Source organism: Neovison vison, chromosome 7 (genome assembly GCF_020171115.1).
Source record: "Neovison vison isolate M4711 chromosome 7, ASM_NN_V1, whole genome shotgun sequence".
Lineage (NCBI taxonomy): Eukaryota > Metazoa > Chordata > Mammalia > Carnivora > Mustelidae > Neogale > Neogale vison.
The window spans coordinates 194,080,210-194,191,761 of record NC_058097.1 but is presented as its reverse complement, the minus strand read 5'-3'; the positions used below and the strand labels follow the sequence as shown (position 1 = coordinate 194,191,761).

The following is a 111,552-nucleotide window of genomic DNA, read 5'->3' as shown; positions in this document are numbered from 1 at the left end:
TTGGATGTGAAAGCATGACGCCACAGAGATCACGCGTGAGAGGAAAACAGGAGGATTTTAGATAGCTCACTTCGGTAGCCTCTGGACAAAGTATCAGGGGCAGGGAAAGGTGGTAAGGCCTGGGGCAAGGAGAGTAATTTGGAGCCATTGAAACGATCCAGGTGAAAGGCGGTCCGCAGTGGATCGGGAAAGCAGCAGAGGAGTGGTACTGGGGGTTGACGAGATGCTGAAGAAAGAGATGGCCCCAGTGTCCTGGCGTGGGTGCAAGGAGGTGGCTTCTCTTGGGAAACGGACCACAGGAGAGTTGTGTGTGTGTGTGTGTGTGTGTGTGTGTGTAGGGGTGAATTCAGTCTGGCATGTGTTGAATTCGCAATGCTTGTGAGACACTCATTGGGAACTTACTAAGGAGCCATATATGTGTGTCTGTGGTGGTGGCCAGACCTGGCGAGGCGCAGGGCTGCGTTGGAGCAGTTGGTCCCTATTTGGTAGCTGGAGATGGCGCCTTAGAGGAGAAGAGAAGAGAAAAGAGAAGGCACCAGGAAACCAGGTGATTGCTAATGTTTAACTTTCTAGAAGAGGAAGTGCTGCTGCCCCTCGGAACAATTTGTTACTTAAACTGTAACCGCTGGAGGATTTTACTAGTTACCAAGCACATATAGATACGGCCTTAAGAAATACATATACTGGCAACGGGTCTTTGGGGAGAAGGACGATGTACGACCGTGAAGCTGGGCAGCTGGGGACGCCCGGCTCGCTCAGGGCGGAAGGCAGCCGGTTCACAGAAGCCTGGCAGCCGGGAACGCCCGGCCCGCCAGGGCGGAACGCAAACCGCCTGCTTCCCTTTTCCGTTGTCGCGCCTTTCTCTTCCTAGAAGCGCCCGTTGTTAGTTAGAGGAGTCCTTTGAATGTGCTTGTTTAACTATAAACTTTATCCTCCTCCTTGATTGTCTGCAAGACGGGATTAACGTTTGACCTTCATCAGTCCTTCAGTTGGCTATTGTTTCTATCCAATAAAAGTGAGACGGTGGTGGTGCTCGTGGCCGCAGTCCTGCTCGACTGGTGTTCACTGCTCGCCGTTTTAGCAGCTGACTTGTTTGTGCCTAATTCTTCTCCTGTCGCCGACTGGAAGCGGCAAGGAAGACGAGACCACCAGCAGAAACTGGGAAGGAATGTTGCTAAGGCAGTTTCTAAGAAGGAGAGAGAGACGAGGTGTAATGTATGGCACAGGTCAAGTAGGAGAAGAGCTGAAGAAAGTCTGAGAGCTTGGCAGTTGGGCGGTCAGTGGGGACCATGGCAAGAGTAGTTCCTGTGGAGCAATGGGTGGGCAGAAACAAGATTACTGTGGTGTAGAGGTGTAGGAGGGGGCTGAGGAACCAGCCACCAAGTCTACACCGCTTGTCGGAGGAGCATGGCTTTGGTGCAAAGCAGAGAAGCCCCTCATGATTTGACTTCACCTCTAGGAAACACCAAATCATTCATTTCCTGGTTCAAATTCCAGCAGTACCAGGGCACGGTTTGGTCTCCAGAAAGGCATCCCACTCCTCTTCTGCCTCTCCTAGCTTGTCTATTAGCACTTCCGAGCCCAGTTGAAGTAACACTTCTTCCAGGAAGCCCTCTCTAACTGCCTGCTGGTAGCACTGAGAATTTGTATCTTTCAGTGTGTCTAAGTTCTGTCCTTCTAAGTGTCCACTCGATACAATGCCATGTTTTACTGGTGAATGGATTCATTCTGTTTGTCTAGCAGTCTTAGCTACATTAAGCTAGAGACCATCTCTTGAGTATTTGGTGAATGAGCGAATGAATGAGTGAATGAACCAATAAATACATGAATGTCCCAGAACACAGAGGCTGGGTCAGAGTTGTGCCCACGGTAGGTGGAGCTCAGAACATTAATGGGTTTATGCTCGGAACGAAACTCAGCTGGAGTTTCTCCCGGTGTAGAGTTTAAGTTGATTAATTAATGCAACATATAATTGGAAAACTTCTTCTGTGATCTGGGTAGAGCTGCAGGCAGTATATGAGAAAGACAACGTTCCTGTTCTCATGGAACTTACTTCGTCCTGAGGGAGACAGACCATAAATAAGAAACCAATACATAAGATCATGTGATTTTAGCAAATGCTCAGATGGAAATACATGGAACAATATGGAGCAAAGTAACTTGATGTGTGAGTGGGATGGGGGGGTTTCTTTCTTTTTTAAAAGATTTTATTTATTTATTTGACAGAGAGAGTGTGAGAGATTACAAGCAGACAGGCAGGGTGGGGGGCAGGAGGCACCAGGCTCCCTGCCAAGCAGGGAGCCCGATGTGGGGCTCCATCCCAGGACCCTGAGATCATGACCCGAGCTGAAGGCAGAGAGGCTTAACCCTCTGAGCAACCCAGGCACTCATTTTTTTTTTTTTTAAGATTTTATGATTTGACCAGGGGGTGGTTTCTTTAGAAAGAGTTCTCAAGAAGGCTTTTCTGAGGAGGTGACCTTTGAGCTGAGACCTGATGGACAGAAGGAGCCAGTATGAAGGCCCAGCCTGGCCCAGGGAGCGGAGTCCAGCATCAGAAAGATCACTCCCACCACTGAGGTCGGGCAGATCGGCAAGAGCCAGACTACCACTTGTAGGCATCGGGCACGAGTTTGGATTAGTTGTTAGTGCAGAAGGGAGACACTGAACGGGGAGCATGGGGACGACAGGCTCGGACGTATGTCATCAAACATGGCAGCCTGGGCTAGGGAGGCAGCAGCAGACATGGTGTGAAGTCGGTGAACTGGGGAGATACTGAAGGATGGCGAGTGGGGTTGGGAGGCCACAGACTGCAAAGACTTAATGTCACCCACCTCATGGCGAGTACTCAACGTCTGGGAGAGGAGGTGCCTGGAGGGGCTGGGAGGTCGTCTCTCAGTGGGAGCAGGGAGAGCAGTGAATCTGGGAAAGGGGACGTCTGAGTCCAATAGGGGGCGCGCTCCATGGCTGAGATGTGGAGACCAGACTGGGTCATCACCAAGGACCCCTGCAGCTCTAGCAGTCTTGGTCAGTGTCCATCGCTGGGACGTCCACACAGGGAAGGGTCAGAGGGACTGCTGTGAGGCTGATTGCACAGAGCAACGGCCCGGGTCCCTATCTCCCAGGCGGCTCAGCCCTGGGACGATGTTAGGTCTTTCACCACCGCTTATCTTATCTGCCCCAAAGGGATGTTGGCCAAACCCAGTTATCAGGTGGTTGGTCGCCCAGAGGTCTAACTCCTGGAGGACATCACAGCTGTAGGAGCAGAGCTTGGAACTAGAAGGGACTTTCCAGCTTGTTATGGTCTGAGGGGTAGAAGGTAGGGGGACCTCTGGCCTGGATTGAGCCTCTCTTTCTCTGCCCATATTTCTTGACCTGCTGACCCCGGATTCTTTTCCAGGAAATCCTCAAGCCCATTCCTTTGGGACACTCCCCCGTGCCAACTCCCTACCACCAATTACACTAAGTATAAATTTCCTCCTGGGAAGGAACAGGTCTTGCCGCTCCACAACATCTTATTACTCTTCTATGCTGTATGATAAACTGACACAAATTGAGCAACATTTGTAGCTTGTGAGGCAGGGAGAGAATGTGTGCGTCAGAAGGCCCTAAGTGGGTTCAGGTCAACCTAAATTATGTCCTTGGCACCAGATGTAGACATTGGTCTCTTGGGAGTTTGATTAATGTGGGTCAGTCCCAGGGACCTGGATCACTTCTAGACCTGATCACAGGAGCAGCTGTCATTGACTGAGCAGTGACTGCATGCCAGGTCCTGGGCTAACATCTGTCTCAGCCAGGGTTCTGGGGCATGCAGATGAACCTCTCCCCACTGGATATAGAGCAGAAAAATGAATTTATTGAAAGGAAATGAGGTAGTCCAATAAAATTGCAGGAAGAGAACCAGGGGCCAAAACCAGGCCTTAGGAGGGGTGTGGGGAGGCCCTGACTACCACTGCTGTTGTGATTCAGACCCTGTGGCTAGCAGCGTAGGGCCTGGACCCTGGATCCCCCCCTCTGGCATCGTGGACACCGCCACCCCAGGAACTGGGTCTACACCACTGGCTCAGCCAGGAGAGGTCTTCTTGGCCTCCGCTTCTCGGTCATGAGCTCTGGAGGACAAGTCTTCACTGGATGCTCCCATTCGATGGAACCCCAGTTATATGCCTGAGCTGCAAGGGAGGCTAGGAATCTATTTGGCACTTTCTTTTCAAGAATGAGAGGCCTTCCCTCCACCAAGATTCCCAGGAAGTGGAATTCTAGAAACCAGAAAGCAGAGAGGGGGCCGGTCGGCCCACAGCAAGTCCGCCACACACACACTCTCATTGCTTCCTTCTGACGACCCAGGGAGTTAGGGATAGTTGTCCCCACTTTATTAACAATGGTAATGAGGTACAGAGAGGTTAAGGAACCTGCCTAGGGTCACACAGCTATGAAGTGGTAGACACTAGGTTCCAGCTTGGACTCTCTGCCGAACCCACACCCTCAAGAGGTTCAATCCAGGCTCTCACCCCCCAGTGGATGTTGACGAAATAGAATTTCTAGGGCCGCTAACCTGGATTATGGGGCCTAAAGGAGAGACTTCCCTCCGGGTTGGGGTGCCTGAGAGAAGCTGGCCTCCAAGAATTGGCCCTATCCTGTCTGATTGCTCTGATTGCAATAGCTTTGTCCAACAGAAGGAATGGCCCTTTGGGGGGCCTGGGGCTGGGGGTGAGCGAATGCAGCTTTTGAAGCTTCCTGTCTCTTTTGTTTTTGAGTCATGTCCTTGATTCCTGCATTCTGTCTCCTTAAGCCAGTAGGCGTGGGAGAAAGGGTCTCTCCATTCTTTGACTCAAGATGGGATGTCCTTGGGGTGCGTGGGAGGCTCAGTTGGTTGAACAACAGACGGGTTCTTGATTTCTGTTCCAGTTGTGATCTCCGGGTCATGGGATCGAGTCCCGTGTCAGGCTCCGTGCTCTGCAGGAAATCTGTTTCTGTTCCTCTTTGCCTCACCCTCTGCCCCTCCCTCCACTCTGTCTCTCTCAAATAAATAAATACATCTTTAAAAAAAAAAAAAAAGATGGGATGTACTCTGTTTTCTCCACCCCCTTCCAATGAGTACTCTGTTAACTTTAGGTAAATGAGAAAGGACACTGTCCTGTGCTGATGCCAAGGTCATTTCATCACCACACCTTTGCTCACACACGGAACGCCCTGTTTTCCTCCCTCCTGTTCACTGCCTATCCATCCAGAGGAGAGCCAGCTCCGTGTTCTCATGGAGACTTCTGTTTTTACAAACGGGAAAGCAGTACACAACTTTGTAAAAAGTGTTCTTACTTATAGGTGCTTTTATTTCCAAAGGACAGTCTCCAAAGAGTGAAAATGAGCCAGTGATAGGTACACCTTTAATCTTAATCGATTTATTTCCCAAATGCCTCTGGCAGTCCGCGGTCCCATTAGTGAAGCAGAGGGGCTGTGTCTTCTGGAAAAGCTCCCTGGGAGATTCTGAAGTGTGCCCTAGGACAAGAACCACTGGTTCCAGGCAGGCCGGGAATGGCCCCAGGCTCCCAAAAGGGGTGTCAGGAGAGAATCTGGAAGCAGATGAGTGGGCTCTCCAGGGAAGTGAGGAAACACTTCTTTTTTTTAAAAAAAATTATTTTTTATTTCTTTTCAGCATAACAGTATTCATTATTTTTGCACCACACCCAGTGCTCCATGCAGTCCGTGCCCTCTATAATACCCACCACCTGGTACCCCAACCTCCCACCCCCCCCTGCCCCTTCAAAACCCTCAGATTGTTTTTCAGAGTCCATAGTCTCTCATGGTTCACCTCCCCTTCCAATTTCCCCCAACTCCCTTCTCCTCTTCATTTCCCCGTGTCCTCCATATTATTTGTTATGCTCCACAAATAAGTGAAACCATATGATAATTGACTCTCTCTGCTTGACTTATTTCACTCAGCATAATCTCTTCCAGTCCCGTCCATGTTGCTACAAAAGTTGGGTATTCATCCTTTCTGATGGAGGCATAATACTCCATAGTGTATATGGACCACATCTTCCTTATCCATTCATCCGTTGAAGGGCATCTTGGTTCTTTCCACAGTTTGGCAACCGTGGCCATTGCTGCTATAAACATTGGGGTACAGATGGCCCTTCTTTTCACTACATCTGTATCTTTGGGGTAAATACCCAGTAGTGCAATGGCAGGGTCATAGAGAAGCTCTATTTTTAATTTCTTGAGGAATCTCCACACTGTTCTCCAAAGAGGCTACACCAACTTGCATTCCCACCAACAGTGTAAGAGGGTTCCCCTTTCTCCACATCCCCTCCAACACATGTTGTTTCCTGTCTTGCTAATTTTGGCCATTCTAACCGGTGTAAGGCGATATCTCAATGTGGTTTTAATTTGAATCTCCCTGAAGGCTAGTGATGATGAACATTTTTTCATGTGTCTGATAGCCATTTGTATGTCTTCATTGGAGAAGTGTTTGTTCATATCTTCTGAAAAAAAAAAAAGGGGCAGAAGAAACACTTCTTATCAGCCCTCCCATTTCCCTCAGGCTGGAGAAACCCTCCTTTCTCTGGGGAACTTCCTCTGAGACCCCTCTATAAAATGTCAAAGGAGAGTCTGAGCTTTGTGAACCCCGCAGGAGCAGGAAGACCTCTGGGCAGGTTAGTGCTTTCCCTCTCGCGGTGGAGCTGATTTCAGGGGGGTATGTGTTCACCCTTTGGGGAGGGGTCTGGCCCAGGCTGAGAGGTTCTGGAGGGTTGGGAACCCCACGTAATGGGACTACGTGTGGCTTTTAGGAGTCGGCAGGGGCAAGACTCTCATACTCCTTCTAAGGCCTCCTCGGCTGTGAAGGCAAGCGTGGAGGACGTAGGAGTGCCTGTGTTTGGCTTTCGGAGCTGTGAGGCGGGAACGCACTAGCCAAGCACCGTTCATTCCTGGGAAGGCCGACGGTCATTGATTCTCGGTTCTCTCTCATTTCACAGACTCTGAGGGGCCCGTTCAGTACAAACCAATAAAGGTAATATTCCCTTTGTCACCTGCAGGCTCACAGGAAAGCCAGCCTCGGCTGCCTGTCACGGTCCGCCTCACTCCATTCAGAAAGGGTCCCAGCATCCTGGAGTTTCAGGGGCTTCTTGTAATACCTTCTCTTTCTCCACCCGACTCCCAAGGGGTGTGTGTGTGTGTGTGTGTGTGTGTGTGTGTGTGTGACAAGCTGTGTTCTTCATTGCAGAAGAAAGCCGAGATGAAAGTCCCCCTGCTTCTGACTCTTCTACTGGGGACAGTTTCAACTCTCCATCTGGGTAAGTCTCCTTGTCCTTCAGTCTCGCTCCACTTTGTTCCTTCCTAGAGTAGATGGGGTCACAGCCACAGAACCATCTCCTTCAGTGGCCCTGCCCTACACCAGGATCTTTGCACACCTGGAGGAGCAGAGGCTCTATAGCCAGGAGCCAAAGGGGCTCCTCAGGGCATCTCTGTTGTGACATTTTTGATTTTGATTTTTGATTTTGTCCTCTCTGCCCAATACCAATGACGAATATAATAATAGCTTCCTTCTACTTTGAGCTCACTGAGTGTGTCATGCTAAAGACTTTTCTATGCATTATGTCCTTTAAACATCACAGCATCCCATGAGGTATGTAATATTGTGTACCCATACCACAAACGGAAAAATAAAGCTAATAGGGGATGGAACCAGCACGCAAATCTACAACTGTCTGAATCTGAGTCCTTGCTCTTAACAGCATGACCTCTTTTGGGAGGAAAAGGAGGGGGAGGCTCCTCCTGTTGGCTGTGTTCCAGGCTTTCCCGCCCCCAGGGTCAAGGCAGACGCTGTCCGTGGTGCTGGAGAACAGGGGTAGATGTGAAGAAGGGACACCTGGTCTTTCTCCCTGCCAGGGACTCAAACATCAAACTCTGAGAGCTTCTTAGGAGATGAGGCCGTGCCTCAGGATGGGGAGATGCCAGAAAACGAGGCAAAGGAGGCCCCTCCGGGGGAGCTGACGCTGCTCAAGGAAGAGGAGGAGGAATACTCTGGAAGTGAAGATGACCCTGAGAAGGAGGGGTCTGTAGAGTCTTCCCTAGCCCTGGATGCAGAGGACGAGGAATTTCAGTGCCCTAAAGAAGAGGACACGGTGAAACTGGAGGACAGCCCTGGGTGCAAGAACTGTCGCCGCTTCCTCCTGGTGAGGAGAGTGAGGGGATTTGATTCAGCTCAGGTGAGTGGTCTGGGGCTGAAGCTGAGGCCTGGGGAGGGGTTGGGGGACAGATGCCTCCAGCCTCCGCAACCGTATCTGCCTCACTGAAGAGCCTGGGGGTGTCAACAGGGGCTGGGGCCTGCCCGGGTGTCAGGGTCAGAGGGGGGCAGCCTGTGGAAACAGATCTCCAGCCTTCAAATGGCCATGGAGGTGGGCATGGGGGTGGAGAGGATGGATTTTGAAGATTTGGAGACCCAAGGTTAAGGTTGCATGAGTTCCTTTGAGGGGGTCACTCCATCCTTTCTCCTTTCTCCTGTCCCACAGTTTGTTTGCCGGAGATGCTACAGGGGCAACCTCATCTCTGTCCACAACATCTACTTCAACCGCCGGCTCCAGTGCTCAGTCAGCAGGCTCAACCAGGGCCAAGTCTGGATCGGAGGCAGGGTCGTAGGCTGGGTAAGAGGGGTCCCGCTCTAAATGGGGAGCACTCCTGACTTCAACCAGTGCTCACCTTGCTGCAGCTCTGTCTATGCTTCCCCTTTGATCCTCCAAAGAACTGGGGACAGACGAACAGCTGGGGTGAGAAACCCAGGAGGCTGCCTAGGCACTGGGAGGAACCAAGGATTCAGAGTGAGGAGGTTTGGGGCCAAATTCTGCTTAGCCTCTGTCTGTCTGTCTGTGTGACGTGGGTGAGACAGTTAGCCTGGTTCTGCATCTCTGGAATGGGTTTGGGCCAGAAGGATGAGTGCATCACTGCCATGAATAGAATGTGATGGTGGTGATCACTGTGGGTCAGCATTGCAGCTGACCAGGACAGTGTCCATCAGGGCCCAGCGATCGAGGGCAAACGTGGGCTGGGACAGTTCCAGCTCTGCCTATCTGCTCTTCCTTCGCGCTTGCCGACGCCCACGTCTTCTGCTCTTGCCTCCTCCAGGGTCCCTGGAAACGCTTTTGCTGGGTTGATGGCAGTCGCTGGGACTTTGGATACTGGGCTGCTGGCCAGCCCCGGGCCAGGGGTGGCAAATGTGTGGCCCTGTGTACCCGAGGTGAAGTGGGAGTAGGGATGAAGGATGGGGAGGCGGGGGTCGATGGGGGCGTTTAGGGGGGTGGACGCAGTGGTGGGATGGGAGGAGCTCAGAGAAGCGGGGCTGGGAGGGGTCTGTGCCTCCTCGAGGGGGCCTGCTGAGTCTTCGGACTCCCTCTCTAAGGAGGCAGGAATGGGATGGGGTGGTAGGGGGGAGGCCCTCTTGAGGCAGAGTCAGGGGGAACCAGAGGCTGAAGGCCCCTTCCGGTTCTGCCTTCACAGGAGGTCGCTGGCGTCGCACTCATTGTCAGAGGCAACTCCCCTTCATCTGTTCCTACTGAGCGAGACCCAGCCAGGAGTCCAGAGCCACCCACTCCTGGGTAGCTGCCTCCCCTCCCCTGCCTGCTGCCCCTGCTTCCAGCCCCCAGCAATAAAACTGCTTTCCTGAAACTGACTCCTTTTTCCTCTGGTCACTGATTCTCTCGGCTTAGCTCCACCCACGAACTTTCTGCCCCGCAATGACCGCCCTCCCCACTCTACTGTCTCTCATAGCAAGGCGGCTGGAGCATGGGGTGGGGTCCACAGGGTCTTCCTGAAGATGGAAGAAAGGGCTCAGGGAGCTCTTCACACGACTTCTAATTACTGGCATGTGCACAGCAGGTGCTGTCAGGACCCCCCCACCTGTTTTCTTCTTTCCATCTGGACTCACTCTCCCAGTCCTGTGCTGGCATCTCCTATGCAGGGACCTTTCCTCCTCCCTACAGAGTGCAGTTGCCTTAGTGGGCCAGGGAATTAACATGTCCCCGGGAACAGTCCACAACAGGCAGGAGTGGAAGTACGAGTGTCCCAGACTCTTGCCCTTCAAATGGACTAATTCTAAGGCATGTATTGGGTACTGTTTCCTAGGGTTTCCCAGGGGGATCAACTGCCAGTTACCCTCGGAGGCAGCTGGCTTTATAATGCACATGTTATTGGCTGTCTCCCGTGGTCCATCTGAATTATCCTCTTCCTTACAAGTGTCCTTGTGCCTCCCAAATAAGCCACTTGCACTCAAATCCTTGTCTCAGGACCTGTTTCTGGGGAAACCCAATATAAGACAGCATGCTGTAGGTCCAGCTCTCTATAAGACCTAGGAAGACCCAGCTTCCAGCCATTCGGGAACATACAGTTGTTTATAATAGAAGCACAACAACATCTACTAATTGTTACTGCTTATTGCACACCCATGAAGTACCCCCTGCTGACATTGTGTGATCGATAATTATTACCCCGTTGCACAAAACCAGGCTCAGAGGAGTTACGGGCCTATGCAAAGATGGACCCAAGGAAGAACCTCTAAATGAGGCCAGTGTTGTGACTCAGCCCTCTGTTACCGTTGAATGTTCTTTCAACCATTAGGATCCTGTGGCTGGTAGCACTGATTGCTTCCAGAACACGGTCACCTAGGGATGGAGCACCATGGAGAGGCAGGACACACTCCCTTACCCTTGAGTTCATCTTGGGGCATAGGACTCCAACCCAGCTGGACAGGAGGGAGTCCCAGTCAGAGGCGAGGAAGGAAAGCATTCCAAATCCTTACTCCACCAAGGAGGTTAGCAGAAAATAAGGAGTCAATGCCCTAAAGTGACTTTTCCTCCCGGACTCTTCAAATACATAGAATTACAGGTGGCTTCAGATTTCCAGAGGCAAATCAGGAACCTGAATTTTTTGAGTGTGGCCCAGATGGGGGAAGCTGCTTGCTCAAGCTTGCACGGTTAGTTGAGAAAGACAGATATCAGACTGCAACCCATTATAGCTGCTGTTCTGTGACAGTCTGCTGACTTCAAAGATGGTGGAATTCTGGAACACTCTTCTGGGTTCAGCCTGGGGCTGCGTGTTGTGGAGGATGCTGCTGAAGCAGACCTTTCACTCCTTGTCCTCATAGACTATATTCTGCTGTGGGAAAGCATAGCTTCCCTTTATTCCAATATGCATAATAAAGAGTAACGCTATTTCCCATGGATTAAGCACTTACTAGGTGCCAGGCTTTACGCTAAGTGGAGGTGGACTTTGTCTTGGTCCTCATCCATCTTGTCTGCTGGGGCTGTGTGTTGTGACAGAAGTGGGGCTTCCAGTCCATGGAGATCTCCTGTGGGGGATTCATGCAAGAAAGAGCCGTGAAAGAGGCGTTTGGGTGCCTGGGAACCTTCTGGGTCTGGATCTGGGCATGGCTCCAAGAGTGCATTCACTCTGTGAAAATCCCCTGAGCAGTCCACCCTCTAGTACATTTTACAGGATGCATGTTATATGTCCACAAGAAAAGTTGTAAAAAAGTAAAAAATGAAATAAGAGGACTGGCCTTGCAACCCCAAAGGTGGGTTTTTGTGTCATTTTTCATCTCCAACAAGACGCTAACTGAGCTCTGTAGAAGCTAACCTGCATCTTTAGGACGGAGTCCCTGGAGTTCATTTCACTATGTAACGCACACAGCAGGAGTTCAATCAACACACAGTGCTTACTTGTTGATTGGGGTCGCAGTTCTAGTCCTGGCTTCCTGACAAGGGCCGCCTCCCAACCCCATGAGCCAGGCACTGTTCTGGGAATTTGGCTCATTAGATGGAGGTCCTGCCACGAGCCTCTGCTCTTGGAGGAGAAAATGGAGCCACAGATGGGTTGACTTTGGACTCAGGATTCCAGGATACATTACACCACGCTGTCCCTCCAGATGGAGAGACCCGCCCTCTGCACAATGTGGGGCAGGGCTGAATCTGGAGACAAGAGGCAGTGTTTGGATCCTGTGAATAGAAATGCAAACAGTTGGCCAGAGGATTGGAGTCTTATGTGTGCTGGAGATGTTGGCTCCACTGGCCAGAATGTCTGGGGCTAACACAGTTGGGCCTATGAAAGAAAGCAGGGATGGGGGAATCTGACAGCGTTACACGTGCCGCTTCTTACCAGTTGTGTTGACGCATTTAAACTCTTGTGCAGTAGATATGGAGGTTAGAGATGACAATGCCTAATTTTCAGGATGATTATAAAAATTAAGTAAGTAGGATCATGGAGATTAAAGCCTTAATGGAACATGGTGTTTGGTCCATGGTGGATCTTCAACAGTATTATTTTGGAATCAGACACACTTCACTAGTCAGTGAGGAGGTCACTGAAGTCAATGGACTGTCTTTGCCCAGGGTTTGTGTGTAAAGAAAATAGGGTGAATGTGAAGAGGGGCAAGTTGCAGAGGAGAGAGATCTGTGAGAGGAGGCAGAGGGAAGGGAGCCGTGGGCAGGCTAAGAGGCTAGAAGCCCTGGGTTTAGGCCTGTTTCTGATTTGCTGTGTCTTAAGCATTCTGAGAAGCCATTGTCTCATTATGAAATGGATGTTCCAATGAAAAGACACATGTAAAGCTTATCATGGTGCAAGCTGTCTTTACTGGTCACCCCAAACACTAAGGAAATGATATCCTTGGTTGGGCCCAGGATGGGCAAGAAAAATGGGAGGGGGTCTAGCTCTCCCACTAGGGAGATCTCAAGTTCCAAATCTGGACCAGGTTTTGGGGGCATGAAATTGACCCAGCCCCCAGTCCCTGAGTCAGGAAGGGAAGCTGAGAGTCAAGTCTGTTGGGCTGGGGAGATAGTGGGCAAGACCGTTACTCTGTAACTGAGCACAGAAATGATCTCTCAGGTACTTCTCCATTTGTAGGTCCCCTGAGAGCACAGAGGAGGGGAGGACTCAGGCCTTTTCACCTTCTGGGCTACCTATCTGGTATTCTGGGTACTGGTGTGCTGGGCTGGAATCCAAGAACCAAATGTGTGCTGCCTGGTTGGATGGCACAGAGTTGAGACAGACACCCACCCCCTCAAGTCCTCTAGCTCTTGATGATGATATCCAGCAAAATCAGGGCTCAGCGCTGGGTGGCCTCTTCTTGGACTGCAATGAATTTGGCCAGAGCTTGATTGATTCAAAGTTTGCTATTTTGTTAATTGTGGATTTTTTGCATGTATTTTGATCTTTAATAAAGATCACATTAAAATAGTGTTTCTCTTGACTACTGAATTCTTTAGTGGGCTCTTCAATTTTGCAACTGAGGCAAGTGCCTTGCTCACATCCCTCTAGTCCCACCCCTGGTGGTGCTGGTGGGAGATGGGGAGAGGGGGTGGGAGAAGGGTGGCCTGGAGTGTCTCAACAACTCTGCCTGAAGCTTTCCATTCTGGCTGCTGCCTCCTGGCCATAAGATTATGCCTTGAGACTGGACAAAATGGCATGTTTTACATGTTCTAGATCAGTGATCTAGAAGCTGATGGGGTGACAGAGGACATTTGGGAATGTATGGAGACATTTCTGATCATCATGACTCAGGGAGGTGATAGTGCTAAACTCATTCCAGTGCACAGGACACCCCCCAGCCCCCAACAAAGAACTATTTTACTGCAAGCAGGAAGGTTGAGAACCTTGATCTAGAGCCACATCATAAAAAATGAGCATAAAATTTTAAAGATTCGAAAGAGAGGGAGATTAAAGATGTGGAAGAGAGGGAAAAGGAAGAGGACAGGGAGAGAAAGGAAGAAAGTGAAGGAGAGAGAGAGACAGAGACTCAGATAAAGACTGAGACAGAATCAGAGAGAGACAAGGGTTTCAAACCAAAAAGACTTAGAAATCCCAGTTCTCCTACTTCCTGTGCAAACTTGGCAAGTTGCCTTCCCTCTCTGAATCTCATTTCCTCATCTGTGAAGTAAGGATCAGCGTACCTTCTCATGGAATGAGGTGAAGATGAGGATTCAGGGATGTGATGCATATAGAGATAAGTGATTCAATGCATATCGAGATAAGTGAGTACTCAGGAGGGCAGAGCCTCCCTTGGCCGCCTACCTCCTCCCCACATGGTCTCCCAGCCCCCTGGGATTCCCCACCTCATTAGCTGGGATACAGACCAGGGGAAGGCTGCTCCTGGGGTTAAGGAGTGTTGTTCAGACTAGGACACTATAGGGGCAGTAATAATGCCTAGACAACAGTCAGCTGGGGTACTCTTGAGCACAGCAGGGTGTCTGGATACGCACAGGGGAAGAGAGCCCTGGGACATAGGTCTCCGCAGTCCCAAAAGACAGCAGTTCTCAAGGGTGAGAGGACTGAGCAAAACTCTTCTTATCAGCTCCTCTGTGCTCCCCCGCAGCAGGGGGCAATCATCTTTGCCTCTTCCAGCTTCCCCAGAAGCCCAGCATAAGAGCCTTGACCCAGCCTCCTCTGGGGCCCAAAAGCCAGAAGCACTGAGAGTGGAGACCCAAGATTCCCAGAGGTGAGTGCTTGACCCACTTGGAAGCCCATCTTCAGGACCACCGTGGCCAGCATCCTTTCCCCCTTGTTTCTCAGTATGAATGATAGTGGCCCTGACTCAGAGCAGGCCCCTTCTTGCAGGGGCAAGGGTCTGAGCTAAGGGCCGTCTGAGGGAGCAGGGATGGGGCTTTCAAGAAAAAGGGACTTTTGCACTTGAGCTGACATCCCACGTCCTTTTCTTAATTCTCCAGTTCAGTGCCTGTTCTCTGGGGAGGAAAGAGTGCTCTAACCAATCTTTGCCCCTTAATCAACTGGTTAAAGAAGGATTTTGTCCCCTGTCTGCCAGGGGCTGTGCAGACACACAAGACACCCACAAGGAGGGAAGGGGAGCTGTGTCCCTGTCCAAAGCCTGAGTGGAAATGAAAGGCCCCCTGCTCCTGCCCTTTCTCCTGCTGGGGACAGTTGCTGCTCTCCATCTGGGTAAGCCTCCCCTTCCTGTCTTACCAACCTTTCTTTTTTCTCCTTTTTCTTGCAGGTATTTTGCCTCACAGGGCCAGGGCCACAGCTGCCCCCCTTCGGTTGACCCAGCCCATCTCTGATTAGATTTCTCCTGAACTCGGAACCGTGACCCAAACTTTCTGCCAGGGTTACTTCACAGGAAAACCCCACCAACTGTGAAGAGGAAGGGCTTCTCAGAGGTGCCTCTTCCCAGAATACACACCTGTGGTGTCAGCTAGAAGTCAGGATCTCACCCACTCGTGTCTACGACCCAAATGTTCTCACCTCACCCCATGCTAAGGAGATCCTTCCAGTATTGGTTACGGATGGTGGCTCATGTGGGCCTTCAGAGCTGTCCATGGTCCTGGAAGAAGGGAGACCCCCCCCCGCCCCGCTGAGTTGATTTTAGGTTACCCCTTCTTCCCAGAGAATAATGCTCCCAATCTGGACGGCTGGGAGACACAGGCAGACCTGAGTCAGAATCTGGAATGTTTAGGGGAGCAGGAGGGAGACTCTGCCTTGACCCAGAAGGTGATTCAGTCAGAAGGAGAGGAGACCAAGTCTTCTGGCTATTGGGACACATTTGAGGGTGACTAGGCCATGGATTCCAACCCAGCTGCCCTAGACAAGGACTTTCAGTGCCCCCAAGGAAGTGGACAAAGTTTAAACTCCAGGAAGTCCTGGGTGCAAGACTTGTTGCTTCCTGTTGGTGCGGAACCTTGAGAAATTTGTAAACGCTCAGGTAAGTTGCAGTGGAGGACTGGAGGTGAGGAGGAGATCAGATTCAACCTCTTCCCTTTGAGATTAGTGGTTCTTAAAGCATAGTGTGTGTCAGGATCTCCTGGAGGTCTTGTTAAAATACATTTATGGCTTTGCAAATCTGGGGCAGGACTTGAGAGTTTACACGTATAACAATTCCCAGGTAATGGTGGTGTTGTTGGTCTAGGGCCTGCACTTTAAGAACCACTGTCTGCACGAGTGGCTTTGGTATTTGATATACCCGTGTTTAGTTCCGGCTCTGCCTGACATTGGCTCCGTTGCTGGGCTGGTCAGCTCACCTTTTGGGGCTTCTTTGTTTGTCAACTGGAGATACATAGTACCATCTTGTTAGGGATGTGTTTGAGGATTAAATGAGATAATACATGGAAGTATTTGGAATAGTCCCTGGGTCATTAAAACTCTCACAAATGGAAGTTTTGATTATTCTGAGTATTATACGTTTTTGCAAAAAGCTCCTGACCAAGGGACACAAGATGGGATTGAGAAGGGCAAGGAGGTCATTGATTTCTGACCTACAAAGAGATGAGAAGCTCTCTCCTGGAGGCTCAGAGACTTGAGAAAAACCGGCGAATCCTCTACCCTACATTTTCTTCTTTCTGCTGAATGTCTGCAGAAGGTGTTTGTCTCCATACACAACTCCAACTCAGATCATCACGTCCTGTGCATGGCCAGAGGGGTCAATGAAGGCCAGGCCTGGATCGGAGGCGTGCTCAAGGGCTGGGTAGGTGAGGTACCAACCTCCCTGGAGACAGGAAGTTCTCTCTGACTGTCTCCAGGGACCCCCCTGCTGTCGTCTAGCCGCATCTCAGCCCTTGAGGCCAGCCTCAAGCAGCAGGCAGTGTGGCACTGGAGCTGGCTTGGACTGGGTCTGGGGGACCGATGATTTTGGGCATCTCATCCCAGCTCCACGCTCATGGACTTCATGCCTGTAGCTTGAAATCTGCCCCAGTGGAGGTATGCACACCAAGGAAATGGGCAATTGTAAATCAGGGTTCTTCCCGCCCTCTGTGTTCTCCCCTTCCCCTGGAGCTGGCCGTTGAACATTTCCTGGTGCATCACTGGAGTCAGGAGATAGGCTCCATGCCCCGCTTAGTCACCTACTAGCTGAATGACTTCCTTGGAGTCTCAGTTTCTTCATCTCTAAAATGGAGCCCTCTCTCAAGGCAGCTCTCGGACTGTGGATGAATAAATGCCGTGGAATATGCTACGCGTGTGTGGTCCCTGGCCAGCAACATCGGCAAACCGGGTAGCTTGTCAGAAGTGCCCAATCTTGGGGCGCCTGGGTGGCTCAGTGGGTTAGGCCGCTGCCTTCGGCTCAGGTCATGATCTCAGGGTCCTGGGATCGAGTCCCGCATTGGGCTCTCTGCTCAGCAGGGAGCCTGCCTCCTCCTCTCTCTCTCTCTGCCTGCCTCTCTGCCTGCTTGTAATCTCTCTGTGTCAAATAAATAAATAAAATCTTTAAAAAAAAAAAAAAAAAAAGAAGTGCCCAATCTTGGGTCCCACTCCAGGGTTCCTGAACTGGAATCTGCATTTTAACAAGAATGCCAGGAGATCGTATGCGCTGTGAAGATGGAGAAGTGTGTTCTGCGTGATGGGGGAGTGCTGGCCGCGCTTGCATCGACATTGCCTGTAAACTCTCAGGCATGGGTCTCTTGCGGATCTGGCTCCCCACAGGGTGGTGAGAGGGGAAAGGAGCACTCAGTGGGCCCTCTCTGGGGTCCCAGGGTCTGTCTCCCGGGACCTCTGCCCTATGACCCGGCCTACCACTTCTTTAGTTCCCCATGTGGGAGATTTCAATGGACTGATGGGAGACGCTGGAATTTTGGATACTGGGCCTCAGGGCAACCTGTGAATGGGGAAGGCAACTATGTAGCCCTATGGACCAGAGGTGAGGGGGACTGGGGCCAGAGCAAGGGAAAGCAGTGGCAAGGTACACTCTCACACACTGTCCCTTTGAGTTCTCTGAATATACCTCTCCAAACTCACACCTTTCCCCAGCCGGAGAAGCCACATCGTTTGTGAGGAGGGCTGAAATGTAGGGATCCCTCAAAGCAAAACCAGGTGATGGGGTACCCTGTATGGGAGATAGATGGGGGCTCTCCAGCCTCACCGACCACGCTAGGCTTGGGGCTGGGGAGCTGCTATCCTTCCTCTGATATGAGGGCCACGAGGAGTGACTGATGAAACAGAGGAGAGGAGGAGATGTGAACGTAAGGTATGGATGAAGGACGAAGGAAAGCTGTGGGAATTAGGGCTGGCTGAGGGGTAATTCGCCAGCTTTGAGCAGCATGGAAGCCAGATGTGAGGGAGCTAGCTCCAAGGCTAAGACCATCTGTGCTGGAGTAAGCCTGCCGCCATCCACATCCAGCTCTGCCTCTTGCAGGCTGAGACCCAGGCAAGTTACTACCTCCACTAAGCCTCACTTTTCCCGTCTGTAAAATGGGGATGACGATAACATCTATCTTTTGGGGTCATTGTGACGATCATGTGCAACAGGCATAGTTTAACCAGCTAATTCATGAAGCTCTTAGCACGCTGCCCCCCTCCTCCCCCAGGAAGAGCTGGGTGCACCTTAGCTAGAAGGGGCATGTGGGAAGCACCCTGATAGTCCTGGTCCCGGCCGGCCAGCCAAGGAGGGAAGGAGGGCCGCTTGCCACACAGGTGACCGCTGATGTCACCACGCTTTCCACTGCTGGCAGCTGACTTCATGTGAAAGGCGTCTGTCCTTCGTCTGCTCCTTCTAAGCCTGAGGTGTGGAGCCCCTGCCTCCGAGCCCCCTCCCTTCAGACCTCCCCTGGCAGTCCCTGGACCCCTCCAGGCTCTGTCCTCCAGCCTCTCCTGGCCAAAAACTCAGACTTCCCACAGCATTTCCCAACTCCATCTCATTATTGCACGCGCTGGAGGACTGCCAGTGGAGCCTCAGGCTGGGTGGGGAAGCCTAGCGGGAGCAGCAGCCGGGCACCCACTGGGCTGGTGAGCTCCCCATGGGCCTTCCCTGCCCAGCCTCCTCCACTTCCACTGCCGGAGGACTGCCTCATTGGTGCGCAGTGGGACACTGTCCCTCCTGCTTTGTTTGGCTCCCATAAGGGGTACAAGTGTGGAAGGGCTTTCCAACGTGGAGGGGACTGCACCCATTCAAGAACTGCTGTGCGCATGGTGTGTACTGAGATCCCACCTGGGGAACCACATGGGAGGGAGGAAGTCCCTTCCTCTAGGGCAGCTGGTTCCTCTAGCTCTGGATCTTCCTGGCCTCTCAGATACTGGCTCCTGTTTTCTATTGTCCCAGCCCCCTGTGGGTGAGTTTAAAGTCCCTGGCTCCTGATATGGGTCCTCCACTCCTTTCTGAGGTGTGTCCCCTACCCCAACCCCTTCTCCTTTTCCCCCATCCCCAGCTGACCTCCCTAGAGAGAACACAGGCTCAGATGGGAGCTGCCTTCCACTGGGAGGGCCTTGGGGCAAAAATTGTAGCATTAGGTAGCGGTGAGGCTCCCGTCCCTATTCTAGAGACCCTTCCCCTCACCTCACTGTCCCCAAGGACGGAGAACGCTGCTCCCTTTCTTTGTTCCAGGCAGGCTGCTGGAGTTGATAACCAGGAAGCTCAGGCCTGAGCTGGGTATCAGGAGGGCAGAGAGCCCTGCGTTGTTGGGCGGGGGGTGGGGATGCAGAGGGAGAGAGATGAAGGCACAGAGCTAGCTAGCTAGCTACGTGATCTACTATCATATTTCCCAAGGGTGTAGTTCCACTTGGGGTGCAGGGAGAGTGGCACACGAGTCCATGTGCCTCTGTGTGCTGAACACACTTTAAATACCTCTGTAGGGGCGCCTGGGTGGCTCAGTGGGTTAAAGCCTCTGCCTTCAGCTTAGGTCATGATCTCAGGGTCCTGGGATCGAGCCCCGCGTTGGGCTCTCTGCCTACTTGTGATCTCGGTCTATCAAATGAATAAATAAAATCTTAAAAAAAAGTAGGGATTAAAAAAAAACAACCTCTGTATATTTATGGATACATAATATGTACATAAATATACATAATGTATATTTATGGATACACCTGGGTATTGTGTACGCCCATATAGCTTTGCCCCAACACTCTTGGATCTGTGTGTGCCTGTATATGTGTGTACCAGTGGGTTTGTGAGTGTGCGTATGTGTGTGTGTGTGGAACACATGTGTACAGGTCTACATCTGTGTGTGCATGTGTGTATCGGTCCAGGCATGTGATGGTATGCAGAGTTTCAGGAACAAAAAGAACAACGTTCTCAGATGGACTTTGCTGCTAAAGGGGCCAGAGTCAATGGAACAGGATAGGAATGGGGACCCCCAGGGGAAGGAGGTACTAAAAAAGCAGGAGACGAGTCCCCTGAACACCCTGGCAGCAGAATGACAGGCGTGGGTACTGCAGTGACTGTCACCAGTGCCGGGCCCAAGGATTGCCTCTAGGTACAGAGGCCTCGCCTCAGGAGAGGGGTCTGTCCATCTGCCTTGGTTGGACACTGAGCCAGAAAGCCCCTCATCACAGCATGTTGGTCTTCCCAGGGACAAAGAAAGAGGGCTGACAAAAGTCAGACCCACCACCCCATCCCTTCCTTGCATACTTTAGCAAGCTAATTCTTGATGTTCTGCTTCTAGAAGAACAGTGGAATGGGCTGTGGGTAGGGGGAGGAGGGTTGGTAAGGGAAGATCCAAAGAGGGAGCTCTGAGGCCAGTATTTTGGCTTTTATCAGCTTCCCCTTCTCTCCTGGATGGGGAATGAGCTGCATCTGACACCAGTAGCCCATCTGGCTCTAGGCAGTATAGACAGTAGCCCAGTATCTAGCCAGCCAACACAGGAGATGGGGGGGCGTGTGTGGAGAGCAGGGCTCAGACCCCTCCAGACTGAGGCTCGCTGGAGGCAAGACGAGGGAGATAAGCTATCTCTCAAGTGTGCAGTACGTCCGTGAAGGCGCCTGAACTTCAACCATTAGGCATTTATATCTTTGGCTGTTTAAGGCCTTTCAGTCTTGAATAGCCCTTGATTAAAAGGCAATCCTCTAGGGAGAAGAAACTCCTGAGGGTGTTATCTATTCAAACCTCTGGGAGGTTGATGGGTCGTTTGTGGAGAATAAGGTTTTGTGAGAAGGAACACGCAAGGGAAGGGTGTGTGTAACTATCCGTGGCTGTGGGCTGGATGGGTTGTGGGCAAGAGGACACACCACCTTCCTGAGGACCCAGGAAGACTGTTTCCCAGTCTTCCTTGTGGCTGCAGCCTGGCTGGTGCGGTGGGGTTGGACGTGCCATAAGCTCTTCAGGGCCTGAACTTCCCGGGGTCTGCAAGCCTCGCGTCCCCCTTTCCCTGCCCGTGACCTGGCCTCCATGTGTCTCAGATGGCATAGCCACCAGGTGGAGGGAGGGGGCTGTCTGACCCACTCTGTGATATGAAACCTTGAGGTTCTGCAGATTTCTTGGTACAGCTGCCTAAACACTTGGTTTAGCTCAACACATACAGAAAAGAAGGGGCCCACGGGTGTCCTGGTTTTTCTCAGACAGCCGTGGCCTAGAAGTCAAGATAGTAGACTCTGGAGCCGTAAAGCTTGGGGCTGGGGGCCCAGCTCTGCCGGCTCAGTCTCTTCCCCTTACCAAGCCACAGTCCCCTGCTGTTAAAGGAGGGTCCCAGGAGGCGACCCCTGTCACACACCCAGCCCAATGCTCAGCCGTAGTGAGTTATCTCTAAATGTTAGCTTTTATGCTGAGTGATTACAGACACAATGACTGCTAGGAGTGAGTGTGCGCTCCGGTTCAAACTTCCACAGATTCCAGATTTCTTTTTCTATCCAGCAGGATTAGTGACAAGCCCCGGCAACCCCAGCAGGGTTGGCGTGTGGTCGCGTTGGGGACGGTGCCAAGTCCGCCACGATGCAGCAGGGCCCAGGCAATCTGGCCCCCAGAGGCTGTGGCTCAGGTTCCCGTGGCTCGCACGGCAGGCTCGCTGTCCGGAGTTCACACTCCTGCAGGGGGGGCGGAGTGGCTGCCGCAGGCACGGGAGGACCACACCCGTCCGGAGGAAGAGAACACGGTTGCCTCGGTCTCCTCTGCAGGAAACATGCCTGTGGGTCTCCCGGGTGCAGAACGAGGCCTCCACTGACGTCTCTGCTGGTCATATCTCTGGACATTGCCTGATGCCCGAGGCCACCCCTGGGGAAGTGCAATCCCACCAGCCTGAGGATGCGGTGGGGGTGAAGACCGAGCGGGGAAGGGGTGACGGGCCTCCTGATGGGATCTGACCCCTTCTTCCCCGGAGGGGGGAATCACTGGGGTCAGCCCACTGCTCCCAACGTAGTCCCTTCCAAATGACTCCCAAAGCTGCCCCTGCCCCTCCCCGCCATCTCCCTGCACCTTCTGCAGAGGGAGCAGCCCTCCATCTCCTGGCACGCCCTTGCAGCTCAGGCCACATGGTCATGCCTGCGCTCCAACTTTTCCAGAGGTGATGGACTGTGGGGCTAATGAAACTCGTCCTTCAGGGCCACCCTCATGCACGAGCCCCCTTCTAATCCCTAATTTTGTATTATTTTGAGATGATGCCCCAAACTGTATATGCTTCAGGCTTCTGAAGACCTGGGTCTGCTCCAGCTCTGCCTCTCACAGGGGGAGAGCCCAGCAAGGGGAGGGGCCGCCAGGCTGACAGAGGTGTGAGTGGACTAGAGGATCCCCCAGTGGCCTCTCTGGCCCCTTGTTCTTGCCAAGACACCTGGGTTTTCATTTGGCCACTAACTGTGTGACCCAAGTCATTTCCCCTCTCTGGCCTCAGTCTGCTTATCTGTAAACAGGGGAGGGGGACAAGAGAGGTTCTAGCCTTTGAAGGCTGACCGCCCATTAGGACCCTGTTGGGGGGGCGGCCTCGCTGGCCGCTGCTCCCAGGGCCTCGGGCCTCCCTGGAGCCTGTTCACCAGCATCATAAAGGAGCACGGCCGCTGAGACAAGGGCCTGGGTCTGGGAATCATGCCCCACCCTGGGGGGTGCCTAATTCCACTGCTGGTGGGGGGAGTCCCGATGTGTGGGATTATGTGGGGGTCCCAGAGAGAGACCCCTGGCTGGGTACAGAGCTAAGTTATGCCTCCTGTTTCCTTCTGAACTGGGGATCTACCCAAGCCAGGTCCCCCCGCATCCCTGTCTAACTGCTCTTCCCTACACCGGGGCCTGAGTTCCTGCTGAAAGCATGGGGCTCACTCTTTATTAAGCAAAACCTAATCCTGGTCACCATGGGGGAGGCTGAAGCAGCAGGGGCGGCCACCCCTGGGAGTTCACCCTTCTCTTGTGGGGTGTGGGTGATGGAGTTCGATCTGGGTTCGTATCCCAGTCCTCTTGCTTCTTGGCTGTGTGGCCTTGGGCAAATGACTCAGTCTCTCGGTGCCTCAGTGTACCTTCAAAACAGGGAAACTAATAACTACCTCACAGGATGACTCTAAGTGTTAAATGAGATAATGTGTGTGACCCTGCCCGGCATTTGGCAATGCCTTGTGGCCACTTGCTATTACTATTATGCTCTCTACTCTTCAGAAGGGGGACAACTCAGGGGCTGCTGCCCTGGGGGTTCTGGGAGGCAGACAGGGGCAAGGCAAGGGGTGAAGGGAGATGGAGGTCTTAGCAGGGGGCACTACCTGTCTGCTAGAACACTGGGAGGCCCAGACACCTGGGTCCAGCATGGCTTCCTGGGGTGAGCAGCAGAAATGAGAGCCCCTCCCCTTTCCATCCCTCCTCGCCCAGGTGTGGTGCCCTATCGGGAGGCCTGGAGCCCATGGATGAGCTTGGGGCCCTGGCAGAGGCCTTAGTGGCCAATGGAGTAGGCCCCCGAATCTGTGGACTGCTTCTCCTCGGTGGTCTGGTCGCTGGAGCACTCTGCGTTGGCCGAGGCAGTGACCTTCAGCGTCGTCTCGTCCACCTGCAGGCAGAAGGGCTGGTGTTATCGTGCTCCAGCTGTGGGCAAGACTCCCCCTGCCATGGGACTCTGCTCGGCAGATGCGGCTGTGGAGGCTCGGAGCCCCGTTATCAGGGAGCTCCAGCAAGACTGTGTGATCCCAACAGTCTGAACAACCACGAACCTCGTGGGCCAACCGAAACCTGAGCTAACCCATGGCAGAATTTGTCCTGCCCCAGAAATGGAGAGGGGACAGTGAGTGGATCGGGCCGTCAGCAGTGATGACCCACAGACCGCCCCGCAGAGTCCATTCTTGGCCAACTCCCTCTCTTCGGGAACCCCAATTTGCGCTGAGGCCTCATGAATCCCCTTAAGAAACCCCCAGAAGGGGGAGCCACTGAGAGTCCCTGGGGTCTAGGGGTGCCCAGCTAGTCCCTGCCCTGTCTCTCTACTTCTCATGCCTCCCCACCTCTCCCCTCCAGCTCACCTCCTCAAACTTCTTGGCTTTGTACTGGTCGGCCCCCTTGAGGAAGTTGAGCAGGATGATGTCACAGAGGACAGTCCCCTGGAGGAGAGGCAGGGCGGGCTCAGTGTAGCAGGAAGCAGCAGGCTCCAGCGGCCGCTGAGCGGCTGGGCAGTGTGGAGGACTGCCCTCAGACAGAGAGCAGGCCAAGGGTTTGCCTTTGGAGGCAGAGACACCTGACTGATGTTTCCATTTGGAAAAACATCCCGGGGCTTTGCAGGATGTCTTCATCACCCACCTCTCAGCTCTTGGCAGTGACCGCAGACCAAGATGCAAACAGAGGACTTGGTGGGAGAAGCAGAGGGTGAGGGGGTAGAAGTCCCCGGGAGCAGGGCTCGGTTCCTTTGGTCTGTGGAACCCTGGAGTCCCCTCCTTCACCTTCACGGTGGGGGAGCAGGAACTTGGTACCAGGTGGAAACTCCCGCAGTCGGGGAGGCTGCTGCGGGAGGTAGTGAGCTCTCTGTGACTGGAGGTGTTCCAGCAGGGAGGCGATGAGGGAGACTGAGGCACCTGGCCAGAGGTTGGACTTTCCATTCTAGGCAGAAGCAGGGCATCATACCTGGGCCACTCCCCCACCCCGACCCCCAGCTGGAGCCCCACCGTGACGGGCCTCCTGTCTGCGGCCGAAGGGGCTGAACTCACCACTCCCACGGAGGTAAAGGCGGCCACAGAGCTGATGATGGTGGGGATGATGTTAAACTTGCCAGCCTGCAAGCGAAAAGACCAAGGCGGGTGGGCAGAGAGCCCAGCACGAGGTCCTGAGGCTTGAGGCTGAAGGAGGACCCCCAGCCAGAGGGATGGTGGAGCGGAGGGCTCAAGGTCGACCAGGAGGCCCCAACCCTTGACCGTAGCAGTGAAGAGACCACACATGTGGCTCACGGAGGCTCTCAGAGCTGGTCAGTGGCAGGACCTTGCCCCCTCCCACCCACCGGGAGGAGGCTCTTGAGGGCCCAAGACTGGTCTGGGTTTCCATCCCTGCCCCCCCCCATCTGCCCGGTGCCAGGACTCACATTCCCGTACACCAGCACGTCAAAGCGGATGCCGAAAGCCTTGAGGAGTGTGCGGTACTCACTGCCGTTCTCCATCTTGTAGTACTTGGCAAACCTGGAAACCAGAGGTGGAAGGTGGGTCCCACTGTGGGCTCCTCCCTGAAGCGTCGGGGTCCTCTGGAGCCTACAGCTCTCACTCACTGAGCATCTCACCACTAGTTTGCTGGACGCCAGCCGCCGTCCTCCCTGTGTGGTGAGCTGACCCTCTGTGCCGTCATCCTGGGGCCTTGATACCAAGGCAGCTTCCCAGCCCCACCAGCATCTCTGCGCCTGGGGCTCAGGACTCTGCCTTTTAAGCAATTTCCCTAGATGATTCTAGTGTGTACAAAAGTGTTAGTCTTGCTGGACTCCAGGCTTCTTTGGTTTTATTTGTTTGGGTGTCCCTGGGCTCAAGTCCCTGCAGAAGGTCCCTTCCCACAGGCTTCTCAGCGTACTTGGGTTCAGAGCCTGGCTCTGCCACTTACCAGTTGTGCAAACTTGGGCCAGTAACTAAACCTCTCTGAGATTCAGTTTCCGCTTTTATGACTGGGAATAATATGGAAGTCCTGCTTCACAGGGGTGCTGTGAGAATTGAGCGAAAGCACACACCCCAGGGGTCTAGAACAGTGCCTGGAACACAGTAAGCACCCAGGGAAAGCTTGCTGCTGTTGGCTGTTGTTATTGTTGAAGAAATACATTTATAGAGCGGTTTTTAAAAGCCTTGCGGGATAGGGAGGTGATTGCTCTATTTTTCAAGCGAGTCTCTGAGGAGGTTAAGAGACTAGTCCAGGGTCACCCAGGGGCTGAGACTAATGCTAGAGTTGCCCGAGATTATATCCTCTACCCCTTCTCTGCCTGGGCTGCTGGGTGCCAGGAACCGTGTGGGAGACCGGTAAGAATGATCATATTCAAAGTGGGGGCATGAGCACCTCACTGTGAAGATGGCTGGGGAAGGGACTGCCTGTGGCTTCACAAGCACTAAGAGTGCAAATGGTGTCTGTCTGAAGCCAGTGCACGCCCCCTACGGCCCTGCCCATCATAGGCAAAACTCTAGACTAATCAGCGAAGTGTAATGTCTTGAGACCACATTGGACCCGCAGCAGTGACACGGGCTCCTGACGCCAGGATCCCAGAAGCACGGCAAGGGTTAAGTGAGATGATGGGGTGAAAGGGCTCAGAAAGCCCCATAACTCTGTGGGGTTGACATGGCTCTTATTTGGTGCCAGCTGTCTCCCCTTCAGTGTTTCCGATGATGCCCGGATTCCCAGGCCTCTCCCACAGAGAGAGGCATCTCCTTCCCTGCAGGTGTCCGTGACTGTGACAGCCCTCCCAGGGCTATTTGCATTCGGGCAGGGAGAGGGAAATGCTCGGCTCAAGGGCACAGACAGCAGAGGGGTCACAGGCATGGGAGCAAGGTCATTTTGGAGAAGAGTCATCGAAACTCATACGATGTCAGCCACTGTCTGCTCTGGCTGAGCAGAACTCTGCAGCCAGGAAGAAAGGAGTCCAAATCCTGGTTCCACTCCTTTCACGTGACTCAGAACAGTATCACTGTTCATGTCTATGACATGGGGGTGCTCATGCACCCCTCCGTGGGTCTGTTAGTGAGAGGGGTAAACACTAAGACCCACCCTTTAAGACAGACACATCCTGGTGTTCTGGCTGTTCCTCCACACCCATTCTCTGCAGGGCCTGGGAGCCTGGTCTGCAGACCCTGCCTGCATCAAGCTCCCTGCCCTCCGGTTGCCAGTGGGCTCCGCAGTGGGAGGCATCCACAGGCCATCGGAGGGTCGGAACAGAAGAAAGAGTTTAACAGGGTCAGGAAGGAGTCCAGGCTGCATGTTTTCCTGCCTGCCTGTGCCTGGGCATGGCTGGAGCATGTGTGCCCACACGGTGCACCTGCTGTCCCAGGCTGAAGAGTAAGCCTGAAAGCTAGTCAGTGAGGGAAAGTGTCCCCGCAGGGAGCCTAACCTGGGAAGGTGTGTCCTATAGACTTTGCAGCCAAAGAGGGAGGCAGAGAAGGCAGGATGATCTTCTTGAGACCAAGTCCCAGAGTAAAAATGGGCCCCAGGAAGAAGACCGAAGGAAGCCCAGCTACCTAAGCCAAAGAACCGAAGAGCTGGAGGACAAGAGGAGAGGCGAGGGGCTGGGCCAACTTTAAAGCCATGGTAGGTTATGGTCTGGGTGGCAGCAGCAGAGGGCTTCCCAGACCCAGCAGAATGGAGTGGGTTGGGCTGCACCAGCAGGGGGCCCATTCTACAGGTGGGGAGAGGAAGGAGAAGGTAACTGGCCAGAGCTGGATTCCAGGTTCTGCTCTTAACCCTGAACTCGCTGCCTCTGAGCTCCGCGTGGCTGGAAAGGAGACAGATCTCCAAGCCCTTCTGAATTCTGTGTTCTGTTCATGTCACTGGAGAGCTCAGGTTCCCTGTCTGGGAGATGTGGCACCCGATGTCCTCGGGGACCGGGAGGGTCGGGGGTGCTGGAGAGACTGTCACAGGTGTTTGGGGCAGGGCAGGGGCTAGGGCTGTGCTCCCGAAGTCTGCATTCCAGCCTGGGGCTGCAGCCATGAAGAATGCTCTCACATCGACTCAGAGAACAAAAAGTCAGCACCCTGGGCACCCTGTTCAAAGCGAAGGCTGGCTAAATTTATCTTGGGGAAGAATGTGAAGGAACAGGGAGAAAAACCAAAGCGGACTTGGTTTTTCTCCAGCACCTGCCTTCCAAGAGGCAATAAGTATGATAAGATCATTATCTCACCAACCACCCACCCTCACAGGAGGGTTGGCAGGGACTGGTTCTCCTCCTGGGAGGGAGGGAGGGAGGAAGAACAGTGCTCAGGGAGGGAAGGCACACGCTGAGCACCTACTATGTGCCCGGGACTGTACCAAGTGCTTTTTACACTTACCCTCTCTTTTAAGACCCAGCTCCATGGAGTTGAATTCTGTTGGTCTTCCCCTTCTCCAGATGAGGAACCGGGATAACACAGCTTAAGCAATTTGTCTAAGGTCTGCAAATCCAACAGTCAGTTCCAAACTTGGGATTCAAATTCAGGGAGTCCAGTGCCAGAGGTTCACACTGTGAGCCAGCATTCTAGACTGTTTTTTGTTGCCTGATTTCTGTTAGGTCGTGGCTGATTCCTTTCAGTTCTCCAGCTGGGATCCCTTTTGGATTGGCAAGGCGGGTCTCGACGCCTGGTGTCCTTGGCTCAGAGGAGAACATTAGAGCCATGGAGTGTGGGAAGGATCCCCCAGCCTCCTCCTCTGAAAAGGGCATGGATGGAAGGACACCCTGGCCGGCCCTGACTTCTCCCAAATCCCCCGATTCCTACCTCTCCAGCTTCAGTTTCCTTGGCTGAGAAACGTGGTTCGAGAACGACACCACCGACACCCAGCCTGGCCCAGTCCCCCTTCCTTGCCTGTTGGCAAGAAGTGCCAGCCACACCACACCGCCTGCTTTCTCGGGTTTCCTGAACACACCCTGCAGACACGGACTTCTTGCCTGGGCCCATGCTGTTCTCTCTGTCCTTCCCTTCCTGCCTTGAAAACTCCTACTCATCCACCAGGGCCCCAGCAGGTACTCAGAGCACACCTACCCCACGCCAGGCACTGTGCTAGGCCCCACTGACACCTTGGCAAGGTCTGCTCTCACCTGAGGGAGAGAAATAGTAATAACAACACACCCCCATACTAGCTAAAGTCTGACGTCAGGGCCGGAGAGGACAGAGCACCGTTCAAAGAGCCCAAGTTCTGAAGACCGTCTGACCGAGGCTGTGAGCCAAGGAAGGCTTCCTGGAAAGCGCCGTTGGAACTGAGGCCCGAGGGATGGAGGGTTGACAGGTGCGAAGGCCAGAGGTGGGGGCCGCTTTCCAGGCTGCGGGGCCCATGAGCCCTGTGCCTGGGAAGGATATGGTGTCCCTGAAGAAGCTGCAGGAGCTTGGTGGGCTGGAGGACAGGGACGGGTGGAGAAGGCTGGGGCAGGAGAGACGCTGCCCGCATCACGTCCCAGTTCCACATTCTGCGACCTCACGCCTGTAGCTTGAAATTGACCTGGGGGCTGTATTTACACCACAGAAATGGGCAAACACGGTGAATCAGGTGTTTCCTTTGTTTCCTTTTTCTTCAGAGCCCTTTATCAGTGTGGGCGGAGGCTGTGGAATCCCGTGTTACCTTTCTGGCCCCTGCAGGACCCAGGCCTCTCGCCCGGTACCTGCAGCAGACTGCACTCTACACGTTGTACCACTGATCATGCTCCAGATCTCACTGCCTTTGCCCGAGGGCCTCCCTGGGGCAGTCACGGGCAGGGTAACTGCTTTCTGAAGGCAGCCGTGGATTCCTGACATCTCCCAGAATGAGTTTAGCACCAACATTGGCCTCTGGATTTCCTCCTTCTCTAAATTCTCCCATTCTTCAGGCGGAGCCAGTGTAAGGTGGAAGCATCAGGCAGAAAACATTCCGATCGGGCAGGTGGCTGGGTGGGATCTGGGGAGGGGAATCGGGGCGCGCAGAGCGGAGAGAGAATCTGCTGGCCGCGCTTACCCCATGCTGAGCGCTAGGCTGGAGGCTCCAACACCTGCTCCTTCACTCAGGCCTCACATCGACCGCTTGTGGAGCAGCTGTTGGTAGAGGGGCTTTGGAATGGGACAGTCCTGGGGCTTGAACCGTGGCTCCGAATGAGCTCATGTAAGCCGAGGGAGTGTCCTTCGTCTGCCTGAGCCTCAGTCTCCCCGGATGTGAAACGAGGGTACTCGCGAGAGTGGCGGGCTTGTGACGGAGGAGTCCGTGAGCTGCTGGCTGCAAAGCTCCGGGTTTTCGGTGCACGTCATACGGTGTTCCTCAGGCTGGAGAGAAGCCTGGCTGGTGGCTCTAAAAGCTCCTGGGCCTGCCAGGGGCCTAGTTGGGATCTGAACACCAATGCCCACCCCTGCCACTCCCCCGAGAGACGAGCCAGAAGGAGACTCAAGGGAGGCCTCGGTGAGCAGGCAAGAGCTGATGCCTGGGAAGACAGCTGAGCTGCCGCGGGCTTGGCTGCCGGCAGCGGTGGAAGGAAGCCAGACAGTCCCTGGTGTGCCCACCACTCTCCACGGCTGAACTGCCTCCCTTCCTCTCTGGTTAATGGGGGGCCTTGGGGAATGGGGGCACTGGAGGAGCCCGATGGTGGGTATGTGGCCCACTGTGTCTCCTGTCAGGGATCCCAGCTCTCGGCCGGGCTCCCGTTCCTCCTGCGGGGGCTGCGGGGCTGGGGGTGGCTTCCTGCTCCGTTAGGCTCTGAATGTCTCAGCTCCCTTTTTGGGTGAGTTTCTTCACCAACCCCCGTGGAGAGAGGGTTGCGCCCATGGGGACCCTCCCAGAGATACCTGTGCTGAGACCAGACAGGGCAAGCCCAGCACAGCCCAGAATCCAACAGGTGGAGACCTGACAAGGCTGAGACACTTGTGTGTGTGTGTGTGTGTGTGTGTCTGCGTGCATGTGCACGTGATCTCTTGGGCCCCAAGCAGCAAAAGATAAAGAATGGGGCAGTACAAACATCAACTACTGTAATAAATCACTTGTCAGGTGTGCTTGCGCCAGGCAGTGTGGAAGCTACGTTCGGACGTGACGGGTCTGTAAATAAGAGTGCACGCCTCAGCGGCCACCACCAGCGCCTTCCCCAGGCACCTACCTGCACTCATTCAGACTTTCAGAGCTTGAAGGGAACGTATCACCTCGAAACAGCCCATTTCACAGAGGAGAAAACTGAGGCCCACGGAGGGGCTGAGAGCTGCCGAAAATCACACTGAGCATGTGCGGCGAGGCCTAAGCCACAGCCTCCTGCCCCGCAGCCCGGGCTCTCTCCGCTTCACTTTTGCTTCATCTTAAGATGAATAATTATTTTTTCTCGGCTTGCTCCAGCACGAAATATTTTTCGCATAAATATTTCGTTCTTGGGTTCAGGTTTATCATTTCCACGTGATCACAGGAACTAGTCTCCATCGTGTTTGCCTCAGCCACAAAGCCTGACGGAATCTGGCATCGGAAGGCGTCTTGAGAGCCCTCCCCTCGTTAGCCACAAGAGTTTCGCTGCCGCTGCCCGGACCCCCCCCCCCCCCAGAGAGAGGAAACTCGTTGCCAGTCGGAACAACCCAGTTTCAGCCTTGGGTGGCTCCGGCCCGCAGGAGCGCTTCTCTGTGCTGGGCTGACATTTGCAGTAGTCGGCAGTCGATAAACATTTGCTGAAGGGAGAAGGTTTTTATCACGATGTACGAACCCCTTGGAAGCTCTCAGACATCTGTTTAGAAACGATCCCATGGAGTGATGGAAATTCCTTCCTAAAGCAAGGACACGTAACGGTTACAGGAAAAATAGCAACAAACTTGCAGGATCTGGGTCGGACTCGTGAGGGAAAACTTGGGCCTGGAATCTGAGTTGTCTGAGTGAAGGAAGTGGTGTTCTCCGCGAAGCTTTTGCCTGGTGAGAAGTGATTTTGCCAGCTGAAAGAGACTTTTACAGTTGATTTTATACTGATAGGAAAATATCTCCTGGCAGACTCACTGGGTGGGGGTGGGGCAACATCCTTGGAGCAGGCTGGGACGCCTTCCCTTAGAGAAGACCCCGAGCCATATTTACTTACGCACGTTCTGGGAACCTCTTCCGCTCCAGGGGCAGGCACTTAAGCAATGACTGGTAGTTGATCTTTTTATAAATATTGCGATTAGTTCATCTTGAAGGAGGCAGGGAAGGATCAATGGACCTGGAGCTGAAAGAGGTAGCTGAGCGCAGGAGGGCTAGCTGTTTGCTGCTGGGAGTAACCTCTTTGGCCTCAGTTTCCTTGTCTGTAAAATGGGGAGAACCCTACTGGTCCTACAGGATACCCATGGTTACCAGCACAGGCTTGGAGGCTGTGGGAATTGGAAATTCCAGGCCAGCACTATTTGCTGTGTGGTCTTGGACAGATAATGAAACCTCTGAAGGTTAGGTTTCCAGCTATAAAATTCTCTCTCTTTGGAGTCGATGAGATAATCTGCAAAGAGCACCTGCCTGGCTCACTGGGACATGTTCCATGAGGGTTAGCCGCTGTTTCCTACCAACAGAACTGGTTGTCGTGGGGCCAGGCTAGACCTGAAAATTATAAAAGTCTGTATAAATTCGGGATCGCTCTGATGGCCTCTCCTCCCACTTGAACCTAAACAAAGAGGAAAACGGATCATGGCGAAGGCAGGCAAAAATCTACCCCCGTCACAGGGGCCTTCGAGTGTCTCTGTGGAGATGATGGAAAGTGGCTGCTTTTAAAAACACATATTCTATGGCTTTTGGAAGGAGAAAAACCCAGATTGCAGAAAGAATGCTCAAAGCCAAGGGCGCACTTTCGATTCCGTCGCATTCAATTGGCCTAAGATCTTGCTGATCTGCACGTTTCTGCATGGAAGCAGGGAAGACGCCAAATTTCCGAGCTCCAGGAAAGCTGCTGTGGGTACATTTCCAACACGAAAGCGTCACTAGAAACACCTCCAGCATGAGGAACATCTAGCAGCTGAACGAGTGTTTTTTGTCCCAGACACCAAGACAGGAAATCCAAAGCTGCCTTGCCTTTTCGTAGCGAAGCTGCCTTGGGCTTGGTTCGGAGGGCTCGGAGGGCTCGGAGGAGAAACACGGATCTGATGTCGCTAAATGCACCGTTTTTGCTTCTGCCCCGTCGTTCCCGCCATCACGGCTGGGCCTGTCTCTCCCGCTTGCTTGCAAACGATGTGATGGTGGAAGGTATGCCGGAAGCAATGGCTACAGATCGATCGGGTCCCTGGGTTTGAGTTCCCGTGTCCCTCTTGCTTAAGCTGTGTAATCCTGGGCACGTCTCTGTCTTCCCGAGCCTACTACGGGGGCGTGGGCGTGAGCTGTGAATCCTGTCAAAATAGGCGCGAAAGGCTTTGCAAACCTAACTCCATGGGCTCTCAACCTGAGGTCTGGGGATGGGCTTTTAAAGATCTTCAGAGCCCCGGAGTTTTATGCCTCATAAATGCAGAGAAAAAGCACTGGAGGGAAGCCTGCCAGACTGTCCAAGATGCTAACTTCCTGTAAGGGGAGAGAGCCTGGAGGAGGGAGAGGGCGTCTCCACATCATCCCTCCTATGTATCAGCATCGCTTGGATTTATTACTCGGAGGATGTTTTTATATCTTACTTGTAGAAATAAGTTGGCTTTTTTTTTCCCCAATTTATTTATTTTCAGAAAAACAGTATTCATTATTTTTTCACCACACCCAGTGCTCCATGCAAGCCGTGCCCTCTATAATACCCACCACCTGGTACCCCAACCTCCCACCCCCCCCGCCCCTTCAAAACCCTCAGACTGTTTTTCAGAGTCCATAGTCTCTCATGGTTCACCTCCCCTTCCAATTTACCCAAATTCCCTACTCCTCTCTAACGCCCCTTGTCCTCCATGCTATTGGTTATGCTCCACAAATGAGTGAAACCATATGATAATTGACTCTCTCTGCTTGACTGATTTCACTCAGCATAATCTCTTCCAGTCCCGTCCATTAAGTTGGCTTTTTTAAAGCAAAGAAAATGCCTGCAAAACTGCTCGTGTGGATGAATATCTGCATCTTAGTGGGCATTTGGTCCGTGAATTCACCCAGGGGATACAAGGGTGAGAGACCTCTGAGTGTTCATGGAGGAGATCCCTGGGTTCACGTGCCTGCCTTCCTCACCCTGCCCCAGGCTGCCTCCGCTGGTGGCTTGGCTGAGTCACAGCTCCTGTCCCCACAGCGTGTCTTTGGGTTCTAGGAATTGCTTCCTGCCCTCTGCCCTTCAGACCTGGGCAGTCACCTGTGTCCCGTGGTGGTCCCGGGCCCTGCGCTATCCATCATGGTTTCCCTGCACCGTGCCCACACCTTTGAAACAGTCCCCTTATTAAACTCTCCTCACATTACCCATTCTGCATGCACCATCTGTTTCCTGCTGGGACCCTGACTGCTACAGTATTTTTAATCTGTCTTTATACCATCTCCCCCCATATACGCAAACGCTCTCAAATACATTCACCAACACCCTCAGACACACACACACACACACTCCCCACTCAGGCACACGCCACACTTACACACTCTCCCACAGATTCACATTCGTTCCCTAACAAACACACCTGCTCGCTCAAAGCCACAATACTTGTGTTCACATGCACCACTGCCTGATCCCTGCGCCTTGGGGGAGGTCGGTCCCTGGTTAAAATCCTGCTCCAGCGAACGGAGGGCCTCCCCGTGAGGCAAGAACCTGGCCCTTGTCTACACCCCCTGCTCCTGGGGTCCTGGTGACTCTCGCCAGTTCTTATTTTTCAGAAATGCTGTCCTTTGCCCACTACTAATCTGGACGGACCCACCCATGCCCCACTCTCAATGGGCTTGGAAGGAGGCTTCAGAAAAGTACCAAATTAAAGTGGCTCCTGGAGGGTTAGCCGTACGGAATAGATAGAGGAGTAAACCAAAACGTTTCCACCAAGTTTCAGGGAGGGACAGATGGCACTTTCAGGAGATCACACAAATAAAGATTAATTTAGGTGGAAGGCATTAGGTAATCTGGGTAAAAGTTGAAGGGACTCACATTCTGACTCAACACAAGGTCACCTTTCCAATCACTGGAGCTGTCAATGACAGACCAACCATCTTGCGAAGGGGGCCCTGTGTCTGGGGCCATGTCACAGTGAGACTGATGTAGCTAGAGCTGTAGCTACATGTACATGTAGCTGACCTTGAAGGCTCCTCATGATACCCTTGTAACCCTGGGCGAGTCACATCCCCTCTGAACTTTCTGCTTCCTCAGTGGTGAAACGGTCACCTCAGCCTAGGGGTACCCCAGGGGTCCTCAGTGGCTGCAAATTCTCTAAATCTCTGATCCTCCGGGCCAAGAGCTGTAAGAAGCAAGGGGAGGGGCATTTGGAAAGGAGCTGCAGAAGTAATTAGTGATGGAAATGAGAATCTCTACTGCCTCTTGCCTGAATGTGCAGATTAAAACAAGGCTGACTCTTGGCTGAATGACTGCATCTCCTCCAGAGCAAATGGCAACAGTAGGACATTTGAAAAACTCTGGCCTCTGTTAGAGAGGGAGCAGCAGACAATTTTGTTTGGGGGACAGAAAGCCAGACCCTGAGTTGTGCCTCCAGCTGCTGCTAGTCCTTTAACCTCTGTGGACCGCAGGTCCTTCGTTTTTAAGCAATGAAAGTATCAACCAAGTGTGCTTTTTTTTTTTTTTTTTTTTTTTAGGATTCACAAATGTGAATGTCCCTAGCCTTCCTGGCTGCATGGAAATCATCCAGGAAAATGTGTTTGTGTCCAGGCTCCCACGCCTACTGGCCGTGTGACTTGGGGAAACTTGTTTCATTCCGCCAAGTCTTTGTTCTCTCATCTGTGAAATGGGGGGATTGTGACATCTGCTTCACAGAGCGGGTAAGGAACAACACACCAAAGCACACGAAGCCCTCGGCGCCCAGGGTGATGAGTACGGTGCCCACAGATCAGGAGATTTGTGGGATCCGAAGTTCTACCGTTATCAGACAGAGCAGTGCCAAACCTGGCTGTGACCTTTATTCTCTGTGGCCTCCACAACGTGGGCACTTAGCTCAGCCTCGGGGCTCCATGTGGTGCCAGGGGCTTGAAGGCAATGCGAGGGTGGTGGGTGGGCACCCAGGGGAGGGACCTGAGGGGGCTTGGGAGGAGCCCTCTTCTTGTCACAGCTGCCAGATAGTCCCCCATGCCAGCGCTCTGGAAATTCTTTTAAACTACAGGGGGGTTCAAAACGAGCAGGTTTGCCCCTTCCTGCTCTGGCCTGGGAGTCTTTGGTGAAGGGGTTAGTTATCTGGGTCCACATCTCTCGGACAGCTTCCCATGAGCCCCTGGGGGTTAGGCTCAGGGATCCTCGGACCTGTCTGTCCAAATACAGCCTAAGCTAGTTTAGGACCAAGTCCACTTCGCATTTTGCTGTGTGGGGTGGGGGAGGGGGGGCTCCGGGAAGGGAAGTCGGGGTGGAGGGGCAGTTGAAGCCCAAGATTGGGAACTGGAGGTGGAGGACCCCACACCGTAGCTTCTTTAGATCAAAGAGCCTCTTCTAAATCTGTGTGGCACCCGTAGTTGGGGGCTTCTTCGTAGTTAACATTCTTCCTACGCTCTCCTGCCAAGTAAGTTATTTGGGAAACTGAAGAATTCCCACTGGCCACAGGGAAGTTATGAAGATGAAAACTTTGCATTTGAGATCCTGAGAATTTTATTAATATGTTGCTATTTTAAGACACCATACAAATATCCTTTGTATTGATTTCTCTGTGATGTACCCACTGAGTAAATATGCCGATTTCTGCCAGGGAGCCGAACAGTATTTTTAACCTACTTTAAAATATGTGTTGTTTCCTATGGTTTTTTAAAGTTTGGAGTTGATTATGAAAGCACTTACAAATTTTTAAAAAATTCTCCTCTCCGGAGACTATACATATATATTTTAAACTATTAAATATAAAGTGTAATGGGATGTAGTTTTAGATGTACTTTTAGAACTACAAATAAAGGTAAGAAAAAGGTGAAATGATTATTTTTTTGCTTACGTCTGCCGTTCTGTTGGAAAACACCACCACCACCTAGAAAGTTCGAGTAACAATTCTTTGAATGTGTCACTGAAACATATTCTTACGTGTACTTTTTTCCCCTGATCCCTGCCTATTTACCCAACATCCCCTGTTTAGTGTATAGCACCGTTGTACGTCCTCAAAGCCCTCCCAGAAATCTCAGGGTCTTGGAAAATCGAGGGCAAAACAGAACAGAGGGCTGAAGCTTTTCACACCTTGGCCAATAGGATCCTCAAGATAACGATCCTATTGCCATTTCCTAGACGGGGGACATTAGGATAGGAGAAGGTCAAGGGCTGGTTGGCTTCAACTGGTTCCAGACAGTTAACCCTGGCTTTTCTCTTCCTTTTCTTCAAAACAAGGGTGATGGGAGGGGCTGTCAGGGGAAAGTCCTTATGGCTCAAGGCCACTGGGGATCGAAACTAGATGATATTGAAAAATCGGCTGGAGCTCGTGCTTGGACCGGCGCGGAAGCACTCCTGACCATGGTGGGTGAGATGTGTGACCCAGATGGAACTTCCTGGTTATGAACAGAAAGACAAACTTTCCATCTTATAAACGGATCCCACTATAGCCCTTGCTTTGTGGATCAAGGAACCTCAGATAATGCAGGTACCGGAGAAGCGCTGCCAGGGCGTTTCTTGGGCACATGACGGCTTTCGAGCCGGAGCTAAGAAAGGCTCAGAATCCCAGCCCACGCTCTACTGGGAGACCTTGGTCACGTGCCCTGCCTGCGGACCTGGCCTATCCGTCTCCTGGCGGTGACAGAAAGCGCTTCCTGACTTTGAGCCAACACCTGACGGGGGTGCGTGGGGCCTTTTCTTCCCCATGTGCATGGCTGCTGGAGGTGTGACTTTTCAGGCCAGCTCCTGCCTCCTCCGCCCAAGGCCCCAGGAAACCGGGGATTACCTGAAGTTGTAGCCTGGGGAGACGCTGCTCTTCTCGGAAACGCCGTCGAGCCTGGTGAAGGAGTATTTGGGGATGCACTGGTCCCAGGCCCTGTCCAGGTCGCACACCCAGCCGATCTTAATGCCGAGGACTCCACCCTGTGGGAAGGGTCCAGCTATGAGGAGGGCTGTCTCCACCGCCTGCCAGGGTGGGGGCTGGGGGTCGTGACACACAGACGCGTGGTTCTTCCCACTCTCTAGGTGGAGGGGAAGCCATCTGGCAGACAGACATTCCTTAGTAAACAACATAAGGCAGTCAGGGGTGTGGACCTTTGGGGCTCTAGATCCTGCTTTTGTCCTGCGTCCCTTAGCAGCAATCTAGGATCCACTTTCCCATTGTACGGGCTTTTTCAGCGCTCTAAGGTCAAGTGTGACGGTGGGAACGGGAGACGAGGCTTGGCGGGAAGGGTGAGGGAGGCAGGCCCTCCGGACAAGGGGTGGGGGCGGAGGAGCGCACGGTGAGGCCCAGAGCCAGTTGCAGGTCTGGAGTGCTTCCACTAGGTGGCGCTGCTGCCCAGCCCGGCTCTGCCCTCCGGGTATTTCCACCCTCCACCTGCCAAAGGGGTCCCCCCTCCTTCGTTAGGTCCTCACCGTGCTGGCCAGTTTGGCAAAATCCTGCCCTGCAAACTTGACCACATCTCCCACCCGCAAGATGGGGCAGAAGGGGTCCTTGTCGGGGTGGAAGCGGCATGTCTTCATGTCTCTGGCTGTCAGGTTGGGAAGGAGGTTTCCCCTGCGGAGGAGAGAAGCAAGGCCAGGGCTGGCGGGAAGACAGGCACCGGGTCTCTAGCCTTCCCGGCCCGGGCAGCGCGCTCTGGGACCTGATGTCTGGGACGCTCGCGGGCTCTGTCACCTCTGTTCTTGCATCTTCCCTGCAACTTCTATGCCCCTCTCTCCATATCAGGGTTGAGTGTGTTGGTATCTAATACCCCCAGTTCCTAGGCTGGGGGACTCAGGGGGTAAGAGTCGCCCCCAAGTTCTCTCAGCACCTCCGTGGTGCCTGGCATTGTGCTTTGCCCATGTCTGATGCCCACCGAGGACTTGGTGTGTGAAGGAGTCAATGAACTCCTAACTAGTGGCAAAGGGACACCCCCGCTTGGGCTTGATGTGTGAGGTAAAAAGAAAGCCCTCGGCCCCGACCTTTGGAGGTATCCGGGTTCCAGGCCCAGGCTGAACTTGTGCCTCACCTGCCTCCAGCAGAACTCCCATCCGTGGGTTCCGAGCCCCAAGGCGGGAGGCTGGCTGAGAGGTTGGCCCCAGAGCCCACCCAATACTTGGTGGTCAAGGCCAGGTGGGAGATTGGGAATGGGAGCCCCAGGGAGATGGGCAGAGGGTGAGCAAGTGTGGGGAACCATGTGGACAGGATTCTCCACCCTCTGAAACTGAGCTGGCAGGGTAGGATGGGTGCCCCACTTTCTTCTTTAGGGAGGGAGCTGGGACTCACTTCTCAAAGTTGAAGAGGGGGAAGCGAATGCTGTTCTTGATGAAAATAGTGAAGTTCTCGGCTTCCATCATGACAGGCCTGTGGGGGGAGAACAAGAAAGTCTTAGCTTTTGGGGACGAGGAAAGGGAAAAGACACATAGGGCTTTTGCCCCAGGGAACACCTTTCCTGGTGGACGTCTCCCACCAGGCACCTGGTCATGGCCTCTCTGGGGCCTGAGGGCCAGGGGAGGAGAGTGGCAGGTGAGGTAGGGAAAGGTGCCATCCTGAGGCCACTTCCCAGGCCAGGAGTGGACACTACTAGGGGTCCCTCTGAGACCCTCTGCAGGCTCAGAGATGCAGAGCTCTCCCTATTGGCAAAGGAGAGCTGGGGCAGGGTCCTCACATTTCCACTGTGTCCACCTCGGTGGGGCACCAGCCCTGGATCTCACAGGTCCGGAGCACAGAGCTGTAGTTCACACACCGGCCCGTAAGGATACCTGAGAGGGGGAGCCACATATGTTGGGTGCCTGCCTGGACCTTTGCTTCTCCCTCATCCCCACCCCACCCCTCATCAGAGACCACCCCCTGTTTAGGGATCCCGCGGGGGGCGGGGGACGAACAGGGAGGTCAGGGGAGGTGGACCCGCAGTACAGGAACCCTGCTGAGCTCTCGCCTTTTGCTCCTCCCAATCCCTAGACCAAGCCAAAGGGAGGTGACAGCCTCCAGGCCCAGCCACCCCAAAGGCCCTGTTCTTGTTCCCGGGGCACAGTGTACTCCTGGTCTCCAGGACTTTGCTGTAGCTATTCTTTCTGCCTAGAATGTCCCTTTAAAAGCCCTTCTATCCTGCCAACTTCTTGTCATCCTTTAGGGCCCATCTAGAACATCGCTGACTCTAGGAAGCCATGTGGGGTCCCCTACCTAGAGCCAATCCCTCTCCCTTCCCCAGGGCCCGTGGTTTCCCCATGACAGCACTTGCTCCCTCATACATGCCTGTCTGTCACCACGTCCCTGGGCTGTGAGCTTCTCCAGGGGCAGCCTCCCCCCATGTCTGGCACACAGGGAGGGCCTTAAGTGCTGGAAGAATGACAAGGAACAGGCCAGCTCCCACTCTGTCCACCATGGGGGCTATGCTACCTTCCAGGGTCCCACTAACACCCTGGGGCTGTGAGGGGGTGGAGAAGGGCTGCACTCACCCCCGCCCGGGAACCGCTGAGGCCCACACTGGCTGTCTGATACACAGCGGTACTTCTCCTCGCTCTGTGGGGAGACAGGTCTGCAGGTGGGTGTGGGACCCTGCGCTGGCCCTGGATGAGCCCTCTGGCTCCCAGTGCTTCCCCGTGACCAGGGGCCTTTGGAAGGCGGAGATCTTGAGACACAGCTCCAAGGCTGGAACTCCAGCCTCTGTGTGCACCCACGCCCCTCCCTACCATCAGTCCCCACCGCCAGTGGTTTCTTTTTGCCCTGCTTCATCCAGCCTCCCTCCCTCCCCTCACCTCTGGGCAGAATCCTTGCATCTGGTTTTCAGTGACTATCATCTTGGTGATGATGACAAAGACAGAGGTGCCCTTGGTAGGAGAAGGGAGAGAAAAAAATGCACCAGTACCAGTCTGTGAGGTGGGTACTGCTGTTATCCCCATTCTACAGGTGGGGAAACTAAGGTGGGGGGTAAGAGATCTGGCCAAGGTCACAGGGCTAATAAAGGGCAGAGGTGGGCTCAAGTCAAGTCCAACCACCCACCTAGCTTCTCCTGCTCCTCTGTGTGTTGTGTTGATCACAGGATGAGTGTGGCAGAGCCTGAGAAGGACCCCACTGTCCTGATGCCTAGTGCTGCACTCTGGAGGGCAGCCCTCCCCCCGGCCACTGGGGAGGGGTTTCACCGATCACTGATACCACTGGTTTGGGGATCCCATCGACACCCTCCTTGCATTGCCCCATCACTGGACATCCACACGTAGCCCTGGGATAGGGGGACCATACCTGGGGTGGGGTCACATAATCAGACACGTCCATGACTCTGTTGGCATAGCGTCCAAAGCCCTTCACCTTGGTGACAACTGAGGACTCAATGGCTGTGTCCCGCACTTGGTAAGCCTTCTCGTGCAAGAAAACCCACCTGGGCAGGAGAACAGGGGGAGAGCAAGAGAGGAGGGTCTAGGCCCATCAGACAGAGGCTGGGAAAGTTTCCTTCCCCAACACTAGACCGCATGGGGTGTCTGGCCTGGGGAAGGCCTGTGCTGGAGGTGAGAGGGTTGTGCTGGGTTGGCTTAGAGTGGTATGTTCCCATCTTTCCCTTTTCCTGCTTCAGGACCATTTGTAGACTTTTTTCCCTACCTCCCCCCGCCCCCAACCTGAAATTTTAACACTATAGATATCAGCTCATATGCTGTATGTGTATTTATTTGTGTTTTACACATAAGAAGAGTACGATTTTTTTTAATCTCCCAAGAACAAATTTTCACTCCCTTGAGGGCGACATCACCCCTTTGTCAATGCATCATCATTCCCGCAGACTGGGAGGCCACCTCTTTGGCAGACAACTGGGAATAGAAGGAGCAGAGGGTCTTAAGCCTCTGACCCTGAGCATCCCAGGCTTTGCTCATGGGTATATCCTAAGTGCCGGCACATAGTAGGTGCTCAGTAAACAAGTCGGTGAAGGCATTTGGGAGCTGGGTGCTTGGAGAAGTCTCCCTCTGTGCAGGTGCCAGATGAGAAGGATGGAGGAGGAAGGGAGGGGCTGAGCCTTTCCCGGGCAGGTAGGAGGCAAAGGCTGAAATTCTTATTCCTTGGAGCGTGCTGCCACCCAGTGGACATTTACCTGTACTGCGGCCAGAATCTGGGAGGGCCTCTTTTCTTCCTTTCACCCCACCTCCCTCCCTGGACTAGGGCAGCCTCCCGCAGCATCAAGAAGAGCCTGCAGGCAACTCTTCCCTTTGCAGTTCTGTGAGGGTCCTGCCTTTCTCTTCACAGTCCTCAAGGCTCCAGCCACTCCCCGCCTCCATAGCAGACTTCCAGCCTGTGAGCAGCCCTTATCCGTTCCGCTCGCAGGTGGGCAGATGCTGTTGCTGTCCCCATCGTACAGATGAGAAAAGGTCGTCAGATGAGTTCAGAACATGCCGCACACACTCTTAGTTTTGGAGAAACACTGGTGACCCCTTCTAGAATTGGGGAGTGTGCTTTTGGAAATGCTGGACAAGGGTCACTTTCTGCCCGCTAACCAGGAAGGCACAAGGTTGAGGATGAGTGGAAGGAAGGAACCGGAGACTGTGTAGTGCAGAGAACACAAAGCTGGGCACGTGCTGTGCTGGGAAGCTGACCTGAAGATTTTATAAGGAGGGAGTTGGGACTTCAAGCCCAGGAGTTTTCCAACCCCAGAAGTTGTCCAAGAGCAGACTGCTGTGGGAGGTGGTGAGTTCCACATGCCTGGGAAGACTCAAGGAGATGCATTCAGTTGGGAGGTGTTTGCATTGGATGACCTCTGAGGTCCCCATAGAGGGGAACAGCTCCTGGGTCATGTGTGACAGTCACACAGGTCACAGTGAGCTGTGGGATGGGCACATGCCCATCATGTTCACGTGCACACGGGCTAGTATTTGCAAGAGACTCTTTGTTCAGTTTTCAGTGAGAGGGCTGGGAGTTATCCCCATCGTGGGGCTTCCCTCCTGCGCTTGAATTCCGAAAGCTCCCTTGAGTGGGACTGAAAGGGTGGAGTCACAGCCGGTGGTGGCGGACAGACAGCTCCTAACCTGTCCCCTGTTTTATTGTTGCTGCCTTATAGCAGGCAGTGTCCTGAGGAATGCACCATTCGGCGCGGGGCACAGGCTTGTAGAAGGCTCTTAGGAACACCCTGCCTGTGGGGATGCGTGGACATTTGTGATCCTGTGTGCTTTCCTTTCCCAGCACTTTCCTTCTTTCTTTTTGAGAAGAGGAGAGGTTTCATCAAGTCTCCTAAGGGAGTTTGGGTCACATGGAAATCTCATCCACCACCTTATGTCCAAATGAGTATTTCCAGCTCATGGCCAGGGGCCCTGCGCCGTGGAGGGAGTGAGGTTGAGGACCCAGATCTCCCTGCTCCCAGCTCAGTGCACCTCTGTCCGGAGTGGGAGTTGAAACATGCCCTCTGGAGCCTCAGTGTGCCTGGCCACAGAATGGACACATCTCTGAGGGGTGATTTAATGACACGGTTTCTTAAGGCCCCTTACCCTATCCTTAAAGTCCAGGAACATTTGCCGATGAGAAGCAGGGTTCAGATTATTATCCTCTAACCAACACATCCCAGTTGAGTGCTCTGTGTGGTAAGGGTTCATTGGGTCCTTATCCCGACCCAGTGAGACTCCTTTGTTGTTCTCCTTACATTACAGATAAGGGAACAGAGGTGCAGAGTGCTGTGCTAACTTGCCAAGCCGGTAGGTGGGTTCCCACCCAGGCAGACGGCTCAGAACCACCTCACATCCTGAACGGGATCCTGGTCCCTGTGCGTCTGGCCCTGCCGGTCTGAGGGGAACATCTGCAGCCTTGGAAAGTCTTAGGAGGAAAGGCCCTAGGGCTCGAAGAACAATTAACCCATCTATTTCCTCCCATTTCTCCTCCTTCAAGGCTCTTTCTTATGCCAGGGGGTAGGAGAGGCCACATCAGAGTTCTCTCTCTGAGTTAAATAATAACTGGAAGAATTTCTGTGGCCCCTTGGGGCCCAAGGACGTCATCAGTGCAGCTCAAAATAAGGGGATGCTTCATTTCCAGAACAGAGGGGCTGAGGCTGAGTCTGTCTCTAGAGGCCAGGGCTGAGGAGATGGGGCAGGACTAAGCCTTCAATTCTTGGCATTTACTCGGCTGCTCTGACTTATTTTTTTTCTCATGTTCCTGGTTTATTATTTATAGAGCGGAAGGCGGGTGGCAGCTCCTTGGCAGGTGGGATGTGCAGGAAGGAGGCCAGAGCAGCGTCCTGGCACCCTTCTGTGCACCCCCATGGAGTCAGGGAGGAGCCCGGGGAGTGGGCGTGGGGAGGATGTGCTGTGCGAGCCAGGAGGAGAGGGGTCTCTTGGGAAGGTGTGAGCTGGTTGGTGGGGAAGGGGGAGGTGTGCCGGGGAATCTAGGATAGGGTAATAGTTGCCGTCTATTAGCGAGTCTCCCAGCTCAGGCAAGGCACTTGACATGTTCTCCTTGCCCTAACTCCCTGGCGTAGGCATTCCTAAGCCCATTTTCCAGATACTTAGAGACTTAGAGATGAATGGTGACCTGTCCAAGCCCCAATCCTATTTGTGTCACAGCAAGGTGTCTAACCAGGGGGTCCTGTTCCACGGTCTCCCCATCACGGGGTTGCAGAGAGGCGTGGTGGGGGAGACAAGAGTGGCGTTCCTCTCTGCACCGATAAGACGGGGCTTCCAACAGGTCTTCCCACCATCCTCTGGTCACCTGGTGTCCCGCGGGGTGCCTCGGGGTGCCACCCGGGGCCAAAGCGATGGGGTGGTGGGCCAAGAAGGCGGAATTCCAGGCCCTTCTCTTTGAACTAGAACAGCTCTCCTGTTTAAGCCGGTAGGTGTATTGTATTTATGAGCTTCTTCGTAAGAGTCAAAGCGAGGCTTGAGCACTGAGGTGGCTCTGTCAGTTGGGCACCTGCCTCTAGATTTCTGCTCAGGCTGTGCTCTCAGGGTCGGGGAACAGAGCCCCGGAGCAGGCTGCGCACTCAGCACGGGGTCGGCTTGACTCTCTCCCTCTAGTCCTCTCTCCGCTCTCTCTCTCTCTGACCCCCACTCTCAAATAAATACATAAAACCTTACAAAAAAGAACGAAAATGAGGCTGACTTTTATGAACCACACGGGCCAGCTGTGCAGATAGTGAGTTTGTGGGTCAGGCCTTGCAGGGGGAGGAAGGGATGGGGAGAGCAGGGCTGTGAGGGGTCTGAGGCACTATCAGCTGCCACAGGTGCTTCGGATGACGGAGCATCAGACCGGTGGGAATGCCCCTCTGCCGCTTCGCAGCGAGGTGGCTTCCTTCCAGGAGGCTCTGCAAACTAGCTCAGGCCGTGCCACAGCCAGCACTTCGGGGAAACTCCGTCCCCAGGATCTCCTGTGTCCTCTGCAGCTCCCCATAGGACCCCCTAAACAGAACGGCTCTTAGGAGGTTCCATGGCACAGAGGAGACTGGGGCTTGCCACTGGGCCCTGGGAAAGCCACGGGAGAAACACCACTGGCCTGTCTGTGCACCTGGGTGGGTAGGGGACACCAGGCATGAAGCGGTGTCAAGTCCACACAGGCAGCAGAGGCTGGCGCAGGGGTGAGAGCACATGTGCAGACAATGAGCGGCCGCGTTGCGGTAAACGCGGAAGAGGAACAGTTGGCTCCTGTTACATGGCCTCCCGTTAGAAGGCCTTCTAAGACTGCATCTGGTCTACCTCGCAGAAATACTACGGAAGAGATTCAACCATTCGTTAGTTGCTAACATCACAGCATTAAAAACCCTCCAAATTCTCCTGAGTCCAGGCCACCATTGTCTCTCTCAACATGACTGCACTGCGCCATGAACAGGTTACCCTCCTGCCTGCTCCAGTCCCTTGGTGAATTAGCCAGAGTCATTTTCCCAACTCAGATCTCATCATCTGTTTCCCCCTCCCTGCCCCCAGACACACACACACACACACACACACACACACACTTCCCATCCATTGGCCCTGTGTGTAAAAACAAAAGCTCTGAGGGTGTCTGAGGTCTGGCTGGGTGTGGACCCCCCCCCCCATTTTACAACCACCCTTGCCTTTGTTCCCTCTGCTCTAGCCATAGGGACCTTCTTTTCTTGTCCCCATTTGCCTGGCTCTTTCCCTTTGCAGAGCTGGCTTGAACCCTCTTCCTTCCCTTTTTCCTCCTGGATTGCCCTCACTCAACCTTCAGATCTTGTCTTGGGCATCTTATCTCCAGAAAACCTTCTCTTGGCTCCCGGACCAGGTCAGGAATCTCCATACTAGCCGCTCTCCCAGCACTGTGCACCTCTTCTTCAAGTCTTGGGCCTCAGTTGAAATTTTACATTTGTTTGTGGAGATTGATTAACGTCCGTCTCTTGCATCGTAAGCTCCATGAGGTTGAGGGCCCTCTCTGCTTTGCCCATGTTCTGTGCCTGGCATGAAGAAATGCTTTATAAATTTCTGCTAAATTAAAGACAATGGATTCATGGAGTCCTAATGGTGCATGGGCTCATGTGCTCACAGATGGGGCTCAGGCCGGGGGGCTGGGCCACAGACTGCATGGATGTAACTGGAAGGAGCCGCTCCGTGGGGAGCTGTCAGATTGAAAGATGGATGGAGCTGGATATCAAGACGCCAAAGAGCCTCTCATGCTTGTTTCTGCAGGCCAGGCTCCAGCACTGGGGGTCAGAGCATCAGATCATATCACGATGAGGGGGAGACAGGGGCAGTGGGAGAGTAGAGCAGGCTGGTCCAGGAGCTGTCTACCCTCTATCAGCTTTCTGCCTGGAGCCAGCAGAGGCAGGAATGTGCTGAGGCAGCTTTTGGACTCACCTGGACCACCATACTGTCTAGCGGCTATAAACAGCGACGGCATCGCATACACATGTGAACGTGGAATATTTAAAAACCAGCTTTGAGCCAGCCTCTGCCGATGCGGACGTGGAGCATTTATTTGCAAACATCGTAGCTCACAAAACCTCGAAGAAGTTGGAAGTAAGCCTCAAGGCCGTTTTCCTACCCCAAAGCTGGGATGCTTTCTCTAATATCCCTGAGAGGACCCCTGGACGTACAGCCTTGCCGACAGCGGCCACAGAAACGAGTCCTTCTGGCTCCCACAAAGCACGCAAAGCAACAAACCCCTTAATCCACACGCCTGCCCACTCTTGCACACACTCGCTCACACACTCCTCTGACCTTTCAGGCAAGGAGGCCTGCGCTCGTGCAGCTCCAGCCCACATGCACACCGGATGGCTTCTTGGACTGACTCAATTAACTCATGACTGTTGTCAGTGGCTTGCTGTTTCTCGTACACAGAGCCATCGTCTCAGGCAAGACAGAGACTGCACACCGGGAAAGAAAACCTCTAGGGGTTGCTGCCTGTGATTTCTGGTACCCATCGGTGTGTGTAAATGACCACAAGAAGGATGGAATGTGTGTTTTCTCCCCAGCCATTGTCTGCTCCCTGGCCCTTGGTGCATACACGTGTGTGTACGTGTGTGTATGTGGGGGGTGGTGGTGGATGCTTCTAAATGTGGGAGCTGAGAGGAGGTGTTCGGACCACTGGCTCTTAAGCAGCTCCCAGGATGGGTTATATGGTATAAAGTCGGGTAGCAGTAGAGAATTTATGCTTTCTGGCAAAGGGGAATGCTTCTGGATTCATGAGGAGGGATCCTGGATCAAATCAGAAAACCCACCTTCCCCTAAGCAACTCTTCCCTCGAGTTATTTGTGCCCGTGTGTCTCCCCGCCCCCTCCCAAGGAGCAGACACCTTGCTTTGTCCTACCCTCCAAGAGCAAGGGCTTCTCCCCTCGTTCTTTCATCATCTCCTCAAGCCAGAAGGGGAATCCCTCATTCCAAAGCAGTCCAGTTCTCTCCTTCCCACCCCACCGTGACCTGATCGACCCATGCTGTCTCCTTCATGTTAGTGTCTTCCCTTCCCCTTTCCTGTGCTCCCTCATCTTTGTGAGACCCCAAAGTTTTGGCTGAGGAGACTGGGAAGATGTGAGGGTGGTTTGTTCTCTGGTGGGAGCAGGAAAGAAGGGAGAGGGATGGTCACTTGGGACCTCTCCTGGTGGAGGCTGGCACCAGGGCAAGAATTCCAGTCCTTGGGGTGTGTGCCTAGAAGCCACTCTCTGACTCCAGAGGATTTACTGGGGAAAGGAACTAATGTGGGGACCAGATCCCTGATGGGGGTGGCAGAATCCAGTCCTTGGACTCCAGGGTAGAGACTGTTTTCTCGAAGAGAGGAGAAGGTCAGGCAGCTGGACAGCAACCCTGACGGGACACCCGGCAGCCCTCCCCTGCTAGGACCCAAAGGGCCCCAGGACTCACCCCACGAAGTAGGAGATGATCAAAAGCTGGACTGCCCGGTTGATGACCCCAATGGTCCAGCTCTTCACAACCACTGACTTGGTGGTCTCGTAGGTGAAGAAATCTGACACGCAGTTCATGCTGAGAGAGCACTCGGGGGTCACTCAGAAGGGACCCAATGGTGGCCTCAGGGGGGACAGGGAGACAGAGATCAAAGCCTGGAGGGGACAGCTTGGAGGAGGCTTGAGGAATGGGGAGCCTGTTCTTTTAAGTCAGGCAACCCTTGCTCAGTGCCCAGGCTCCCTCTACCCTTGGCACTCTGGGCTGTCAAGAGTCCAAGGCCAGGGCGGGGGACCCCCTTTTTGTTCGTCTCCACCCCACTTCCCTGTGATGTCACGGCAGGGGTGGGGTCTCCAATCCCCGGCTCCTGATTGCCTGGGATGCAACTGGCTAGGGCCCTCTGGGAGTCATGTTTTATCTGCACTCTGTCTACCCTTTCTGTTCCGTTCTCTTACGCTGCATCTTCATCCCGGCTCACAGCTGCTTTCATGCTCTCCTTAAAACCCCTTGCAATGCCCCAGCTTTGTTTTCCTGTGAGTTTACTTCTCTGAATCTTTCGTTTGAGAACATGCTCCTGGAAGGCTGGGGCTGTTTCTGTCTTGTTTCCTAGTTTCCTCAAATCCTAGAATTGAGTGGGAGCTCAATCCCGTAGTTACGGAATCCGGGTGAATGCATGTTACTGGACGGTGCTAGAATAGCCAATTCCCAGAGGCTGAAGGGCTGAGGTCAGGGAGCAGCACAGCATTCGGCAGCCTCTGATCCCAGGGCTCAGTTAGCAAGCGGGCAAAACTAAGTCAGATTGTCAGGGAAGTCTTGAATTTAAATATTTTGTCCTAGGGGCGCCTGGGTGGCTCTGTCAGTTAAGAAGCTGCCTTTGGCTGGGGTCGTGACCGCAGAGTCCTGGGGTGGAGCCCTGCCTGGGGCTCTCCGCTCTGTGGGAAGCCTGCGTCTCCCCCTGCCTCTGCCTGCTGCTCCCCCTGCTTGTGCTCTCTGTCAAATAAAGAAATAAACTCTTAAAAAAAAGAAAAAAAAAGTTCTGTTCTAATGTCTTCATGCAGGAAAGGTACCATCCATCGTTCTGGATGCGGATCGCCGTGGTTAGGACAGAGGAGAACTGGGCGGGGGGGCAAGGAGACTTGGGGCCCTGGGCACATCCTCTTTGGGCCTCGGTTTTCCCGTCTGCAAAGGAAGGTTGGGGCGGACACCCTCAAACACGTCTCCTGGGCGGGCCTCCAGGTTTCGAATCCGGGCGGGCTCTGAGGGCACCGCCTCGAGCGCGGGAACCTGACCCCGCCATCCGCCAGCTTCCTCCAGGCCTCCCCGACCCCGCGGTTTCCGAAGTGAAGTGTCTGGGCGCCGGGGCGACTAGGACAGGGACGCCGGCACCCCGCGTGCGGGCGGCTCGTGTCTCTCCGCAGCGCCCGATGTTTGTCTTCTCGCCCCACAGACGCCTTTCTACTACTCCACAGGAGCCACCCCGGTGCAGGACACGCGCACGCGTCCGTGGGAAGCCCGACAAGAGAAAACTACAGAATCTCTCTCCAGAACCTAGTCCTCCACTGGAGAGGTGTAATTTTTGAAGCAGCCCTCCACCCTCCCATCTTCTCGTCAGGTGCCACGCGGTGCCAGTTGAATCACAGCTCCGCTTCCCTCAGGTCCTCCCGGGCGGTTGACGCTCTAGGAGGCCGCCTCGTAGGCGGGCCGGACTCGCGTCTCTCTAGCCGGCTCACCGTCTCTGTGGTCCGTGCACGGCTTCCGGTGGCGGGACCCGGGGCCGCGCACGCGGGAAAAGCTTCCCCAGCGTCCCCCCCCATCCCCCTTGTCCCCGCCCCCCCTCCCGCGTCCCCCGTTGCGCCCACCGCCCGCACCTGGGCCGTCGCGAGGCTGCAGCTTGAGGAGGTGGGTGGTCGCCGGCCCCGTGCCCCGAGAGGGCGCGAGCCCCGCTCCCCCCGCGGGATCCTCAAGATGGACCGTTCCGCGTTCGAATCCACGGGCAGCGGGCGAATCCATTTGAGGGGGCGGGGGAGCCGCGGGTCCAGGGCCGCGGCGCGGTGGGAGTGCTGGGAGGGAAGCCTTGCACTCGGAGCTGGGTCGGGGCGCGGCTGAGGGTCAGGCCCCGGGGTTCTGCTGCCCGTTGCCATGGCGCCCGGTGGAGCGCCCCGGGCCGGTGTCGGGTCCCGCTGTAAGCGCTCCTCCAAGCCGGGTTCTCCAGCCCCTGCTGGGCCTGACTCCTTGAGGTCTGCGGGGCCCGCTGTAGGTTCCCAGGCAGAGGAGATTCTGAGACGTCCCAGGCTCCGCCAGGGCTTGCCCCCTGGCTCCATCCGTGGGCCGAGTGAGATGTTGCCTTTGATGTTTGTCTAGCCCCCTCTTAAATTCAGATTCCCAACGTGCTGAGTGCCCGCACACCCACCCAGGAGTTGGGGCCCTGCTCCCAATCGAGGTCAACAGGGGCAGATCAGTATGGCGGAAACACTGGAATTCAACGACGTCTATCAGGAGGTGAAAGGCTCCATGGTAAGAAGGACCTGGGCTTTTAGTAAAGGCTGAGAGAGGGAAGGCGGAGTGGACCATTCGCCCATTAGTAAGAGCTTGCTTTGATGATGTTGCTATTTTAGAAAAGGAGCGGGAGGGTAATGTGTAGTTGGTATTTCCCCCAACAAAGGGCAGGGCATACAGATCTTCCTGCCCCTCCAACGGGGTTACATCGCCAAAAACTCATCGTGAATTGAAAATACTGTTTAAGTCGAAAACGTATTTAAAACATCTAACCCGATGAGCATCGTAGGTTAGCTTAGCCTTAAACAGGTTCAGAATGTTTTCCATCGGTGTACAGTTGGGCAACACCGTCAAACACAAAGTCTACTTTATAACAAAGTTTGAACATCTCATGTAATTTGTTAAATACTGTCCTGAAACAGTGAAACAGAACGGGTAGAGGAGGGTGGTATGCGAATTGGTTGTTGACCCTGGTGATCAGCCCTGGTGATTGTGTGGCCGACCTGGAGCTTGTGGTTCGGTGCCACTGCCCAGCATCAGGGGACGATTGTACCACCTGTTGCTAGCTTGGGGGAAAGATAACAGATTCAAAACTCAAATTACGGTTTCTGTTAAATGTGTATCATTTTCACACCATCATAGAATTGAAAAATTCTGAGTTGAGCCATTGTAACTCAAAAAGCGTCTGTATAGGAGTTCTAGGATTGCAGTTTGAAAGGGATTCTTCGTGGGCCTCTATCCCAAGGGCAGACTAAGGACCTGCAGGGGTTTTGGATGCCCGGGTTTGGTTTTAGGATCCAGATTTCCTGGTTGCTTGTCTCTTCTTCCTCACCCTCCCCCCTGCATCTGTTGGTCCTGCATCAGGGTCTGGCGAGCCCAGTTGTAGGCGTTGTGCCCCGGACACAGTGTGTATTGTAACCTTGCATTTGGGCCTGTTTTCCCAACAGAACGATGGCCGGCTGAGGTTGAGCCGCCAGGGTATCATTTTCAAGAATAGTAAGACGGGCAAAGTGGACAATATCCAGGCCGGCGAGTTGACTGAAGGCATCTGGCGCCGTGTCGCCCTGGGCCATGGACTTAAACTGCTTACGAAGAATGGCCACGTCTACAAGTATGACGGCTTCCGGGAATCGGTGAGGTGTCCTTGGCCATAAACCTCCTTTTACTGTGTCACCTTGTGTTGTATTCTAGAAAGATAGAATACAACTCTTCTGATAATCATGTAATTGCTAGTTTTGGCCCCTCAGAGCAGGGCCATTATGGCCATTTAGCAGTGTTCGGCCTTGGCTGTCTTGTGCTTTGACTCCAGAAGGTTTCCTACCATTGTGATTTTTTGGGTGGTTTCTGCTCATTGCCTTTGTCCAGATTCAGAATCTTAGTGCTTTAGTTTGAGGTTTGTTTTTCTGTTTTGAACTGTTTGAGGTAAATGCTTTACTGCATGTTAATTTCCCTTTCATCAAAGCGCTGCCTGTATAAAGTCAGAGAGCATGGGGAGACCCATGACCAGGAGATGACCATACTTTACGCCTCCCCTACTCTGAGATCCAGCCCCTGGCCATAGCTTCTTTCAACAGCTGGGTTTCTGATAGAAGGTAGATTGAGGGCAGTTTCTCAGAGAGAATCCCAGAATGTTTGTGTTAAGGCCACAAGGATTTGTAGGGACTTCTGTCTCCCCTCTGCCCACAGGAGTTTGAGAAACTCTCAGATTTCTTCAAAACTCACTATCGCCTTGAGCTGATGGAGAAGGACCTCTGTGTGAAGGGCTGGAACTGGGGAACGGTGAAGTTTGGTGGTGAGTCTGGGGAAGACTGAGGTTTGGAGAAGAAGGTAGGATGCCGGGTTGCAGCCTTTACCTTGTTTTGCTCTTTTTCTGCTACTATTTTTGATTGCCTATCAGTTTGTAATTCATCATAAATTTATCGAGGACCAATAGTGTAAGAGGCACTGTACCTGGTCTTGAGGGTATAGTGCGGCCAAATAGTCCAGCGCTCTGTCCTTGGGATGGACAGTCTGGTGGGACTGTTGTTTATGCAGACATAAATTATGAGGGGAGGAGCTTGTGGTTGATAAGCCCTTTCCCCTCAGGGCAGCTGCTTTCCTTTGACATTGGTGACCAGCCTGTCTTTGAGATACCCCTCAGCAATGTGTCCCAGTGTACCACTGGCAAGAACGAGGTGACACTGGAATTCCACCAGAACGATGACGCAGAGGTGTCCCTCATGGAGGTGCGCTTCTATGTGCCGCCCACGCAGGAGGATGGTGTGGACCCAGTTGAGGTGAGGCCTCCCCCGGTCTCCTTGAGAGCAGATGGTGCTGAGCAGGCCCTGGCTCGCCTGGAAGCAGGATCCCCTGCTACCTGATCACCAGCGTGTACTTTTGCAGGCCTTTGCCCAGAATGTGCTGTCTAAGGCGGATGTGATCCAGGCTACTGGAGACGCCATCTGCATCTTCCGGGAGCTGCAGTGTCTGACTCCCCGAGGCCGTTACGACATTCGGATCTACCCCACCTTTCTGCACCTTCACGGCAAGACCTTTGACTATAAGATCCCCTATACCACGGTGCTGCGTCTCTTTCTGCTGCCCCACAAAGACCAGCGCCAGATGTTCTTTGTGGTAAGCAGAAACCATGGGGGCTGGATCTTGTCCTGGTGTTTGCCCAATAGATCGGTCTTGCCGGTGTTTGGTTAATGAGCAGTTCTTGTGGGACCCTGATCGCTGTGGAACCTTGTCGGCTCTTCCTTACCAGATCAGTCTAGATCCCCCCATCAAGCAGGGCCAAACCCGTTACCACTTCCTGATCCTCCTCTTCTCCAAGGATGAGGACATCTCTTTGACTCTCAACATGAATGAGTGAGTATGTCCTTGAGTTCATGTCCTCCCACTGTCCAGGCAGGAGACTGGTATGCCATTGGAAGGCAGCAGCACCGGTGACCTCACCTTCCTCTCTTTGTAGGGAAGAGGTGGAGAAGCGCTTTGAGGGCCGGCTCACTAAGAACATGTCAGGATCCCTGTACGAGATGGTCAGTCGGGTCATGAAAGCGCTGGTCAACCGCAAGATCACAGTGCCAGGCAACTTCCAAGGGTGAGAGGGCTGGCCTGGCGTCCTGGCCTGACCAGGGGGCGGGAGCGGGGGTGCGGGGCGGGCGCCATGCTGGGTCTTCTTGGTAAACCCCTCCTGGGCCAGGAACACAGTCTCCTCGGGGTCTGGTTGGGTCAGAGCATGACGGTGTCCGTGGTCTCCATCAGAGCAGCATAGTGGGTTTTACCCTCAGGGCCTGAGCACATGTGTGTCCCTGCTGGGAGATGTGCGGTTGGCTCCGTGCCTCCTGCTCCTGGGGAGGCACTGACTGGGCTCCCCGCCGCCCCCACCAGGCACTCGGGAGCGCAGTGCATCACCTGCTCCTACAAGGCGAGCTCAGGACTGCTTTACCCCCTGGAGCGGGGCTTCATCTACGTCCACAAGCCACCTGTGCACATCCGCTTTGATGAGATCTCCTTTGTCAACTTTGCCCGTGGTACCACCACCACGCGTTCCTTTGACTTTGAAATTGAGACCAAGCAGGGCACCCAGTATACCTTCAGTAGCATTGAGAGGTGAGAGCTTCTGCCAGTCGCTTCCTGGGAATCCTGGTCTGCACTGAGCCTCTATGGGGAAGCCGGGCATGGCATGGGGGCCTTTCTGAGCCTGTGACTCTTCCCCAGTTTTTCAGGCCTTGAGCAGAAGTTTTCTTTCGCTTCCCTGGGATTTGGTCCTTCTTGGAGTGGTCAGCCTTTGAAAGCCTCTCCCTGGCTTGCTTTCTGTACTTAAATTGTTTCCCATATAATGTGTTCAGTACTAGCCCTTCTTCACTCCCCCCATGATGGAAATGCTATCTCTCCCTTTCCTGGAATGAGCTCTGTGCCTGAGAAAACAGCAGCTAATGTTTATTGAGTGCTCACTGTGGGCCAAAAGTCTTCAAACGTCTTCCCACTTCATCCTCACGGCAGTGCTGTGAAGTACAAAATTCAGACTAGCACAGAGGTGTAAATGTCCCTTTCTGTGATGTCTCCCCGCTGCTCTGGGCATATCTGGTAGATACGTACACACCCTCCCCACTTTTTCTTTCCCAGACGCTTGAGACTCTGCATGTTCCTTTTGCGACTAGTGTCTGACCCTTCTTTACCACAGTCCTCCGGGGGCTCTCCGAGCTGTTAGCTTGGGTAACGTGGTCAGCACCTCCCGACCCAAAAACCTGTCCCGGCCTGTGGGTATTAGGATAGCTTGCAGCCCACCCAGGGCATGGGCCCTGCCTGTCTAGTAACCTGGTGCATCTCGCCTCACAGGGAGGAGTATGGGAAGCTGTTTGATTTTGTCAATGCCAAAAAACTCAACATCAAAAACCGAGGACTCAAAGAGGTACCTGTGTGTGAGGGAAGGATGAGCCTCCTCTGATCTGTCGGGGGTGTGGAGGGAGTGGGGATTCTTCTGCCTTCTTTTTCACTCTGTCTTTTCTTCTTACCCTTATAGAAAAAAGAGGTGCGTGTGACCCTCCCCCCTTCCTGGTGCAGGTTTCCTCAGCATGACCTTAGATCAGTCTCGCTGCCTCAGGAGCCCCCAGTGGGGCTGGGAGAGGGAGGGGCTTGGACTAACCCGGTTGGCAGGAGGTTCTCGGCCATAGGCCCTGCACGGCGCTGTGTGTGGACCATGCAGCCCCAGGGTCTTCTGGGAGCTGATCCTACTCACAGGCATGGGCTGGGGGGTGCTTTTGAGTGTGCAGGGTTCTGGCGCCAGGGTGGCTTGGCCCTCACTCGCATCTCTCCCCTGGCTAGGGCATGAACCCAAGCTATGATGAGTACGCCGACTCTGATGAGGACCAGCACGATGCTTACTTGGAGCGGATGAAGGAAGAGGGCAAGATCCGGGAAGAGAATGCCAACGACAGCAGCGATGACTCAGGAGAAGAAACCGGTGGGCTCGCCTCAGCAGTGCTGGGGCACGAGGGCGGTCAAGCTCTTGCCTGGGGCCAGAGCTGGGCATCTGGGGAGGGGGGCAGGGTCTCTGGGGCAAAGCTGATGCATCCTGTTCTTTTTCAGATGAGTCATTCAATCCAGGTGAAGAGGAGGAAGACGTGGCAGAGGAGTGAGTTTTGGTTCCACTCACAGGGGTGAGGTGGAGGCCTATAAGCTTAAGGGGCCAGAAGATGTCTGAACATTTCTCATGTCTTAATGTTAGCTAGTGACCCAGGGTGGAAGAGCCACCTCTTCTGAGGTATTACCGGAAATACTTTGGAAGTTGTCAAGGGCTTTGCAAGTCTAAGGCACATAGTAAAACCAAAAAAACAAGTGGGGAGAAAATAGGAATAAGAGCTAGCAGCTGCCCACTTCCTTGCTGTGATTTTTGGGGTGAGTTGTTGAGTCTCTGTGTCCTCACCTAGGACCTCAGGTGGTCCCCCCCTGCTGTATTGATCAAGGTTCCTAATGGCCAAGTCAGAAACGTGACTCAAACTGACTTTAGCATAAAAGGGAGTTTTGTAAGTTCACCTAATGAGAGTCCAGGGATGTAGTGGGCTTCAGGTACCTGGATCCAGATGCTCAAAAGTTGTGGGGATTCTGTTTTACTTCCTCTGATTTTCTTATTTTTAGGTAAGTTTGGCCCATGCAGTGTCACATGACCCTCAGAAGCTCTGGGCGGGCTTAATGCTATTGGTTTAACACCCAGAAGTGCCTCTTCTCTCAGGGCAGCAGTGAACAGCATGGTCACTGCCCCTTCCTGAGTTACCAGGATGTGTGCTGATGTGCTAGAACTAGGCATGTACCCACCCTTAAATTCTGGGGGTGGACTGAGCCCCTGCTGAGTGGGGGCAAGGTGGTTCCCACAGAAAATTAGGAAGAATTTCTTTCTTTATCCAGAAGAATTGGAAATGAATGTTGGGCAGCCAAAAAACCCAACTTACCTCCCGCAACCCCAAATAGATATGTAGAGCTATATATGTAGATACATGGTATATATACGTACATATATATATAGGTTTAGCATATGTATAGAGGAGTTTGCTAGTTCTGGTTGCCACATACTTATGAAGGTCAGTGAGCAGATGTTTGCAAAAATCCCTTAAAAATCATCCAGCACCATACAGGTGTAATGTAGGTCTGTCTTCTGAGGAGTTCCATGCCTATCCGATAGAACTTAATTATATGGGTATGGATGGACTTGGATTGAGGTCAGTTTCCCGTTTTATATGTGTATATATATATATATATTTTTTTTTTTTTTTTTTTAAGTAATATCTATACCCAAGGGGTCTTGAACTCACAATCCTGAGGTCAAGAGCTGAATGCTCTTCCAATTGCTAGTTAGGTGCCCCTAGATATTATATTTATTATATTATTTATCTTTAAAACGTCTCCACCTTCCTTTTTTTGATGATTTTATTTATTTATTTGACAGATAGCTCACAATAGGCAGAGAGGCAGGCAGAGAGAGGGGGAAGCAGGCTCCCTGCCAAGCAGAAAGCCCAATGCGGGGCTTGATCTCAGGACCCTGGGATCATGACCTGAGCCGAAGGCAGAGGCTTAACCCACTGAGCCACCCAGGCCACCCTTCCCTTTTCTATAGTAATTATCTCTTTATCAAAAAAGACTCTGGGGTGGATTAAGACAGCTAACTCAAAGGAAGTGGTGAAGAGTACTTGGGTCGTGTTCCAGGCAAGATAAGACCTAAGTGCCTGTCCCCAAGAGTATGGGGATGGCGTGAGTCAGCCCATGAGCAAAGAGAGCAGCTGAAGCCCACTCGTTATTTTGTCTTCTATTGGCTGACTGATGCCACAGCTAGGTGTGGAGAAGGGGCCAGGTGTGGGGAGGGGACAGCTGAAGCCACTTTAGCTGTGAGGAGGAAGCAGGATGGGGACCAGTGGCTAGGAGGCTGTCCTGTGGTCCTACCTCCCCTTTTTTGGGCAGGTAGCTTTAGACTTGTTTCCCTCCTGTCCTGTGGCCATGGGTGCTCTCCTTCCTGGGTCTAAGCCCCCTCTCCTTGGCAGGTTTGACAGCAACGCCTCAGCTAGCTCCTCTAGTAATGAGGGTGACAGTGACCGGGATGAAAAGAAACGGAAGCAGCTTAAAAAGGCCAAGATGGCCAAGGACCGAAAAAGCCGCAAGAAGCCTGTGGAGGTGCACACTCAGAATGGAAGGGTGGTGGGGAGCCATTCCCTTTACCTTTTCCTGTCTATCACCAGTAGGGCCTGTCAGGTGGTCCTTCTGGGGCTGCTTTGTGTAGCCAGTGAATATGACCTTGAGGAGTATCTTGGAAATTTTTCTCTCTGGCCTTTGGACTAATTAGCTTCTGGGAGATCTGAATTAGGAGACCAGCTTCTGTCCCAGGAGCCTGAGGCAAGGGGTCCCTAGTGAGTGAGGTAGTGGGTGTCGGGGGAGGAGACAGGGTTCCTGGCCTTGGGAGCTCTCAGTCTAGCTTTATGCCTCTTCAGTCCTCTCATTTTTTTTTTTTTTCCCCTGAGCAGGTGATCTAAATAATGTGCTTTGGAGAGGGTGGATGTCTGGGAGAAATAGATGGCTCAAGGCATTTGGATTTTTATGTAGGTGAAGAAGGGCAAAGACCCCAATGCCCCCAAGAGGCCGATGTCTGCCTACATGCTATGGCTCAATGCCAGCCGAGAGAAGATCAAGTCAGACCATCCTGGCATCAGTATCACGGATCTTTCCAAGAAGGCAGGGGAGATCTGGAAGGGAATGTCCAAAGAGAAGAAAGAGGTGAATGGCAGCAGAGATGAGGGGTGGCGACTTAGTAACTGATAGAGGGGGCAGGGATGGGCCATGGGTACACCTTTTCTGTCTAGATGTTGCCTGCATCAGGAAGAGGGCTCATTCTTCTCTTTTTTTTGTGGGTATGTGTGTGTGTGTGTGTGACAGGAGTGGGATCGAAAGGCTGAGGATGCCAGGAGGGAATATGAAAAAGCCATGAAAGAATATGAAGGGGGCCGGGGTGAGTCTTCTAAGAGGTGAGTGTTGGGAACAAAATAGCCCAGTAAGTGCTTTTCGGCATCAATTTATGTGGGTCGAGAATTGGCGTGTTAAAGATAATAGATACCTCTGACTGCTGTCGGGCAGTGCTTCTCAAGTCTGGGTAGGCAGTTGCCCAAGTATGGGTAATGTGCTAGAGAATTCCTGAGGTCACTGGATAAATGGGGCCCTTTTCCTAGAGAGTTAGTTTTATTTGAAGGTGTGGAGGAATTAACAAAAAATTAACAAAAAATTCATAATTCACATGAAACTTTAGAGATGAAGCAAGGGATGTCAAATAAGTTATGCACGTGAGACCGCTTCAAGCTCTGGCCTCTGATTTTTCTGGTTATTTACTTAGGAGGCTCTCCCTTGGGGCACTTGGGGCTTACCTGGCTGGTGGTTTGCATTTATAGTGAGATGGGCAGTGTGGCTGTGAGTCAGAGAAGCTCTGTTAAAGTTAGGGGTGGATTGATTTTGGTGGTGAACTTGAAGGTCCAGGCCCTTTTTTCTCTTGCTGCTTTAGGGACAAGTCAAAGAAGAAGAAGAAGGTAAAGGTGAAGGTGGAAAAGAAATCAACACCTTCAAGGGGCTCATCATCCAAGTCCTCATCAAGGCAGCTAAGTGAGAGCTTCAAGAGCAAGGAGTTTGTGTCCAGTGATGAGAGCTCTTCTGGAGAGAACAAGAGCAAAAAGAAGAGAAGGCGGAGTGAGGTGTGGCAGGTTTGGGGCTGAGGGGTACCTGAGGCAGAGGGGTGCATATCTAGGGTCGGGTTGTGATTGGTAGGTCTGTAAGAGTAACAAGGTGGAATAGAAGGCTGCGCATGGGAGGTGCTGAGGGCCAGTGCTGCATTTGGGGGTGGGTGGGTATGGGATTAGGGGTCCTTCACCACTGAAAAGTGGCTCCCTGGGAGGGCCCTTAAGAGACCTTTGATTTTCAGGACTCTGAAGAAGAGGAGCTGGCCAGTACCCCCCCTAGCTCAGAAGACTCGGCATCAGGATCTGATGAGTAGAGAGGAGGAAAATTCTTTCTCCTTGGGCTTGCTCTGTGACACCTGCGGTCTCCCCACCCATGTTTGGTACCAGTTTCTCCTATGAAATGTAGTCCTCGGGTTTTGTGCCATCTTGACAGGCTCTCCTGGTGGAATGCACTTCGCTGAGGCAGCAGGGGAGATGTCCTCCTCTGCTTCCCAAGGGTGGCTCTTTATCATTCGGGCAGAGATTGGGTGGGGCAGTGCGGTGCAGGGTGGAATCCTGGGCCTGTTCTTCCCACCTTAGGGCTGCTGCTTCTCCTGTTCAAGTTGCTGCAGCAGGGGTCATGTGAGGTCAGGCCTATAGCTCCTAACGGGGGCCTATTTCTACTTTTATTTTGTATTTCTGGTCTGTGAAAAATCAACATTTAATAAAGGGAACTGACTTTGGAAACCATGTCCTAATGCCTTCTCTCTAGCCCTGTTGTATCATCGCCTCATTTTCGGGGGGGGTGGTGCGTACCATACTGCTGTGACCCGGCAGGGCCCTGCCGGCCAGCCGGGAAACCAGCCTCCAGGTACATCCTGTTCTGTTCCCGGTTGGATGGGCATTGGTTTTCACAGTTCTCTGCCGGGATGGGCCACCTGAGAGGCTAGAAATGAGAGCTGATCTGATTAGGAAGTCACTCTCACAATTCCACTCCATTAGCCAAGCTGGGGGAGGCAGCTTCTGGCCCAGCCCTTAATCACCTGTGAGTCAAGGGTCTCGCACGAATTGAGATAATGGAATCAGGATTGACCAGCCTCCTTGCGGCGCGGGGCAATGGAAACCCGAGCCTGGAGAGAGTCGTGGGGGTGGATGGGGGTGCAGGAAAGGTGTGGAGTGTGGACGAAGCTTTTGTTGTGGGGGATTGGGAGGAATTTACGTCCAGGAAGGGGACACAACAAATAAGTGAGGACCAGCTAGCGAAGCAGAGCTTCCAGTCGCCCTCACGGTGGCTCCACGTCGGAACTCATACACGTGGAGCGGCCACGTCGCGTGCGTTCTCAGGTGTTTGCCACAGGAAGCCCTCCAGTCCGCCAACGGTGACCTTCTTTCTCGCCGTGACTCTATGGTGCTGCAATCAGTGCCGGTCGCCGAGCCCGAGCGGGCTGGCCTCAGGCAGCCTCTCTAGGCAGTCGTCTCGGTGGCCATCTTGCCCGAGCGTTATGAGCCGCGGAGTTGCGTCAGTTTCGCCTGGGTCCGAGCCCGGGACAGGCCCTTATTTGCAAGACTCATAAATAATTGAGTACCGGGGCTGCGCCTATTTGCATACGACTCGGCTTGTTCTGCCTGGACTTCCCACTCCCGTTTTCCACCGGCTCATGGATATTCATGAGGAGCTCTGGGGGCGTGATCATGGGCGGAGTCAGGGGCGGGGCCCCGCCGGGACTCGCAGTGGCTTGGTCCCGCGGTGACGGCGGCGGCGGCAGCGGCTGTAGCGGCAGCGGCGGGGACTGGCGTCGGGGCGCGGAGCCCGAGCCGAGCGGAGCCGGATCCCGGGGGAGCGCGTGAGTGCGCGGGGGCGGGCAGGAGGGCGAAGGAGGGGGCGGGGTCCGGGATGGGGGCGGGGGAGAGGCATGGAAGGAGTGGGAGCTATCCTGCCCGGACCTCGGGTTGAGGTGGAGGTGGGGGTCACCAGGAAAGTTTGCAGGGGCCGGGGGCGCGGAGGGAGCGGGGGTCGCGGGGGAGCTGGCGCGTGTGCGCGGGGGCGGAGGGTGCACGGTCTGGAGCTCGTGCTGGCCGAGCTAGAAGAAAGGGGGGAGGGGGCGAGGGCTTGAGGCGGGGCCGGGGGCGGGCGGAGCTGCTGGAGGGACCCCCGCCTCCTCCTCCCCGGGCCCGCGCTCGCCCCCTCCCCCGGGTCCCTCGGCACGCCCCCAACCACCCCAGTCCGCCCCCACCCGGTCCGCGTCCCCAGTCCCTCGTCGGCTCGCCGGCTGCTTCACAGCCACCGCACAGGTCCTCCGCTTCTGCCGCCGCCGCCCCCTCCTCCTCCTCTTCCACCCTTTTCTCCTCCTCCTCTTCGGCTGCCGGCGTCCCCTCTGTGTCCAGAGCTCCCCACTGGGCCCCTCCAGACGGCCCCTAGCTTCGGGCTGTTCCGTCTTCCCGTTGGCTCTCCCTCTTCTAGCAGTTTACGTGCTGCCCCCGCCGACCTCTCTGGCCCCGGATACGGCCGGAGATCTAAGGGTCCATAGGGGCGACTCCGTTTGAGCCGATGGCGCTCAGAGCCCCTGCCTCCACCCCCCCGCCCCCCCTCCCCCCCCCCCGCTTGGTGCTGCCCAGCCTCTCCCCAGCTCCTCTGGCGGCCTTTGCTCCCGGGGGGTCAGCTAGTCTCCCCCTGACTGTTCGGGGTCAGGAGTGCTCAGTGCTGCTGCGATTTTACAGCTTTTGGCTACCGCCTTGGTCACCTGGGTTTCCCGGCTGGGGCCTCTGAGCTTCTGCAGCCCCTCTCACCTGGGGAAACTGAGCCCCCCACTTCATTGCTGCGGCCCCTCATACTGCAGAGGTGCCCAGCAGGCCTCCAGGTGAAAGGGTTTTCCGGTTCTGGACCCATTTGTCCCCATTTCTAACCACCCACACCATGTCCCTTGAAATAATGTTCAAGGACAAGGAAACAATCTTGTGTTTTTTTAAATTTTTTTTTCCCCTGGCGTGTGCCCCTCCCCCATGCACACTCGGACTGGCTCTGCACAGTTATCACCCACCCACAGCCAGCAGTGCTCCCTTGTAGTTGGCTGACCAAGGAATTGATGGTCCTGGGTTTCTCTTTATCCTCTTCCCCCTTTCTCTTGTCTGAGAAGCAAGCTGGGGCAGGGTCAAACGTGAGGGGTGGGTGGGTTTTCCAGGGCTGGGCCCCAGGGGTCCCGTCTCAGGATTTGGCAGTCTCCCCAGGCCAGCAGGAGTGGGTGCTGAGGAAGGCACACTCCCCTTGCAGGTGGAGAGGCTTGGGTTGTCCTTGGCTGTGTGCATGCCAGGTGATGGGAAACCTCCTCCTGCCTTTGGAATGAGGGGGGCAGGTGTCTGGAGCCTGGGGGTTGGGGGGGGTCCTTGTGGGTAGGATGGAGCCAGAATGGGAACTGAGGAGGTGGTGGGGTATCTGAGGAGCAGGTGACCAGACTGGGGCCCGCAGGAGTGAAGGAATGGTCTGGAATGCTGGCAGCCTGTGGCCTGGGAGAGGAGGAGGTAGGTAGTTACCAAGGATCTTAGCTCATTGGTGACACTGGATGGAATCATGCTAACACTGGCCAGCATTTGCTGGCTACTTTTTACGGGTTAGGCGCGTTGTGCTGTTTGTATGCACCGACTCACAGAGGCCTCCCACTAGCCTCAGGGACACCGTTTCTCACGTAGGGATACTGAGGCTTAGAGAAGTAAGCAGTGTGCCTAAGGTCACTAGCTGGAAAGTGGTAGGGCCACTCGGCATTTGAATCCTGGTGTATGAGACCACAGAGCCCCTGCTACATACAGATTTAGAGAAGGGGCACCGTCTGGTCCCTGCCATAGGGCTGTGTTGCTTGGTTTAAAATTTCTTCTTCTGTACCCCTCCAAATCCCTCAGGCCAACCCTGAGCTGGCAAGTGATGCCCAGTATCCCCATTTTGTAGGCTGTGGCTATCCCACCCCGACTGCCTAGAAGGGGGAACCCCAGGGAGTTTTCCCCCCAAGACACCCCACCCCCCGGATGTTCTCAAGTCCTGTCCCATTCTCCCAGCCCAGGCCTGGGCCGGCTCCTCCTTCCTCTTGGCGAGGCTCTGGAAATCCAGTGGGAGGCCATTGCTATGGCAACAGGACTAGGCCCTGGCTTTACCTCATCAAATTCCAAGCTGAAGCCAAAGCGATTGAGAAATTAAAGAAAAAAAAATGTATTCCAGATGTTTACTTTTTATTCCTTATTTTTCCGTGTTTGGATGAGACAGCTTGGAGGGAAGGCGGGAGTGGGGCAGGGATGTGGAAGGAGGAGGGGGAAAGAAGGGGGAGAGGGAACCACTCCCAGCTGCAGGAGGGGGGAAGGAGGGTGAGCCGGGAATGGGGAGGCAGGCGGTGGGGCGGAGCCCCAGGTTGGGGAGGAGCGGGTTTTTCCCGTCTCCCATGAGGTGATTCACAGAGAGACCTCAGACTTCATGGCCCTCTTGCTCTGCCCCTGAGTAGATCCCTCAGGCAGGGCTGCCGGCTCCTTGGGTAAGTGGGGTGTCTTAGCTTGCCAGAGGGAGCAGCAGGCGGGTCCCTGAAGCTCCAGGACTTTGGGGTTAGGAGCCTGGAGTTTAGAGAGTAGTCTGGGAAGAGTGGAGGATACAGCTGCTGGGGACCTCCCTTGACCTTCCCCAACCCCCTCTGAAGTTCCCGCTTCCTGTCCCACACTCTGTCCCTGCTAGAAGTCGGAGGCGTCTCTCAGCTAAGCCTACTGCCAGTGCCCAGCCCCTTTGCCTTCTCAATCTCTCTCTCTCCTCCTGGGTCTCCAGCCACCCTGCTCACAACCTCTCTGCTCCCCAATTCTCATGCAGGTTCTGCCGCATGTGATGAAAGTGTCCGCTCTCAGGGAAGGCACAGCCATGGCTTCCCCACCGGCCCGGGAGATGGAGGAGGAGCTGGTATCTGCTGGCTCGGAGCCAGGTGCCTATGGGTGCAGGGTGGAGCAGGGTGGCTGGGCGGAGTGTGGGAGGGGCAGCAGCTGAACCCCAGCTCTGTCTTGGAGGGGGTGGGGGAGTGAGGGCAGGAGGCACGCTGAGGATATGCAGGATGAGTTATGAAGGTTGTCCGCTCCTCATGAGACCTTTCGGAAGTGTTTGCGATCCTAGGTCCCCAGCAGAGGAGAGCAGACTGACCTTTGAGGTCAGGTGGGTTAAACCATGTATTTAGCGGGGGAGGACAGTGAGGTCTTGGGGAGAAATGGCCTGCATCTAGGGGAGGGTTTGAACCCAGGCCTCCTGGCTCTGTCTAGACTCCTTTCTTGGGCTGAACCCAATGAGTGGGTGATACAGGATTCTATGAGAAGGGCCGTGGACATGAGTAATTCCACGTCTTTTACTTGGCATTGAAATGCCTTATGTAGAAGGTAGGTCTCTGGTCTTGTTTTTTTTCCTGTAGCAGATTTACTTCTGTTTGGCTTAGGTCAATAGTAAGTTTGCATTCCTGATCATGCACCAGATGACAGCAGGGAGGTGGCCTGGGTGTGCACTCTGGTGAGGGGGGCGGTGGGGAGACGGAGTGGGGAAGCTGAGTGTCGTTTACTATGGGTGGTGGCAGAGTAGGGTATCTGTCAGAGGAGAGCACTGGACTGGGGACATGGCGGCCTGGCTGCTTGATGTGGGCAGGCAGGCATCTGTTTGTTGGCTCTTGTTCATTCATTTGTTTATTTGAGAAGAACACGTGTGAGGGTGCAAAATGGGGTACAAGGAGAAAAAACATGCCCGCTGGGCCCTTAGGTAGCTGTAGCTTGTAAGGGAATTGACTAACATTTTTGAAATTTGGAGTTGGGAGAAAATGCTTTTGAGATGTGTATGGAAAATCAAGGAAGGCTTCCTGGAGTAGATGACATTTGACTTACACCTAGAAGGTTGTGAACATTCTGAGTTCTTAGGGTGGGAGATGAAGTTCTACTTCCTGGTTCTTCTAACAGCTCCCCAACCAACCCTTTCCTTTTGGTAGGCGATCCTCGGGCTAAACCTCCTGTCAAGCCCAAACCCCGGGCCCTGCCTGCTAAGCCAGCCCTGCCTGCCAAGCCTAGCCTGCTGGTGCCTGTTGGGCCTCGGCCTCCCCGGGGTCCGCTGGCTGAGCTGCCATCTGCCCGGAAGATGAACATGCTGGCAGGACCCCAGCCCTATGGTGGCAGCAAGCGTCCCCTTCCCTTTGCACCAAGGCCTACAACCGAGGCCTCTACTGGAGGAGAAGCCACTCGGGAGACTGGAGAAGAGGAGACTGCGAAAGAAGAGGTGCCCCCTTTGACACCCCCAGCCCGATGTGCTGCCCCAGGAGGTGTGCGGAAGGCCCCTGCCCCCTTCCGTCCAGCCTCGGAGCGCTTTGCAGCCACCACAGTGGAAGAGATCCTGGCCAAGATGGAACAGCCTCGGAAGGAGGTCCCTGCCAGCCCTGATCGCCTTTGGGGCTCCCGCCTCACCTTTAACCATGATGGCAGCTCGAGATACGGCTCCAGGACTTATGGTGTGGCCACAGGTCCCAGGAATGAGGACGGTGGGACCCTCTCCAGGGGATGGTCCCAGGAGGGGCCAGCAAAGTCTCCCAGCGAGCGCCAGGAAGAGCACCACAAGACCCCAGAGAGGTAAGGGGTGGGAGGCAGCCTGGAGGGACGCGAGGGACACGTGGGTAGCTTTATCTGGGGCTGTGAGCTTCACGTGTAGGTTAGGTTAGTGTTCTATGAGCACAGACGGGACCCTGGTCTCAGTCACAAAACATTCCCCCGTAGATGGCCTCATCGTTAAAGATGTTCCTTTTATGATTTTAATGCTTTTTACAGAGTGGATGAATGTTCACGGCAGAGTTCAAGTGTAGTACAGGGAAGTTTATTTTGGGTCTTTTTATACTGAGAGTTGAACTTTGCCTCATTTCATGGACAGCCACGCTAGTTAGCAAAGAGAACATTAGACCTGTTTTAGAGATGTGGAAACTGAGTCTCTAAAGTGACTTTTCAGGGTTCCTCAGCACGTGCAAGACAGAACTGGATTTGAATTTAGGTCTCTCTGAGACCACAGCGTGTTGTCTTAAGTGTGGCTCCCACCGTGGGTGGAACGGCATGCAGGTGCTGGCGTGTGTGTTGGGGGGACGCAGGGGGCAGTCTGCCCGCGAGGAGGAGTCTGACGGAACAGATAAGACGTGAGCACACCGTGATGCCTGGCCAGCGAGCGGCCAGGCGCAGAGGTCACGGCCGGGTTGTAGACTGTTGTGTAGGCTTCCCTTCTCTGGAGTGGGTGCCAGTGTAAAGGGAAGGTTGGCCGGGAGGTGCCCCTTGGGGTGGTGGGCACTGGGCATTGGAGGAAGAGGCTCCCCTCCGCCTCTTGCTGCTCTGAAGGGCAGGGCTGCTGTGTTGTGGGCTGAGCCCCAAGCTGAAGGCCTCTGGCCCTACCCTGCCCTCCAGCCTTGCCCTTCGCTCACCTGAGCCTGCCTGGACGGTCGGGGCCCCAATTCCCCCTTCTTTGTTCCAGGCTTCTGGGAGGTCACACCCTTGTCCCCGGTCTGCCCTCTGGCTTTCTCCCCTTCCTTGCTCTAAGCAGAACTTAAGAGGAGCAACTTCAGCTTTGGAAAATCACCCCCCCCCGCCACCCCGTCCTCCCTCTGCAATCCTTCAAGAAGTATTGGCAGGGTGGCTGGGACCAGCTGCACTCTCCCTGGCTGGAGGAGGACGTTAACCCCTTAGGGGCTAGGGGCAGGAGGAGTTATCTTTCGGGGAACCAATGAGGGTTCTGGGTATGCAGGGTGCTTCTCCCGAAGGAGCGGGTTGTGGGGGTCATTTAACCCTTGACGTGCGGGAAGGTAATGGGGACTGTCTCTCTGGGCACTTTCTCTGTGGAAACTGCACAGCATTTCAGTCTTCAGTGATTCCAGGTAGGGCTCACTAATAAACGGCCTGGGGCAGGGGGCTAACTTTGGGTGGTGGTAAAGTCATTTATGCAGATTCTTGATCCTCTCTCCCCTTGTCCTCAGTGAGGGGCTGCTCCATTCTGTGCCTTCACTTCCTGTCTTATTCCCTCACAGGAATGCCCCTTTGGACGTGGCCTTCAACGGTGACGTAGTTCAGCCAGCCAGCTCGGACCCACCTGCTGATGTGAGTTAGCCTCCTGTTACAAATCAGAATCTTAGTATTGTTTTGTATTTTTTAAAGATTTTATTTATTTATCTGACAGAGAGAGAGAGACAGCTAGAGAGCGAATACAAGTAGGGGCAGGAGAGCGAGAGGGAGAAGCAGGCTCTCTGGGGGCCTGATGCAGGATTCGATCCCAGGACCCTGGAATCATGACCTGAGCTGAAGGCAGAGACTTAATGACTGAGCCACCCAGGCACCCCAGAATCCTAGTATTTTAGAGCTAGAAGGGTCACCTGAGATCATTTGTGTAAGCTCATTGTAGTTTAGGTGGGCACACTGAGGCCTATGGAGGAGGTGGCTTGCCCCAGGTCTGGCCCCGGGACTCCCGATTTCTTGACTCCCAGGCCAGCGTTCTCGATTACTGCAGTGGTTAAGTATGGTTCAGGCCGTGAGACAGGTTGTTACGAACAGTTACAGTATCCATAAGTGATGAGCTGTCTACCCGGATGTGTCGCAGGATCGGTGACTTAGTTGTTGTGATGACTCCGGCTAGTGGGAGGTGTGCCAGTGCCACAGCTCACCAAGGTTAGGTCCCATGGGCTGAAGCAGCCTCTGAGGTCCCTGATTCCACTGTTCTCCCTGGCTGGGCTGCCTTCTTGGGGTTTAGAAGAGGGGGGTTTCCTGTTTCATCCCCACTGTTCCCCACAGTGTGCTGAGAGGGTAGTTGGGTTCACCCTACTTTACTTTTCTTTTTTTTTTTTTCTTTAAAAGATTTGATTTATTTATCTGAGAAAGAGGAGGAGGGAGAGAGCAAGCATGAGAAGGGCAGAGGGAGAGAGAGAAATAGACTCTTCACTGAACACGGAGCCAGATGCAGGGCTTGATCCCTGGACCCCAGGGTCATGACCTGAGCCAAAGGCAGATGCTTAACCGACTGAGCTACCCAGATGCCCCGCAGCCTGGTTTCCTAAGTAACTTCTATCTCTTCTTGCTCACAGAGCCCTTGCTTGTCAAAGGCTATTTCGTTTCCCCCACAATGGAAACCTGACCGCATTCCCTGTGTTTGCTGAGCACCTGCCGTGAGCTGGGTGCCAGGCACATAACAGAGAACAAGGATCACACTGTCCTGCTCTCAGGGAGCTCACCTTATAGTGCAGGGAAGCAGACACGAGCACAGGCCTCCCTGGGAAGCTGCAGATGTTGTGTGTCAGACACGTGCGGGAGACCTGTAGAGGCCAAGAGCTCTGGGCTGAGGGTAACCGGGGAGGCCTAGCCGTGAAGGTAAGGGAGTGAGCTGCCTGGGTGTTTGGGCAGAGGGAACTGCAGGTTCAAGGGACTTGGCACCTTCCTGGCTGGGAAGCCAGGACGCCTGGATCACAGAGAGGAAGCGGCTGTGTGCTTGCGAGGTGTGACAGGTGATGGGTTAGGTGGCTTGGAACCTCACAAGGCACTGGAAGGGCGTGGGCTCTGGGGAGAGGAAGAAGCCATTGAGGGCTGTGGAGGAGAGCAGTGACGTGCTGCTGGCTTGGTTGTAAAGAGTCGCGTTGGTAGTAGGGAGTTAAGAGCAACAGCAAGGGCCAGTTGGGGCATAATCCAGGTGGGAGATGATGTGGCTGGACCCTGGGGGCCGACTCTGGTGGGGTTGGGAGGTGTGATGTGGACGGGGTTTCAGGTGGCTTGCTAGGAGAGCGAGCTGGCGCGGGGTCCCAGATGACGGCAGGGCGTTTGCCCTGTGCAGTGGAAGGGTCGGGTTACCGTTCCCTGAGACGGGGGACTGGGAAGGGTGAAGCAGGATGGGGGGACATGAGGAGTTTGCTTCTGGATTTGCTGATTTGAGATCCCTCTCAGACATCCAAATGGAAACGTGGAGGCGGGGACAGCTGGGTAGTTGTTGGCATACCGGTGGCAGTTAAGATGCCTAAGGTCACCAGGAACGTTAAGGTCACCAGAGGCGCAGGAGAGGTAGAGAGGGCAGAGGGCCCTGGCCCCTGGCGTAGCAAGGGAGACCTGGAGGGGATCGGGGATGGTGGAGTCCTAGAGGTCACACGGAGCCAGCACCCAGCTTTGGGGCTGGACAAGGGTGTGATCCACTTTTGGATGCTGCTGCCAGGTCAAGGCAGGTGAGCCCCGGGAATGGGATTTAGCTACAGGGAGGTCACTGGTGACCTTGACAAGAGCGTGAGCTGGCATGGTGAAGGGAAAAGGCTGTTGGGAGTGGGTTCCAGAGAGAATGGGACGAGAGGAACTCTCTGGATAGATTAATGAATGTAGGCAACACCTTCAGGAAACCGGGTGGTAGCTTCAGAGAGAGGTGAAGTCAAGACTGTTTAGGTTTTTTAAGACAGAAGAAATGAGAGCAGCTTGTGTGCTGATGGAAATGAGTCGGTAGAGAAGGAAAGATCTGTGACGCAGGAGGGAGAGCTCTGAGCAGGGACAGCTCACAGGGACAGTGCTTGTGCTCACGTGCAGGTGGTGAGGTGTGGGGGCTGGCAGCTGAGGGGGGACGGCAGAAGCATTGCTTGGGAGTGTGGGCAGGGGAGGGGAAGTGTTGGGGACTGCTGGGCATTCGAGACCCGTCTGAGGTCCTGGAGGTTCGAGTGAGGGTCAGGCTGTGGTGAGACCCAGCCTTCTGCTTGCTCAGCCTTCTCCAGGCCGGTCCAGCCCCAGGGGTGGCGGCAGGGCAGGGAGGTGGAGATCTCGGATGGGTGGGTCAGAAAGGCAAGAAGAGATCTAGGAACAGAGAGCCAGGATGCAGAAGGGTTGCCTGTGTGGCCATTGAAGCCCCTCGGTATTATGATGGGTGGCTGGTGCGGGGGAGGGGGGCTGTGATCTGGGACCGAGGGCTTTGCAAGAGCCACTGCGGGAGGGAGTGTGGGTGGTAGGGTTTAGGAGCATGCGGTTGAACACCGGAGGTGTTTTTTTGTTGTCTTGTTTTTCTTTAAGATTTATTTATTTTAGAGAAGGGAAAGAGCATGGCGGGGAGGGGCAGAAGGAGAGGGAGAGAGAAAACCCCAAGTAGACTCCCCACTGAACACAGAGCCCTGTGCGGGGCTCAGTCCCAGGACCCTGAGATCGTGACCTGAGCCGAAATCAAGAGTTGGACACTCAATCTGCTGAGCCAACCAGATAGATGTCCCCCTATCCAGAGTTTTGTAGAGAGGAGAGGGGGGGAGGGACTGGAAGGGGCCTTGAGAAGAAAGCAGGACCTTCCCCTGCCCAGGCGGAGTCAGGGATGTGAGAGGAAACAGTGCATTGGAGAGTGTGGAAGGAGAAGTGTGAGCCCCACGGAGGGCCAAGGTCAAAAGGAGCACGGCTTCCCTCATTGTCTAGGGACAGGCCAGGTGGAGTGGTGGGATGCAGGGGTGCCAGGTGCTTGGGGCCCCCTCTGCCTCTTCCTCCTCTTCCCGACTTCTGTCCTGTAGTTTCCGTTATTTCTGTAAGTTTTATCCCAAGAGGCCATGTGTACAGATCTTATTTAATTCTGACCTAATTCTTTGAGATGGATGTTGTAGCCCTAACGTACAGAGGGGAGAGCTGAGGCTCTGAGATCCCAGTGACCACCCTGGACAGGGCGTACGGCTTAGGAGATGCAGTGCCCGCGACTCCAAGGCCTGTGCTTTCATGTCCCTTGGTGCCTTTTCCTGAATCCTGAGTGAAGGCCTGCCTGCCTGCCTCCTGGGGTAGTGGATACTTCTGGGACCTGTGGACACGCCTCCCTGTAGCGGCTCCGCCCGCTGGTGGTCTGGCCTTGCCCTGGGCTGGCAGACCTGCTCGAGCAAACCCCCACCCGCCCAGATGGCAGATTCCCCATTTTCCCTCTCCCTTTGTCAGGCCAGGGGACCACAGACCTTTGACCCGTGGACCACAGACCTTTGATCCTGAGATGAGCTCTGGGGTGGAGGAAAGATAGGAACCACTTGGAATATGGTAGGAGTGAGGCTATGCATGTTTTCTGGCGAGAGGGCCTGGGGTGGGTCTGTGAATCTTAGAAGCACAAGATACTGTAAATCACTTTTGGCATCTTGCCTAGCTGTCCTGAGAAGCCCGCCTTCCTTCTCTGGTCTGTGGAGTGAGAGTGCGAGAAAGCAGCTGACCTGGGGTCTTTGTAGGGCTGGCAGGGGCCTCCTCCCCAGCTGGGCAGTGAGTAATGGCTCTTGACCTTTCTCTTGCAGATCTCCAAGTCCTGGGATCCCTCGAGTCCAGGTCCTGCCTCAGAGAAGGGAGGTTCCACCAGCTCAGGCCTCCCCGCTGAAGTCTCAGGCCTAGCCCCTGGGGCTCCCCGACCTCGCTCACCTGATGAGGGGTCTCCCCGACCTCGCTCACCTGATGAGGGGTCTCCCCGACCTCACTCACCCAAGGAGGGGTCTCCCCAACTTCACCCACCCAAGGAGGGGTCTCCCCAACTTCACTCCCCCAAGGAGGGGTCTCCCCAACTTCACTCCCCCAAGGAGGGGTCTCCCCAACTTTACCCACCCAAGGAGGGGTCTCCCCGACTTCACTCCCCCAAGGAGGGGTTTCCCCGACTTCACTCACCCCAGGAGGGGTCTCCCCGACCTCGCTCACCTGATGAGGGGTCTCCCCGACCTCACTCACCCAAGGAGGGGTCTCCCCAACTTCACTCACCCAAGGAGGGGTCTCCCCGACTTCACTCACCCAAGGAGGGGTCTCCCCGACTTCACTCACCCCAGGAGGGGTCTCCCCGACTTCACTCACCTGATGAGAGCTCGCCCTGCCATTCTCAGCTTCCAGAAGCCCAGAGACCTGTGGTTTCTGGGCCCTCTCCCTGCCTCCCTGTGACCCCAGCATCCCCAACTGTAACCCTGTCTGATGAGGGTCCGAGCTCCTGCTGCCCCCCAAGCTCAGGGCTCCCTGTGGTGGAAGCCCCAGAGGCCCCCACACCTGGAAGTCCAGCCTTTGAGGTCTCGGGCCCGGAGCAGCCCCCAGCTACCTCTGCCCAGCCCCTGATGGAGGGGGGTGAGTTGCTAGATCTTCCTCGGACATTTCCATCTGGGGATGTGGTGGCCCAGGGTGACCTAGACCGTCCCATCGGCCTGGCCCAGCGCCGATTTTCTGAAGGCGTGCTCCGGCCTCCCGGCCAAGACCAGGAGAAGCTGGGGGGCTCACTGGCTACCCTGCCCCAATCCCAGGGGAGCCAGTCTGCCCTGGATCGTCCCTTTGGGAGTGGGACAGAGTCCAACTGGAGCTTGTCACAGTCCTTTGAATGGACCTTCCCTACGCGGCCTTCAGGTCTAGGGGTGTGGCGTCTGGACTCCCCACCTCCCTCCCCCATCACTGAAGCCACTGAGGCCGCCGAGGCCGCCGAGGCTGGTGACTGGGCTGCATCCAGCAGAGAGGAAGGGGTGTCCCAGCAGGGGCGAGGGGCCCAGTCAGCTCCAGAGGGGCCAGGAAGGCCTGGTTCCTGGGTGCAGGTGGATGATCCGGGCATCTCCCCAACCCAGAAGGCGGATGGGGAGAGTGAGCCACAGTCCCCAGTTCCCCTCAAGCCCTTACCAACACCAGGGGGCACACCTGGAGTGGCCTTGTTGCAGGCAGAGGAAAGGTATGAGGAGCGGGAGCCCCTGGCTGGACAGGAGTCCGTGCTCCCTCTGACCAGGGGGGCCGCTCTGCCCGTCCTGGAGCCGGTCCTGGGGCAACAGCAGCCAGCACCCCCCGACCAGCCCTGTGTCCTCTTTGTTGATACCCCGGACCCCCAGCAGGCATTGCCTGCTGAGGAGGAGGCCATGACCTTGGTCCAGGCTGAAGCCACCCAATCTAGGACAGAAGGTCGAGACCCCTGTAGCGTGTCCCCCGAGCCTGCAGGCCCTGACAGCAGCTCCCGCTGGCTGGATGAGCTCCTGGCCTCGCCACCACCTAGTGCGGGCAGCGCAAGGCGGGGAGCTGGATCTGACACCCCGGCAACCTGCTCCGAGGTGAGGACGGGGGCACAGGGAGGGCGGGGGGACTTGGGGTGGAAGCCAGGGCTTGGGTGGGCTTTCTTCCAGTGTGTGGATTTTGTGAGTCAAGAGCTGGGATATGACCATGAGGCAGGCCCCTAGGGCTGTGTCCCTCCCAGCCTCACTGGCAGAGCTGGGGGACCAGAGGCTGTGGGTCCGTGGGAGCTGTCCTGCTAACGTGCCTTAACCTCTGAGCTTCAGAGACTTTTTACGATAAGAGCATTTGCTTTTTAGGATTGGACCACAGGTAGAACAAGATGTGGAAAGTGCCCAGTGCTTGACCCACACTGTGTTCAGTCTGGCTTTACCGATGGTTGCCTTGTGGAAGGCAACCTGGCACAGACCTTTAGTGCGCGGGCTCTGGAACCAGACTGCCTGGGTTCCCTGCTCTTGGCCCACATGTGACCTTGAATGAGTTACTTTTCTGTGCTTCGGTTTCTGCGTCCGTAAAATGGGGGTGACGACGATGAACTCTCCCTCACGTGGCAAAGACTAGAGAAGCTGTAAACACTAAGGACGGCACAGAGTTCGTCATGAGTGTCTAGGAAGTGTTGGCTTTAAGAATGCCCCTATCCTTGAGCTCAAGACTGGCCTTCTAGGCAGGAAGCGGAGGCCCAGAGGAGGCGGAACCTCGTGCAGGATTACCCAGTGAGTTGGTGGCCGGGCGGCGGTCAGAGGGCCAGTTCTCTGGCCAGTGCCCTTTCCCCTGCCAGGCTGCTGTGAATTCAAGGGCTAGGGTCCAGGTGGTTTTTGAAATGTCTTTTTCAAGGCCAGCCAGGGCCGGTAGGGGCGGGGCTGGAAGCAAGGCGGAGCCAGGCTGCCTCTAGGGGTAGGGGCGGAGAGGTGGAGGAGGAGGAGGAGGAGGAGCAGGAAGGAGTTAAGACCCGGCTGGCTCCTGGGAGGTGTGTCTGTCCCGGGCTCTGGGTGACTCAACTAGCTTTTGGGCGGGGCTGCCAGAGCGGCAGCTGCCGTGGAGGGAGCGGGGCCAGCGCCAGCGGGAGCCAGAGTCGTTGGACAGGTCCGGGCGAGGGGAGCGGCCCAGCCCCGTCCCTGCACCCAGACGCACCCAGCAGCCGGGGCGGGCTGGGGGCAGGGGCCATGGCCGGGCTTGGGGACGGGGAGCACAGCATGTCTGTGTTGGAGAGGCTGTTAGCCAATGCGGCGCTGAGGGATGAGGCTGGCCGGCTCCGCGGCCCGGAGCCCAGGGCTCCCCCAGCTGAAGGAGTGAGTCGGGATAGGGGGTGCGGGGTGCAGGGAGCCCTGGGCTGGCTCTTCTCCCATGGCAGAGGCTGTCCCTCCTGTCTTCTCCAGCGATGAGGCGAGGGTTAGGAGGTCTTTCTGGGAAGGGCTAGGCAGAAGGGTGCTTTTCATAGGGAGGAAGGGGTGAGTAGGGCCAGGGGCGGAGTCAGACTGTTCCATGGAAAGGAGGTTGTGGAGGGCCTTTGAGTCTTGATTGCTTCTAATAGAAAGCAGACGCCTTTCACAGCCCTGTGAAGACCACTCTAAGCTGCCTTTCTCGTGGCAGTTAGCTGAGTGTTGCCCAAGGGCTGTAAACATGACCATGGGATCATTGATTGTTCCTATCCGGTGCCCCTTTCAAGCCAGGCACTATGCGGAGGTTTGATTTAAACCATCTTGTTTAATTCTCCCAAACCATTTCATGCAGTAGGAATTCTTCCCATTTAAGGGTGAGGGCCCAGAGTGGTGAAGTGTTTTGCCCAAGGTCACACAGCTGGGATCTAAACCCAGGCTTTCTGTTGCCAGAGCGGGGCTTTCAGACACTGGGCAGTGCGGAGTCTCATTCTGGATTCCCACTGTCATGGACTCTAAGCATCGTTTTGTGTCTTTTTTTCCCCTGATTCCTAGGGACTTCTTGGCTGGGCCCAGAAGGATCTGCAGAGTGAATTTGGGATTGCGGCAGACCCACCTCCCAGCAGTTTTAGTCCTTCCAGCTGGTCCCAGGACACTTCACAGAACTACCGCCTTGGGAGTGCAAGCCCTCCAGGGGACCCAGGCCTTGGAGAGGGAGACTGGACTAGCAAGGGTGGGGAAGCAGCAGGGGAAGGGAGTGCTAGGGAGTGGGCCAACAGGTGTGGCATTGGCCAGGAGGACATCAAGGTGGCCAGCCGGGATGGGAGTGGAGTGTCTGCCCCGGGGGGCCTTTCTGCCCAGGACCGGGTGATGGGAACACCAGCCCAGCTTGGTACTCAGCAGAGTCAGGAGGCAGACGTTCAGGACTGGGAGTTCAGAAAGCGGGATTCCCAGGGCACTTACTCCATCCGGGACGCGGAGCTCCAAGACCAGGAATTTGGGAAGAGAGACTCACTGGGTGCTTACAGCAGTCGGGATGTATGCCTTCAGGACTGGGAATTTGGGAAGAGAGACTCTCTGGGTGCTTATGGCAGCCAGGATGTAGATGAGCAGAGCCAGAAGTTGGGGAAGAAGGGCCACGTCGGCAGGTACGGCAGCCAGGATGCAGACGGCCAGGATCACGTTGGCAGGTACAGCAGCCAGGATGCAGACGGCCAGGATCACGTTGGCAGGTACAGCAGCCGGGATGCAGACGGGCAGGACCACGGTGGCAGGTACGGCAGCCGGGATGCAGACGGGCAGGACCACGGTGGCAGGTACGGCAGCCGGGATGCAGACGGGCAGGACCAGGAGTTTGGGAAGAGAAATTCTTCACTCGGCACCTTTAGCAGCCGGGGTGCAGAGCAGCCGGATCAGGATTTCGGGAAGAGTGCCTGGATGAGGGACTACAGCAGTGGCAGCGCCCAGGACCGAGGCTTCGGGATGAGAGCCCTGAGTGCCGGCTTCAGCCCCGAAGAAGCCCAGCAGCAGGACGAGGAGTTTGAGAAGAAGGTCCCGAGTGGCGGAGACGGTCTGGGCGAGAGCGGCGGGGAGGCAAGCCAGCCTGAAGAGAGAGAGTCGGGGAGCCTCTTTGGCCCCAGCACCTCCCAGTCCCGGGATGGGGCACTGGGACAGAGAGACCAGAGCAGCTGGCATGGTGGCGGTGCCGGCCAGGAGGCAGGGGGCCAGAGGCCAGCCGATGCCGGCCAGGAAGACAGGGAGGTGGGCCGGCGAGGCTGGGCAGACAACTTCAGCCGTGGAGTGGTCCCCCAGCCAGAGGCCACCTTCAGCCCGGGGCAGCGCGACTGGAGTGGCGACTTCTGTGTGGAGGCCTCTGAGAGAGGCCTCCAGTTCGGCATCATCGGTGATGACCGGGCAGGCGGTGCTGTCCTCAGCCCTTCTGGTCAGATCACAGGTGGCCCCTTTGTACCTCCGGAGAAGACCCCGGCAGGGCCTGTGGACTGGACCGACCAGCTGGGCCTCAGGAACTTGGAAGTGTCCAGCTGTGTGGCCTCTGGGGGCTCGAGTGAGGTCAGGGAGGAAGCTGTGGGACACATGGGCTGGTCAGACAAGCTGGGCCTGAGAGATGTGGACCTGGCTGGCCATTTGGAGTCTGGAGGGTCTGAGGAGCCCAGAGTGATTGGGGTCGGGGAGAAGGAGGACTGGACCTCCAATGTCGGGGGGAGGGGCAGAGATCTGGCTGGTGTCGGGGAGGTAGGGAGCCCCAGCCAGGCCAGAGAGAGCGGCGTGGGACAGACCGACTGGTCGGGCGTGGAGGCTGAAGAGTTCCTTAAATCAAGGGAGCGTGGAGTGGGACAGGCAGACTGGACACCAGACCTCAGCCTGAGGAGCATGGCCCCGGGGGCAGGCCGTAGCCCCAGAGAGCTTGGGGCAGGCCAGGTGGACTGGGGCAGCAGTCTGGGCCTAAGGAATTTGGAGGTGCCACGTGACCTAGAGTCTGGAGGTTCTCGGGACCCACGGGGATGTGGCGTGGGCCAGATGGACTGGACCCAGGACTTGGGTCTTCGGGACGTGGAGCTTTCGGGGGCCCCAAGTGAAGCCAGGGAGCATGGGGTAGGAGAGGTCAGCCAGTGCCCAGAGCCAGGGCTCAGGGACCACAGCACCTTGTCCCCGGGCCTGGAGGCCAGAGAGCTGGAGCCCGGAGGAACAAGTGGGCCAGAGACCCAGGGTGAAGGCCGCTCCACCCCTTCCCTGGAGACCTGTCCTGAAGATCCTGGGATGGAGACAGGAGAAGCCCCTGGCTTTGGAACCAGGTAAGGGAGCCCCATCCCTGGGGTGGGGCGGGGAGAGGTGTGGCAGCTCTCTGAAACAGTGCAGCCTTTTTCAGGAGGGAAGAAACCGCTTTCCCCCAAGGACTTGTAGGGCTTGGAAAATTAAGATGGTTTGGACTGTGGATTACTAATTGTATGTTTTTTAAGTGGAGTGTGATGCACATACAGGTGGATTCTTGTTTTGAAGGTGGTGGTGGTGATGTTTGAGGTGTTGTTTGTTGCCCATGCTTTAGGCTTTCTTGGTGGCTGTGTATCATCACTGTGCTGGAAGGGTGTGGGTCCCATCTCCGGGGTCGATCACTGTGCACAGCATCTGTCCTGCAGGTCTCTTGGCCCAAAGCCTAGGGGCTTCCTGGGCCAGGAACATGGATGCTTTCACAGGCGTCAGCAGGAGGACTGGGCTCTGTCCACTTGGCCTGGGCCACTCCAGGTTAGCAGTGGAGGACTGTGGCGCTTGTTGTTTCTTGCAGAGATTAGGAACTTAGTGCTTCTTGCCTGCCCTGTCTTCAGGCCCAGAAGAGCAACAGTTTAAAAACCTGAAGGTCATAGGGCTCTCCCCACCCCATGATCTTGGCCTCCGTGCACAGAGTGAGTGAAAGGGAACTTTCCAGAGGAACAGACTAGTGGTTTTACGAGCCAACCATGGCCTGTCTCAGGGATTTTTATGTTCTGGAACCAGCTGAGGTGATCTCACACCTGGAAAGGGGGCTAGAAAGACGTTGCGTCTGTTCTGTTAACATTTCCTGTTGGTTGAGATTTGGTGTTATTCTCTTGACTGGGTAGAAAGTTAAAACTTTCAGAAGAAGCTAGAGCGGGCGCCTGGGTGGCTCAGTGGGTTAAGCCTCTGCCTTCAGCTCAGGTCATGATCTCAGGGTCCTGGGATCGAGTCCCGCATCGGGCTCTCTGCTCAGCAGGGAGCCTGCTTCCCCCTCTCTCTCTCTGCCTGTCTTTCTGACTACTTGTGATCTCTCTGTCAAATAAATAAAATCTTTAAAAAAAAAAAATAGAAGAAGCTAGAGCTTCTCACTGGGCAGTCGAGGAAGAGGGGAAAGGGAGGCGTTGAGTGGGGGCCGTGTGGTGAGTGGAAGATGCTGATGGTAGTGGCAGGGGGGGTGGAAGGGACCTGGAAGGGTCTAGAGGGAATGGTGGGGGGTGTCAGCCAATGGGTTGGGAGATGCTTTGGGTGAGGAGAAGGAGCGAGAGAGAGGAAGGCAGGCAGAGTGCAGGGACATGCTGAAGGCTGCGGGTTCACAGGATGGGGAGCCCGGAGGCTCCTGGGATCTTGGACGAGTTCCTGGACGTCTCTGAGCCTCACTTTGTGACGTTAGCCTCAGGAAGCTTTCCCATTCCTAGCGCCCGGGACCCTGCTCTGCTGGGCCCACTGCTCCGCTGCCTCCCTTACTTCGTTGGCCTTCTCAGCTGCCCTGTGCTGTGGAAAAGGATTTTTACCATCTCCAGTCTGCACGTAGACAAGGGGTGTGACCTGCTTAAGGTCACAGAGCCTGCTTTCTGGTTGCAGCTTCCTAAACGCTGTCCGGTGTGGTCACAGTGCTCGAGAGTCTTAGACTGCCAAGGAGTAGGACCCCTTGGTCTGCCTTTCCCCTCTGCTTGGGTGGCCCTTGAGAACGAGAGAGCAGGAGTATCTTTCCCTTTGTTCAGAACCGGGGTGGGGGCTTCCAGGAGGCCGCTGGACCAGCTTGGGCAAGAGGAAGAAGTTAGGAGTGGAGAAGGAGTCCTCAGTGCTCAGCCTGCGGAACTTGTCTCCAGCCTGCCTTTAAGACGTTCTTGGTTTCTGTGTTGTCAGTCTGGGGAAGGCTCCGGACTCTGGCCACGTAGGAGACCTCAAGTGTTTGTGCATGAGCACGTGCTGGCAGGTGAAAGCACAGGACTAAGGAAACCTGTTGACCTTTCTCTAGGGCAAGGTTTACCGGATTTATTTGACTAATATCCAAGGAGCTGGTGTTCTGGGCATCTGACTTAGGGAAATTCTACGCCCTGGAAAATTGCTCTTGATAGGAAATTTTGGAGGTTCCCCTGGGGAGGTCCTTGAGGATAGCTCAGAGTAGTCTGGGTTTAGGTCCATCTGCCAGGTTTGGGTCCTGATTCAGCCACCACCTCTGTGACCTTGCGCAAGTTCCTTCTCTTTCTCAGGGACTCCTATTTCTTGTCTGTATCTCGGGAGTAATTTATTACCCCTACTCACAGGGTTAAGAGTTGCAGACACACACAAAGCATTAGAAACCTGCCGGGCACGTGGTGATCGCCAAAAAAAAAAAAAAAAAAAAAAGCTTGCTACTTGTAATTGTATATGTTTGGCCAATTTGCATGGATCTGAGCTGTCCATAAAGTGAAGTCCATGGGGACATTTTGGTCACATCTCTGTAGGACAAAGGTATCCCTGATGGCAGGCGGTCCTTGGCTGGAATGCTGTTCAGCATAGTTGTGATAAGGACAGCATAGGGGTGGGTGGGTCCTGGGGAGAGCTCAGGCTCCTTCTTTGTGTCTAGGGCCACCTTTTCCTCGTGGGAGTTGCTCTCTTGGTTCCCTCGAGAGCTCATGGACTGACCTCTCCTCTCTATGGCCTCCTGGTCATCTTCTACCCCCTCCCCTGGGCCCCCGTGACGTGGGGACCTCTCAGTCATTTTGGGGTCTTTGTGGAGTTTCCACAGAGGTTGAGGCCAGCCCCCTTATTTCATGGGTGGGGAAACTGAGGCCTAGGGAGGCAGTGTGTCTTGCACAAGGTCCGCAGCTGGGGATTACAGGCTCCTTCATGTTCCCTCGGGCCCCAGCTTTGCTGTCATCTCTCCGGGCACATTTCCTGTGTCTCTTGGTCCAGGCCAGCTGCTGCCCCTTCAGGCACATCATTCCAGCTGTAGGCCTAAGCCTCCCTCATTTTGGGTCTTGGAGCCTTGAGTATCAGCAAGCTGATTGTGTGCACATCTGCTTCACGCCCTTCCCCAGCTCTGTCCCTGGAATGGCGGTGGGGTGGGGTGGGCTTGGCTCAAGTCCTGACCCTCAGGAGACCCTAAGTCCAGATGGGTGAGGGGTGTAGATGGTGCAAGACAGGACAAGTCCCCAGGCCAGGAACCTGTGTTTGGGGATGATGATGATGATGATGATGATTTTTAAGGTTTTTATTTATTTACTTGACAGACAGAGATCACAAGTAGTCAGAGAGAGCGGGGAGGCAGGCTCCCTGCCCAACATAGAGCCCAATGCGGGGCTCAATCCCAGGACCCTGGGGTCATGACCTGAGCTGAAGGCAGAGGCTTAACCCACTGAGCCACCCAGGCGCCCAATGACTAATTTTTTAAAAACAGATTAGAGAGAGGAAAAAAAAGAAAAGATTTAGAGAAAGAGTGTGTGTGTGGGCATGAGTGGGGGAGGGGCAGAGGGAGAGAGAAAATCCTCAAGCGCACTCCCTGCTGAGTGTGGAGCTGGACGTGGGGCTCCATCCTAGGACCCCCAAGATCCTGACCTGAGCCAAAATTAAGAGTCGGACTCCACTGACTGAGCCACCCAGGTGCCCCGATTATCCTGAAAACTTACAAAAAATGTAGCACGGTGCTAATGGGTGTGCTGGGCACACATTTCCAGCTTGTTGCCAACAGACTCAGTGAAGAATGGGTCTTTTATGGTCCCCATTTTGCCAGGGAAGGAGCTGAGGCTCAGAGTGGACAAGTACACGGAGCCCACATCTGTGCCCGTGGCCGCACCCAGCACAGGTTCCTGACGGTGCGCTCTCCTGCCTCCCTGCCGGGGAGGAGTTCGGCTTATAGGTGTTCTGGGAGCTCAGAGGCCGGCAAGCTCTCCCAAGCTGGGGTTGAGCCCCACCAGCAGGGGCGATGCACTCCACATTCCCCAGTACTCTATCCACCCTCCCCCCTTCATTGTGCCCCCCCCCCCCCCCCCCCCCCCCGCCCACTGAGCTCATCTGTTGCCCTCTGCCCACGTGGCTGGGAGCCCAGCTTGCTCCGGGTGTGGATCTTTCCATCCACCCATCCGCCGTTTCACATCCCCTTAAACTCTGCGGGCCAGCCCTCGGCATTGTGTCTGCCCCACCCCAGGGAGAGGCCGTGGGCTGGGTGGGGGTACCGCCCCTGCCCCCTCCCTCCGGTCTCCCTGATTTTAAGCTGCAGGGTGAGCTGGCGTTGGCCCCCATCCAGGGCTGCTCCGTTCGGCTGCCTTGCTGCCACCTCCGCCTCCTCCCTCCCTACCCAGAGCGCTTTCATTTCCATCTGTCAGCAGCTTGTGGAAGGACAGACTGACACATGTTCTCTCCTGCCCTCCCTCCTTCCGCCCGCTACTGACTCACCTGCCCGTCTCCCCTCCCCTTCCAGTCCCTTTGGCAACTCTCGAAGGCCTGGCTTCCGGGCCCTGGCCCTGCCAGCCTTTCCCACGCCCGCCCACCCGCTGTCCTGCACGGCATCAGTGTGTGGGGGTGGGGTGGGGGTGGGGGGGCTCTGCTCTGCTGTGGAGGCAGGGTCCTACTGGGTCCTTGAGGGAGGTGTATGGTGAGTGTGTGCAGGGTGTGTCCCTACTTCAGGGGTGGTGGCCCGCCAGCACACCAGCTCGTGGCGTGAGGCGTACGAGTAGTGTGTGTGCTGTGCCGTGTGTGTTCGTGTCGTGTTTGAGGGACCAGCGGGTAGGAGATGCACAGTCTGTGTTGAGGTGCCAGGTGACCCAGCCTCTCAGTGTGCAAACGTTTGCTTAGTCCTCCTGACCAGGCCCCGGGGGCAGGTGCTGGGGGCACAAAGGCAGAAGGGGCCTGTCTTTGACCTTGAGCTGCTCCCAGACAGGCTCTGAGGCAGGGGCTGGTCCAGGTGGGAGCGGAGGGCGGGCAGGGCTGCAGAGGGGAGTGGGCCAGAGGGGAGCGGGCCAGCTTCCGAAGAGGAACTGAGCTGCAGGGGGAGTGAGTGGAGGGGCAGTGTGGGAGCTTTCCAGGCGCAGGAACAGCTTGTCCACACACACAGCGGTCTGCGAAGGCCCGGCATGTTTGGGAGTCCCTGGCTCTTTCATGAGCCTGGGGCATGGGGAGGGCTGCTGTGGGGGCCGAAGGCCCAAGAGCTTGCGTGGCCAGATGGGCCAGTATGTGGCTCATCCTGGGGAGGGTGACCACCCGGGCAGGTGCCCCTAGAAGGGGACCGTTGATGGCAGCCCCCAGCTGCCCCGTAGCAGTGTAGCAGTGTAGCAGTGGTAACAGTTGCTGTCAGTGATGGGTACGCCCTGGGGGCTGGACACTGGGCTTTGCGCTTTGGTTCCCATTCCATTTCCCAGCGACTCTAGACTTAGAGGACTCCAAGGCTTTGGTAGGTGAAGGGACTCATCCAAAGCCTCAGTAAGTGGCGGGCCTGGGATTCCAACCTGCCAGGCTGCCTACCTGTTCCCTCCGTACCGGGCTGTACTGGGCTCTGACTGTGTCCTTCAGGAAGGAGTTTGGGAAAGCCTGGAAATGTGGGAGAGGGAAAGTGTGGGGAAAGCGGGGGTGGGGGGCACGGATATGGTGGAGTGGACTTTGCGGGAGAGAGATGGGGCTTCACGGGTGACCTTGTGCTCTGGTTGGTCTCCTTTGCAGTCCTGGCGGGTGCCCGGCCCGTTCCCCACCCTCTGGCTCCCAGGGCCTGCTGGAGGAGATGCTGGCTGCCAGCAGCTCCAGGGCAGCAGCCCGTAGGGAGTCGGCAGCCTCGGGCCTCAGGGGCCTGTTGGAAGAAGAAGGAGCCACAGCAGGTGCTGACCAAGGGGAGCCCCCGGAGCCTAGTGGGGACCCACTGCCTTCCTGGAGGCCACAGCCAGATGGTGAAGCCAGCCAGACAGAAGAGGTGGATGGCACCTGGAGCCCTTCAGGGGTCGGGCAGGGCGAGCAGGGTCCGACACGGCCCCCTCGGCGGCCCCCCCAAGGCCCTCCTCCCCGCTCTCCCAGTCAGGACTTCTCCTTCATTGAGGTCAGTGCAGGGAGAGCCCAGGTCAGTGGTTGGGCTGCTGGGGCTCCTGTGGGTGATGTAGCTGGAGCCTCGGCCCTTGGCCCTGAGCCGTGTCCATCGGGGGGGGCAGGAAGTGAGTCCTGTGAACAGGGTGCTCCAGGCAGCCCGCTGCTGTTGAGGGCTCCTGCGGGATGGGGCAGGGCCACGGGACGGCAATGGCGGTGATGTTGCTGTTGCCCCGAGCAGGACACCGAGATCCTTGACAGTGCCATGTACCGGAGCCGCGCCAACCTGGGGCGCAAGCGAGGACACCGGGCCCCGGCCATCCGGCCCGGGGGCACCCTGGGCCTGTCCGAGGCAGCAGACTCAGATGCACGCCTGTTCCAGGACTCTACGGGTAGGGCCCCTGTGCTGTTGGGTGATGTCCATGGTGCTGTCTGGGGCCGTGCAGGGGAGGGCTGGTCGGGCTTGCTTTCTGTGCTGAGCCTCCTCTCTGGGCCCTTGCAGAGCCACGAGCTTCTCGGGTGCCGTCTTCAGACGAGGAGGTGGTGGAGGAGCCTCAGAACCGCCGGACGCGGATGTCCTTGGGCACCAAGGGGCTGAAAGTCAACCTCTTCCCTGGCCTGAGTCCATCAGCCCTAAAGGTAGCATCTGGTCCTTCAGCCACCTTGCGTCCAGCGTTTTTTTCTGTCTGTCCGTTTCTCCACCCATCCGTCCGTCGCGTGGGCCCTTCTTCCCATTCCTCCTATCATTTTGCTCTCCACTGAGGGGCCTGCTGGCCTGTGCTGTGTGCTTAGTGGGATGGAAGGAGTAACAAAGCCTTGTGTCCTAGAGCTTCATGTGGGGCGGAGGGCAGCCGGGGGTGGGGACACAAGCCATGTCTCTGATGAGCTGTGGTGGAGGTGGGGGAGGTGCTTAGGTATCACTGGGGAGGTATAGATAAGGGCCAGGCCTGTTGGTGGGGAAGGGGAGATTATTTCCTAATGGTCCTATGGTGTGGGAGGGGAGGGTGTATTGGGGAAGGCCTCATGGAACTATTGGATCTTGGCTTTGAGGCATATGTAGGAGTTGGCTGTGGTTGGTGGGGTGATGACAGGGAGGTGTTCCTGGCAGAGGGAACAGAGTGAACAGACACAGGGCTGGGAATTCACCACTGGCTTTGTCCAGCTTAGGTAGTCTTAATTCAGTGTAGCAGAATTTACCTGAGCACCTGCTCTGTGCCGAGTGTGGCACAACTCTTGGAGGCTTACTTTCAAGTGACTTCCCATCCATCTGGGTAAAAGGACTCCAGAGGGGTCTTTGCTGGATTCTGGGGATGGTGTGCTCTTGGGAGAAGGCCTTGCCCTCTGGGAATCTTCCTGCTTGTTCCTCTGATGTCTCTCTGTGCTTGGGTTTGTCTCCCAGGCTAAGCTGCGCCCCCGGAACCGCTCAGCTGAGGAGGGGGAGCCTGCAGAGAGCAAGCCGAGCCAGAAGGAGCCCGCGGTGCAGCGTTCCAAGTCCTGCAAGGTCCCTGGGCTGGGGAAGCCCCTTGCGTTACCTCCTAAGCCAGAGAAATCCTCAGGGTAGGTGACCTCGACTGGCCTCTATGGGTGGGCCTCAGTTAACTGTGTGAAGTTGGCACTTCTTCCGGTTGGAGGGCAGGTTTCGCTCCCTACCACTTCCCCACTTTGTTCACCTTTGTTCACTTTGTTCACCTTTCACAAGGTTTGCCTTGTGACCTTTGCTCTTTGTCATCTAGGTCAGAAGGATCATCACCCAACTGGCTACAAGCCCTGAAGCTGAAGAAGAAGAAGGTCTGAGAAGTCCTCGAGGTAAGAGTGGGTTCCTGGGCTGGGGCTCTGTTTGGGGCTCACGGGTGAGCAGGGTCTGACCTGGAAGGTTCAGGAGACCCCGTACCACCTTCTAGGCCTTTTCTGTCCCCCTTTCTCTCTGAGGTGGGCCAGTAGAGCTAAGCGCTAGGAACTGGTGGGTCCCTTGGCTCCCCTTAGGTTTTGTCCACAGAACAAGGTGTTGTCTGGGCTGGGATGGGCGAGGAGGAGGGCTTCCATCTTGCCTTCCTCCCTGGGCTCAAGGACGGTCCCCATGTGCTCTTGACTCCATGGCTGGCCTGAGTGGGGTCAGCCAGTCCTTCTGGTCTGGGACCCTTTGAGGTACTAACCAGGCTCAAGGGCCCCACGTGGGGCCCTCCTACCCCTCAGCTCAGCTGGGGGAGCCGGCCTGGGAAGCCGAAGCTGAGGCGGGTCCTCTGTGTGCCATGGTGTTCCCTCCTGACCTCTTCTCTCCCCTCCCTCTTGCAGGTCCTTCCCATCTGGCAGTCTCAGGCAGTGCCCATTCCTGTGGGGTCCCCGGCGAGGAGATGGCTGGAGCCCCACCAGGCCCCAGGTTGCAGCCTCTGTCCCCTTCCATGTCTGAGGAGCGTCTGGGGAGGCACATTTATGCACTTTGTATCCCCTCCCTTCCCAACGTTCCCCCCGCCCCCACCCCCTTCCCTCCTGACCAGATTCAGGCATTCGTGGTTGAAGGTTTTGGTCCCTCCTCCCTCACTCTCTCCACACCTCCCTCTCTGCTTCCTCCTCCAGCCTCCCTCGGGTTTTCTTTTGATACCAATTTATAGCATTTTTTATAAAAGCCTTTGATTTTTGTAATGGGCGGAGCCCAGCCCCAGCCCCAGCCCAGGCCTCCCTCCGTCCTGCCAGGTGCCCCACAGAGACCAATTACATTTTGTCACTTGAAACAATAAAGTTTTTTGGGAATTGGTGCTGCCCAGGCTGTGGTGTGTCGTTCTGGCGCCCTGTCCCCCGTGCAAGGCCATCGGGGCGGGGGGGTGGGTGCTGGTGTTAGCGCTGTCCCAGCAGGAGCGCGCTGTGACGCCGAACACTTGCCTCCTTTGCACCCGGGGGCTGATTCAGACCAGCCCCCGATCCCACTAACTGAACACACAAAGGGTTATTTTCCATTCACGGTGAGGTCCGGGCGGGCTGCTGGTGGGCACGCTCCATGCGTCGCAGTCGTCAGAACCCAGCTTCTTCCCTGCGGAGGCTCGGCTCTCTGCAAGGGCCTTGGAGTCCTCCGAGGACCCGTGGGAGACCCTTCCCACAGGGACCACGGGACGGGAGACTGTTCCATGGGCCAGGGTTCAACGGCCCCCGCCAACTGCAGGGGGCATGCGTTGGGAAGTGCCGTTTAGCTGTGTGGCCCGGGAGTGCCGGGTGCTGGTGGAGAGTCAGCTCTTCCTGCCGGGGAGTTTGGCTTCTGTGATCTCTAAGGGTCCTTTCCTCACGAATTCTGGAATGTCCACTGGGCCCTGACATCCTCCTCGGCCTTCTCTGTCATCCTTGGTTCCCCAGGTCCACCAACCTCTTTCCCTGATGCTGAGAAGAGAGGCCCCTGTGGGCCTTTCCTCGGTGGGGCCTGAGCTGAGTCACAGATCAGAGCTACACCTGAGCTGAGTCACAGATCAGAGCTACACCTGAGCTGGGAAATCATCCCATCCACTAGTGTTTCTTAGCTTGCTATGTTATGTTACATTATGTTATATTATTTTGGGGGGCATGGGAGGCTATTGACCTAATTTGAGCATTTGACCAAAGCTGTGGACTCCCTAGAAAAATGCATATATACACAGCAGCCTGAAATTTGCCATCACAGACTCCCTAGAACAGTGGTTCTTAACCTTCACCAGGCATCACAGTCTCCTGGGGTGCTTAGTGAAATGCACATTCCTGGGCCTACCTCCAGGCCTTCAATCCAGTGGTTGTGCCCAGGAATCTGCATTTTGAGAAGCTCTCTGAAGTAGAGGGGGCGGAAAGGTGGAGGGGGCCCCACGTCAGCGCCCGGGTGCACCCCTGGTGGGATGGTGCCGGGCCACCCCTGTGCCCGCCCTCCCGGGGCGCAGCAGAGCCGAGCTGGTGTGAGCTTTTTCCTGTTCTCTCCCGTTCTCTTTTCCCTTGTAGGAGCAGGACTGGCAGGAGCCCAAGCCAAACACTTAAGACTCATTAGTGGCACAAATGGAGGCTGAGGCTGTCCCAGTGCCCGGGCTCTGCTGGGAGGGAGACAGATGAGCCTGCTCCCAGGGAAGGCAGAGGCAGATCTGCTGTGTGGGTCGGGGTGTCCCACACTCCCCTGCTGCCTGAGGAATGCTTCAGGGCCTTTGTCGGGAGCCCCCGAGAGAGGGCAACCCACTCCAGCTTTTGAGTGTGAAGGCAGGTGTGCGACAGATACCACTACGGACATTGTAACATTCTTGTGGCGGTGCCGTTTCTCAGGCCGTGCCTGGGGTTCTCGGGAGTGGCCTCGGAGGGGCAGGTGGTGGTGGTCTTTTGCCTGGATTTGGATTTTGAAAACAGCTGAAAGTCACTTGAATGCTTGCATTGGGGAATACTTTGGGCAATCAAGGAAGCTGATCAATTTTGGTCAAAGGTGGCCCTGAAGGCATTTTCTGAAGAGTTGAATGAGCTCTGCAAGAGGAACCAGAATAAATGTGCAGCCTTGTGGGCTGAAGGCAATAGCTCAGTGTGTTTATAAAGGAGTCAAGCCTCTTTCTCAACCCTTTTCCTACATGTTAGGAAAGCTGAGCTGTCCCTTCTCAGAGAACCTAGTCCCTCTCTCATCACCACTAGAAATGTCTCAACACCATCCCTCCCCTATTCCGTGCTCCTGAGGCTGTCACCAAGAGCCTGGCCATGTATGAACTGGATACCAGACTACGGAGGAAGCCTTTGGGAACCGAACAGGAGTGGATCCGAGGGAGTGGCCCCATATTTCCTGTAATCTAGGAGCTGGAATTGGTGTTCGGGGATTGGGCTGAGCCTGAGAACAAGCTGGCCTTTGCCCATGGTGCCCTTGGGGTCTGGGTGGTATGGCCCGTGTTGGGGGGAGTCTTCTGAAGGGTTGCTGCCCACTTAGCTTTTCTTCCTTCCAGTGTGTTGTCCCCAAATGGGGTCCAGCCATCTACCATGGTCACTGCCTGTCCCGAGGGGACTGGAAGGAAACAGGCCAGTCTGATGAAGCAGTCATTCCTTGGCCAATGGCCCAGAGCAGGCCGAAGCTGGTGGACAGGATCTCTCTACCTCTAGCGTCTCACTGAGCCAGAAGCTTCAGCTCACCTGGGACGAGACCTTTGACCTTTGCACCGGCTGCCTGGCCCCTTCTCTTCCTCTGCCAGTAAGCGCTGATTGATCACAGACAGAAAAGTGCTGGCAGGGCTCAGAGGAACACCACCCTGCCCTGCAGAGGGCACTGGGCCAGGCCCTCGTGGCTAGAGCCTCCTGGGCACAGAATGATAAAGTGGGTTTTAATCCCTGCCGGAGAAACGACTCTAATTATACTTTTATTTATGTAGCACTCTGTCTCCAAAGGGCCAAACACCCGTTCATTCATTTTTTTGAAACAAAGTTTACTGAATTTTCTTCCGATGGCAAAAGCAGACTCTTCCTGGTGGGCCACCGAGAAAACATGGAGAAGTAAGACTCAGAAGTCTGCCTGTAACATCACTGCCCAGATGTAGCACTAACATTTTTTTGAAAATGTTAAATAACATTTTTAAAAAAAAAATTCTTTTTATTTTAGGACAGATTCTGATTTACAGACATGTTGCTGAAATAGTACAGAGCGTTGCTCTAAGCCCACACCCAGTTTGCCCTAATTTTAATAGTTTACATCCGTGTGGTACATTTGCTACAACGAACGAAGCAATATTGATGCATTATTATTTATTCAAGTCCACACTTCATTCACAGTCCTTAGCTTTTACCAAGCATCCCCTTTTCTGTTCCAGGCTCCCACCCCAGACACCCCATTAACATTTTAGCTGTCACATCTCCGTAGGCTCCCCTAGCCTTGGGACCGTTTCTCAGACCTTCCTTATATTTGATGACCTTGACGGTGTAGTTTGGTGACCTGGACCTGGTCTGGTATAATTTGTAGCATGTCCTTCAATGGGAGAGTATCTGATGTTTTTCTGTGATTAGAAAGGGATTTTATGTTTTCGGGAGGGAGAAGTCAAGGGCCATTCTCACTCTGTCGAAGGTGTGTGCTCTCAGTATGACCTATTATTTGGTCATTTTAAAAAAAGATTTATAGGGGCGCCTGGGTGGCTCAGTGGGTTAAAGCCCCTGCCTTCAGCTCAGGTCATGATCCCAGGGTCCTGGGATGGAGTCCCATATCAGGCTCTCTGCTCAGCAGGGAGCCTGCTTCTTCCTCTCTCTTCCTGCCTGCCTCTCTGCCTACTTGTGATCTGTCTGTCAAATAAATAAATAAAATCTTTAAAAAAAAATAAAAAAAATAAAAAAGATTTATATTAGCGTGAGAGCAGGGGAGGAGTGGACACAGGGGAGAGAGTGAGAGGGAAGCAGTCTCCCTGCTGGGCGCGGAGCCCCATGAGGGGCCTGATCCCACAATCTGAGCAGAAATCAAGAGTAGGACGCTCCGACTGAGCCGCCAGCCAGGTGCCCCTATCATTTGTTCATTTTAGCCATGCCCCGCTGGCCGAGGCAGTGTCTGTCAGGGTTCTCTGCTATCAAGTTGTTCTGTTCACCCTTCCATACTGTGCTCTTTGGAAGGAAGACCGTAGCTCTGGCATGTTCGCAGATGCGCTTGCCGTCTCAACCTTTCCCCTTGCCCCCAAAACAAAAGCACAGTCCCAATGGGCGCTTGCTAACTCCCGATCACTAGGGGTCTTGCTAGAAGCTGAGATCTGGGTTCTAGCCTTGACCCTTTTTATTTTCATAATTTCTGGAACTCTTAGCATGGAGGCACCAATTCCCCTTTTAAATGTGTCTGTGCCTTAGTTTCTCCATGAGGACTGAGCTGTTGAGCACTTACTGTGCACCGGTCCCTGTGCTAAAGTGCATTCCATGCCTTGTGAGTCCACAGAAGACCCGGTGATGGAGAGGATGTAACTGTCTTTATGTTATGGATGAGAAGAATGTTTGTGGAAGTGAGTTGCCCCGAGTCCTGCAGCTTTGCAAGGGGCAGAGCTGGAATTGAGACCTTGGTCTCTGACTCCAGAGCTCAGCCCCCAACCGTGATTATCTGGCCTGGGTGGTCACAGAGCAGGGAGGTTCAGAGTGTGGACTCGGTGGTTTCAACTCTGGCTCTTCCATTTGCTAACGGAGTGGGCTTGGCTAAGTCACATCTTTATGCCTCAGTTTTCTTATCTGTGCACTGGGGACATAACATCTTCCAGATAGGGCTGTCATGAGACTTAATTTTTTTTAAAGATTTATTTATTTTTAGAGAGAGAGAGAGAGAGAGAGTATGTGAGCCATGGGGAGTGGCAGAAGCAGAGGGAGAGAGAGAATCATAAGCAGGTTCCCCACCCAGTGTGGAACCCAACATGGAGATTGATCTCATGACCCTGACATCATGACTTGAGGCAAAATCAAGTCTTCTGATCAGCTGAGGCACCCAGGCCCCCCGAGGCTTAAATTACTTTAAAAATGTGCTTGGGGGGCACCTGGTTGGCTCAGTGGGTTGAAGCCTCTGCCTTTGGCTCAGGTCATGATCCCAGGGTCCTGGGATTGAGCTCCGCCTCCGGCTCTCTGCTCAGCGGGGAGCCTGCTTCCTTTCCTCTCTCTGCCTACTTGTGATTTCTGTCTGTCAAATAAATAAATTAAAAAATAAATAAATAAAAGTGTGCTTGGCTCAGGGTGGGCAGTCAGTGAGGTTTATTACTATTGTTATTACAATGGTATTTTTATCATTTGCCCATCCACACATCCATCCATCCATTCATCCAGGACAAGCATTGCCTGCTCTGGGCCCCGGTTCCCATCTATGGTGGGTATGGAACAAAAATAGGAGTTCTTAGCCCTTTTTGTGCCATGGACCCTTCTGGTGGGCCGGTAAAATAAAATACATAGGATCACAAAGGAAACTAACGATACTGAAATAAAGCTATCAAAATATTAAAAAACAAATTTGTGGTATATATATTTATTTAGTATCACAAAACAAGACCTGGTGGGAGATCCAGTCGCTACTACAATTTTGAGGTGGTAATATTAACAACGTTTTAAGAATATTGCCATGACTAATGAGCTATGAAAAAAACCTGTCATTATTCTTAGTGACAAAACCCTAGGTACTCCAGATTCTACTGTGGTTTGATGCTTGGGTTCACAATAGGAAAAAAATGCTGATTTTCGGCTACAGGCGTGTGACCATTTTTCCCCTCAGTCCAAGTTCACAGATGGCTGAATTGTTAACCAGGGACCCCAGATTAAGAACTGAGGTGGAGGACGCCTGGGGTTTCTTCCATTCTGATCCCCGGGGGTCCTCTGGGTGGGGAGAGGGAGCCCGGGGCTCTGAGGATGTTGGCCCCGGGACAGACAGACCACAGGGCCTCTCAAGCCTCCACCTGGATTTCCTGAATTGCTCTGTTCTAGGCGATTCAGAGATACTGGCTGGCAGCTGTCTGCCCCTGGAGCCTTTGCCCTCATCGATCAAAGACTGCAACGGCAGGTCTATTGACCCAGGCTTTTGTTTTCAAGAAGCAACCTGCCCTTCTTTGTTAACCCCTGCCAGTCTGGCCCCAAACAGGATCCTTCTGTGTTCTGGGCTCAGCACCGGGTCCAGCCACTTGGCTGGCTCACTGAATCAGCAAAGATGTCCAGCCCCAGGCCTGTCTGAGCTTCAGATGCTATTTTCTCCAGTGGAGCAGAAGCCTCTATCCCTGCTTCCCCACACACTGGAGTTTGGGGTCTTTTTCACCCCAGGATCCACACAGAACCGTCCCCAACCCCCAACCCCCCACCCTCTCTCACACACACACCCCTTCAGATTCACGTATAGGTTAGGGCTGGTCTGACCCAGGAAGGAACAACAGACTCAAGTTTTGGGGTACTCGGAAAGTGGGAAGGGACTTCCCTCCCCTCAAGTCTGCAGTGGGCAGCCCCTGGTAGCCTGTGCTGTCCTCACTAATGACCCGTATCTGGGGGTTAAACTCCAACCCCCACCCCCACCCCGTCCCACCCTGCCCCCAGAGCTCTTGTTTTAGAATGTCCATCTCTAAGGCAGTGCTAATTCCTACTGACCTTAGAGGCCTCCTTCGAGTTTGTGCAGCAGCGAGCAGGGCAGAGGCACGGAAGGGGAGCCATGGGGCCTGCAGCAGAGACCCCGTCAGAGCTGTGCTACGGCCCTCAGCAAATTTCTCCATTCAGTTTAGTCCAACAGACATTTTATCAGGCCATCTGTTCATGCTGGGCATGTGGCGAAAAGGCAGGTACAGCCCCTGTCGCGGGGTAAAAGTCTGGCAATAACCCCCAGGATGGTGTCATTGAGATTATAATGGCGACATGTGGACAGAGCTGGACTGGGCCGAGCAGTTTGCTGACTCAGGGGGATCTTGAAGGGAGACGCTCTGAGCCAGACCCGGAAACTGTGCTTGGTCAGAGCCTGGGAGGAAGAGGGAAGGGACCGCGCCCCTGCGGCGGTGGGGAGGTCAGCCTGGGCAAAGGCCGTCTGCGAGCATGTGATACTCACGACGGTGAGCGTGGACTTGGTCTGCTTGGGCGCCATGACAAGATACGACTTGTTTGAAACAACAACGTTGGCTACAACGTTAAACTACAACGGTGGCTTAAACTGCAACGTCTCGCCATTCTGGAGGCTAGAAGTCTGAGATCAAGGAGCTGGCGGGTCGGTTTCCTTCCCGGCCTCCGGCCTTGGCTTGCAGACAGTCGCGTCCTCTCCCTGTGTCTTCACGTGGTCTTTCCTCTGTGAGAGTCTGTGTCCTAAACTCTTTGTATAATGACACTGGTCTTATTGGATCAGGGCCCACCCATAGGACCTTGTTTTTTAACTTAGTTACCTCTTTAAAGACCCTATCTCCAAACATAGGTATCTGTATTTGCGGTACAGAGATGAGGATGTCAACGTATGAATTTTGGCAGGGAGCACAGTTTAGCCGGTAACAGGAGTTGACTGTGGAACACGCGGAAATGGGCCCGGGTGGGTAGACGGGCTGGGGAAGGGCTGAGTCAGCTCAGGAAAGGCCTTGACTGTCCGGGTTGAGGCTTGCATTTCAGTCCTTAAAGGTGCCGGCACCTGCTCTGGCCTCCGCAGTCCCGGTGGAAAGCAAAAGCATCTCCTCTTCTTATTCCCAAAGCCCTAGAAATTCTGGAAGTGGTGAGCTGAGGGCCTGGTCATCCGGGAGAACCCCCGAGGAGGGGCCAGTGGGGGCTGTCTGCCCTACCCCGTTGGAGCCCTGCCCAGCTGGGTGTGTCCCAGCATCATATCTAGTAATAAACCTTCCTGCTTTCCAGAAACTCCCATCTAGTGGGGTGGGCAGGGCTGTACAAAGACCTCACTAATCTGCAGCTGGCTGACGGGTCACAGAGAGCTCAGCTTCCCAGGGAGGGGAGGGAGCAGGGTTCTGTGTCTGGGGTGGTGAGACGCCCTGGGCTGGGAGTTATGGGAGGTCTGTCGTCCTAGGCTGCCTGCCTCTGACAGTGCACACGCCCAGCCTGGCCACCCTCCTGCCTCCTGCTTTCCTCTTCCATAAAAGGAGGGCAAATTAACTCTCTAAGGTCCTGGCCCTTCCAGCACTGACTTTGGGGTCCTGAAACTGGGAAGGAAGTAGGGGCAGAAGGGTGAGAGCAGGGGCTGGAACCGACTGGCCCCTGGGGAGAGCCTCCCCAACTCCACCCCCCAGATGGAAGCGGAGGCCTGGGAAATGGTCTTTCTTTCTCTTTCTTTCTTTCTTCCTTCCTTCCTTTCTCTCGCTCTCCCTCCTTCCCTCCCTCCATTCTTTCCTTCCTTCCTTTCTTTTTAAAGATTTTATTTATTGATTTGACAGAGAGAGAGAGAGATCACAAGTAGGCAGAGAGGCAGGCAGAGACAGAGGGGGAAGCAGGCACCCACCGAGCAGAGAGCCCGATGCGGGGCTCGATCCGCATGATCCTGAGATCATGACCTGAGCCAAAGGCAGAGGCCTAACCCACTGAGCCACCCAGGTGCCCCAGAAACTGCTTATCTACAACACTTAAAGCTGGTGGGGACAGGGATGGAGGGCAAGTGTTCCTGCCTCATAATTCTTTCCAAGATTTTTTATTGACCTAGTGTGTCGGGTGCATGAGTTTTAAGTGTAGAGCTTGATGGTTTTTTAGGTATGAACACATTTGTGTAACCACCACTCAGATCAAGATAGAGAACATGCCAGAGTTCAGAAGGCTTCCTTCCTTGGACCCCTTTGCACCCCACCCCCAGACAACACTGTTCTGACCATCAGTTAGTTTTGTCCTTGAGAGTTGCATACATAGAATCATACAGGATGCACCTTCTTAAAAAGATGTTAAATTGAAGTATGACATACGAGTGTCAGGGGTATAGTATCGTGATTCAACAATTATATACATGGTGAAATGCTCACCATGATAAGTGAGTCACCACCTGCCCCCCCACAATGGTATTACAGTATTACGGACTATATTTCTTATGCTATGTTTTTCATCCTCGTGACTTCTTTATTTTATAATTGGAAGTTTGTACCTCTTAGTTCTCTCCCCCTTCACCAATTTCAGCCACCTTCCCTCCCTCTGGTAACCACCTATTTGTTCTCCATATGTATGAGTCTGTTTCTATTTTTTTATATATATATTTTTTTTATTTGACAGACAGAGATCACAAGTAGGCAGAGAGGCAGGCAGAGAGAGAGAGGAGGAAGCAGGCTCCCTGCTGAGCTGAGAGCCTGACTCGGGACTCGATCCCAAGACCCTGAGATCATGACCCGAGCCGAAGGCAGTAGCTTAACACACTGAGCCACCCAGGAGCTCCCAAGTCTGTTTCTATTTTGTTGTTGTTGTTTTGTTTATTTGATTTTTCAGATACCATGTAGAGGTGAAATCATATGGTATTTGTCTTTCTCTGTCTGACTTATTTCACTTAGCATAAGTGCTAAGCGAAATAAGATCCATCTATGTTGTTGTAAATGGCAAGATTTGATTCTTTTTTTGTGACCAAGTTGTATTCCATTGTGGAATACAACATCTTCTTCCTTCCTTCCTTTTTTTTTTTTTTTTTTTTAAAGTAAGCTTTATGCCCAGTGTCGAACTTGAACTCATGACCTTGAGATCAAGAGTGGAATGCTCTACTGAGTGAGCCAGCCAGGTGCCCCTAGACCACGTCTTCTTTATCCATTCATCTATAGATGGACAATTGAGTTGCTCCCATATTTTTGGCTATTATGACTAATGCTGCTATAAACATAGGCATGCATATATGTTTTCAGATTACTGTTTTTGTTTTCTTCAGGTAAATACCCAGGAGTGGAATTACTGGATTATATGGCAATTCTATTTTCTTTTTTAAAGATTTTATTTATTTATTTAGGGAGAGAGTGCATGAGCAGGGGGAGGGGCAGAGGGACAGGGAGAGAAAGGGAGAATCTCAAGCAGACTCCAAGCTGAGTGTGGAGCCCGATGCGGGGCTTGATCTCATGACCCTGAGATTGTGACCTGAGCTGAAATCAAGAGTCAGATGTTTAACCAACTGAACCACCCAGGTGCCCTGGTCTTTCTGGTTGCATTCCCACCAACAGCAAAAGAGCGTTCCTCTTTTCTCACATCCTTATCAACACATGTTGTTTCCTGTGTTTTTTTATCTGACAGGTGTGAGATGATATATCATTGTAGTTTTGATTTGCGTTTCCCTGATGATGAGTTGAGCATCTTTTCATGGGTCTTCTGGCCATCTGGATGTTGTCTTCGGAGAAATGTCTATTCAGGTCCTGGTATGCACTCTTTTTTGTGTCTGGCTTCTTTTGTTTGGTATTATACCTGAGATGTTCTTTCCCTGGATTCTTCTGGAAACAGGGAAGAGCCTCTGCAAAGAGTCTGTCTACATATACTCCTGAGGTCACCTCTTCCCTGACACAAGACCCCCAAATTTCTTGACTTTTCTCTTGCCGGGACATCTGTGCCCATTAATCTGGGTGGGCTTGTGACCATCTTTATCAGTAGAGCAGGTGGGGAGGTTGCTTTGGACTTCCCAGGCTGAGGCATAAATGGTGAGGCAGCTTCTGTTCACCAAGAACACTGGTGCTTGAAGCACTGGGCCACCTCAGAAGACTGCTTCTACCCTGAGGCCGTGCTCCAAGGAAACCAAGATGCATGGGGAGGCCAACACGTAGGCACTCTGTTGTCAGTCCATCTTGAGTCTATCCAGGCAAGGCACTTGACGTGCAAGGGAATGGATGCTAGAAGATTCCAGCCTCCAGCTGTCAAATCTGCCCTGCGTCTCTACCTCTACCCAGTTGAGGCCTCAGGCATCATGGAATAGAAACGAGTCATCCCTCAGGTCACCTGTTTACCCTGTGCCCTGTCCAAATCCCTGATCCATAGAATTCAGGTGCCTAATAAAATGGCTGTTGCAAACTGCTAAGTTTGGGGATAATTTGTTCCCCCAATAATAACTAAAACATGGGGTGAGAGGCAGCTGGACCTGGGAAGGTAGAGTTAAGCCTTCTCACTGGTTGGGAACTGGCAAGAGAATCTGCTTTCCTGAGCCTACCATGCTCCCCAGCCCTGCCATGACCTCATCCTTGCTCTTTTCTTCAGACCTGGCCTGATCTGTTTTAGGCTGGTTGTCAACTAATTCTCTGCCTCTTCTATCCCCAAAATGAAAAAGGCATCTTCTGTAAGGGTCTGATTCCTCCCACACACATTTGCCTCCCTATCAAAGCCTCCTGAAGCAGGGAGCATATAGAATATCTGTGAGAATGGTCTCCGGATGTGCGAGGGAAGGGTGTAATCCAGCCCCCAGCACATGCAAGAGATGTTCCTAGGAAAAGCACTTCCATTCTCAGTCTCTTCAAAAAACGGTGCTGGGAAAACTGGACAGCTGTATCAAAAACAACAACAACAACAACAACAACAACAACAACAAACTGGACCACTTTCTTACATTGAGCACAAAAATGATTAAAGACCTACATGTGAGACCTAAAACCATAAAGATCTTAGAAGAGAACACAGGCAGTAATTTCTCTGACATCAGCCATAGCAACATTTTTCTAGATAGGTCTCCTGAGGCAAGGGAAACAAAAGCAAAACCAAACTATTCGGACATCAAAATGAAGAGCTTCTGCACGGCGAAGGAAACGGTCAACACATCTAAAAGGCAACCTACTGAATCATAGAAGGTATTTGCAAATGACATATTCAATAAAAGGTTAGTATCCATAATATATAAAGAACTGACACAACTCAACATCCCCAAACCAAATAATCCAATGAAAAAATGGGCAGAAGACATGAACAGACATTTCCTCTAAGAAGACATTCAGGTGGCCAGCTGACATAAGAAAAGATGCCCAACAACACTCATCATCAGGGAAATGAAAATCAAAACTACAATGAGGTATCACCTCACACCTGTCAGAACGGCCAGGATGAAAAAGACAAGAAATAACAGTGTTATGAGGATGTGGAGAAAGGGGAATGCTCTTGCGCCATTGGTGGGAATGCAAACTGGTGCAGCCACTCTGGAGAATGGTACCAGGAGTCCTCAAGAAGTTAAAAATAGAACTACCCTATGACCTAGAAATCACACTATTGAGTATTTACCCAAAGGATACAAACACTAATTCAAAGGGATACATGTCCCCTGATGTTTACTGCATTATTTACAATAGTCAAACTGTGGAAGCAGCCCAACTGTCCATGGAAAGATGAATTGATAAAGATGTGGTATAGATGTGGTGTACACACACACACACACACACACACACACACAGAGGAATATTACGCAGCTATATAAAATGGGAAATCTTGCCATTTGCAACAATAGGGTTGGAGCTAGAAAGTAGAACGCTAAGTCAGCCAGGAAAAGACAAATACCATGTGATTTCATGCATGTGGAATTTAGGAAACAAAACAACTGAGAAAAGGAAAAAAAAAAAGAAAGAAGGACAAACAAGGTACTAGCTTCTTTCACTTAGTGTGATGTCTTCAAGATTCATCCGTGTAATAGCATATGTCAATGCCCCATTCCTTTTTATTGTCAAGTAACACTCGTGTATGGCGATGCCACATTATTTTTGATAGGCACCGGGACTGCCTTCACTTTTTGGTTGTTACCAGGAATGCTCATGAACATATGTGTGTATGCTTTTCTGTGGACATAGGGTTCATTTCTGCTGGGTCTCTGTCAAGGAATGGAATTGCTGGGTCATAGGTGAACTCGATATTTAACCTTTTGGGAAACTTCCAGATTGTTTCCTGGGCGATTGCATCATGTTTCAGTGTTGTTGTGAGGGTTTTGGTTTCTCTGCATCCTCGCCAACACCTGTCTTCTTGATTCTAGCTGTCCTAGTGGGTCTGAAGTGGTGTGTCTTTGCGGTTTTGCTTGGCATTTCCCTGATGGCTGATGATGTTGAACATCTTTTTTTTTTTTTTTTAATAAAGATTTTATTTATTTGACAGATAGAGATCACAAGTAGGCAGAGAGGCAGGCAGAGAGAGAGGAGGAAGCAGGCTCCCTGCTGAGCAGAGAACCGGATGTGGGGCTCAATCCCAGAACCCTGAGACCATGACCTGAGCCGAAGGCAGAGGCTTAACCCATTGAGCCACCCAGGTGCCCCCGTTGAGCATCTTTTTATTTGCACATTGGCCTTCTGTATATCTTCTTTGGAGAAATGTCTGCTCAGACCCTTTTCTGATTTGTCTTTTATTACTGCATTTTCAGAGTTCTTTATATATATTTGATACAAGTCCCTCCTCGTGGTTTTCTGTATGAATTTTTAGGCAAGGCCATTTCTTAACTTCCCTGTTCCTGGCTTTACAGGCTGGAGAATTGTGTCAGAAACAAAACATTGGCTCATCTACAAGGCGTAGCAGAAACCCTTTGGAAGCAACAGCTCACGTGAGTCCTTGCTGCTGGTGAAAACAGGATTGTCCTAGTTCCCGCCCCCCACCCCACCCCGCCCCCTTTCTTGTTTCTGGAGCTTTACCTCAGTCCGTGGGTCCCTGACAGCACAGGGTGGAGGCACACATGTCAGAATCACCTGTGGGACTTTTGCTACTCATAGTCTCCTGGCTCCCCGACCATATCCTTAGATACGCTTTCCTCTTCCCTCCACCCCCACTTTCTTTTCAAGAACCACTGTCCTAAAAGGGATTCTTGGAGACAACCCTGCATGGCGTGAAATGGCCCCTGGGTGGCAGCAAAACTGAGATGAAGGGCCGGGGGTTGGCATCAGTGGCCAGGGTAGATCCCCAAAGAAAAGGGTATGAGGTTCCTCAAGAAGTTAGAAAGAGTGAAAAAGAGAACTATTCTATGATTCTGCAATCCCACTTCTGGGTATGCAGCTAAAGGAACTGAAATCAGGATCTCAGAGAGTTCTGTGAACCTCTATGTTCACAGCAGCCTTATTCGCAATAGCCAAGACAACGAAACAACTGAAATTTCCATTGATGGACGAATGGATAAAGAAAATATGATATCTGGGTCACCCGGATGGCCTAGACTATTAAGCGTCTGACTCTTGATTTTGTGTTTTTGTTTTGCTGTTTTTCTGTTTCTGTTTTTTTGTTTTTCTGACTCTTGATTTTTGGCTCGGGGCATGGTCTCAGGGTTGTGAGATCGAGCCCTGTGTTGGGCTCGGTGCTCAGAGGGGAGTCTGCTTAAGATGCTTTCCCTCTTCCTCTTCCTCTGCCTCTCCCCTCACTCTCTCTCTCTCTCAAATAAATAAATAAATAAATAAATGAATAAATCTGTAAAAACACAGAAAATTTGGCATATATGTACAATGGAATATTATTCAGCCTTGAAAAAGAAGGAGATCCTGCCGTTTGCATCAACATGGACGAACCTGGAGGACGTTACACTAGGTGAGTCAGTTGGACATGGAAGGTCAATACTACATGGTATCCCTTACATGAAGAATCTCAAGTAGTCAGACTCAGAGAAGCAGAGAGGCAAATGGTGTGCACCAGCGGCCAGGGAGCTGGAGGGAAGGGTAAATGGGGAGGTGTTAATTAAGGGGTACAGAGTTTAGACTAATACCAGATTAGTAAGTCCTAGCCATCTACTGTATGGCCTGATGCTTATAGCTAGTAACACTGTGCTCTATACTTAAAAATATGCTAAGAGGGTAGATCTAGTGTTAAGTGTTCTCATCTCTCTCTCTCTCTCTCACACACACACACACACACACACACACACACACACACAATGAGGACAGGAGGAAGCTTTTGGAGGAGATGAAGGTATTTATGGCTTATGTAGGTTGTGGTGATGGTCTCATGGGTGTATACTTATTTCCAGACTCATCAAGTTGTATAGTCTGAAACAGGTACGGCATTTTGTATGCCAATCATACCTAAATAAAGTGGTTTTTAAAAAAGATTTATTTGTTTATTTTAGGGGGGATGGGGGAAGGGACAGAGAGAGGGAGGGAGAGAATCACAAGCAGACTCTCTGCTGAGCATGGAAACCCATACATGACTCGACCTTACCACCCCGAGATCAGGACCTGAGCGGAAATCAAGAGTCCGAGGCTTAACCGACTGATCCCCTGTTTGTTTGTTTGTTTGTTTTTGAAGAATGTTCTCTTCTTACAGGAAGCGCATGTGCAGCTCGGTTATGGGGCTCTCTGGCAGAAGCCAAGTGTAACATAGTGACACGTGATCGTGCCCCAGGGAGGAAGGAAGGGGTATTGACATCGTTTTCTCTCTAAGAAGGATCGTCAGCATCATTCAGCTTTTATTCTGAAGCTCTGACGATGAGCAAGGCATTGTGCTAAGCATTCGACATTCCTTATTTCGTTAACTCTCCACCATAACCTGAAGGGTTAGGTACCGTTCCTCTTTGTTCTCCAGGGGAGGACAGTGAACCCCGAGGAATCGACGTGCCACCTCTCACCCAGCTAGCAGGTGGCAGAGCTGGGATCCGTGCCAGGCTGTCTGCCTCCAACACCTGCACTTCCTCATGGTGCCCGGAGCACCCACGCTCTTGAGTCCAAATCCCGTTGATGTTCATTTTCATGGGGTCAATTTCCATTGAAATTTGCATGGGAGGCAGTAGGAGCTGCGGAAGAGCCCGAGCATGGACCCAGAAAGCCGGCACGGAGGACTCTAGCACGCACGGGCTTTGTGCCACTTGGGTCTGTTACCTCTTTTCTCTCTGCGTTTCCTTACCAGACAATGCAGATAACACACCCACGTCACAAGGTTATTGTGAAGGTCAAATGAGATTTTGGCTGTGAGTCTGACTTGTAAACTCTAAAGTCTGGAAGGTCAGGAATTGTTATTCTTACTACATTGTTCCCTTGGCTCAGGTCAAATCCTGTCATGAGCAGTTCCAGACCCAGAGAGGAGTCTCAGCCAAGCTCAGTGGTGGCTGACTTCTGAGCAGGAGGGTAGAAATGTAGCACCACCTGGAGCTGGGGGTCTGGACTGGGTGATACGTGCTTAGTCCCCAGATCCTACTCACCTTTCCCCACTTCCTCACCACCAACCTGGACCCAGGCCCTTTGGCCTTCACCCCTATTCCCGTCTGCACTGTCTTTACCCTTTGCTTGCCCCCTGGCAGGAGCTGCGTGGTAAATTTGTGCCAAAGACAGGATGTGTTCACAAAACGTCCACACGCTCTTGGTTGGGGTCAGGGCAACGTTGGCGGAAATGACATGAATCTCTTCCGGCAGAGGCAGTTAAGAGCTAGTGCTTCCCTTCCATGTCTCCTGTCCCACCGGAGGCCATTTAGAAGGTAGAGGTAGGCCACCTGACCCACAGCAGTGTGCGGCATGAACGAGAAATGGATCTTTGTTGGAATAAGGCCCCTGAGATTTGGGGGGTAATTGGTGAAGCAGTGTAGCCTAGCAGTGCCCCCACCAATATATTTCCTGCCTTTGGTCTACACAGAGGGGCGGAGGGAGGACCCTATTCCAGGCAGAGCAACATGAGTAAAGATGGGTCACGCTATGGGAGAAGGAGAACATAGGTGTGCATGGGGCTGAGGGTGCTTGCCTATAGGACCCTATCACATAGCGGTTAGGGTCACACCCTTGGAGCTCTGACTGTAATATGGATGGGCTGTGTGGTTTGGGCACATGACTACCAAGGCTTGGTGTGCTTAACTATAAGTTGCAGGTGACCACAGTGCCCAGACCAGCCCATGGGGTCGAGTGAGTGCTTAGCTCAGTGCCTGAGTTAGGGTAAGTGTCTGATAAAATGTAGCTATGTTCAATCTCCGTTGTTGTTGCGCGAACGGAGGACTGGGCGGCCGATTTCAAGGTAACCAGAAGTGCTTCCCATTCTCACAATCATCTGGAGCCCAAGATGGTAAAATGTAGGAGACGAGGACACAGGGAGTCCTGAGGGCACCTAGGATGGATTCCTCCACCTATCCAACAAACTAAAAAAAAAAAAAAAAAAAAAAAAAAAAATCATTCTTTGAAAGTGGGGGAGTCTATAACTAACAGAGCAAGAGAGCCTGAAAGGCTCGGGTTATTGGAGAAGGCCTTCCCAGCCTTGCTGCTTCCTTCATAGGAGCTAGAAAAAAAATAGCAAATTCAGGAAGGGAGCCAAGGCCAGTGACGTCTTGGTAGGAAGGGCAGCAACAGGAAACCACATCAAGGCTAAGTGCCTCTCCTTGGGGCCCTGTTCTCCCCTGTGTGAGGAGCTTGGTGGGGAGGGGTGGTGGGCTCTTTATCCCAGGCACTGTGGTCTGGTGGGGAGGGGGTGAACTCTGGCTTGTAGTCCACCAGGTCTGGGGGGCCGAGCGGTGATTTACTGAAATCTCAGACCCACAGGCCCAGAAGCAGCATCGAAGAGTCTGTAGCAACATTTCCGGAAGCCTCCTGGGCTCACAGGTGAATGGTATCGGAAAGCCTGGTCAGAGGGAACGTGGTGGGTCTTGTCTATCCAGCTTCCTTTTCCCTGTCTCCTGGTTACTGAGCTAGCTCTAAATCTGTCCATTCAGCAGGGGTGACTCCATGTCCGGCTCTGCAGCCCGACCACTTACAATATCAATTCTTCCAGGCTGCTGTGACTAGTTCAGGCATAGGTCCAGTGGGATTCCATTTGTGAACCTTTATTTGAACCTTTGTGTTAAGATCCACTCTTTTCACAGGACTCACAGCGAGGAGGATATGGGTCTGGATCTTCTGGAAGCTAGTGAGTCCAAGGAGAAAATCTGCCCAAGACTAATATAGCAAAACACAGTACTGATAGAACAGAGGCTGCAGCCTGATGCCATTGTGTGTGAGCCCCTGGATCCGAACATGCCTGAAGGCCGCCTGAACGGTTCAATTATTTGAGAGTCCTGATTGTTATACCAGTTCTCCAAAAAGCATCTTTGGTTGTCTGAACACTATTGGATGGTGGGGGATCTCACTGCCAGGAGGCATTTCCATTTTCAGTTCACAGTGGGTTGCTTACTCTGTACCAGATTATGAGCTGGGCTCCTGGGATAGAAACATGAATAGGACTCTAGCCTTAGCGCCAAAGACTCGTAGTCGAGAGAGGGCGACCGATATAACAGGAACATTCAGTGTAAGACGTGCTGAGATGAAATGAAAACTGTCATGGGAACTAAGAGGAGAAAGGAAGCGTGGATCTCAGTGGGAAAGGCGTGTTAAGTAAGGCCGTTGAGAGGAGGTAATATTCATTCCTTTCAACAGGTATTTACGGGGCTCTATGCCATATACTCTGCTGGGCACTGGGGTTGTAAGGACATGGGACCTGACCTCAAGGTGCTGGCAGTCTGATGGGAGCAGGTGACCCAACTTCTCAGAATAACCTCTGGGTCCCGGGCAGGATCAGGGTGCTGTTAGAAGAAATAACCAAGGAACTAACCAAGGAATAACCAAGGAATTGGCTTTGGGATGTAGGAGGGGTTTCTCCGAAGAGGAAGGAGGAGCAGGAATTAAGCAGGATGAGTGGGGATGGGGAGGCATCCTTGGCAGAAGGGAACAGCATCTATGACCGTTCTGTGGTGGGAAGGGACAAGACAACCAAACACACATAACAGATTATTGGGCTGTTTAATTGAGAAGGGAAGACCCATGATCCTTAACTCCAAGGGGTTTCTCACACCAGGTGGGTTTTTTTTTTTTTAAAGATTTTATTTATTTCACAGGGTCGGGGAGAGAGATGGGGGTAGGGGGAGAGAGAGGGAACACAAGCAGGGGGAGCAGCAGAGGGAGAAGCAGGCTCCGCTGAGCAGGGAGCCCGATATGGGGCTTGATCCCCGGACCGCGGGATCATGACCTGAGCAGAGGGCAGACATTTCACCAGCTGAGCCACCCAGCCCAGTGGTTTTTAAACCCCGCGGAGTATCACTTTTCCCACCTGTGAAATGGGGCAACAACACCCACTTTGCAGGCTTGTCGAGGGGTTCACTGAGGCGAAGTGTTGAAGGGCCTGGCAGAGAGAAGGCAGTCAGCGAACAGGGATGATTACCAACGTCCTCCTCCTGCTCAGGTCCGACCCCAATCACCCCTGGTGCTTTCAGGTATCATTTGGTTCCCAGACTTTTCTCTTTCCTTCTGGGAACCTTCTCTCCATTCACCTGCTCCCCACAGCTCTGCCCCCCGAACCTGCTCCCATGGGCTCCTCCGGGGGGCGAGAACCTTTGGGGTCGGGTTGCGCAGCATGGAGGGAGACAGGGTGTGTCATGGGTCGAATTGTGTCCCCCCTCCCCCGCCACTCCGAAATCCACGCTGAAGTCCTGATGGCCTGGATCTCAGAATGTGGGGAGATGGAGTCTTGAAAGGGGTCACTAAGTTAAAATGAGGTCATTGGGGGTGGGAGGTCTCTAACCCAATATGACTCTCCTTATGAGCAGAAGACATCTGGACACAGACAGGCACAGAGGGAAGATGCAGGGTGACAGTCACCTGCAAACCAAGGACAGGAGCCTCAGAAGGAGCCGAGCCTGCTGACACCTCGGCTTCCACCGACTTCTAGCCTTTCAAGCTAAGAAAATAAACGTCTGTTGTTTGAGTCCCCCAGTCCGTGGTATTTGTCCCGGCCGCCTGAGCAGACTGAGACAAGGGCACAGTGAGAGTCACAGAAAGAAAGTCAGAAAGAAAGGCACCTGGGCTCACGCGTCACAACCATATACCTCGAGGCAGGCTCCTGTATTCTCCACCTCCCGTCTCCCACCCGCGGCCCCTGAGGCTTCGAGAGCAGCTTGCACTCTTCTCCCCTTGGACACAGGTGATAGAGCTGGAGAGAGACACAGGCTTTGGGAACAAAGGGGCTTTGTCCTCTACCCACTTCCTTCACCTGTGCTGGGACTCGGGTGAGTGAAGCGGGACCTCTCTCCAATTAGGCTGGAGTCAGACTTTCTGGGTTCTCACGTCCTGACTCCACCACTTACTGGCTGTGGGACTTTGGGAAAGTTGCCGACCCTCTCTGTTCTTCACCATTTTCATCACCGAAATGGGACTAAGAAGCATACCTCCTCCATTGGGTTGTTGTGGAGATTAAATGAATGTTTAGAGCAGAGCCTTTCACTCATGAGAGGTTCTAAAGAACGTTCTAAGGAATGTTCCTGGCCTCATGAGATGAGGCTAAGGCTGAAACAGGACGTGGCAAGATATTTCAGGATATTGGACGTGAAAGAATCCACCCTTGTTAGCTGTTGAGTTATTCACTTAGGTTTTAAGTCCTGGTTCTGGCATCTGTTGGAGAAGTCATGTCACCTCTGTGTCTGTTTGCCTCTGTAAAATGGCTCCGCTGACTGCCTCCGACTCATCGTAAAACTCTAGTAAAGTAGCATTTGTGAAATCACTTTGTAAGACCGAAGCCTCGTCTCAGTGTAATAAGAGCCAACAATGGAGTTTTTACCATTATTTGGCATTCTTCTCTGTGTCTCCCGTATATTTCTCATTTACTCTTTACAACAGGTCTGTGAGCTTGACCCTGTAATTCCCCATCTTATAGATGGGAAAACTGAGGAGAAGGAGATTAAGCAATTTGCCCAAGACTCCCAGTAAGCTGTGGTGCTGAGGTTTGCTTTCGTGAGTCGAACATGGGCACTCACACCCTTCATCACGGGGCAGGGCTGTCCAGTAGAACTTTCTGTGGTGACGGAGGTGTTCTACAGGTGCCTATATGATACAGTACCCTGAAAGCTCTCGTATGTGGCCAGTGTGACAGAGGAACTGAATTTGTAATGTAATTACATTTTACCTAATTGAAATTAAAATCTAGATAGGGCCACGTGGCTCCTGGATACCATATTAGACGAGCACAGCACTAGGCTACCGTCTCCAGCTTGAGATGCTTGGGAGACATATCACATGGCATCAGGGGAGTGAAGAGGGATTCCCCAACCCCTCCTAGCTACTAAGCCAGACTGCAATGCATTGCTCCTGGCCTTAAACCCAGGCTTCAAGCCAGTCCAGGCTCTTCCCTGCTGGACCTGGGGAGAACAGGCTTCCCGCTCCTGAGAAAAGGGGATTTTTCTGCGGTGGACACCAGACCTCCTGCTCCCCTGGATGGGTGGTGGCAGGGAAGGTTGAGCACCCTCCCTTGTTCCCCTGACCCCGTACCGTGCAGCCCCTGAGCTCTCCTGCCCCAGCAAGAGAGAGAGAAAAGCTGGAGGGGAAGCCGACCACAAGCTTCTGCACTTCCTCTCTGAGCTGGAAGCTGAGCTGGCCAGCATTCAAGGCTTAATTAGCTGAAATAACTGAATAATAATCTTTAAAATGATAGTGGTAAAGCGGAGGCCATGCCGTTTCTGATAATTCAGCTGTGCGACACGCGCATCCCATTGCCAGCTCGGCTGTGCCAAGTTGGCCAGGCTGAGCGGGATGACTCCAGGGTGCCCTGTTGAAGTGATTCTCTGCTTGTTGGGAGAAGTGAGGTTCAACGTCTTTGGGGGCCTGGCTCGGCATCTGCGGGACGGAGACCGTACCCACTGAGCGGGACGGCTGTGAGCAGTCAGTGAGAGGCCTTGCAGAGCAGAAAGTGCTCCCAAAGAACTACAGTTGGGCAGGCCACACGGATGTCCCAGACAAAGGGACACTGGTGCTTGCTGCTGAGTGACCTTGGGCATGGCACTTCATGTCTTGCAAGCCGGCTTCCTTCTCTAGAAAACGGAGGACACCCAACCTCTGAAGGCTGTCGGGAGGATCGAGTGAGCATGTGTACAAGCAACTCTTGGCCCAAGTGCCCAGCACACAGAGGACGCTCCCCAAATACCCCTCTTGTGGTTTCTCTTGTCTTTCTGCTGGATCACTGGAGATATTCCTAGTTTGGGATGAGAGGGAAAGGCTTGGTTGGAAGGTTGGAAGGTGCTGATGTTCCAGAACAGTTCTCTCCCCTAATACCTACCAACACTCTTCTGTGTGATGTAGACTTTCAGGGTGCTGGGGCCTTTGAGGTTTAGGACAAGAGCAGAAGAGGCAGCAGTCCCCTTTCCAGGACCCATTGCGTGCATTCTTCTCTGGAACCCAAGCAAGAGAAAGGCTTCCAAAGCCAACAAGGTTACTTTCCATAGAACTGTTAGGTTGGAGGATGCCATTTTTCTAGGTCAAAAGTTGGCCAAATATAAGCAAGACATGTGAAATAAATAAGGCCACTTGACTCGACTTTAATTAATTAAGTCTGCATTAAGCAATGTGCTGCTTCTATGCATCTATTTAAGGACGTGAGAAAAGAAAAGTATAAATGTTTTAATAATGAGATTTAAATAGCCCTTCAAAGAACAAGAAAAGAGAGGCCATTAGGCAGGATCTAACTGATTGCCAAGTAATTTATAAGAAAATGATGAGTGCAGGATTTGAGAAGAGGGAGAGGCTGTTCCTGAGTAAATGGTGTGATGGGTAGGCTAGCAGAAGGAGGTGGGGTTTCCATTTGTGTCTGGAAGGAGGGTCTGCAGCTTCAAAAGGCAGAGAGAGGGGTCAGAATGATGCTTCTGGCAGAGAGAAACAGCATGGCCAAGGTCTGGGGACTCAATCCCCGGTGCAGGGAGACCCCGTCTGGTAAACATTTCTGTATCTAACACAGTCCCTGTGACAAAGTGGGTAACAGTATACATTGGAGAAAAGAATGAAAGAATGAGCAGATGGAAAGGTGAGTGAGCAGATCCATTGTTGGGGGGCGGGTGTCTGTGGGTTGGAGGGGATGGTTCGTGGGAGATGAAGATGTTCAGCTTGGTCCTGGGGAGTTCTGAACACAAAGGAGTTTGGATAGCACTCAGACAGGAGTTCCCCACTGTGAATGCAACAAATATATACAATGTATCATGTTCTAGAGGTGAAAGCAAGCTCTGGAGCATCTCCTAATATGCTGCTTTTGAGCTGATATGGTCCTGAAAAACAGAGGCCACTCTGAATGGTCCAGATAAGCCAGGTGACATTGCAATCACAAATAACTCTAGAATCCCAGGGGCTTAAAGCAATGGAGATCTATCTCTTGCATATGCTGTAGTTCTAGCTCAGCTGGAACATTGCCCCATGGTATCTTCATCCCAGGATCTGGCCGACAGGGCAGCCCATTATCTGGGGCATTTCTGCTTTTTAATAACAGGAAAATAAGCCCTGGTAAGCCATGCGCTGGGTCTCAGCTTCTGCTTAGAAGTGACACATTTCCTGGCTGAAGCAAGTCATGTGGCCAAGCCAGACGTCAGTGGGGTGGGGAAGCCTCATTCCTCCTTCCCAGGAAATTGATTTGAACAGTAAAACAACCTCAGTTTCTCACTGAAATTCTGCGTAAAGTAAGAGCAAGCAGGCCAGGGAGATAGATAGTAGTAGGGAGAGAGATGATCTGGGGATTCGTTCTGAGTCTGAGCTTTGTAATTTCCCCTCTGACTCTCAGCTGAATAGAAGCCACTTTTGTGCATGTAGCCATTCTGGACTGGGTTCTGGGTAGTTCTTTATAGGGTGGGACATGTTACCTGATTTGTGGGACCCAGTGCCCAGTGAAAACATGGAGCCCCTTGTTCAAAAATCACGAAGAATTTCAAGACACTGACAGCAAAGCAGAAAACTGCACACGGAGCATTTTTAAGTGCAGGCACTGTGCAGTTGTACAGGTTGCGCACCTGTGAAGCCGGGCTTGCTTATAGGTAACGTCTCCATGGCAACTGTTCAGAGATACCACATGTCAAACCTCCATTCCCTTCAAACCTCTGACCTGCTTCCCTTCAGTCTTCCTGTTTATCCATCAGATAGGAGACATATTCTCAAACCCAGGTCTTCAGACCTCCCAACAGCGGCACTGCTCCCAAACCCCAGGGAGGGGGGCTGCTGTTCTGCTGCTAAAAGTGAATCCTTCCAACTCTGCCTTGCTTGCTCCCTCACCTAGACTGTCCTTTATCTCTTTCTGCCTTCATCTGGTTCACTCCTTTCAACCAGATCCTTTCTGTTGACTTTTATTTTTTAAATAACTGCTCTATTGAGATGCACTTCTCATGCCATACATATAATCTGCCTACGTAAGTGTAACAATGTAATGGTTCTTAATGTACTCAGAGTTATGCAGTCATCACTACAATCAATTTTGGAACATATTTATAACTCGTCCCTGCCCCCCTTTAGCAATTATTCCCTTTCCCACCTCCTCTCCCCACCCTGCCCTAGACAGCCACTAATACACTTTCTGTCTCTGTAGATTTGCCTATTCTAGATGCTTTAAAATAAACGGAGTCATACAATGTATGATTCTTTGTTACTGACTTTTTTTTTACTTAACATAATGCTTTCAAGAATTATCCATATTGTAGCATATATCAGTACCTTTTTTTTTTCAACTGTCAAATAATATACCATGTGTGGCTGTACTACATTTTATTTGACGGGCATTTGGGTTTGTTTCCACTTTTTGGCTATTAGAAATAATGTTTGTATGAACGTTTGTATGTTTTCACATGGACACGTTTTCATTTCTGTTGGGTATATACCTAGGAGTAGAATTGCTGGGTTAGATGGTAAGTCTATTTTAAAACTTTTGGGGAACCACCAGACTGTTTTCCAAAGCGGCTGCACCATTTTCCATTCCTACAAGCAGTGTGTGAGAGTTCCAATTTCTCCACATCCTTGCCAACACTTGTTATGTCTTTTATTTTATTTTTTTTTAAGATTTTAATTATTTGACAGAGAGAGAGAAAGAGAGAGAGAACGAGCCTAAGCAGAGAGAGCAGCGGGCAGAGGGAGAAGCAGGCTCCCAGCTGAGCAAGAAGCCTGATGCGGGACTCGGTCCCGGGACCCCTGGATCAAGGCAGATGCTTAATGACTGAGCCACCTAGGTGCCCCTCTTGTCTGTGTTTATATTACAGCCCTCCTTGTGGTTGTGAAATGGCATCCCACTGTGATTTTGCTTTGCATTTCCCTGTAGCTAATGATGTTAATCATCTTTTTACATGCTTATTAGCCATTTGTATATCCTCTTTGGAAAAATGTCCATTAAAATCCTTGTCCAATTTTTAAAAAATATTTTATTTTTAAGTAATCTCTACACCCAACGTGGCGCTTAAACTCAAAGTCCTGAGATCAAGAGTTGAACCAACTGCGCCAGCCTGGCACCCCTTCCTTTGCCAATTTTTAATTGGGCTATTTGTCTTTTTATTATTGAGTTATAATAATTATTTATATATTGTAGACACCGTAAGTTCCTTATCGGGTATATGGTTGCAAACATTTTCTCCTGTTTTGTGGGTTGTCTTCTCACTTTCTTGATTGTCTTCTTTGGAGCACAGTTTTCAATTTTAATGAAGTCCAATATATCTGTTTTTTGTTGTTGCTGCTTGTGATTTTTGGTGATGTATTTAAGAAATTGTTGCTTAGTCCAAGGTCATGAAGACTTATGGCTATGTTTTCTTTGGAAGTTTCATAGTTTTAGTTCTGACATTTAAGTATTGGTCCGTTATGAGTTAATTTTTCTCTGTGGTGTGAGATAGGGATTCAACATAATTTCTTTGCATGTGGATATTCAGTTGTCCTCACATTTGTTGAAAAGATTTTTCTTTTCCCATTGAATTGTCTTGGCACTCTTGCCAAAAGTTTTCAGCCATTATTTCTTTGCATTATTTCCCCCTTCTCCTTTATCTCCCTTTCTAGTAATCCCATTTTGTATATTTTAGCGTGCCTAATGGTGTCCCACATTTCTCTGAGGTTCTGTTCATTTACTTCATTGTTTTTTCTCTCTGTTCTTTGGATTATGTAGTTTCTATC

The 111,552-nt window shown here is 53.5% G+C and overlaps 4 protein-coding genes and 1 pseudogene across 8 annotated transcripts; 4 read left to right on the top strand and 1 right to left on the bottom strand.

Annotated features, from left to right (window-relative positions):
* Window positions 1–6,596: 6,596 nt before the first annotated feature.
* On the top strand, window positions 6,597–9,619 carry LOC122914478 (bone marrow proteoglycan-like). Its single transcript, XM_044261094.1, has 7 exons — window positions 6,597–6,647; window positions 6,969–7,003; window positions 7,217–7,286; window positions 7,882–8,201; window positions 8,505–8,636; window positions 9,115–9,226; window positions 9,487–9,619. The coding sequence occupies exons 3-7, from the start codon at window positions 7,229–7,231 to the stop codon at window positions 9,543–9,545; spliced, it is 681 nt and encodes a 226-aa protein (XP_044117029.1). The 5' UTR covers window positions 6,597–6,647; window positions 6,969–7,003; window positions 7,217–7,228; the 3' UTR covers window positions 9,546–9,619.
* A 5,251-nt stretch (window positions 9,620–14,870) lies between these two features.
* On the top strand, window positions 14,871–18,442 carry LOC122913667 (annotated as a pseudogene).
* Window positions 18,443–22,751: 4,309 nt separating this feature from the next.
* On the bottom strand, window positions 22,752–48,239 carry P2RX3 (purinergic receptor P2X 3). Its single transcript, XM_044261093.1, has 12 exons — window positions 48,121–48,239; window positions 41,093–41,228; window positions 40,609–40,680; window positions 40,309–40,372; window positions 39,519–39,612; window positions 39,137–39,214; window positions 38,284–38,425; window positions 37,655–37,791; window positions 25,150–25,243; window positions 24,782–24,847; window positions 24,104–24,181; window positions 22,752–23,640 (listed from the first exon to the last, which is right to left on the bottom strand). The coding sequence occupies exons 1-12, from the start codon at window positions 48,237–48,239 to the stop codon at window positions 23,527–23,529; spliced, it is 1,194 nt and encodes a 397-aa protein (XP_044117028.1). The 3' UTR covers window positions 22,752–23,526.
* A 1,721-nt stretch (window positions 48,240–49,960) lies between these two features.
* Window positions 49,961–60,071, top strand: SSRP1 (structure specific recognition protein 1). Of its 2 annotated transcripts, none has more exons than XM_044259335.1 (17): window positions 49,961–50,058; window positions 50,538–50,673; window positions 51,603–51,788; window positions 52,342–52,447; window positions 52,741–52,931; window positions 53,038–53,268; window positions 53,402–53,505; window positions 53,609–53,737; window positions 54,028–54,249; window positions 54,979–55,051; window positions 55,465–55,603; window positions 55,729–55,774; window positions 57,672–57,801; window positions 58,228–58,398; window positions 58,558–58,646; window positions 59,174–59,360; window positions 59,588–60,071. In XM_044259335.1, the coding sequence occupies exons 2-17, from the start codon at window positions 50,620–50,622 to the stop codon at window positions 59,657–59,659; spliced, it is 2,130 nt and encodes a 709-aa protein (XP_044115270.1). In that variant the 5' UTR covers window positions 49,961–50,058; window positions 50,538–50,619; the 3' UTR covers window positions 59,660–60,071. The 2 variants fall into 2 exon arrangements, with proteins under 2 accessions (XP_044115270.1, XP_044115271.1); XM_044259336.1 differs by having other exon boundaries at window positions 50,521–50,673.
* Window positions 60,072–61,094: 1,023 nt separating this feature from the next.
* On the top strand, window positions 61,095–85,813 carry TNKS1BP1 (tankyrase 1 binding protein 1). Of its 4 annotated transcripts, XM_044259332.1 has the most exons (13): window positions 62,769–62,840; window positions 64,159–64,267; window positions 65,303–65,933; window positions 67,364–67,433; window positions 71,585–71,715; window positions 71,746–73,342; window positions 75,233–77,490; window positions 83,084–83,450; window positions 83,676–83,826; window positions 83,937–84,073; window positions 84,834–84,991; window positions 85,168–85,240; window positions 85,727–85,813. In XM_044259332.1, exons 1-12 carry the CDS (start codon window positions 62,808–62,810, stop codon window positions 85,226–85,228), a joined length of 5,703 nt encoding a protein of 1,900 aa, XP_044115267.1. In that variant the 5' UTR covers window positions 62,769–62,807; the 3' UTR covers window positions 85,229–85,240; window positions 85,727–85,813. The 4 variants fall into 4 exon arrangements, with proteins under 4 accessions (XP_044115269.1, XP_044115267.1, XP_044115266.1 ...); XM_044259334.1 differs by lacking the exon at window positions 62,769–62,840 and adding an exon at window positions 61,095–61,168 and having other exon boundaries at window positions 71,585–73,342; XM_044259331.1 differs by having other exon boundaries at window positions 62,770–62,840; window positions 71,585–73,342.
* Window positions 85,814–111,552: the final 25,739 nt, after the last annotated feature.

Coding starts and splice junctions, on each gene's coding strand:
- SSRP1 (XM_044259335.1), top strand. CDS start 50,620: ATGGCGGAAACACTGGAATTCAACGACGTCTATCAGGAGGTGAAAGGC. Junction 53,506..53,608: donor TTGACTCTCAACATGAATGA/GTGAGTATGTCC, acceptor CTCTCTTTGTAG/GGAAGAGGTGGAGAAGCGCT. Junction 55,604..55,728: donor TGACTCAGGAGAAGAAACCG/GTGGGCTCGCCT, acceptor GTTCTTTTTCAG/ATGAGTCATTCAATCCAGGT.
- TNKS1BP1 (XM_044259331.1), top strand. CDS start 62,808: ATGCTGGCAGCCTGTGGCCTGGGAGAGGAGGAG. Junction 62,841..64,158: donor GTGGCCTGGGAGAGGAGGAG/GTAGGTAGTTAC, acceptor ATTCTCATGCAG/GTTCTGCCGCATGTGATGAA. Junction 83,451..83,675: donor AGGACTTCTCCTTCATTGAG/GTCAGTGCAGGG, acceptor TGCCCCGAGCAG/GACACCGAGATCCTTGACAG.
- P2RX3 (XM_044261093.1), bottom strand. CDS start 48,239: ATGAACTGCGTGTCAGATTTCTTCACCTACGAGACCACCAAGTCAGTG. Junction 40,373..40,608: donor TGCAAGGATTCTGCCCAGAG/GTGAGGGGAGGG, acceptor GTCTCCCCACAG/AGCGAGGAGAAGTACCGCTG. Junction 24,182..24,781: donor CCTTTACCTCCGTGGGAGTG/GTGAGTTCAGCC, acceptor CCTCTCCTCCAG/GGGACTGTCCTCTGTGACAT.
- LOC122914478 (XM_044261094.1), top strand. CDS start 7,229: ATGAAAGTCCCCCTGCTTCTGACTCTTCTACTGGGGACAGTTTCAACT. Junction 8,637..9,114: donor GAGGCAGGGTCGTAGGCTGG/GTAAGAGGGGTC, acceptor TGCCTCCTCCAG/GGTCCCTGGAAACGCTTTTG. Junction 9,227..9,486: donor TGTGGCCCTGTGTACCCGAG/GTGAAGTGGGAG, acceptor CTGCCTTCACAG/GAGGTCGCTGGCGTCGCACT.